The following is a 134,739-nucleotide window of genomic DNA, read 5'->3' on the forward strand; positions in this document are numbered from 1 at the left end:
AATCAAACCCGAAAGAAACCCAAACAGCAAAATCCCCAAGTTTTTCACAGTACAATACATGCACTTTAGTTCTCCTCGATCAAAGCTCAAGGTCCTCAGGGCAGCACAGTGGCACAGTGGGTTAGCCCAGTTGCCTCACGGTGCTGAGGTCCCAGGTTCCATCCCGGCTCTGGGTCACTGTCCGTGTGGAGTTTGTACATTCTCCCGGTGTTTGTGTGGGTTTCGTCCCCACAACCCAAAGATGTGCAGGGTAGGTGGATTGAACACGCTAAAATTGCCCCTTAATTGGAAAAAAATGAATTGGGTACACAAAATTTATTTTAAAAAAGCTCACGGTTTTCCTTCTCCTGCCAGTCCATTCTACTTCATGAAGTCTGCTGCCTCGTCCATGAGTCAAAATATAGCTCCCACCCTCCATAGGTCATCCATAGGCGAGCTGGGTGCAGTAGACCAAACTTTAAAAAAAAAAAAAAATTTAGTGTACCCAATTCATTTTTTTCCAATTAAGGGGCAATTTAGCGTGGCCAATCCACCTACCCTGCACATCTTTGGGTTGTGGGGACGAAACCCACGCAAACACGAGGAGAATGTGTAAACTCCACACAGACAGTGATCCAGAGCCGGGATCGAACCTGGGACCTCAGCGTCGTGAGGCAGCAGGGCTAACCCACTGCGCCACCGTGCTGCCCTTCAGTAGACCAAACCTAACACCCTTCTTGTACAGTGCTGACTTGACCTTATTAAAGCACGCCCTTCTCTTTGCAAGCTCTGCCCCCAGGTCCTGGTGCACCCGAATCTTGACGCCTTCCCAAGTGCATCGCCTCATCTGCCTGGTCCCCACCTCATGATATGTTCCTCATCCAGGAACCGGTATAATCGTCCCACCATCGCCTCGGTGGCTCGCCCCCCCGGGGCTTGCGCATCAGTGCCCTGTGGACCCGATCCACCTCCAACGGCCAATCAAACGCACCTTCCCCAAGCAGCTTCTCCAGCATCGTCCCAGCAAACACACCCACATCCATTCCTTCGATTCCCTCCGGCAAGCCCACAGTCCGGATGTTCTGCCCAAGAGAACGATTCTCCAGGCCCTCCACTTTCTCCAGCAGTCGCTTCCGCTGGTCCCGCATCAACCCAATCTCTGCCGCCATCGAGGTGGACTGTTCTTCCTGCTCTACTGCATTGCTCCTCCAACCTCTGGATCACCTGTCCCTGGGCTGCCAGTCTCGTCTCCATGTGGTCCACCACCGCCTTGATTGAGTCCACCGCCCGGGCCAGGTCCTCCAAACTTTCCTTTCGCTGTTGGGTGAACTTCTCATTTACAAAGCTCACCAACTGGTCCATCGACCACTGAGCCGGCAGGGCCGAACCCTGCCCGTCTGCCATCCCCGCGTGCATTGTCCGCTCCTCACTCGCCACAGCCACCTAGTTCATTCTTTCCCGAGTACCTCTGGACCGCAGCTCCATAAACTGGGGGTCACCCACTTCTGCTCTCACTTCTGCACATTTTCCCTCCAAAATTCCTGCTACAAACCAACATAAAGGCCACAAAAAGACCACCATGAGCGGGAGCTGCCAAATATTTTTTTAAAAAAATAAAAATTCAGAGTACCCAATTTATTTTTTCCAATTAAGGGGCAATTTAGCGTGGCCAATCCACCTACACTGCACATCTTTTGGGTTGTGGGGGCGAAACCCACACAAACACGGGGAGAACATGCAAACTCCACACGGACAGTGACCCAGAGCCGGGATCGAACCTGGGACCTCGGCGCCGTGAGGCAGCTGTGCTAACCACTGCACCACCGTGCTGCTCCGGGAGCTGTCAAATATGCGGCCACGCACTCCATGGTCGCCACCGGAAGTCGGGACTGACCTTCCTGATCATTCTCCACACGAGGCTGAACTACATCAACTTCTCTTGAATTGGGGCGGCACGTGGCGTAGTGGTTAACACTGGGACTACGGCGCTGGGGATCCGGGTTCGAATCCCGGCCCTGGGTCACTGTCCATGTGGAGTTTGCACAGTCTCCCCGTGTCTGCGTGGGTTTCACCCCCACAACCCAAAGATGTGCAGGTTAGGTGGATTGGCCATGCTAAATTGCCCCTTAATTGGAAAAAGAAATAATTAGGTACTCTAAATTTATATTTAACAAAACTTCTCTTGAATAGCAGTCTGATGTAGGAGTCCTTGTTGTTGAGATGCTCCAGGGATGTGTAGGGCCAGGGAGATGGCGTCTGCTGTGGACCGGTTGCGGCGGTATGCGAATCGCAGTGGATCAAGGCATTCTGAAAATATGGAGTTGATGTGTCTCATGACCAACCTCTCGAAGCACTTCATAATGATCGATGTTAAGGCCACTGGTTGGTAGGCATTGACGCACGTTGCCTGGTTCTTCTTTCACACCGGTATGATCGTGGTCTTCTTGATGCAGGTGGAAACCCTCGAAACGGAGTCGGGAGAGGTTGAAGATGTCTGCGTACACACCCGCCAGTTGAACCGCACAGGATCTGAGAGCATGACCAGGGACTCCTTCAGGATCTATTGCTTTTCGTTACATCACTTTCAAGAAGGCCTATTATCCTGGTAAGCAGCAAGAATGGTTGTCGTTCGGCACAGACATAAAACAAACTCTTAATTTGCCTTTTATGCAGCACTGGAAGTATCAGAGAAATGCAATTAAAATGGAGAAAGCACATTGAAGCAGCAATAAAAAGCTCCAAACCTGGAGAATGTTGCAGGAACTAATAAAACAAAATCCATTAAAGGACAAGTGAACAAACCGACCCTGCAACAGAAACCTAAAATACCGGTGAAAGATCAGAAGCAGCAATAAAAGAGCAGTCATAAATTATGTTGTCAATAATGTAGTCATAGAGCTAATTGCTTTGTTGCTACAATTCTACAAACGTTTTTGATCCCAATACCTTTAAATAACTGAATATGTTCAGAGTAGTCCAATAGTCAAAGCTGCAGGACAGGAAACAGTGGGTTTGATCTCCAGCTATTCATTTTAGGCATTATTTTGCAGTAGTGCTGGATGACTGCCAATAGGTAGATGTGGACTAAGCAACAATAGAGCTGTATTATTTTCCATCCCAGCTCTTTCTTTCTCAGCATAACAACATTTAAGTTGTGCTTACTACAGGTTTGATCCCGGGGGCTCTGGGTCACTGTCTGTGTGGAGTTTGCACAATCTCCCTGTGTGTGCGTAGGTTTCGGCCCCACAACCCAAAGATGTGCAGGGTAGGTAGATTGGTCACGCTAAATTGCCCCTCAATTGGAAAAAATGAATTGGGCACTCTAAATTTAGAAAAACAAAAGTTGTGCTTACTAGTCTTACGATGGACCTTGGGTAACTCTTTCTGTTAGAGAGAAACAAGAGATTAACTTGAGGGGCACTAGTCTGCATCAAGCATGGGACAAGGCAAAAAGGTACCCCCCCCCCCCCCCCCAACCCCTCACTGAACCCCCACAGCTGCTACAGGGATTGAACCTGCACTGTTGGTGTCATTCTGCCTTACACTCAGTAAACAGAATTTCCAGACCCCCTCCTTGAGGAATATTAAAAAGTTTTAAATGCGTAGAAAAATAATATGCATCGTCCATGCAAAATTACAGGTGGTTAAATAGTACATTGTGATTGTTAGTGATCATGGTTGCAATATATAACGCATATACAATTGAGATACTAGCAAAATGTAGAAAAAGAACTGGAATAGGGATAGGTAATTCTATTCAAATATACATTTGATACTATCACAAAAATAACAAAAACATTCAAATTGACAATAGGGACAACAGGATTGTTGGTATTACAAAATCTCATACTGTACACCAATCAGTCACCTTGGGTGCAGAGTGTATGGAACTCTGGCAAGTAACCATTAGTATTTCTATCTGAAATAGTTTGTGGTCATGGCAACTTGTAGAAATGTGACCTCTCTAGTCTTTGGACTTCCATCTTTGCTCACAGGCTAAGAGCCCGGGGGCACTGGGCTTGCTGCCCCAATGCTCGGAGGGGGATTGGGAAACCCTAGCTGGGAGTGGGGGACCCTCCGCGGGGATGGGCTGCCATGGGAGGCTGGGGAGGGACAACCACGCATGGCACTACCATGCAAACCCCCGGATTATCTGTACCCATTCCAGGGGCAACCCTTGTCCCTGCCCACCTACCACCCATATCCCCCATTGACTTCCAAGGCCTCTGGTCATGCGGCTGAAGGCTATTGCTAATAGGGAATTAGCTATTGTGGTTAAGTGAGCACTTCACAGAACCCAAGTGGATTCTTGTGGGTGGGTGGGCCACGTAGCATGTGCGAGTCATTGCCTACCATCCCAATCACACCTTGATGCATGAACACTGCGGGAGGCAACACCACACACGCAGTAGCCAATATCCGAACATCCAGGTGATGGGACACAGCTCCGGGGACATGTCCACGACCAGGCGGTGGGTAAGGGTCACAGGAAGGGGGGATCCCTGGAGAGATGGACTAGGGGTTCGGAGGTCGGCCCACATTGCGGAAGTAAGTGACGGAGGCATCAGACTGGTTGTGCACAAAGATGTTTATTGCGTTTTCAATTCGTCCAGCCTCCCGATGGTGCTGCCCCTCCCCCAGCCCCAGTCACCCCCCCTACATACTCCCCTATCCCCCTCCATCAGTGCCCTCAGTGATCCTCGATCTGCTTTGCCCTTCTAGCTCTACCACTACATCTAGGTGTGTCCCCAGGATGCACATCTGAGGTGGAAGCAGCCAACTGCTCCCCACGACCCATGGCCCTCGATGCCCCTGACAGGTCCTCTGGGGGCTCTGAGGCTGGAGGACCTCTGACTCACTTGTCAGCGGCATGTGCACAGCCGTGCCGCCCTGTCCCATGTGCTGCCTGTGAAATGCGGCCTCATCAGAGGGGTGGAACTCGGGGGAGCTGGTGGCCACCATCGGCACTTCATGGGATAGGTCTGGGTTGCCACCCAGTGCCCCCTCTGCCCGCTCAGTGCCCATAAGACCCTGGGGTTACGGTGGGATGGAGGGACAACTGGTTCAGGCCCCGGCTGCTCCTACATCATCTGGCAGTTCACCATCGTCTGCACCATCGTGTCAAAACCCTCGGCGATGCTCCTCCGTGACTGGGCCATGCTCTGCAGAGCCTCGGCAATGCCCATCTGAGAGTGGGACATGTCCCGCAGAACATCAGGTCAGTCTGGTACTGGGTGACATCCCCCAGTGAGGCGGACATTCTGTCAAGGTCCTCAGCTATGGCCATCACCGACTGCATGATGCTTTGGACACCTACACTAATGGTGACAACATCGTGCACCAGGCTCTCCACTGCGGTCGCCACCCCAGCAGTTTTGACCTCGGTGCCACGCATTGCCGGTGACAGCTCCAGCACCCGTAGCCTCTGGGACTCCTCCAAGTGGCGATGGATCTGCTGGAGTATCGTTGACATCTCCCTCTGAATGTGCTAGCTGCAGCCTAACATCTCCATTAGCTCTGGGATGACCTCTTCCACAGGCTCAGCATCAGGCTGGCACCCGGCTGGGTCCTGGGATCCAGAAAACCTCCGATTGCTGTCTCGCCTGAGGGTTCCTGCCCCCACCTGATGTACATCAGCAGCAGCGTGGTGCTCACCAGAATGTGCTCCAGAAGCCTGACCACTAACATGTCCTACCGAGGTTTGTGTATCTGTGCTGGTGGAGGGTGGGGATAACAGCTGTTATGCAACTATTACAGTTGCATCCTTGGAGCTCTCTGGATACCGGCAGCTGGAGGACCTGCAGGAGAATGGACATGTGGTCAGTGGGAGGATGGGTCAGTCAGTAAGACAATAACAACTCACGTTTGACAGTTCCCTTGGGTGGAGCCCAGTGGTTCCTCACCTCTGCAGCCTCCGCCAGCCTCCGCGTGGGTGACCGATCTGTCCTCGGGCACCTCAGTCATGTCCAGGTCACGCTCCTCGAAGGTGGTGAGGATTCATATGCCCGGTACACCATTGCAAGTCTGGACTCTCTCCCGGCAATTGTGGGAGAGGTTTTCCTGAGGAGACACAGAGAGGGCATCGTTAGCCACACGCCTGGTTCACAGTGGTGGGAGGGGGTGTGAAGGGAGGAGGGAGGGTTGGGGGTTGAAGGGGGGGGTTCGGGTGGTCACATGGAGAGTTGGGATAATGGATGCTCCCGTGGGGACGGAAACATCTTGGAGTGTGTGTGTGTGTGTTGGGGGGGGGGGGGGGGGCGTTGGTGTCCACTCACTCGTGCTGCCCAGTGTCGGTCATTGTCTCTTTTTTCCTGCATTGGAAGCCAGTCCTCCTGGTCACACTCCCCAAGCTCAAAGCTGCCGCAACCTCGTCCCAGGCAGCACAGGCTGCTCTCTGGCTGACCCACGTGGACACTCGGGGGAACAGTGCATCCCTCCTGCTGTCTCAAGCAAGATGGCACCGGAGGGTGGTGACTCTTTACGAGCTCTCTCACACAGATCCTCGTCCCGGAGCTGGAATACCTGACTGTGAAGTGCCACCCGTACTACCTTCCACGTGAGTTCACTTCAGCCATTATCACAGCGGTCTACATCCCACCCCAGACGGAAATGAAGAAGGCGCTGGACGATCTGTAGACAGTTATAAATAACAATGAAGGGCAGCACGGTGGCGCAGTGGGTTAGCCCTGCAGTCTCACGACGCCGAGGTCCCAGGTTCGATCCTGGCTCTGGGTCACTGTCCATGTGGAGCTTGCACATTCTCCCCGTGTTCGTGGGTTTCGTCCCCACAACCCAAAGATGTGCAGGGTAGGTGGATTGGCCACATTAAATTGCCCCTTAATTGGAAAAAATGAACTGGGTACTCTAAATTTATTTTTAAAATAATGAATAAATAAATAAATAACAATGAAACAATGTTCATTGTGGCCGGGGATTTCAACAAGGCCAATTGCAAGAGTGTACTGCCAAAATTCTACCAATACATCTCCTGTCCCACCAGGGGCGATAACACTCTTGACCACTGCTACACAAACATCAAGGGCACCTACCGTTCCATTTCCCGATTGCACTTCGGAAAATCGGACCAGAAGGCGGTGCTCCTTCTCCCGGCATACAAACAGAAACTTAAGCGGGAGAATCCGGCTAAGAAGGTCGTGGAGTGCTGGTCCAAGGCAACAGAAGAGCTCCTACGTGACTGCTTGGAGTCAGTGGGCTGGTCCATATTCAAGAACTCAGCTACCAACCTAAATGAGTATGCCATCACCATCACAGATTTCATCAGCAAATATGTAGATGACTGCGTGCCAAAGAAAGTAGTACGTCGGTTCTCCAGCCGGAAATCATGGCTTAATCGGGAGAGTACGACCTCCGCAAAGTCATCAGGGATGCCAAGAGATAATATCAGACCAAGCTAGAGTCACAGACTAACGTCACAGACTCTCATTGGCTGTGGCAAGGCTTAAACAACATGACGGGATACAAAGTGAAACCGAGCAGAATCTCCAGCAGCAGCGCACCCCTCCCCAATGAACTCAATGCATTCTATGCTCAGTTCGAGCAGGAAACGATTAAACTGCTGTCAACTGTCCCAGCAGCCCCAGACACATCCATACCCACTGTCCCAGCTTCCGAAGTCAGATCGGCCTTCTTGAAAGTGAACCCTTGGAAAGCAACATGTCCTGACGGGGTCCCTGGTCGTGCACTCAGAGCCTGCACGGACCAGCTGGCAGATGTGCTTGCAGACATCTTCAAACAGTCTCTACTCCGCTTCGAGGTCCCCACCTGCTTCAAGAAGATCACCATCATATTGGTGCCAAAGAAGAACCAGGCAACGCGCCTCAACGGCTATCGTCCGGAGGTCTTAGCATCGATCGTAATGAAATGTTTTGAGAAGATGGTCATGAAGTGCATCACCTCCATGCTCCCAGAACGCCTTGATCCACTGCAATTTGCACACCGCCACAACCGGTCCACAGCAGACGCCATCTCCCTGGCCCTACACTCATCCCTAGAGCATCTTGACAACAAGAAGTCCTACATCAAACTCCTATTTATTGACTACAGCTCCGCCTTCAACACCATAATCCCAGCCAAGCTCATATCAAAGCTCCAAAACCTAGGACGTGGCTCCTCACTTGCAACTGAATCCTCTACTTTCTTGCCCATAGACCACAATCAGTAAGGCTAAGCAACAACACCTCCACGCTATTCCTCAATACCCGGGCCTCGCAAGGCTGCGTACTTAGCCTCCTACTATACTCCCTATACACACACGACTGCGTGTCAAAATTTGGTTCCAACTCATCTACAAGTTTGCTGATGACATGACCGTAGTGGATCTCGAACAACAATGAGTCAGAGTACAGGAGGGAGATTGAGAACCCAGTGGAGTGGTGTAATGACAACAATCTCTCCCTCAATATTGTCGTGTTGGGTGTTCTGATGCACAAATGATCCAACACGGCTGTAGATGGTACAACTCTGTTTTATTGTCTAACCAACGGTAATAACTAACTGCTGGCTTGGGTACGTGCTTCACCAGCTAACCTGTGGACCCAGCCCTATCACTATCTTAGTGAGGACTCAGCACATGGTCTATGTCTGAGTGACGCGCTGTGAGCTCTGTGCTCTGAGCTATCTCCTGGTAGAATGAGCGGGAACTGTGGTGTTCCCTGTTTTATAGTGCGTGTGCTCTCACTGGTGATTGGCTGCGATGTTGTGTGTGTGCTGGTTGGTCCAACTGCCTGTCCATCAGTGTGTGTGTGATTGCACCATGATATGCTAATGTGGATATCATGTCAAATATCAGCAAATCTAAAGAGCTGGTCATTGACTTCATGAAACAAATTATTATACACACCCTTGTCTGCATCAACAGGGCCGAGGTGGAGATGGTTGACAGCTTCAAATTCCCTTTTCTTTTAAATTTAGAGTACCCAATTTTTTTTTCCAATTAAGGGGCAATTTAGTGTGGCCAATTTACCTACCCTACACATCTTTTGGGTTGTAGGGGTGAAACCCACGCAAACACGGGAGAATGTGCAAACTTCACACGGACAGTGACCCAGAGCCGGGATCGAACCTGGGACCTCGGCGACGTGAGGCAGCAGTGCTACCTCTGCGCTACCGTGCTGCCTTAGTTTCTAATTTCTAGGTGTGCACATCACAACAATCTGTCCTGGTCCACCCATGTTGACGCTATCGCTATGATCAAGAAAGCACAACAGCGTCGATACTTTCTCAGGAAACGAAGGAAATTCGACATGTCCACAGTGACTTTTACCAACTTTTACAGATGCACTGTAGAAAGCATCCTATCTGGCTGCATCACAGCCTGGTATAGCAACTGCTCGGCCCAAGACTGTAAGAAACTACAGAGTTGTGAACACAGCCCAGTCCATCACACGAATCTGCCTCCCATTCATTGACTCTGTCTACACCTTCTGCTGCCTTGGGAAAGCGGGCAGCATAATCAAAGACCACTCCCAACCGGCTTACTCACTCTTCCAACTTCTTCCATTGAGCAGGAGATACAAAAGTCTGAGAACACGCACGAACAGATTCAAAAACAGCTTCTTCCTGCTGTTACCAGAATCCTACACGACCCTCTTATGGACTGATCTGCTCTCTTCACACATCTTCTCTACTGAGTAGTATTACACTCCTGTATGCTTCGCCCAATGCCTGTGTCTATGTACTTACATTGTGTATTTTATATTTGCCCTATGTATTTTCTTTTCATGTACGGAATGATCTGTCTGAACTGCACGCAGAACAATACTTTTAACTGTACCTCGGTACACGTGACAATAAACAAATCCAATCCAATCCACTTATCGCGCAGTCTCCCCAGGTCAGCGTCCCCTTGGGGTCAGTCATCTCAGCGCCATTATTGTGAGCTGGCTGGGGTTGGCTGAGCAAGTGCAGCTTAAGTACTGCTCGACCTTGTTAACGGGAGCTAGTGAGCGCGGTATTGGCGAATCAGCTGGCAAGCCTTCATTTGCGGGGAGGTGCTTGTGAGGCCTCGTTAAGTGGACCAATTGATGTTGAATAGCTTTGCCGGCCTCGCTGGGCTGACCTCCGGGAAGCTCGCGGCAATTCCCTCTCACCACAACACTTAGAAATCTTTCTGGAGAATCGTGACCTATATGTATGTATACATAGCAAGAACTGAGGACAGACTCCTAACCAGACAGGCACATGGCAAACCATCAAAAATCATTTTCAGATTTGCTTTTCTTATTAAAAGCAACAAAGCCATTTAACCCTCAGTAACTGACGTTCCCCCACCCTCCCTCCCCCCCCCTCCCAAACCAAAAAATATACAGAAAGTGGAATTTAATCTTAAAAAGCCAAATTTCCCAGTCACCTTTGATGGTTTAGTGGGTAAAAGAATGGCTTTGTACAGAAGGTATATAGTCTGGCAATGTAGACTAGAAGGTTTCTAGGTTTCAATTAGCTGTGTTGAGTTAAGGGATCTTAGATGGGCCTGTAATTAGGGCACTGTAATTGGCCTTGGCCAAAATACTGGAATTAGAGAAAGAAACAATAATATTATTTAATATGTAATAGTTAATAATAAATATTAAATATGAAATAATATTATTATTCCACCAGAAATGTTAACCTCTGTTTTTCTTTCAGATGCAATGCATTTCCTGTACTCAAATCATGATCATTAGTTGACTATTATGGAGCTCCTGTCATGTCCTCCCCACTTCTTTACTCATCGTGCATGATGGTAATTCTTTCACAATTCTGTGGCCTTCACAAGTCAGCATTCGCTGTTTTTACTTTATTATCTTTGGTGGAATAATTACTGTGCTTACTATAGTAATCAATGAGGTGTCCCGAAAAGGTAAGTCCATGTTTATTTTTTACTCACACTAAGACCCCCAGAGCAGTGAAGAGCACACCTAGTTCCAGCCGGGACCATCCAAAGATGCCGGCTCCCTTCTGGGCCAGCTTTTATTTTTAGGAATTAATGAGCCTGTTGGGCTCCGTCCCTCAGTGGGGGAGCTCGTATTCCAGGAGCCCCTCGGGGAGATCGATTGGGTCATCCCTGTGGGTCTCGTGGAGGTTGCAACATTTATGCTCATTATCCTAGAAAGGATTTGTTTTTTTTACCATCTTAGGGTGTGAGTGATTTCTTATTTACTGTGGCCATGGTATCAGCATATAACCTAATTTACCACAGAATCATATGTAGCCACACAATGAAATACTCAAATATGCAGAAGACCTCCAAATGTCTTCCCTGTACTTTTGACTCTATCTAACTTTATGTATCTCAACGTGATATCTTGTTGCTCCTAGCAGTGACTTTCCTTTTGTCCTTCATTTCTCATGGGCTGCTACTACTCTAATCTTCCTGAGCTGTTGTCGCCAACCAACTGCTTCAAGGCTATAAGAACGTTCCACACTGAAAGCATGTATCTTCAGCTTCTCATCACAATGTTTTGACCTCAGCACTGTCAACAAGTTCTACAATCTGACCATGAACCTCTGCCCCCTTCATCCATTGGATTGCTTTATTAGCATTTATTAATTGAGCTCACAGGTCAGCTCATGAGTAAAATGGGGAACAATTGAATATAGGCACTCACCTATTATCCTTCACAACTTTAGTCTCAATGAAAGGTCCAGGAACCTTCCCAGCACAGCTTGATGAAAGATTTTGGTGTCAGCAGCATTTAGTAAAGGTACAATAAAAGAGACTTGATGAGAAAGGGCTTTTAGGCGAGCAGTGGCTTCATCATATTGTCAGTAAATAGAATACACCTGAGTCATTAAACTCAACATGACACAAAATGGAATAGAGGTCACAAGGGGTATAACATCTTTACAGCAATAAAACTAGCTGGCAAGAGTTGGAAAGAATTGCATTAATATGTAAAACCAGACAAGTTGGCAAGCCTAAGTCATTAGGAACTAGTAGATAAGTATGATGCTGACAATAATACATGATTCCCGGTAGACATTTCTAAATTGGGTTCAAAATTGGATGCATGTTCTGCTTATTGGTAAATGTGTGCAATAGTTGCATGTTTTGTACAGTTTAGAACTTTAAATATAAATGCATTAGAGTTATGTTGTGCATTTTAACCAAACATGACATGATTCAAGAATGCTGTGTACTCTAGGTCTCAAGTTTCTTTCTTATGCAAAGTCCACCATTTTTGGAATAATTTCATGATTTACTCTGAGAATTTGCAATATGTAGGTTGATAATGATGATGGATTTTTATAGGGACGGCACAGTGGACCAATGGTTAACATTGCTGCCTCACGCCGTCGAGGACCCGGGATCGATCCCGGCCCTGGGTCACTGTCCGTGTGAAGTTTGCAAATCTCCCCTTGTCTGTGTGGGTCGCACCCCCACAACCCAAAGGTGGCAGGGTAGGTGGATTAGCCATACTAAATTGCCCATTACTTACAAAAGAATTGGGTACCCTAAATTTTACAACAAAAAAAAAAATCATCATAGATTTTCATAAGACACTTGTTACCGTTCTATGATGTTCCATATGAGTCAAAGGTCTTCCACTGAAGCGGAGTTAGAGACTGGGGATAATTAGACCGGAATAGGCAGATATAATTCAGTTCCTGGTTTATTATACTTGATTTTGTACAATTATTTTGAATAAAATAGCAATATTGAAGACAATTTGAAAAGTAAATAAGTAGATTTCAATGGAGTGTAGAACACAGTGGTTAGCACTGTTGCTTCACAGCGCCAGGGTCCCGGATCGGATTCCCGGCTTGGGTCACTGTCTGGGCGGAGTCTGCACGTTCTCCTCGTGTCTGCATGGATTTCCTCCGGGTGCTCAGGTTTCCTCCTACAAGTCCTGAAAAACGTGCATGTTAGGTGAATTGGACATTCTGAATTCTCTCTCAGTGTACCCCAACAAGTGCCATAGTGTGGCGACTGGAGGATTTTCGCAGTAACTTCATTGCATTGTTTTTTTAAAATAAATTTAGAGTACCCAGTTATTTTTTCCAACGAAGGGACAATTTAGCGATGCCAATCCACCTAGCCTGCACATCTTTGGGTTGTTCAGGGCGAAACCCTCGCAAACACGGGGAGAATGTGCAAACTGCACATGGACAATGACCCAGAGCCGGGATCTAACCTGGGACCTCGCCGCTGTGAGGCAGCAGTGCTAACCACTGCGCCACTTCATTGCATTGTTAATGTAAGCCTACTTGTGATACTAATAAATATTATTATTATAACATGGGCTGGACGACACAGAGCTAGGGTGTTATTAAGACCACCACTGGCACAAGGATTTAATTCCACTGTGGCATATTTACACACACAGGGAGAATTAACATGGGTGAATGCATGGGAACCTAGGTACAGGTGGAACAAATTTTGAGTATGTTGGGAAGCCAGCTCCAACCTATTGTCTTCTGGGTTTTGCAGAGGTTGCACAAGGTGCGAGTAGTCAATTTATTCCCAGGAAGTGCGATGACTTTTAAAATATGTTGATAAACATAGAATCATAGAATCCCGACAGTGGAAAAGGAGGCCATTCGGCCCATCAAGTCAGCACCAACCCCTCCAAAAGAGTACCCTAACCCAGGCCCACCCCTGGCCCTCTCCCCGTAATCCGACCTAACCTTTGACATTAAGGGGCAATTTAGCATGGTTAATCCACCTAACCTGCACATCTTTGGACTGTGAGAGGAAAGGGGAGCACCCGGAGAAAACAAAAGCAGACACAGTGAAAATGTGGGTCTGCATGGGTTTCCTCCGGGGCTCCAGTTTCCCCCCACAGTCCAAAGATATGCAGGTTAGATGGATTGGCCATGATAAAATTTGCCCTTTAGTGTCCAATAGGTTAGGTGGGCTACAGGGATATGGAGAGACCATGGACCAGGGCAGGCTGCTTTTTCGGAGAATCGGTGCAGACTCAATGGGCCGAATGGCCTCCTTCTGCACTGTAGTGATTCTATGATTCTATGAACTTGCCAACTCCAGACAGACAGTGACCCAAGATTGGAATCAAACCCGGGTCCCTGGCACTGTGAGGCAGCAATACTAACCACCAGGGTGTCACCCTGCCTTGAAAAAGTGTTCATGCTGGCAGCCTCTGATTTAACCAACTTTTCAGGTTTTATGGTGGGTGCCTGGGTTTTCCTTTATGAAAGGAAGAACTTTCATTTATGTAACACCTTTCATGACCCAAAGCACCAGGAAACACATAAAGTGAAAACCCACCATTGAGATAATGTTCAGTTCAAATATTTTAGTGATTTTGGTTGTGCTAAGTATTGACCAGGACAGTAGGGACAATTCCCCAGTTCTTCGCATAGTGCTATGGGATCCTTTACATTGCACTGAGAGCCTTGGATGGAGCCTTGTTTTAATATTTAATCTAAAAGCTGGCGGGCGTGGTGCACCCCCACTGGCAGCGGGATCTCCATCCCAGCAGCCGGCCAATGGCGTTTCCCAATGTGGCCAGCCCCATGCCGTTGGGAAATCCGCGGGTGTGGGTGCGCTGCCAAGGAAGCGGAGGACCTCGCCGGCGGAGAATCCCGCCCGGCACCTCTGACAACGTAGTATTAGTTCAGTGCTGTCCTGAAGTGCCAGCCTAGATTATAGGCTGAAATCTCAGAGTGGAACTTGAACACACAACCGTCTGAGACAGAACAAAGAGTGTTACCACAGTGCCAAGACTGACACTGTGGAGGCAGCATGGTGGCGCAGTGGCTAGCACTGCTGCCTCATGGCATCGAGGACCTGGTTTGACCCAGGCGCCGGGTTACTGACCATGTGAAGTTTGCACATTCTCCCCGTGTCTGGTGGGTCTCACCTCCATAGCCCATAAAGATTGGCAGGCCAGGTTAAATTGCCCCTTAAAATTGGGTAATCTAAATGTATAAAAAATAATGACTGACACTGTGGGGGGAGAAACATCGGGGCTGCGAGACATAATGGTGCCCAGATCTACGGACAGCCTTTCTGCTCAAGCCCAGCAGCAGGAAATTACTCTGGATACAGCCACGGCGGGCAGAAACTCCTCCCCGAGGACAAAAAGTGCCGTTGGAGAGTAGAATGTTTCTGAGCGCTGCACCCGCCGAGAAACACCCCATTAAACGCGCCTTTCGGTGGACTTGAACTTAAGCCCTCTGAATCGCACCCGGAGTCTTTGGTGTCCGACAGCTCCAAGAACGAGATGTGGGTCCTGTAAACCTGAGTTCTCCTTCTCCAACATCCCTCCTTGGCCTGATGGTCAACTAGTTCTTGAGCCTGACCAGCGGCCTCCTGGTCCCCTGGCACAGGCTTCTCCTTGGGTTGGGCATCTCGGAGTCTGCATCAACTCTCTCTGCCTCCAGTGCTGCTATTAGAACCACCACCAGCTCCACTGGTTCCAATCGATAATCTGGGAGGAATGGGAGACGGGACAGTCAGTTAGATGATCCACCTTGTGACCCGCACTCTTCCCCAACATCCCTTGGCCTTTTGGTCTGTGACACTGTCTCCGGCGGTCAATGCTACCATCACACTTCATCACTTTACCAGCCACAGTCACTGCCCTTGCCCCATCAGAGCCGCCTATGGGTTCACATCTGGCTGCTCGGCTCTGTCATATCAGCAGCAATGGGGTTCATCATGGGCTGGGGCAAATGAATGCCCATGTGATCCTTCAGGCTGTTGACCCCCAGGTCATTTGGGTAATTGCAGGTGCGAGGCTCGACACTATCCCTCCCGATGCCCTTCCCAATCTTCATCCCTTGGCACTTAAAGTTTCAACCCCTCTTCTTCTTTTTAAAATTTAGAGTACCCAATTCATTTTTTTCCAATTACTGGGCAATTTAGTGTGTTCAGTTCACCTACCCTGCACATCTTTGGGTTGTGGGGGCGAAACCCACACAAACACGGGGAGAATGTGCAAACTCCACACGGACAGTGACCCAGAGCCGGGATCGAACCTGGGACCTCGGCGCCATGAGACTGCAGTGCTACCCACTGCGCCACCGTGCTGCCCTTCAACCCTCATCTTAACTGTAAGATTGTGGGCAACTGACATTGCTGAGGGCCAAATGATGTTGACCAATTGGTTGGATGAGCAAGACTCTCAGGACTGTTAGACGGCACAAGTACTATCTGGGGAAGGAAAAGGCTGCACTGAGGGCGTAGATCATACTCAGGCTTAGTCGGCCCAATTTCTAATTGCTGTCAAGCTTTAACACTCCTGGGCAGCCACTGCATTATCTCTGAGTGATTGTGCAGCAGCGACACCCACCCCCCCCCCCCCCACCCCCGCCCCACCCTCGACCCCCCCGCCCCACCCTCGCCTCCAAGGTGATATCACGCTGGTGGGCAGGAAGATTCAGTGAGGCTGGAACATTTAACTTTAAACTCGCTCATGACATTAAAATGAATTTAAATGCATTCAAATCAGATTCTTGCCGTTCCTGGACATATCCCTGATCATGTCATTGGGGAGGGCCCTGGAAGATGGCGTTCCAAAATATAACTACCGCAAATCCCGTTTTTGGCTAAGGGACCTGCAAAATTCTGCGCATAAGTTTTTTTTAACAATTATATGACATCCATCAGGGAATGATGTATTCTAGCTCAAATAATCTAGAACCACAGACACTATTTAGTTGCTTTGCAGCTGAATTTTACCAAACAAGATAGAAACAAACAAGTTACTTTTGTTACATTGTAGAAACAAATCATGATTGTTCGTGTGTATTTTGTGAACTAGATTTCAGCTGATTTCAAACCCAATCACAAACCCATAAATAGATGCTTGGCATAGTTTGAAGATATAGGACTCTGAAAGCTGCAGTACACGTCCCATAGATGCTTGTTGCTTCTAATTTACAATCCTCTATTTCTTCTCTCATTTATTTTCTGCCTTCTCCTGAAGTTGATGGCATAAAGTCTCACAAGCTCTCGCTGATATGCTACATTAATCGAGGGTGGGATTTTCCAATCCCAGGTTTGGTGGCAAGCAGGAATGGAGAATTTAGAAGGTGCCAAAAGTTCGGAAACCTGCCAGTGTAAAATCGTATAGCAATTCTTTTTTTAAAATAAATTTAGAGCACCCAATTTTCTAAACTTAGAGCTTTCAATGGTGGGTTTAATGCCAGGGTCCGTCTGCTGCTGGCTGGTGGCATTAACTCCATTTATATTCAGTCACATCTCATGAAAGCTCATTAAAACGACTGCCTGCTGTCATTGCATCAGGCCTTTCAATCTTGCGTCACCCCAGCGGGAAATAACATTGGTCTAAAACCCAGTTGATGCAAAGAATGGCATTCACAAGGTGGTCCTCAGTTCACAAGAGGCTTTGAGGTGTGTGGGACAATACCTTTCTGCCAGAGTGCTGTGCTGCTCCCGATGCGCTGTTCACCACTCTGCCAGGCAGACCGGTTCCTGCGTCCATCTCCATGTCGAGCTGGTCTTCATGAACAGCATCGTGCCGCTGAGCCCATGGGCCATCCTAAGTCACCGTCTTGGACTAGGCCTGTGCCTGGGCTAGTTAAGTGCAGGGGTCTCCTTACCTTTGGTGACACACGCCAGTGTTTATTTGGACTGGACTATGCTGCTGGACTCATGATACCACCGCTATGAAGGGGTGGAGTTTGAGCTGAGGCTGGGGAGTCGGGCGGATGGGGCGGGTGACCTAATGAAGAGAAAGGGGGCAATGTGGAAGGAGGGCTGTGCAAGGAGGTGGGAGGTAGAGTGAGGGCTCATAGATCATAGAATTTACAGTGCAGAAGGAGGCCATTCGGCCCATTGAATCTGCACTGGCCCTTGGAAAGAGCACCCTACTTAAGCCCACACCTATCCCCATAACCCAGTAACCCCATCTAACCTTTTTGGACACTAAGGGCAATTTAGCATGGCCAATCCACCTAACCGCACATCTTTGGACATCTTTTGGATATCGGAGAAGCCGGAGCTAATGGAGGGGAGGGGGACCGATGTTATGACCTTCGCCTCTCTGATCACCCAGCGAAGAATTGTGCTGGAGTGGCGGTCAGCAACGCCACCGGGGATGGCGGCTGGGCTGGGGGACTTATATGACTTCTTCGATTGGAAAAGATTAAGTACGAATTAAGGGGTTCAGCAGAGGGCTTCGAGGCGAGATGAGGGGTGTTGGGGAGTGTTGAGGAGCTGTTCATCGTGGGGGTTGTGAGGGGGGGGGGGAGAAGGTGGGTGAAGAAGGGGAAAATTTGTACAAACTGTAAAGTTGTGTGTTGGGGGTTTGTTCCCCGAATTGTGTATGTTTTGTAACCTTTTAAATACGTTTGGAATAAAATACATACTTTTGAAAAGATTGAATTTTGGATGTTTCTGCTTTGTACAGCTATTCACTGAGTGTCTGAAGAGTCCTGACAACCATTGCCATGTTCTTAGCAATTTATTATTGTGCATGCAATAAAAAAATGTTTTGAAAAGTCAATGGATGCTGATGAATACCACTAAGTTTTATAGCATCTTTAACGTAGTACATTAGCCCAAGGCGTTTCGCAGGAATTGGACAAAAATTGATGCCAAGCCAAAAGGATTTTGTGCTCACTTTGGCCGTGAGCGTAAATGGAACGTATGCCCAAAATATCGTGTGAGGCCGAAAACAAGATTCTCGCCAGCAGGGTCCTGTTTTCCGATTTTCCCCTCTCCTTACTGGCGATGTAATGAGGTTTCCAACCTTCAGGGAACCTCATTTAAATACATTTAACTAAATTTAAATGTTACAGGTTTCCTCGCCAAATGTTCCCCCCAAATAAGAGGGTCACGTCGACAAGGTTTGCAACAGATATTAAAAAATGAGAGGCAGTCCAGAGGAATTTGCCAGGGGCGCAAAGGTAAGTATAAGTTTTGTTTGCACTGAGTGCTGAATTTGGTGCATTTGAGTGTGATAGTGAGAGTTTGGTGACCAAGGGAGTATAAGGCTTCATTTTTATCTAAAGTTTAGTCTTTCTTTTATTTAGTTAATTAACTTAAAAGTTGCTGTTTGGTTTAGAAGAAGGTGAATTTTCAATAAGCTTTAAACCGGCTTCTACTTGTAGGCACTTGCAGCTGGAGCTTGTTAATTAGTTAATTGGATTAGGCCAGGTTTTCAGAGGCTAGATTCACAGTATAAAAGTGATCCCCTACAGTGCAGACTTTGTTTGCACTGAGTGCTGAATTTGGTGCATTTGAGTGTGATAGTGAGAGTTTGGTGACCAAGGGAGTTAGGTGAGGAGGGAGTAAGGCGCTCCTTTCATTTTGTTTCCGACATTTCCGCAAAGAGTGCGAAGAGAGCCAGGAGTTTACAGAAAGTGTAGCTGACTGGGAGCAGGGTCGGTGGGCGGAGATCTAGTTAGTCCACAGGGCAGCTATATTCTGTCAGGTAAGAGGGGATGGAGGCTAGGCCAGTTACATGCTCCTCCTGTAGGATGTGGGTGGTGAGGGATACCACCGGTGTCCCCGCTGACTATACCTGCGGGAAGTGCACCCAACTTCAGCTCCTCAAAGACCGTGTTAGGGAACTGGAGCTGAAGCTGGATGAACTTCGGATCCTCCGGGAGGCAGAGGGGGTGATTGAGAAGAGTTACAAGGAGGTAACCACACCCAAGGTACAGGACAAGAATAGCTGGGTTACAGTCAGGGGGAAAAAAACAAACAGGCAGAAAGTGCAGGGATCCCTCGTGGCCGTTCCCCTTCAAAACAAGTATACCGTTTTGGATGCTGTTGGGGGGGATGACCTACCGGGGGAAGGCCCTAGCGGCCAGGTCTCTGGCACTGAGTCTGGCTCTGGGGCTCAGAAGGGAAGGGGGGAGAATAGTAAAGCAATAGTTGTAGGAGATTCAATGGTTAGGGGAATAGATAGGAGATTCTGTGGTCGCGAGCGAGACTCCCGGAAGGTATGTTGCCTCCCGGGTGCCAGGGCCAGGGATGTCTCGGATCGTGTCTTCAGGATTCTTAAGGGGGAGGGTGAGCAGCCAGAAGTCGTGGTGCACATTGGTACCAACGACATAGGTAGGAAAAGGGGTGTGGAGGTAATAAACAAGTTTAGGGAGTTAGGCTGGAAGTTAAAAGCCAGGACAGACAGGGTTGTCATCTCTGGTTTGTTGCCGGTGCCACGTGATAGCGAGGCTAGGAATAGGGAGAGAGTGCAGTTGAACACGTGGCTGCAGGAATGGTGTAGGAGGGAGGGCTTCAGGTATTTGGATAACTGGAGCGCATTCTGGGGAAGGTGGGACCTGTACAAGCAGGACGGGTTGCATCTGAACCAGAGGGGCACCAATATCCTGGGAGGGAGGTTTTCTAGTAGTCTTCGGGAGGGTTTAAACTAATTTGGCAGGGGAATGGGAACCGGATTTGTAGTCCAGCAACTAAGGTAGCCGATATTCAGGACGCGAAAGCGTGTAATGAGGCAGTGGGGAAGGGAACACTGACAAAGGAGAGTACTTGCAGGCACGGAGAGGGGTTGAAGTGTGTATACTTCAACGCAAGAAGCATCAGGAATAAGGTGGGTGAACTTAAGGCATGGATCGGTACTTGGGACTACGATGTGGTGGCCATCACGGAAACTTGGATAGAAGAGGGGCAGAAATGGTTGTTGGAGGTCCCTGGTTATAGATGTTTCAATAAGATTAGGGAGGGTGGTAAAAGAGGTGGGGGGGTGGCATTATTAATTAGAGATAGTATAACAGCTGCAGAAAGGCAGTTCGAGGAGTATCAGCCTACTGAGGTAGTATGGGTTGAAGTCAGAAATAGGAAAGGAGCAGTCACCTTGTTAGGAGTTTTCTATAGGCCCCCCAATAGTAGCAGAGATGTGGAGGAACAGATTGGGAAACAGATTTTGGAAAGGTGCAGAAGTCATAGGGTAGTAGTCATGGGCGACTTTAACTTCCCAAATATTGAGTGGAAACTCTTTAGATCAAATAGTTTGGATGGGGTGGTGTTTGTGCAGTGTGTCCAGGAAGCTTTTCTAACGCAGTATGTAGACTGTCCGACCAGAGGAGGGGCAATATTGGATTTAGTACTGGGTAATGAGCCAGGGCAAGTGATAGATTTGTTAGTGGGGGAGCATTTTGGAGATAGTGACCACAATTCTGTGACTTTCACTTTAGTAATGGAGAGGGATAGGTACGTGCAACAGGGCAAGGTTTACAATTGGGGGAAGGGTAAATACGATGTTGTCAGACAAGAATTGAAGTGCATAAGTTGGGAACATAGGCTGGCAGGGAAGGACACAAATGAAATGTGGAACTTGTTCAAGGAACAGGTGCTACGTGTCCTTGATATGTATGTCCCTGTCAGGCAGGGAAGAGATGGTCGAGTGAGGGAACCATGGTTGACAAGAGAGGTTGAATGTCTTGTTAAGAGGAAAAAGGTGACTTATGTAAGGCTGAGGAAACAAGGTTCAGACAGGGCATTGGAGGGATACAAGATAGCCAGGAGGGAACTGAAGAAAGGGATTAGGAGAGCTAAGAGAGGGCATGAACAATCTTTGGCGGGTAGGATCAAGGAAAACCCCAAGGCCTTTTACACATATGTGAGAAATATGAGAATGACTAGAGCGAGGGTAGGTCCGATCAAGGACAGTAGCGGGAGATTGTGTATTGAGTCTGAAGAGATAGGAGAGGTCTTGAACGAGTACTTTTCTTCTGTATTTACAAATGAGAGGGGCGATATTGTTGGAGAGGACAGTGTGAAACAGATTGGTAAGCTCGAGGAAATACTTGTTAGGAAGGAAGATGTGTTGGGCATTTTGAAAAACTTGAGGATAGACAAGTCCCCCGGGCCTGACGGGATATATCCAAGGATTCTATGGGAAGCAAGAGATGAAATTGCAGAGCCGTTGGCAATGATCTTTTCGTCCTCACTGTCAACAGGGGTGGTACCAGGGGATTGGAGAGTGGCGAATGTCGTGCCCCTGTTCAAAAAAGGGACTAGGGATAACCCTGGGAATTACAGGCCAGTTAGTCTTACTTCGGTGGTAGGCAAAGTAATGGAAAGGGTACTGAAGGATAGGATTTCTGAGCATCTGGAAAGACACTGCTTGATTCGGGATAGTCAGCACGGATTTGTGAGGGGTAGGTCTTGCCTTACAAATCTTATTGAATTCTTTGAGGAGGTGACCAAGCATGTGGATGAAGGTAAAGCAGTGGATGTAGTGTACATGGATTTTAGTAAGGCATTTGATAAAGTTCCCCATGGTAGGCTTATGCAGAAAGTAAGGAGGCATGGGATAGTGGGAAATTTGGCCAGTTGGATAACGAACTGGCTAACCGATAGAAGTCAGAGAGTGATGGTGGATGGCAAATATTCAGCCTGGATCCCAGTTACCAGTGGCGTACCGCAGGGATCAGTGCTGGGTCCTCTGCTGTTTGTGATTTTCATTAATGACTTGGATGAGGGAGTTGAAGGGTGGGTCAGTAAATTTGCAGATGATACGAAGATTGGTGGAGTTGTGGATAGTAAGGAGGGCTGTTGTCGGCTGCAAAGAGACATAGATAGGATGCAGAGCTGGGCTGAGAAGTGGCAGATGGAGTTTAACCCTGAAAAGTGTGAGGTTGTCCATTTTGGAAGGACAAATATGAATGCGGAATATAGGGTTAACGGTAGAGTTCTTGGCAATGTGGAGGAGCAGAGAGATCTTGGGGTCTATGTTCATACATCTTTGAAAGTTGCCACTCAAGTGGATAGAGCTGTGAAGAAGGCCTATGGTGTGCTCGCGTTCATTAACAGAGGGATTGAATTTAAGAGCCGTGAGGTGATGATGCAGCTGTACAAAACTTTGGTAAGGCCACATTTGGAGTACTGTGTACAGTTCTGGTCGCCTCATTTTAGGAAGGATGTGGAAGCTTTGGAAAAGGTGCAAAGAAGATTTACCAGGATGTTGCCTGGAATGGAGAGTAGGTCTTACGAGGAAAGGTTGAGGGTGCTAGGCCTTTTCTCATTAGAACGGAGAAGGATGAGGGGCGACTTGATAGAGGTTTATAAGATGATCAGGGGAATAGATAGAGTAGACAGTCAGAGACTTTTTCCCCGGGTGGAACAAACCATTACAAGGGGACATAAATTTAAGGTGAAAGGTGGAAGATATAGGAGGGATATCAGAGGCAGGTTCTTTACCCAGAGAGTAGTGGGGGCATGGAATGCACTGCCTGTGGAAGTAGTTGAGTCGGAAACATTAGGGACCTTCAAGCAGCTATTGGATAGGTACATGGATTACGGTTAAATGATATAGTGTAGATTTATTTGTTCTCAAGGGCAGCACGGTAGCATTGTGGATAGCACAATTGCTTCACAGCTCCAGGGTCCCAGGTTCGATTCCGGCTTGGGTCACTGACTGTGCGGAGTCTGCACGTCCTCCCCGTGTCTGCGTGGGTTTCCTCCGGGTGCTCCGGTTTCCTCCCACAATCCAAAGATGTGCAGGTTAGGTGAATTGGCCAATGATAAATTGCCCTTAATGTCCAAATTGCCCTTGGTGTTGGGTGAAGGTGTTGAGTTTGGGTAGGGTGCTCTTTCCGGGAGCCGGTGCAGACTCGGGGGGCCGGGTGGCCTCCTTCTGCACTGTAAATTCAATGATAATCTATGATTAATCTAGGACAAAGGTTCGGCACAACATCGTGGGCCGAAGGGCCTGTTCTGTGCTGTATTTTCTATGTTCTATAACCCCAGGAGAGAGAGAGACATGCCCAAGAAGTACCCTGGAACTTCCCCCTGGCACCTAACAATGCCAACCCAGCAGTGCTAATCTGGCAATGCTGTGGTTCCGCCAAGGTGGCACTGCCAGGGGCTGGCCCTCTCGGGTGCCCCACTGGGAATGGGGTCCCCTTTTGTGTCGGGGGTTGTCCCGGTGCTTGTGTGTGTCGAGGGGAAACGTTTCCCCGGTGCGTGTGTGGGGGAGGGGTGAGTTTGGTTTTAATGCAGCTCGAGGGTATCCTGATCTCTTTGGAGACAACATTTCCGGCTCTATCAGGCCCCTCCCCTCCAACATGACGGCGGAAGCCATGCCCCAGATTTTCTGTGCACAGTGTCTCAGAAAATCTGGAGAGAAATCTCGACTGTGCAGCTGAAGAGCTACACGCTGGTTTTTCGCCCCAGCCAGCACTTTGTGCACAATGTGCAAAAATCGACTCAATAAGCGGGATTTTCCAGCCCTTCCCACCAGTGTGATCTTCTTGTTCCACCAGTTGACCCCCGACAAGGGTTCCCTGGCAGCAGTAGGGGCAAAACATTCAAATTGCCATTGAGTTTGACAGGATCCACAAGCGTCTTAGCCCTCCGTGCTCTGCCGCTATGTCTAGGTGTGTCCTCAAGATGCACATCAGAGGTGGAGGCAGCCTGCTGCTTCCCATGCCCTGTGGCATTTGATGGTCGAGGCAGGTGTCCTCTGAAAAGCCTGGGGCCGGAGGACTCCGGCCGATTTTCCGGTGACACATGCCTCGCCGTGCTACAGTATTCCACCCGCTGATCCTTAATCAGGAGGGGGAGGACTTGGGAGAGGTGGTGACTGCTATTGTCTCCCTGTCGGGTTGCTCCGGGTTGGCCTCCAGTGCTGCCTCCTCCCGGTCGGTGCCCATAGGGCCCTGAGGGTCACCTTGGGATGGAGGGATGGCTGGAGTGGGCTCCAGAGGCCCCTGCAGCCTCTGACTCTGCCAGGCTGGTGACTACCCATTGTCTGCTGCATGGTGTCAATGCTCTAAGCGATGCACCTCTGTGAACGGGCCACACTCTGCAGGCCTTACCAATGTCCACCTGCATCTGGGACATGATACTCAGTGACTGGGACATGCTCTGGACCGCGTCGGCAATACCCACCTGAGACTGAGAAACTGTCTTCAGCAACTGGGACATGCTCTGTCGCGCCTCAGCAATGCCCACCTGAGACTGGGGCACGCTCCGCAGCATAAAACAAAGTTCACCTACTTAAGGGACACGTCCCCCAGTGACTGGGACATGCTGTTGAGACGCTCAGCCATGGCCGTCACTGACTGAGCAATGCCTTGGAAACCTTCACTCATGGTGCTGACCTTGTATTGTAGGCTCTCCACTGCAGTCGCCACCCGAGCAGTTTTGGTCTGGTGCCATGCATTGTCGATGCAATCTCCGGTGCCCATAGCTTTTGGGGCTCCTCCAATCGGTTATGGACCCGCTGGAGTTTTGCTGACATCCTCCTTTGAATCTCACAGCCGCATCCCATTGACTGCTTTAGCTCTAGGATAACCTGGGCTAGAGGCTCAACATCTGATTGGGACCCAGCTGGGTCCTGGGGTTTAGCAGATCTCTGACGGCTGTCTCACTCAGATTTTCCTGTCTCCATCTGATGTGCATCACCAACTCTGGTGCTCACCAGATTGTGCCCAAGATGCCTGTTCACTACTTTTACCCATCGAGGTGTGTGTCTCTGCGCTGGTGAAAAGTGGGGTGAAAGCTGTGATGCCTTGACAGTAGCATCCTCGGAGATGTTCTCATAGGAGGTGGGGGGCCATTCTGAATGGGCCAGCACCATCGGATGGAGATCCTGCAGGGGAATGGACATGTGGTCAGTGGGAGGAAGGATCATTATGCCTGGCATGAACAACATGTGTGACACGTCATCTGGGTGGGGGCCGGTGCACACCCACCTCTGCGGCACAGGCCGATCTTTTAAAAAAAATAAATTTAGAATGTCCAATTAATTTTTTCCAATTAAGGGGCAATTTAGCATGGCCAATCCACCTACCCTGGACCATCTTTGGGTTGTGGGGGCGAAACCCACGCAAACACAGGGAGAATGTGCAAACTCCACACGGCCAATGACCCAGAGCCGGGAGGCGCAGGCCGATCTTGACATGGCTCTGTCCTCGGCCACCCCCGCAGCCTCCAGGGCCCATTCCTCATAAGAGGTGAGGTCTCTGAGGACCGCCACCCCGCCAACTCTGTCTGGGTCCTTTCCCATCTGTTGTGGGCCACTTGCAACGACAAAGAGAGGGCATTGGGAGCCGTACACTTCATGCATCGTGTTGGGAGGGGGGGGGGAATGCTATGGCGGAGATAAGGCGTGGGCACATCCGCTGGGCATAGGTGGAGTGCCAAGGTGTGCTGGGGGGTGGGGTGCGGTTGTAACCACAGGGCCGTCGGATGTGGGCACGCGGGCAAGGGTGGCAGGCGAAACCGGTACCGGGGGCCTGTACAAACCTCTTGCAGTACTGGGTGGCGGTCCTCTTGTGGTACTCCCCATGTTGTCGGCTGCTGCCACTGCCTCCCAGGTGACACTGGTTGCCCTGTGGCTGACCCTCCAACACCCTTGGGGAAACAGGGTAACCTGTCTGGACTCCACCGCGTCCCACAGTCGGGCCAGTTGGGCATCACGGAAATATGGGGCTGGTCTGAGCAGTGGCATGGCAGTGTGATATCTGTGGTTTGCTCTGCGGGATTGGTTTAAGTGCTGCTCTCCCTCGCCAGTGGGGAGCTGCCGAGCACAGTCCAGCGGAACAGCTAGTTCTGGTGTGAAGCCCATGGGACATCATTAAGTGCCCTAATTAACATTAGATAACAGTGACGGCCTCACCGGGTCGGCCATCGGGAAACACCCGGAAATTGCCGCTCCCCACCACACTTAGAAACCTTTCCGTTAGATTGCACCCAGGATTATCAAAGTGGTGTAGAGTTGGAGGAGGTTACAGAGATAGGGAGGGGAGAGACCGCAGAAAAATTTGAACAGATCAAGGCATTGCTGGGACCAATGTAGGTCAGCAAAAAATGTTTCTGCTTTATTGTACTATTTTATATATTATACACAGAGAATTTATTATACTTTCTCAGTGCAAATTCTCACAAAACAAATAATCTTTCTTGGAATGAACATGGCTATGAATCAACTCAATGGTAAAGTACAGAAAAAAATCCAGGTGCACAGACAGACATGTATAACTATATACAACATTTATTTGCATTTACTTTGGAATTTGGTTGCAGCTAGATTCACTCTTCAATGCGGACAGTGAAATGGTCTTTTAAAAATATAACACCGAGGAATCGAGTAAAAGTTAACAGTATAGTTCAACTTAAAGAAATTTTATCCATGAGGTAAAAATATTCTGCGTTTGTGTATATTCTGCAATTTGCTCCCATTCTTTATTCCAAGTCAAACAAAACAGAGTGTGCAACGCCCAATGAAATTATTTCTTTTTTTGAGAAGCTTTAACCTACGCTGACCTTTTTAGTCGCGCAAAATAAAAACAGAAGAAGCCTCAAATTGCCTACGGCTTTTCACAAGAACTCTGAAAGGAGGAAAGAGTGTGAAAAAGCAGAGGCACTATTATTATTTTCAATGCAGCCAGATGTCAAATATTACAAGCAGTCACACAGACTTGTTCTTTCTGAATGTCTGTGAGAGTTTTGAGTTGACACCAATGTTGGTAAATTAACAAATTGGGCCATGACATAAGCTTCCACTGAGAAGGTCCTACACAAACGAAAGTGATGTTGTCTCTGAAAACATTTCATTGTGAGTGATTCGCCACTGCAAACGGCTTCTGGCAGTTTTCAGAGTGAGAATTTAGAGAAAGGGAAAAGTATGGCCTTTTCCTGTCACAAAGCCTGATTTCCGATCATAAACTATTCACAATATAGCCCAGTATGTTTTCACCTGTAACTTGCTACAAACTGCTTTCATTTCATACATTGCTATCCCATTCGATGTTACACAGTGTAGAACTGATGGCCGAGGAGGTCAAGCATGTGTTTTACTATTTTTTAAATGTCTTTTTTTATTAACTTTTACTGCCTTTCATCTGAATGCTAGATCCTTCCTAAAACATCTGCGAAGGAATACAGTTTCTGCCAAACGATAAATAATGACAGCACAGTAAGAGAATATGCTTGTCCTTTGCACGCTCTGGTCTCATGGAAGGGATTTCTTCCCCTCCCCCAGTTGTGCTATTTGTCTGTGTATTCACATGTGTTAAATGGTCTGGGACCCCCTGGTTTTCGGCAGCACAGTGAGATTGTAAACAGCACTTGTTGGATGTATGGTCTCCTGGTCGGTGACTCAGGGAGTTTGTAGGTCAACCCACAGATGTGTACATGAACCTGCTTTTGCACACCCCAATCCTTCCGCTGTATGTCTTGTATTAATAAGTTCCAGAAGGAATGTCCATCAGAATTTCAGTCTTGTGCAACAGGAAATACAACGGAAACTGGACGCAAAGGAGAGTGATGATGTAAGGGAGAAGCAGCAAAGTTAGGCAATTAACAGTGATCAAAATGTCTTTTCAGATATGAAAATGAAAAATAAGGCAATAAAAAGAACTGAAGTGGTACAATGAAAATCATAGAATCATCATAGAATGATAGAATCCCTACAGTGCAGGAGGGGGCCATTTTGCCCATTGGGTTGGCACCGGCCCTCTGAAAGAGCACCCTACCTAGGCCCACGCCCCCACCCTATCCCGTAATCCCACATAAACTTTGGGCTAAGGGGAAATTTAGTATGGCCAATCCACTGAACCTACACACCTTTGGACAGCGGGAGGAAACCAGAGCACCCGGAGAAAACCTACGTTGACACAGGGAGAAAGTGCAAATGCCACACAGTCACCCAAGAATGGAATCAAATCCGGGTCCAAGGCGCTGAGAGGCAGCAGTGCTAACCACTGTGCCACCATGCCGTGTAATATTAAAAAGATTAAAGGACACTGCTTATACTAAAAGCTGTTTTGTAGGGACTTCCGGTTGCAGCATGTAGGTGGAGGTTGTATGTTTGGTGACATGCCAGAGCTATCTTTTAGAGCCTCTTTAGTCCAGTTTTTGGTGAAGATTTGTTAGTGAGGAGCTGCGGGAAGGTTTGGGACATTTATAGAATGTCAAAAACCAGCAAGAAGAATCCAGGGAAGAAGGCAGCGAGTGAAAGTTTGCCACCGACCGTGGTGAGGGGTGCAGCAGGAGGAAAGATGGCAGAATTGAGCCCATCGGATAGACCGCGCCCATCACGGTGGAGAAGACGACAGAGGTGATGGCTGTTCGCGAAGCAGTTCGAAAAGCATAGATGGTGATGATGGCCTCGCTTAAGACATGGGTGGGAGGGCTCCTTGCCCTGGTGAGATTGGAGTTGGTGAGAAGTTCGACGATGGTGTGGGAGCAGGGTGAGAATTTTTTTTTCAAGGGCAATTCAGCATGGCCAATTCACCTACCCTGCATATCTTTTTAGGTTGTGGAGCTGATATGGTATTTGCAATTTCCAATCAAATCCCATGGCTTCTGTTAGGGCTTTGGTCAATTTGCGAGTGAAATGTTAGTTCCCCTGTCACTGTTTATGCCCATTGGTATCCCAATCACAGGATATTCGTCCTTCAACACTTCGGTTGTCTGATTTTCCACTGGCTTATCAACCACAGTAGGCATCACTCCCACCTGCGATCCAGCTATATCATTACCCAAGATAAACTGTATTCCTGGACAAGATAGTTTCTCTATTACTCCGACTACCACTTCACCACTCTTCGCTGGATTTTCTAACCTTATCTTATATAATGGAACATCACTCCTCTCACCCTGAATTCCACACATTACCACCTTTTCTGGCAACATTCTTCCCAGACTACATAACTCCTCTTACCATCAAAGATTGACTAGCTCCCGTATCTCTTAAAATTGAGACTTCTTTACCTGCCCCTCCTGATACACATGAGTAAACTTTACCCACACAAGTAAATTCTTTAAAGACATCTGGCACCTTCTTATCAATCAACTCTTGATCAGGCTGTACAATCTTTTGCACCTCCTTCGCTTCACTTGGGCTTTCCTTTACCACTTTAACAAACCCCACTGTCTTATCCTGTTTTACCACATCAGCCTTCCCAGTGCTTTTCTTCAACCACCAACACTGTGACTTTACATGGCCTAGTTTATTACAGTGAAAACATTTGAAACTTTTCATTTCTTTTCCACCCTCCTGGATTTCTTTTTTAATCTGAGGTATACTCTCCTTATTATCTCCCATCAGATCACCTTTACCTTTACCACTTGAGTATTTTTCATGTACCCAGTTTCTATCCCTCACAGGCTGAAATTGATGTCGGAAACCAAACTTTGATTTATGAACGAATTCATAATCATCTGCCATTTCTGCTGCTAGTCTCGCAGTTTTAACCCTCTGGTCTTCCACATGAGTTCTCACTACATCGGGAATTGAACTTTTAAACTCCTCCAAAAGTATAATTTCTCTGAGAGCTTCATACGTTTGGTTTATTTTCAAAGCCCTTATCCACCTATCAAAATTGTCTTGATAACAACCTGCTTTTAGCCAAGAGTGATGCTCCTGTAGGGAGGCTTGCTCCTGTGCCTGTTTTAACTTTGGTTCTGTTATGGTGGATGGAAGTTCAACAGCAACCGCTTGCATTTGTGGCTGCTGTTTGAGAGCCACTTCCTTTGCTATTTTATCAGCGAATCTATTGTCGCATTGCTGACCGCCATTCCAATAAGATCCTTCGCCTGGCAACCAAAGAGGCGAAGACCACAACATTGGCTCTCCTCCTCTACATCAGCTCCAGCTTTTCCAATATTCCTAAAAGCGACACCAAAAGGTCTGGCTCAACCTCCTCCCGCATGATCCTCGATGGTGCCACGAACACACCCGCCCAGCATCTCTCCAACATCTCACAGCCCTAAAATATATGTATGTGGTTTGCTGGTTCCCCACCTGCACTTCTCGCACTTGTCTGTCACTCCTCGGAAGAACCCACTCATTATTCTTTTTAAAAATAAATTTAGAGTACCCAATTCATTTTCACCAATTAAGGGGCAATTTAGTGTGGCCAATCCACCTATCCTGCACATCTTGTATTGTAGGGTCGAAACCCACACAAACACGGGGAGAATGTACAAACTCCACACGGACATTAACCCTGAGCTGGGATCGAACCTGGGATCTCAGCGCCGTGAGGCAGCAGGGCTAACCCACTGTGCCACCGTGCTGCCCTGAACCCACTCATTCGTGCCCGAGTCATGTGCACCCTCTGTACCACCTTGAATTATATCAAACTCATCCTCGCATACGAGGAAGTCGCATTTACCCTGCGTAGTGCCTCGCTCCACACTCCCCAAATGTATCTCCCTTCCTAACTGCTCCTCCCACTTCTCCTCAATCTTCACCACCTGCCCACCTCCCTGCCCTCCCAGCCATCCATATACGTCTCTGATCCTGCCCTCCCCTTTCATGTGCGGAAGCAGCAGTCGCTCCTGTAGGGCATACTTCGGCACCTTGGGGAACTCTTTCCAAACCTTACGCGTGAAGTCCCTTACATGCAAGCATCTAAACTCACTTTCTCTTGGGAGCTCTACCCTCTCCTCCAGTTCCTCTATACTGGCAAATCTCTCTTCCAGTTAGTGATCCCTCACCTTAACCAGCCCAACTTCTCTCCACTTCCTATATATACCGTATGTTCCCACCCCCAGCACAAATCCATGGTTTTCGCATAGCGGGGTTAACCCTGACATTCCCTCTATCCTAAAGTGCCTCCTCAGCTGTTTCCAGTCGTTTCCTGTGGACTGCACCACTGGCTTCTCCGTGTATCTCCTTGGTGCCAGTGGCAAAGCCACCGTCACCATAGCCCTCAGGCTAGACCCCTACAGGATTTCTCCTCCATCCTAACCCATTCTGCCTCCTCTCCTTCCCACCACTGCCTCACTTTCTCCATGTTCGCCACCCAATAATAGTGCAGCAGGTTTGGCAATGCCAACCCCTCCTTCTGCCTCTGCCTCTGCCACTGTAACAGGGTCCTCTTTACCCTTGACACCTTCTCTGCTTACACAAACTCTGATTTAATCGTATCCAGCTTCTGGAAAAAGCCCTTTGGTACAAAAATCGGAAACTTCTGGAATATGAATATGAACCTTGGCAGGACATTCATCTTCACCGCGTGGACCCTCCCTGCCAGAGTCAGGTGCAGTGTGTAGCCACCTGGGTTGGCCAATTCCCAACGTAAAATGGAGAACAGCAAAGGCTGAAGGGAAATTCAGCCAACACAGGCAGAAACTAGCAGGTGCAAGTTTACTGTGTATTAGAGTCTGCAAAAGCCCAGACAGCATCGATACCAGCAACCATCTGCATAATAATGTAGCAGCCATCTACATACTAATGAGCGATCCCCAGGAACAAACAAAACATTTGAGGTAAACGAGGCCAAGCCAGACTCCTAGGCGCCAGCAGGAGCCAACACAAAAGAGGTTAACGGACGCCTAAAGACCACCCAACGATCAGGGAACCGCTCCAGCATTGGAAAAATCGAACCAAGCAATTGGAACGAAGTTCAATCACTTGAAACCAGGTACGGGGTCCGCCCCGAAGGGCGGGAAGCCCCTGGGGACTATAAAGTAAAGCCCCAAGTTCAAATCGTCCTTCTTGACAGGGTCACTCAGCAACGCGAACCAACCCTTGACAGTGACCTGTCCAGCTGCCTCCAAAGAACGTAAGTCTCAAGTCAACGCTCGCTACGAGATAGGTGCTCCTAGCACCAGTCCATACCAGCTTTTGAATCCCGCAGACTCAGAACCCGAACGAAAGGCCATTTGTTCCCCTGACCTGGTGGCCAGTCCGAAGCTAAGTATAGGCTTGTTAGTGATAGAAATAGCTTAGAAAGTAGAGTTTATGCATGAGTAGAGATTTACTGTGCATAATAAATGTGCTTTGATTTGAATCTTACTAATTGGTGTCTTAAGTTATTGATCATTACTCTGACTTGAACCTCGTGGCGGTATCATAAAGATACCTGGCGACTCTAGAGCAAAGGTTATAAAACAGAGCCAATTGAACCAACCAAAAGTTAGCAACAAGTGTGTCCCACCTCCTAAGATCCTCCCTATCCTCCTCCAGCAGCTTTGTTAAATTCCATTTTTCCAACGTCGCCCACACTCCTGTTATCTGAATCCCCAGGTATCTGAACATGTCTCTGGCTACTTTGAATGGTAGCTCCCCGAGGTTGGCTCTCTGTCCGAGCACGTTCACCCGGAACACTTCACTTTTCCCTACCTTCAACATGTATCCTGAGTCCACCCCAAACTTCCCCAACAGGACCATGGTCCTCCCCATGCTCTCCAGTGGGTCTGACATGTACATATAGCGACACCTGGTGCTCCCTACCCCCCTCGTAATTCCTTGCCACTGTGCCGATCCCCTAATGGCCATTACCAGAGGCTCTAATGCTGGCACGAACAGCAGAGGTGACAGCGGGCACCCTTGCCTTGTTCCCTTGTGTAACCCAAAGCTTTGTGAGCCCATATCATTGGTCCATACACTCGCCACCAGTGCCACATATAACAGGTGCACCCGCGCCACAAACCTCAGCCCAAACCCCAAACTTCCCAGGACCTTAAACAGGTACCACCTGTCCACCCGGTCAAATGCTTTCTCCGCACCCATGGACACCACCACCTCTGGTACCCGTCCTCTCATCGAGGTCATAATCACATTTAAAAGCCGCCTTATGTTACTGGAGAGCTAGGGCGGCACGTGGCACAGTGGTTAGCATTGCTGCCTACGGCGCTGAGGACCCAGGTTCGAATCCTGGCTCTGGGTCACAATCCGTGTGGAGTTTGCACATACTCCTCGTGCCTGCGTGGGTTTCACCCCCACAACCCAAAGATGTGCTGGTTAGGTGGGTTGGCCACGCTAAATTGCCCATTACATCTGTATTTAACAACGATATGTGCCTGTACGATCCACATTCTAACGAGTCCTTCCCTTCTTTGGTATCAATGTGATCATTGCCTGCGTCATCGTCTCTGCCAGCTCCCCCTTCTCCAACGCCTTTCCCCAACAAATGAGGGCTAATTCTGTCGCAAACTCCTTATAAAATTCCGCTGAGTAGCCATTTGGCCCTGGGGTCTTTCCCGACTTCATCCCCCTTATACTGTCCAATACCTCCCTCAGCCCCAAAGTTCCTCTAAGAACACAAGAACATAAGAACTAGGAGCAGGAGTAGGCCATCTGGCCCCTCGAGCCTGCTCCGCCATTCAATGAGATCATGGCTGATCTTTTGTGGACTCAGCTCCACTTTGCGGCCCGAACACCATAACCCTTAATCCCTTTAATCTTCAAATAACTATCTATCTTTATCTTAAAAACATTTAATGAAGTAGCCTCTACTGCTTCACTGGGCAAGGAATTCCATAGATTCACAACCCTTTGGGTGAAGAAGTTCCTCCTAAACTCAGTCCTAAAAGACTGAGTCTAGCACCTGCCTCTTCTCTTTCTCTAACTGTTGCAACTCCAGCCCAACCAAAAACCGTCACCCCCCTACTTCACCCCCCCCCCCCCCCACCCCGCCCCCACGTCCGCCCTGTACAGCTCCTTATAGTATTCTCTAAACGTCTCATTTATCCTCCCTGCCCCGTCACCACTTCCCCGTCTCTGTCTGTATTCTCAATATTTCCCTGGACACGGCCTGCCTCCATAGTTGGTGTGCTAACATTCGACTCGCCTTCTCCCCGTACTCGTACTGCACCCCCCTTGCCCTACACAGCTGCCTCACTACCCTCTCTATCGGCAACTTATCAAATTGTCCCTGCAACATTTTCCTTCTCGCCAAACCCTCCGTGGTGGGCACCTGTCTACTTCGACTGTCTTGCTCATTAAATGGTCACATTCCTCCCTCCTTTCCCTATCCTTATGTGCCTTGAATGAGATCATCTCTCCTCGGCCACCACCTTCAGTAGCTCCCAAAATGTGGTCGCTGACACCTCCCCATTCTGGATCAACTCAACACTGTCTTTAATCACCGACCGCACCTGATCGCAAAACCCTCTATCTGCCAACAACCCCGGCCTATGCTCCCATCCCGATCTAAGGCGAATCATCAGCCAGTTGGTGCATGGTCCGAAATTGTTAACCCCGGGTATTCTGCCCCCTCTACCCCTATCAACACCTCCCGGTTCATCACGGAAAAGTCGATTCTGGAGTATACCTTGTAAACATGTGAGGAAAAGTACTCCCTTCTCCCCGGGTTATTAAAACGCCACGGGTCCACCATTCCCATTTTTTTCATGAACCCTCCCAGCTCCTTTGCCATCCATATCCTTCCCATCAACCTTTGCTCATTGACCTGTCCACCCTCGGCTCTAGAACCCTCGGATCCTCCCATGATCAACTGGTGTGTGGCCAAATCCAGGATTTCTGCCAGCAACACCCTCAAAACAACCTTACATCGCCAAATTCAGTGCGTATACATTCACCAGCACCAGAGGGGCCCCCTCCAATACCTCATTCACCATCACATTTTTCCCCCCCACCTCCCCATGTCCCTCACTTTCTTCACGCTTACAAACCCCATCTTCTTGCTCATCAAGATGGACATCCCAAGGCAGCACAGTGGCGCAGTGGTTAGCATTGCTGCCTCACAGCGCCGAGGACCCGGGTTCGATCCCGGCTCTGGGTCACTGTCCATGTGGAGTTTGCACATTCTCCCCGTGTTTGCATGGGTTTCGCCCCCACAACCCAAAGATGTGCAGGGTAGGTGGATTGAACACGCTAAATTGCCCCTTAATTGGAAAAAATGAATTGGGTACACTAAATTTTTTTTAAAAGATTGACACCCCCCCTGCGACTTCAAGTCAACCCCCGAGTGAAATACCTGACCCACCCATCCCTTTCTCAACCTAACCCGGTCCTTCACACGGAGGTGCATCTCCGGCAGAAAGACCACCTCCGTCTTCAAGCTCCAGAGGGGCGCAAAAACCCGAGATCTTTTTACCAGTCCATTGAGCCCTCACACGCTCCATGTTATAAGCTTTACTGGGGGTTTACTCCTCCATTCCCCTCTACCGTCCATCATCGTCTCCTTTCAGCTCTGCCCCTTCTAATTTCGCCCTGTACTGGGCCCATCCAAGGTGATCCTCTTCTCCGCCCCTGACCACACTTCTTCTCCAACCCTGCCATGTCGCAACTCCCTCCCTTCCCCTCCCCGACTCCCCCCCACCCCCCCCACCCCCCACCCCCCCCAAGCCATGTCTCGCAGCCATCACCCCACCTCATTTCTGTTCAGCAGCATGACCTGCGAGTGTAGCAACTCCTGCCCAAAGGCACCTCCTACTGACCCCCCTACCCCTCCCCACCTCCACCTTTTTGTTCTGTGTAGAAAACTTCCCATGGACCTCCCCCTCCCAAACAGAGACACATCTCAGACCACAGGTCGCTTCCCCTAAAGACAAACAAAAAGGAAAATCGCTGCCACAGGCAGCAGGAGCGGGGGGGTCACGGGGCGGGGACGGGGAGGGGGAGGGGGGGAGGGGATGGAGGGCCGTCCCCTTACAAACTTTTCACCCCTGCTACCCGTTGTCGATCCAACAAGAAAAAAGGGAAACCCTCCACCTGGGAGGAAAAGAAAAAGCCCCCCCACCCTACAACCCCCACTCAACTATTTCTACCGTTACTCCAAAGTGCCGGCACCTCTGTCTCCCAGTAGTTTCCCCCCAGTTTGTGCTCCTTAATAAAGTCATTAGCTGCTTCTGAGGTCTCAAAATAATATTCCCAGTCCTCATGGGTCACCCATAGTTTTGCCAGATAGAGCAGTCTAAACCTTTAAAAAAAATTAATTTAGAGTACCTGATTCTTTTTTTCCCCAATTAGGGGGCAATTTAGTGTGGCCAATTCACCTGCCCTGCACATCTTTTTGGGTTGTAGGCATGGGGCCTACGTACACACAGGGAGAATGTGCAAATTCCACGGGGACAGTGACCTGGGGCCGGGACCGAATACGGGTCCTCAGCGCCGTGAGGCAGTAGTGCTAACCACTGCACCACCGTGCTTCCCAAGGAGCACCCCAAACCTGATCTGCAGTCGATACAGCACCACCTTGACCCTATTGAATCTAGCACGCTATTTTGCCAGTTCGGCTCCAATGTCCCGGTATATTTGGACCTGTCCCACTCCCATCTCAGTTCCGCTTCTCCCTGGCTCACAGCAGAATCTTCTCTTTTTCCACAAACTTGTGGAGTCTCACGATCACCGCCCACGGCGGCTCCTCAGGTCTTGGTTGCTGCCTCAGAAACCTGTGTGCTCTATTCACCTCTGAGGCCTTGTCCAGCAGCCCGTCCGCCACCAGCCCTGCCAACCCCGAGACATACCTTGTGGCACATCATGCCTTCCACTCCTTCAGGCAGGTTGATGATACGCAGGTTCCACCTTCACGACCTGTTCTCGTGCTCTTCAACCTTTGCTCTCAGTCTTGCAAAGGTCTCCTAAGAGCCCTACCTCTGGCTCCAGTGCCACCACTCGACCGCTGTGGTCCGACATCACCCTCTCCATCTCTCAGATCTGCAACTTCTGTGCCTCCAAATACTTTTCAACACTTTCCATCAAGCCCTTCAGGGGTACCGCAGCCCCTTCAATGGCCTTCGATCTGTCCTCTTGCATATCTTTCCTTTGTTGATGGAACTCTTCCCTGATGAAAACCATCAGCTGTTCCATCTTGGGCCTTCCAACCTGAAGTGACCCTTCCCCTCCGCCATTTTTTCACTAGCTGTTGCGCCACAGGTCTCTTCCAACTCTTTGGTCAGGTCTTTCACCATCTTCTGCTGGGTTTGGTAACCAGCAGACATGTCATACCTGGGGGGTCGAACTTCTCCTCTGACTTTCAGCTACATTTTTCCATCCAAGTTTCTCCCGTTTTCAGGTAAAAAGAGCTCTTTTCTATGCTTTCAAGAAGGAACTGTCCTGTGTGCGACCACTCACCATGGCCGCCACCGGACGTCCGTATAGACCAGGACTTGGTGGCGGAGCCGACAAGGAGGCGAGCGGCCTTCAGACAGGCTCAGGCAGCGTTGTATCAGCGCAACGTGTGGCTTGGTGCGGTCTACCCGGAGAAGCTGAGGGTCACATACAGCGGCAGAGACTACTATTTTAAGACAGTGGAGGAGGCAGAGGCGTTTGTGAAGGCAGAAGGGCTGGGATAGACTGAATTTGGACTTTTCTTTTTTTTAATATTCAGAGTACCCAAATCATTTTTTCCAATTAAGGGGCAATTTAGCGTGCCGCCCTGAATTCGGACTTTTTTTAAAATTTAGAGTATCCACTTCATTTTTTCCAATTAAGGGACAAATTATTGCAGCCAATCCACCTACACTGCACATCTTTGGGTTGTGGGGGCGAAACCCACGCAAACATGGGGAGAATGTGCAAACTCCACACAGTGACCCAGAGCCGGGATCGAACCTGGAACCTCAGCGCCGTGAGGCAACAGGGCTAACCCACTGCGCCACCGTGCTGCCCAGAATTTGTAGTTTTGACAGTTTTTGGCTGAGTTTATTTTGTGTTTGATTCTTTTTCTTGGTGAGGGGGGCATTGTGGTTTCATTTTGGTGTGGGGGAGTAGGCTCTGGCAGGGGCCATCACATTATCAAACGCAATGTTGGCTTGTGAATGGGAATGAGGTGGGGGGAGGGGCCCAGCTGTTGGAACCTGTATGGGCAGGTTTCAATGGCCCTGGGAGGTGTGAATGATGAGGTGTTGGGGTAGATACTGGATGAAGTGTTTTCAAGAGGAAGTGGCGGTAGGGTTGCTGGGAGGGGAGGGGCAGGGAAGAGGGGGGCAGCACTGATTAGGGCCAGGAAAGGATCCTGCTTACGAGGTGGGGCCTTAAGGATTGGCATGACGGCTATGAAGGATTGGGGTGGGGTGGGGGGGGGGGGGGGGTCAGACCCCCGGTCAGAGTGGTGACATGGACATTCTCCCCATGTTTGGCCACGCTAAATTGCCCCTTAATTGGAAAAACTTAATTGGGTACTCTAAATTTATATTTAAAAAAAGAGTGGTGGCATGGAGCATACGAGGGTTAGGGGGCCAGTGAAGGGCGCGTGTGTTTTCACGCATCTGAAGGGCTTGAAAGCAGACCTGGTGCTGTTTAGGAGACCCATCTGAGGGTAAAGGACCATATGAGGCTGAGGAAGGGCTGGGTAAGCCAGGTGTTCCATTCTGGCTTCGATAGTAGTGCGCAGGGTTTGGCTATAATGGAGAAGGTGGTGGTGGATCAAAGGGCAGGTATGCGATAGTGATGGGTGTGCTAGAGGGGAGGTTGGTGGCGTTGATCTGCGTGTATACCCTGAACTGGGACAACGCTGGGTTTGTGAGGAGGGTGTTAACAGACATACCGGACCTGGATACTCACCAGCTGATAATGGGAATATGGGGCTGGACCCGAGGATGGATAGTTCTCGGCCGCGTTCGCTGGCCCCTTCGGGGATGAGGGCAAAGGTGTTGGGGGATTTATTAAGGAAATGGGCAGTGCGGTCCGTGGAGGGTTTTGCATCCACAGGACAGGGAGTATTCGTTTTTTTCCTCGGTGCACAAGGTATATTCGAGAATTCATAAGACCATAAGACATAGGAGCTTTAGGACATAACATAGGACATAAGGACATCTTGATCAATTAGGCCAGTGGGCCGACGAATGGCAGATGGAGTTTAATTTAGATAAATGTGAGGTGATGCATTTTGGCAGATCGAATCAGGCCAGGACCTACTCAGTTAATGGTATGGCGTTGGGGAGAGTTATTGAACAAAGAGATCTAGGAGTACAGGTTCATAGCTCCTTGAAGGTGGAGTCGCAGGTGGACAGGGTGGTGAAGAAGGCATTCGGCATGCTCGGTTTCATTGGTCAGAACATTGAATATAGGAGTTGGGACGTCTTGTTGAAGTTGTACAAGACATTGGTACGGCCACACTTGGAATACTGTGTGCAGTTCTGGTCACCCTATTATAGAAAGGATATTATTAAACTAGAAAGAGTGCAGAAAAGATTTACTAGGATGTTGCCGGGACTTGATGGTTTGAGTTATAAGGAGAGGCTGGATAGACTGGGACTTTTTTCCCTGGAGCGTAGGAGGCTTAGGGGTGATCTTATAGAGGTCTATAAAATAATGAGGGGCATAGATAAGGTAGATAGTCAACATCTTTTCCCAAAGGTAGGGGAGTCTAAAACTAGAGGGCATAGGTTTAAGGTGAGAGGGGAGAGATTCAGAAGGGCCCAGAGGGGCAATTTCTTCACTCAGAGGGTAGTGAGTGTCTGGAATGGGCTGCCAGAGGTAGTAGTAGAAGCGGGTACAATTGTGTCTTTCAAAAAGCATTTAGATGGTTACATGGGTAAGATGGGTATAGAGGGTTATGGGCCAAGTGCGGGCAACTGGGACTAGCTTAATGGTAAAAAACTGGGCGGCATGGACTGGTTGGGCCGAAGGGCCTGTTTCCATGCTGTAAACTTCGATGATTCTATGATTCTATGAGGAGCAGAATTAGGTCACTCGGCCCATCGAGTCTGCTCCGCCGTTCAATCATGGCTGATATTTTCTCATCCCCATTCTCCTGCCTTCTCCCCATAACCCCTGATCCCCTTAATAATCAAGAACCTATCTGTCTCTGTCTGAAAGACACTCAGTGATTTGGCCTCCACAGCCTTCTGCGGCAAAGAATTCCACAGATTCACCACCCTCTGGCTGAAGAAATTCCTCCTCACCTCAGTTTTAAAGGAACGTCCCTTTAATCTGAGATGGTGTCCTCTGGTTCTAGTTTTCCTACAAGTGGAAACATCCTCTCCACGTCCACTCTATCCAGGCCTCGCAGTATCCTGTAAGTTTCAATAAGATCCCCCCTCATCCTTCTGAACTCCAACGAATACAGACCCAGAGTCCTCAACCGTTCCTCAACGACAAGATCTTCATTCCAATCGACTTTTTTTGTGGTAGGGAAGGTGTTGCTGGCTGATGTAAAGAAAGCGGAGTACTCAGCAATTGTAATATCGGATCATGCTCCGCACTGGGTGGATGTGATTTTGGAGAAGGGGCCAGCCCAGAGGCTGGCGTGGCTAACCTGCTGGTGTAAAAATGTTGATTAAAAACACATTTAAAAAAAAACTGTTTTGTAGAATTTTTGGGAAAAAAAACCCTATTAATACACCAGCATTTAACTGCAGATTCAAGCAGCTTACTGGGTTTAAACCAAATTAGTGTGAACTACAGTAACGGTTACGAAAATATTAAAGCATTTAAAAGTCATTAAGAACATGTTTTCAAAGAATTGCTAAAGCCCAGTGCTAATATACCTTTACAGCAAATGGCCATTTATTATCAAAACCACGCTAACAAATGTTGAAACCCTTCAATTCCACTTCCCACATAACTTTAGTGAAATTCCCATGGGAAAAAAATTATCTGGGACGTTTCGGCGAGATCTAGATTGCGGCGCCTCGCGAGATTCCATCAAATCTCTCGGGGCGTTTCGAGCATTGCGAATCTCACGAGAGGTCTCTCGCAAGATTCAACAGCCTTGTCCTGCCATCAAGTCGGGTGCTATAAGGCAGCTAAATAGCGCCCCTCATCTTTGTTTTCAAATCCCTCCGTGGCATTGCTCTCCCTATCTTTGTAATCCCTTCCAACCGCTCAAATTCCGAAGCTACCTGCTCCCCTCTAATTCTGGGCTCTTGAGCATTCCCAATTTTAATGCTCCACTACTAGTGGCCGTGCCTTCAGTTGCTTAGGCCTTAAGCTTTACAATACTTTCCCCACATCGTTCTGCCTTTGTATCTCACGATCATCCTTTAACACACTCCTTGAAACATTCCTCTTTGACCTCTTGTGGTATCACTGCTCTGGACTTCCCTTCCCCTCTTCCCTAATCACAATCCCTTCTGAACCTCTCCTGTCCTTAGTTCTGGGGACTCTACCTTCTGGATCCCTATTGCTGGACTCCAGTTGTTTTTTTTCTTTTGTTTACTCTTTCACGGGTTGTAGGCATCGCTGGCTAATCCAGCATTTATTGCCCATTCCTAATTTCCCTTGACAAGGTGGTGGTGAGCTGTCTTCCTGAACTGCAGCAGCTCATGTGGTGGAGGTACATCCACAGTGCTGTTTGGATGGGTGTTCCAGTTTCTGTCCCAGCAACAATGAGGAATGGCAATATAGTTCCAAGTCAGGAGTGTGTGTGACTTGGAGGGAAACTTGCAGGTGGTGCAGTTCAAATGCATTTGCTGCTTTTGTCCTTCTAGGTGATGGATTTGGAAAGTGTTATTGAAGAAGCTTTGGCAAGTTGCTGCAGTGCACCTTGTATGTCTGCTCCTGCAGCTGTTGTGTGTTGATGATGGAGGGAGTGAATGCTTACGGTGGTGGTTGCATTGCCAGTCAGATGGACTGCTTTGTCCTGTATGTTGTTGAACTTCTTGAATGTGTTGGAGCCACTCTCATCCAGGCAAGTGTAGAGTATTCCCTCACATTCCTGACTTTTGCCTTGTAGTTGGTGGATGGGCTTTGAGGAATCAGGATGTGAGTTACTCACCACAGAAATCTCATTTTAATTGCCCAATTTTTTGTCCAATTAAGAGGCAATTTAGCATGGCCAGTCCACCTACCCTGCACATCTTTTTTGGGTTGTGGGGGTGAGATCCACGCAGACACGGGGAGAATGTGCAAACTCCACACGGACAGTGACCTGGGGCCAGGGTCGAACACGGGTCCTCAGCGCCGTGAAGCAACAGTGCTAACCACCACCACAGAATTCTCAACCTCTGACCTGCTTTTGCAGCCACAGTATTTATACGTCTGGTCCAATTAAGATTCTGATCAATGGTAACACCCAGCATGTTGATGGTAATTGTGCCCCATTACGTCCATAAGTCATTGATCTAGTTTAAACCAGGCCTGAGCAAGGAAGCTGTGTAATACTACTGCTAGGCAGAAGCAGGTTTGTAGCTGGCCTGAAGATCAAAGGGACCCTTCCTTTGAGGGTCCACAAGGTGTAGGAGTGCTTGTTTGGGTTCCAATCAGGAAAAACATGTCCTCCTGTTTCCTAAATTTCACTTACCTGGAAATCACCACAGGACATGTACCTGACCATCAGCGTGCCTTCTTACAGAAAAATGTAGGAACATAGGAACAGGAGAAGGACATTCAGCTCCTCGAGCCTGTCCTGCCACTCAATGAGATAATGGCTGATATGTGACCTAACTCTGTAGATCTGCCTTTTGGCCCATATCCCTTAATATTTTTGCTTAACAAAAATGTATCTATCTCAAATTTTAAAATTTTAAAATATTAATTTAGAGTACCCAATTCATTTTTTCCAATTAAGGGGCAATTTAGCGTGGCCAATCCACCTATCCTGCACATCTTTGGGTTGTGGGGGCGAAACCCACGAAACACGAGGAAAATGTGCAAACTCCACACAGACAGTGACCCAGAGCAGGGATGGAACCTGGGCCCTTGGCGCCGTGAGGCTGCAGGGCTAACCCACTGCGCCACCATGCTGCCCGCAGATTTAAAATTAACCACTGATTTAACTGCTGTGTTCGTGGGAGAGAGTTCCAAACCTCTACCACCCTTTGAGTGAAGACGTTCTTGCAAACATCTCTCCTGAATGGTCCAGCCTAATTTATAGATTATGTCCCCTAGTTTTAGAATCTCCAACCATTGGAAATAGCTTATATTTATCTACCCTGTCTTTCCCTGTTAATATTCATTACCTTCCTAGACTGGAGGCCAACTCAAAGCGTTGCGGCCTCGGTGGTTAAAATTGGTATGTTTGGGCAGCACGGTGGCACAGTGGCTAGCACTGCTGCCTCACGCGCCGAGGTCCCAGGTTCGATCCCGGCCCTGGGTCACTGTCCGTGTGGGGTTTGCACATTCTCCCCGTCTTTGCGTGGGTTTTGCCCCCACAACACAAAGATGTGCAGGGTAGGTGGATTAGCCACGCTAAATTGCCTTTTAACTGAAAAAAATGAATTGGGTATATTAATTATTTTTTTAAAAATCTGTAGAGGGGAATCCCACCAGAAGCCCACACCAAGTTAATATCCACCCCAACTAGTAATTCGAGTTATAAATAAGGAAAAATGTAGATTCCTCCCACTCACATTAAAGAAATCCCATTTTATTGTTATAGTCACTGTGCTAAAGTCACTCTTCAATAAGAATCATCCACATCCATACATTTATAGAATGTAAGAAATATTTGTATTGATAGGATGTTTTTCATTTCCAGTGAACAGCTAGCATATATAGGTTGTAGTGTATAAGGGACTGTCCACTATACAACACAACGTAACTTCAATACAAATCTGTATTTATGTATTAGAAATGCGGGGATATGCTTAATGGAACTCAGTACATTTCATGAAATACTTATCCCCAAAGAAATGAAAATGCTGCCAATTTCTTTCCAAATATTTATGTTTAAAATAATACAATTCTGCAGTCTTTCACATTTCTGACACTCCTGTCTTTTCTAAGGTCTATGATTGTATAAATTTTAAAGCTTTTTCTTTGCAAGATACTGTGAGGCCTGAGGAGGTTTATGTGTGAATTTGACACTGTTCATCCACATTTGACAACACCTTAAAAGGATTTAAGGGAATAAGATCTGACAAAAGCTTTTATGAATTCATCACTGAATATTTGTTAATCCTGCACTCAGCGATAGCTCAAGGAGAAAGAACACCCTTCAACTGGAGATAAATTATGATCTTTCAAAAGATTACCACCAACTGTAAATTAGTTTGTCCTGCAGCTAAACAGCCTTTGACCAGGTTACTTATGAGTGATACTGGTTAAACTCGGGGGAAGGGAAATATGTGGGTCTTCCACAAATGTAGAATCACTCTCCGTGGACTCAAGGAGGGTTCTGTTCAACATCTGTTGCTGTTTTAACCTTAGATGAACATAACTCAAGCAACGGTTGACTGAGGCCTATCGCGTTGCAATAATTTAAAATGGCAGATATTAACTTTTGTGGAAATCCGAAGCAGGATGACAGATTGCTACTTGATGAAGCCACTGTGTTCAACAAACTGAATGCCTGCTGAGGGACATTCCTAACTCATATTTTTTAAACAGCTGATGCATTTAGGCATAGAACTGTCTGAAATGAACTTTTTCACTTGGGGTCCACACTGTACTTTGGTACACGTGACAATAAACAAATCCAATCCAATGAAGATTAAAAGCATTTATGTCTCAAGCATAATTTAATTTAAATGCATACCTCTCAGCTTGATTTTTTTTCGAATAACTTGTTTTCCTAAGTGTACTTTCCCAAACATTTTCTAACAATGCGAGGGCACATACCAGTTCGACCACAGCAAGTACTCTATACACTGTACTAATCCATTACTCATGTATGTTAAAGCTTTGTTGTTTGAATTGAAGGGAGATAATTTGGTTCATATTGCGTTAGAATGTATCATGTTACCTTTGAGCACAAGGTCACTAACTTGCTTCCGTCCCTAGTTTCTTCCAGAGATATCAGGATTCATAGGGAAAATATCATAATCTCAATTGACAACAGAAATTCCACACTGACATACTTCATAAAAGTACAAACAGTAACGCAGAATGACATGGAATTGAATAACATGGAATGTGATTACTTTGATCTGGTAGCTACAAATATATTTTTTTCTAAGTTGCAATTTAGCATGGCCAATCTACCGACCATGTACATTTTTAGGCTGTGGGAATGAGACCCACACAGACACGGGGAGAATGCGCAAACTCCACACGGACAGTGATCCGGGGCTGGGATCGAACCCGGGTTCTCGGCGCCATGAGACAGCAGTGCTAACCACTGAACCACCATGCCGCGTGGTAGCTCCAAATATTGCGAGTGCAACATCAACTAGCATTTATATAGCATCTTTAACATAGTAAAACAGAGGGCAGCATCGTGGCACAGTGGTTAGCACTGCTGCCTTATGGCGCCAAAAACCCGGGTTCGATCCCACCCCGGGTCACTGTCCATGTGGAGTTTGCACATTCTCCTCGTGTCAGCGTGGGCCTCACCCCCATAGCCCAAAGATGTGGAGGGTAAGTGGATTGGCCGCGCTAAATTGTCCCTTAAAAAAAAGAGTTGGGTACTCTAAATTAAAAGAAAAACATAGTAAAACAAGATGCTTCACATGAGCATTACAAGGGCGGCACGGTGTCACAGTGGTTAGCACTGCTGCCCGGGTTCGATCCCAGCCCTGGGTCACTGACTGTGTGGAGTTTGCAGATTCTCCCCGTCCCTGCATGGGCCTCACCCCACAACCCAAAAAGATGTGCAGGGTGGTGGATTGGCCATGCTAAATTGCCCCATAATTGGAAAAAAAATAATTGGGTACTCTAAATTTATTTTAAAAAGCATGAGCATTACAAACCAAATTTTGATAGTGTGAGTGTGGATAGTGGGCGAGATTGTTCGGCTGTTCACTCTGGCGTGATCTTCCACTCCCGCCAAAGGTGCAACCCCGGCAATGGTTTCCAGCGGCGTGGGCTGCATTCAATGGGAAAGCAAATTGACAGTGGCAGGACCTAAAGGACCCACCGCTGGTCAACAGCGGGCTGCCTCCCGCCATCATGAAACACGTCCTGAGGGCAGCACGGTGGCACAGTGGGTAGCACTGCAGCCTCACGGCGCCGAGTTCCCAGGTTCGATCCTGGCACTGGGTCACCGTCTTTGTGGAGTTTGCACATTCTCCCCGTGTTTGCGTGGGTTTCACCCCCACAACCCAAAGATGTGCAGGATAGGTAGATTGGCCACGCTAAATTGCCCCTTAATTGGAAAAAATTAATCGGACACTCTAAATTTTTTTTTTTTAAAGAAACACGTCCTGGGGAGGCCAGAGAATCTTGCCCAGTATATTTTAAGATGCAAAAGAAAGCATCCCAGTTGTGTTCTACGTTATGACCTCTGTTGTTGTCAGTTCATCACTACAATAGAAATGTCATCGTAGCCATATTCAGGTATGAAATGAAATGAAAATCGCTTATTGTCACGAGTAGGCTTCAATGAAGTTACTGTGAAAAGCCCCTAGTCGCCACAGTCCAGTGCCTGTTCGGGGAGGCTGGTACGGGAATTGAACCGTGCTGCTGGCCTGCCTTGGTCTGCTTTAAAAGCCAGCGATTTAGCCCAGTGTGCTAAACCATGTTATGTATATCAATGCCTGCTACCCACAAAGCACCCAAGATCGGTTCATTCTCAGGCCAGAAATGTATGATAGGGTGGTTGATCGGAGACCAGGGATGCAAATTCAGCTCTGGCTTAATCCAAGGATAAAGATTTAAAACATGTTCAGTGAGGCCTTCAGCACCACTAGTTTCATTGTGGACAGACCATTGGCGTTTTCAAATCCTGTTTCAGGGGAGCCCTTCAGTGCAGCATTGATTTCCAAATTTATTGGGCTTGATTTTTTTGGAGTCAGGGGGAAAATGGCACCTGGGACTTGATTCCAAGATTTTCCACCCCATTACTGAGTTTTCTGATTTACAGGAGTGCCTTTTACGGGTGTTCGCACCCTGCACTCCTGACCTGACCGGCTTCATTGCAGGGATAGGCATGTCCTATTTCTCTGCAATTTGCATGGAATCAGGGCAGCTTTTCAAAGAGTCGTGGTTTATGACACCACCTATGTCTGGGAACATAGTCTGCATGAGAGAATCTTTTGTAAGGTAATATCGAAAGGTCCTCTTCATGCCACCCAGGTCAAGGCATGCCCCTCATCCACTCCTTTGGTCCCTCATTCCCTCACACCATGGTATTCCCCTTACCCACCCTTAATCTTTGTCCCCTTATGTCCATGTGTCAAGATATCCCCCAGATATCCCTCACCCATCCCCGATGGCAGTGTTTTTCATCTTTTTTTCATGGGACCGACTTTTAGCAACTGGCCGACCTTCACGACGCACGCCAGCCGACCTTTGCGACCCACGCCGGCCAATCTTCGCGTTGCACGTCAGCCGACCTTCGTGATCCACACTGGCCGACCTTCACGACACACCATTAATTCTTACCTGTAATGTGACAGGTTAGCCTGTTTGGTCCTCACAATCTCATTTCCTTTGTCAGTCAATGTTACATTTCTGCTGAGGACTTCACCTGACGATTTAAGTTCTCGCATAATCCTTTGAAAAAAAAATCAATAGGTTTTTCCTCGAACTTGCCTTGCTTCGTCTTCAAATGCCTTTGACGTTTTGAGAGTTTTAAACTTGAATTTACCAGTACTTCCCTGCATATAACTCACATGGGCTTTTCATTCTGATTTGCTTAGCACAATTAACAAAAGTACACCTCAAGAAAACATTTTTATCCTGCTGCTTCCAATTTCAGGTTTTTCTTTGTTGGCTGTTCGCCAGAGGCCCTGGACTTCTGCATTGATTGATTGACATTTATTGTCACATGTACCACAGTACAGAGAAAAGTATTTTTCTGCGGCCAAGGGAACGTACACAGTACGTACATAACAGACAAAAGAATAATCAACAAAGTACATTGACAGTGGTGCATCAACAAATAGTGATTGGTTCCAGTGCGGAACAAGGCCAAACAGCTCACACCAGCACTGCTTTGTCCTGCCCTGGACTCTCCTCAGCAGCTCTCTCCAGCAGTTTCAGTAGTGAGATCCTGGCCTGTTTGTGTCTCTGGCCCTCTCTTCCGTAACACAAAATGACCTATCTTCAGTTCTTCACAAAGTCCTGCTTGCTTGCTGGCAGCTATAAAAGAGAGGAATCTTTCCTCCGTGATTTTGTGTCCAAAGCATGGACGTACAGGGCACGTGATGTCAGTGTACATGCCGGGTGCGTGACCTGCTCTCTGTCGGCACTTCTGGCGGGAAGGCTTCATCGTTTTTTGTTTAAAAAAAAAACATTTTTAGAGTACCCAATTATTTTTTTCCAATGAAGGGGCAATTTAGCGTGGCCAATCCACCTAACCTGCACATCTTTGGGTTGTGCGGGTGTAACCCACGCAGACACAGGGAGAATGTGAAAACTCCACATGGACAGTGACCCAGGGCCGGGATTCGAACCCGGGTTCTAAGCGCCGCAGTCCCAGTGCTAACCACTGTGCCACGTGCCGCCCTCTCCATCATTTTTAAAAAGAAATTGAGGCCTGAGACAGCGTGTTGATGTCACGAGGAGGTGTCTTCCCCACTGGGCTCTGGGCCTGTGCACTGGCGGATTCACCTTCGGGAGCACGCATGCGCAGGATGGCCGGTATACTTAAAAGCCAGTCGCGTCTGGCATTTTTAAAAACAGGTCGCGGCCGTTGGACGCTTCTCCCAAGGTTGGTAACACTGAGACCAATCGCTCCATGACCAGCCTGGCACTCACCCATGACCCTGACTTTGAAAAACTCTACCCTATGGTACCACATGATCCCCATGCCCATTCACCTGTTACACATTGTATGGAACCAAGCAACAATAGGATGTGTAAAAAGAAAACTTTTAAAGGTTATTCACTGATAACTTTCCACTTTCTTGACATTATTTTTGTTACAAGCCAATAAAAATGTCAATCATTTAGACCATGTAAAGTATCAATAGCAGAAGCTGCAAGCACGTGAAACCTCTTTACGTTGTGTAAATAAGCATTGTGCAGGCAGCAGAGTGGTGCAGTGGTTAGCACTGCTGCCTCACGGTGCCAAGGTCCCAGGTTTGATCCCGGCTCTGGGTCACTGTCCGTGTGGAGTTTGCACATTCACCCAACTTTCCATGGGTTTCGCTCCCACAACCCAAAGATGTGCAGGGTAGGTGGATTGGCCACGCTAAATTGCCCCTTAATTGGAAAAATGAATTGGGTGCTCTAAATTTACTTTAAAAAACATTATGCGTACAATGGATAGGAGCGATCAGAGAGCCAGAGTTGTCAATCAAGGAATATTGTCCTTCAGGCACTACTGTATCAGTACTCAAATGGATTTCTAGTTTCTCAACCAAGCCTCATTTTGCAATCTTGGCTGAGAACTCAGAAATTTTCCCTGAAATTCCACACCGCATATTAAAAATGAAGAGCCCCCCCTCTCAAACTCCCCCCTCCCCCTATCACGCTGCTGACTCTCAGGCAGCGGGAGGTGTGGATAGAGTCAATGGATGGGAGGTAGGCTTGTGTTATGGACTGGGCGGTGTTCACAACTCAGCAAAGATAATGCAAACAAATACTGCGGATCATATGCAGAAGTGGAAGTCCCAGTGAACATAATGCTGAAAGTGGCGCAGCACTGTAGCACATTGGTTAGTACTGTTGCTTCACAGCGGCAGGGTCCCATGTTTGATTCCCGCTTGGGTCACTGTCTGTGCGGAGTTTGCACATTCTCCCTGAATCTGCATGGGTTTCCTCCCACAAGTCCCGAAAGGACATTCTGAATTCTCCCTCAGTGTGCCCGAACAAGTGCTGGAGTGTGGCGACTAGGGGATTTTCACAGTAACATTATTGTGGTGTTAATGTAACCCTACTTGTGACAATAATAAAGATTATTATTAAGTGACAGAAGATTCCATCCTTTTTGTACTTCCTCTTCTCTGATAGAATCATGAACACTCAGTTTATATCATTGGATTGGATTGGATAGGATTTGTTTATTGTCACGTGTACCGAGGTACAGTGAAAAGTATTTTTCTGCTAGCAGCTCAAACAGATCATTTAGTACATGAAAATAAAAGAAAAGAAAAAGAAAATACATAATAGGGCAACAGAAGATGCACAATGTAATACATAGACACCGGCATCGGGTGAAGCATACAGGAGTGTAGTATTAATCAGGTCAGTCCATAAGAGGGTCGTTTAGGAGTCTGGTAACAGCGGGGAAGAAGCTGTTTTTTAATCCGTCCGTGAAGTTGGTAAGAGTCAATGTGGACATGCCGAATTTCCTTAGTTTCCTGAGGACACACAGGTGCTGTTGTGCTTTCTTGGTGGTAGCGTCGACGTGGATGGACCAGGACAGATTTTTGGTGATGTTCACCCCTATAAATTTGAAGCTGTCAACCATCTCCACCTCGGCCCCGTTGATGCTGACAGGGGTGTGTACAGTACTTTGCTTCCTGATGTCAATGACCAGCTCTTTAGTTTTGCTGGCATTGAGGGAGAGATTCTTGTTGCTGCACAACTCCACTAGGTTCTCTATCTTCCTCCTGTATTCTGACTTGTTGTTATTCAAGATCCAACCCACTATGGCCATGTCGTCCGCAAACTTGTAGATGGAGTTCTCATGGAAATCATGAGAAGTTCTCTGATGTTAGTGGAGATGGGATTCAGGAGGTGTGTCTGCAGCTTGAAAGCATAAAGCATCAAGAGAGAACTGTGAGGGTATAAAGTATCTCTGCTTATAGCCAATTACTTGATTACTGCCTTTAAAGGCATTTTATATTGACTGACATTCCTGCCCTCAATAACACATTTAGGAGAACAAACGTCCCAATTGTGTGCTCCCAACATGTAACCATGGCCGTTGGAAATGCAAATGAGGCATTAAAATTAGTTTTGTGGGTCAGGAGCAGCTATCAGAGGTCAAGCATAACATTCAGCTATTTATTATCGACACTCTATTGAGCCGTGCAATTACCAGCCGAATGCTAATAAAGTAAAACGAGAGAATGGCATTTAAGAATCAGAGATTTCTGCTTGAATGTCAGCAATACTAAAATGTCTTTTGTAGGGCAGCACGGTGGCGCAGTGGTAGCACTGTAGTCTCACGGCGCCGAGGTCCTAGGTTCGATCCTGGCTCTGGGTCACTGTCCATGTGGAGTTTGCACATTCTCCTCGTGTTTGCGTGGGTTTCGCCCCCACAACCCAAAGATGTGCAGGGTAGGTGGATTGGCCATGCTAAATTGCCCCTTAATTGGAAAAAGTGAATTTGGGTTCTCTAAATGTTTTTGTTTAAATGTCTTTTTCCCCTGGGCGAGGGAAAGCACTGTGATCTGTAGTATACAATTCTGCATGTTTGACACCTTTTAGGCTTGTTCCTACAAGTGTCAAGTCTGTCTCAGGCAGACGCTGATAGGAAAGATTTACACGGAAAAATTCAGGGCCAGTTTCGAAGGACTGCCCTTTAGGCAAATGTCTCAACAGATCTGAATTCTCTGATATACTGTGAGTGAAACTGTAGGAAAATGAGCTGCATCAAAGAATGGGGCAGACAAGGAAAAAAAAGTTTGGATGATACGTTCGAATAATATTTATTTTTTATTGATTATGCCAACGCAGCTTCACACGTTTCATGCACATCAAAGGACATGTTAAATTGTGAGAAATCCATACTGCCGACAGCTTATGCAAGAACCAATCATGTACAGACGGGAATGAAGCAAAGGGTTATGTTAATAATTAATCTACCATACGCTTACGTTTATTGTCTACTTGGCTCAATTGGCTGAGTGCTAAAACCTGGAGTGGGATAGTCATGGGTGCGGCTGGGGATGGGAGGATTTTACTAGTGGTGGGGAAGAATTCATTTAACCTTAGGTTTGAACTTCAGAAATTTATACATATGGGCAGCATGGAGGCGCAGTGGTTAGCACTGCTGCCTCACGGCACCGAGGTCCCAGGTTCAATCCTGGTCCTGGGTCACTGTCCGTGTGGAGTTTGCACATTCTCCACGTGTTTGCATGGGTTTCACCCCCACAACCCAAAGATGTGCAGTGTAGGTGAATTGGCCATGCTAAGTTGCCCGTTAATTGGAAAAAATTTAATTTATTTAAAAAAAAGAAATTTATACATACCTTTCACCTTTCACAGAATCGCTGAATTATTACAGTACAGAAGAAGTCCATTCGGCCCATTGCATCTGCACCAGCTCTCTGGAAAAGCAATTCATCCAATGCTAATCCCCAGCCTTCTCCTGTAACCCCACACATTCTTCCTTTTGAAATTACAATGTCATTCCTTTTTGAGTGCCTTGATTGAAGGTGCCTCCACCACACACTCAGATAATGCATTCCAGATGCTAACCACTTATTGTGTGATAATGCTTTTCCTCGCCAGCACGGTGGTGCAGTAGTTTGCACTGCTGCCTCGCGGCACCGAGGACCCGGGCTCAATTCCAGCCCGGGAGGCACCCATTGAAGCCTTCTGAAGTTGAAATAACAAATGGCCACATTGATCAGACTATCATTGGGGAAGGGAACTCCTCCGCAGGATTGCTTATGACCAATCCAGTTGCTCCAAGATAGAGCGAGAATGTGTCAATACACATGAGACAATACATTGGAGACTTCCAGTAACAACTAAAAGGGGTTTATGAACTGTAGGCAAAAGGCAACTATATACAGGCACAGAGAAATGCTGGATAGTCTTGACTTTCCAGCTCTGGGGTCCAAACTGCTGAGCCACGTGCTTTATCTCGATTGTTTGGGGTTCACATGCTCCCGCACGATTGGTCCCAAGTCAGTCATATGGACCGCAAAGCCTCCCCACACTGTCACATCTCCCCCCATAAGTCTCTTAGTACATTTTATAAGTAAGATACATACATGTGCTATGTACAAAGTCAAGAGACATAAGGGAAAATAGTTCATCACAGAGTCAGTCTGCTTGGGGACCTTTGAGTCCTCATGGACCGCCTTTGTCCCCCAGGGAGCCCCACCATCTCTGAGGTAGTGTTGTCAGCAGGAGGCAACTGTTCAGGCGACTCCACTCTTCGGCAGGTCTGTTTGTCTCACCAGCACCCCCGGATTGCTGGAGGGGTTGACACTGAAATTCCCGGCTCCCTCCGCTCTGGAACGGCCACAGTAGTGCTGGCAACATTAGTTGGATGCATCTGATCTGGAATAAGGGCTACTGTCCCCCGGCTCCTCACGTGGTCGACAGTCTTCCACACAAGTCTTGCCATTGACCACGTACAATACAGGGTCTGTATTGCTGGGACACAAACCGACCAATTAATCTGAGTGGGCTTGAGGTGAAATTCCAAACTAGAAGCAGGTGCCCTACCTGAAATGATCTGTCACCCTTCTGTGAAGTATGCTGATTTTTCCGGGAGGTCTGATGTGCCCCCACCCTCCCTGCCAAAATTGTAAATATTCAGCCAAACGGATTCTAAGGCAATAGCTCAAAGACAATTCAGCCGGTGTAACCCCATGGTAGGGTGGGGTAGTATTGTAGAACAACAGGAAGTTGGCCAGCCGATGGCGTAATGGCCGGTCTGATTGCTCCCTCTTAAAAGTCATTCTTAAAAGTCTGTATGGCCCATTTCATCAAACTGTGGGATGCTGGGTGATATGGGGCTACCTGGCATGGCAGATGACACTGACAAGGTGTCTAAGAAGTTCTTGTGGTGCCAACCTGTCTGTATCATCCATTTCACCTTGGACAATACCAAATCTTGTTGAGTCTAATTACGTATATGCCCGGACGACACTGGTAAGGTGTCTAAGAAGTTCAGCGCCAAGATGATCTCTTGAAAATGAAAAATGAAATGAAAATGAAATGAAAATCGCTTATTATCACAAGCAGGCTTCAAATGAAGTTACTGTGAAAAGCCCCTAGTCACCACATTCCAGCGCCTGTTCGGGGAGGCTGGTACGGGATTTTAACCGTGCTGCTGGCCTGCCTTGGTCTGCTTTCAAAGCCAGCGATTTAGCCCTGTGCGAAACAGCCCCTGCTTGGGGGATTCGCGGTGGCACCACCTGCTTTGATAAGGGGAGTCGGCTCAATGTGTTCACATTAGAAATTTGGGTGCCAGGCCTGTGTTGGAAGGTGTAGCTGTAGTCCGCTAGTAGCAAGGCGCAACACTGCACATTGGCGAAGGTAATTGGGGGGTATTGGCTTGTCCTTTCTCAAAAGAACCAACAGTGGTTTTTGATCAGTCATTATGATACGATGAATCACCGGCTGTAGACATATTGGTACAACTTTTTAACACCATAGATGAAGGCCAGTCCCTCTTTTTCAATTTGGGTGTAATTTCACTCCATTTCTGATAGGGTCCTCAAGGCAAAGGTAAATGGTCATTCCGATCTGTCCTCTATCTTATGGGATAGAATGGCTCCAATCCCATATGGCGAGGCATCGCATGTGAGTACAATTGGATTCTCCAGGTCAAAATGAATGAAGAGGTTCAAAGATTGCAGAGCTTGTTTTCCAAATGGAAAGCTTCCTTTTACCACTCCTTCATTGCCAACATCTTTGTTTCCTTAGTAACTGGTGAAGTGATGCTAATGCTGTGGCCAGGTTTGGAATGAATCTGCCATAATAGTTCACCATTTCCAGGAAAGATTTCAGCTCAGCTATATTCCTGGGTGCTGGGAGCTCTGGTTTGGCTTTGATTTTTTCTTTGAGTGGGTGGAGTCCCGTGGCATCCACTTGGAACCCCAAATCCATGACATCTGTGACCTGGAAGTATATTTATCATGTTTAAGGTGGACTCCCGCATCTCTGAACTGCTTTAATACCTCCTCCAAGCTAGACATGTGCTCTTCATGTGTGATTCTAGTAACTAAAACATCGTCCAGGTAGACCATCGCTTTTGGGATATTCTGAAGGAGGTTTTCCATGGTACGCTGGAAAATGGTGCAAACCGGGGAAATACTGAAAGGTAGCCTCGTGTACTGAAATAGGCCCTTATATGTATTGAGCGTGATCAACTTTTGGGACCCCTTATCTAGCTGCAACTGCAGATACGCATGGCTGAGATCCAGCTTAGCATAGATGAGTTCTGCCGCCAGCTTGGGGGATCGGATACCTATCCACCTGGGTGGCCTGATTGATGGTGAGTTCATAGTCCTCACAAATCTTTATTTGATCAGACTAGCTTCAGCATGGCGGTTGCCCACTCTGAAAACTGCGCTGGTTTAATGATCCCAGTTCCTCTGATCGCTTTAGCTCATTTTCGACTTTTTGATGCTGGCGCAAGTCTTCCTTAAGGGACTGGTCTGGCCCTAAAGCGCTCAGGTGTTGAGTCTGGATCGTCATAAATTTGGGAATTCACGTCCTTGATCTGACCTAACTCTCTGGGGAATACATCCTCGTATCTTCACAGGACATCTTAAAACATTCTTTGCGGCTTCGAAGATTTCCAGCCAATTTAGTTCTATTTCTTTCAACAGGCCTTTTTCATCAGGCTTGGTTTGTGCCCTTGTCCAACAATCAAAGGCAGCTGGGCTTCTTGTTCTTTGCAAGGCACTGGTGCTGCCAAGGATTTTTAGGGTTTCCCCTGTATAGATTGACAGCTTGAAGGTCGTGCTACCCAAATAATAATCTTTATTAGTGTCACAAGTAGGCTTACATTAACACTGCAATGAAGTTACTGTGAAAAGCCCCTAGTCGTCACATTCCAACACCTGTTCGGGTACACTGAGGGAGAATTCAGAATGTCCCATTCACCTAACAGCACCCCTTTCAGGACTTGTGGGGGGAAACCAGAGCACCCGGAGGAAACCCACGATTCAGTGTCTGAGCCTCATCTCGAATATAATAAAACGTCTGCTCCCCCCGCCCCCCCCCCCCCCCCCCCCCCCCCCCAACCGTAGCCAATGCATGATCTTCCTTTCACTTACAGAGTTATTTCGATTGGGGCTGTCTTATTTACCTTCCTGACATCCTGACAGTACATTTCGTGCTCCTCCTCAGAGCTCTTCTCCGCTTGATAATAATAATCTTTATTGTCACAAGTAGGCTTACATTAACACTGCAATGAAGTTACTGTGAAAAGCCCCGAGTCGTCACATTCCGGCACCTGTTTGGGTACACAGAGGGAGAATTCAGAATGTCCAAATTACCTAACAGTACGTCTTTCGGGACTTGTGGAAGGAAACCGGAGCACCCGGAAGAAACCCAGGCAGACACAGGGAGAATGTGCAAACTCCTTCAGTGGTGTCATGGATTGCTGCTGCTGCTGTTTTGTTTTGCATCGGTGTGCTTTGCCTCTGGTGGAAAAAGCCTGATATTGCCTCTTCGGTTCAAACGGAAACACGTAAACTCACGACAATGGAAAACTTCCAGGGCGTGATCTCCCCCAACACTGAAAACAATCATCTCTTGTCTTGAGCTGATGGCCCATTCTTTTCCCGGTTTTTTGACATTGATCTGGTCCCGAGGACTGTGTCAGGTTCTCTGCTGTGCCAACTGATCTCGCTGTGCACCTTGTGGCCATACCGCCCCACAACTGATTCTTTTCCCTTTTTGGCACGCTCTGAAGCTCAGGTGCGCCTTTTGCGGTGCATTCCATTGCCTGAGCCATCTCACTCGCTTTGTCAAATGTGATTTTAGTTTTAGCTATTAGCTTTTTCTGGATGCTGAGCTTGTTAATCCTGCAAACTGGGCGATCGTGCAGCACATCACTGAACACTGCACCAAACCCACAGTGCTAGCCCATTTGGCAGAATCTGGCTATGAAGGCAGAGATGGACTCCTCTGGGACCCTAACAACAGAGTGGAATTTATACCGCTGCATAATGATCGAAGGCCTGGGGTTAAAATGTGCCCACACCAATCTCGCTAACTGGTCAAAGGTTTTTGAGTCTGGAAGCTTCCAGGGACATAAGAACATAAGAACATAAGAACTAGGAGCAGGAGTAGGCCATCTGGCCCCTCGAGCCTGCTCCACCATTCAATGAGACCATGGCTGATCTTTTGTGGATTCAGCTTCACTTTCCTGTCCGAACACCATAACCCTTAATCCCTTTATTCCTCAAAAAACTATCTATCTTTATTTTAAAAACATTTAATGAAGGAGCCTCTACTGCTTCACTGGGCAAGGAATTTCATAGATTCACAACCCTTTGGGTGAAGAAGTTCCTCCTAAACTCAGTCCTAAATCTACTTCCCCTTATTTTGAGGCTATGCCCCCTAGTTCTGCTTTCACCCGCCAATGGAAACAAGCTGCCCGCATCTATCCTATCTATTCCCTTGATAATCTTATATGTTTCGATAAGATCCCCCCTCATCCTTCTAAATTCCAACGAGTACAGTCCCAGTCTACTCAGCCTCTCCTCGTAATCCAACCCCTTCAACTCTGGGATTAACCTAATGAATCTCCTCTGCACACCCTCCAGTGCCAGTACGTCCTTTCTCAAGTAAGGAGACCAAAACTGAACACAATACTCCAGGTGTGGCCTCACTAACACCTTATACAATTGCAGCAGAACCTCCCTAGTCTTAAACTCCATCCCTCTAGCAATGAAGGACAAAATTCCATTTGCCTTCTTAATCACCTGTTGCACCTGTAAACCAACTTTTTGCGACTCATGCACTAGCACATCCAGGTCTCTCTGCACAGCAGCATGTTTTAATATTTTATCATTTAAATAATAATCCCTTTTGCTGTTATTCCTACCAAAATGGATAACCTCACATTTGTCAACATTGTATTCCATCTGCCAGACCCTAGCCCATTCACTTAGCCTATCCAAATCCCTCTGCAGACTTCCAGTAGCCTCTGCACTTTTTGCTTTACCACTTATCTTAGTGTCGTCTGCAAACTTGGACACATTGCCCTTGGTCCCCAACTCCAAATCATCGATGTAAATTGTGAACAGTTGTGGGCCCAACACTGATCCCTGAGGGACACCACTAGCTACTGATTGCCAACCAGAGAAACACCCATTAATCCCCACTCTTTGCTTTCTATTAATTAACCAATCCTCTATCCATGCTACTACTTTCCCCTTAATGCCATGCATCTTTATCTTATGCAGTAACCTTTTGTGGGGCACCATGTCAAAGGCTTTATGGAAATCCAGATATACCACATCCATTGGCTCCCCGTTATCTACCGCACTGTTAATGTCCTCAAAAAATTCCACTTAATTAGTTCGGCACGATCTGCCCTTTATGAACCCATGCTGCGTCTGCCCAATGGGACAATTTCCATCCAGATGCCTCGCTATTTCTTCCTTGATGATAGATTCCAGCATCTTCCCTACTACCGAAGTTAAGCTCACTGGCCTATAATTACCCGCTTTCTGCCTACCTCCTTTTTTAAACAGTGGTGTCACGTTTGCTAATTTCCAATCCGCCGGGACCACCCCAGAGTCTCGTGAATTTTGGTAAATTATCGCTAGTGCATTTGCAATTTCCCTAGCCATCTCTTTTAGCACTCTGGGATGCATTCCATCAGGTCCAGGAGACTTGTCTACCTTTAGCCCCATTAGCTTGCCCATCACTACCTCCTTGGTGATAACAATCCTCTCAAGGTCCTCACCTGTCATAGCCTCATTTCCATCAGTCACTGGCATGTTATTTATATCTTCCACTGTGAAGACCGACCCAAAAAACCTGTTCAGTTCCTCAGCCATTTCCTCATCTCCCATTATTAAATCTCCCTTCTCATCCTCTAAAGGACCAATATTTACCTTAGCCACTCTTTTTTGTTTTATATATTTGTAGAAACTTTTACTATCTGTTTTTATATTATGAGCAAGTTTACTCTCGTAATCTATCTTACTCTTCTTTATAGCTTTTTTAGTAGCTTTCTGTTGCCCCCTAAAGATTTCCCAGTCCTCTAGTCTCCCACTGATCTTTGTTACTTTGTTTGTTTTTTCCTTCAATTTGATACTCTCCCTTATTTCCTTAGATATCCACGGTCGATTTTCCCTCTTTTTACCGTCCTTCCTTTTGGTGGTATAAACCTTTGCTGAGCACTGTGAAAAACCACTTGGAAGGTTCTCCACTGTTCCTCAACTGTTTCACCATAAAGTCTTTGCTCCCAGTCTACCTTAGCTAGTTCTTCTCTCATCCCATTGTAATCTCCTTTGTTTCAGCACAAAACACTAGTGCTTGATTTTACCTTCTCACCACCATATTGTGATCGCTCCTTCCGAGAGGATCCCTAACTATGAGATCCTGAATCAATCCTGTCTCATTACACAGGACCAGATCTAGGACCGCTTGTTCCCTCGTAGGTTCCATTACATACTGTTCTAGGAAACTATCGCGGATACATTCTATAAACTCCTCCTCAAGGCTGCCTTGACCGACCTGGTTAAACCAATCGACATGTAGATTAAAATCCCCCATGATAACTGCTGTACCATTTCTACATGCATCAGTTATTTCTTTGTTTATTGCCTGCCCCACCATAATGTTACTATTTGGTGGCCTATAGACTACTCCTATCAGTGACTTTTTCGCCTTACTCTTCCTGATTTCCACCCAAATGGATTCAGCCTTATACTCCATAGCACCGATGTCATCCCTTACTGTTGCCCGCATGTCATCCTTAAATAACAGAGCTACACCACCTCCCTGACCATCCACTCTGTCCTTCCGAATAGTTTGATACCCTCGGATATTTAACTCCCAGTCGTGACCATCCTTTAACCATGTTTCAGTAATGGCCACCAAATCATAGTCATTCACGATGATTTCTTATCAGATTATAGGTTTGAGGCCCACAAACCATCACTTTCTGCTTGACTTATAGAATTTACAGTGCAGAAGGAGGCCATTCGGCCCATCGAGTCTGCACCAGCTCTTGGAAAGAGCACTCTACCCAAGGTCAACACCTCCACCCTATCCCCATAACCCAGTAACCCCACTCAACACTAAGGGCAATTTTGAACACTAAGGGCAATTTATCATGGCCAATCCACCTAACCTGCACATCTTTGGACTGTGGGAGGAAACCGGAGCACCCGGAGGAAACCCACGCACACACGGGAGGATGTGCAGACTCCGCACAGACAGTGACCCAAGCCGGAATCGAACCTGGGACCCTGGAGCTGTGAAGCAATTGTGCTATCCACAAGGCTACCGTGCTGCCCACCACTTCCCCTGCTATTTCATTCGCTGTGAAGAAATAGCAGAGCTGTTCAATGTACTGGCTCCAGTCTTCATCCCCCTGGTCGAACAGTTCTAACTTTTCAATCATTGGCATCTTACTAACTTTTTGGATGCTCCTGTTGAAGGTTTACAATTCGCGTCTGTCTTTGGAGGTTTCTCCCTTCCCCTGCAAATCCAAAACTGCTGAAGGTGGCTCGAGACAATATACTGGAGACCTCCAGTAACAACTAAAAGGGGTTTATTTTTATTTTTTAAATTTAGTGTGCCCAATTAATTTTTTTCCAATTAAGGGGCAATTTAGTGTGTTCAATCCACCACCTTGCACATCTTTGGGTTGTGGGGGCGAAACCCACGCAAACATGGGGAGAATGTGCAAACTCCACACAGTGACCCAGAGCCGGGATTGAACCTGGGACCTCGGCGCCGTGAGGCAGCAGGGCTAAAAGGGGCTTATTAATAGTACGCAAAGGCAACTATATACAGAGAAATACTGGATAGTCTTGACTTTCCAGCTCTGGAATCTACACTGCCCAATCAGCCCATCCAATGTCATGATGATTCGAGCAGCATCAACAATCTGATCCAATTGGTCCCTTAATGAGCCTAATTGGCTATTTGCCACTGCCTGGTGGGTGGGTAGCTGCTGTTGTATAGACCTTGCCTCGAACATGATTGCTCAGAGGTAGGAACGTGACAGAGAGCCAACGTGATGCCCCAGCTTCAACGTTTGCTCTTATTCTGCCTCCAATGCTTCCTCTGCAAGGCTGGTAAGGTTCTACCAGTGCACCTCTCCATCTGGCAGTCAGTGCGTCTGGCTCTCTTACATTACTACCTGGGTGGACTATACTGCTGTGAACCCATCACCACATTGACATAGATGCAGGTTGTTAATTCCACACCATCATATGCTGAGTTTCCCAAGATGTCATTGCCCCTGTTTACATGTACACCTGATGCTCTGCAAGGGTCATTCTTTTAAAAGTAGGACAACTGAGATTGTGGATCCCAAGAGCCACCTGTCTAGGGCAAGCATCTCCTGACATTTAACATCATCTTCCACTCCCCAGTTACTCTAGCCAACTTAACCCCGTTTGCTCTTCTCTTGTTTACTGCCTAATGTGCCTCAGGTGGTTAGGCAGGTTGAGGGTGATGATAAAGCATCGTACTTGACAATAGAGACTATACTTCAATAAGTACTTAATTGGCCTTAAAGCACTTTGGGACGCCCTAAGGTCATGAAATGCACAATATGAATTCATGTGATTTTGTTCCTCCTCCACTACAATTTATTGTTATGGTGCTGAACTGGCTTCCTGGAGAAAACAATGAGGAAAAGATGGACAGCAAATTGGGCAGCACAGAGGTTAGCACTGCTGCCTCACAGCAACAGGGACCCTTGTTCGATTCCAGCCTTGGATAACTGTCTGTGTGGAGTTTGCACGTTCTCCCTGTGTCTGCGTGGGTTTCCTCTGGGTGCTCCAGTTTCCTCCCTCAGTCCAAAGATGTGCAGGTTAGGTAGATTTGAACATGCTAAATTGTCCCTTCGTGTCCAAGGATGGTTAGGTTAAAGGGTTGTGGGAATGGGGCGGGGGAGCGGACCTAGGTGGGATGCTCTTTCGGAGGGCTGGTGCAGACTTGATGGGCCAAATGGCCTCCTTCTGCACTGTAGGGATGTCTACGATTATAAGTTAGCATTCTTGAAAGATGCTAATAAATCTATGTACCTTGCCCATCCAGTAAGATCATTGATTTTTAGCAGCTATATGGGAGAACCGTGCAAGTAGGCCTTACTGTGATGACAACTGCCTTCCCCATTTCCTTGAATAGCCTTTTTAAAAAAATTCTTTCTAGGGATGTGGGTATCTCTTGAAAGGTCAGCATTTGTTGTCTATCCCTAATTATCCTCAACTGAGTGGCTTTGCTCGGCCATTTCCGAGAGCAGTTAAGTGTCAACTGCATTGCTGTGGGCCATGTAAGTCATGTCCATGTCAGGAATGGTCTCAAGGACATTAGTGAACCAGATGGGTTTTTGCAGCAATCGATCACAGCTGTCATGGTCATTATTACTGAGGCGATCTTTATAATTCCAGATTTATTAATTGAATTCAAATTCCACCAGCTGCCATGATTGGATTTGAAACCATATCCCCAGAGCATCAATCTGGCCCTCGGGATTACTAATCCAGTGACATTATCATTATGTCACTGTCTCCTTCTCTGCACTTCAAACATATCTTCCACAACTTGATTTGTGCCATTTCTATTGATACCTCAAGAAATCTGGGGACCCGATTTACATCTGTTAATCTTGCTTTCAACTACATACATGGTGGCCCATTAGGTTGCTGTAGCTGTTTAAATCCTCCAGCAGTACACCATTTCCCACAGCACCAGATGGCGACCAGGCAGAAATTCCACAAACAGCATGTCTTCATTATTCAAATTAATCTGACCCCAGAAAATTTCAGCAGGGCCATTGCTGTCCATGAGCAGTGAAGGTCCCAGCATATCTCTTATTAACTACACCATACGCGAATGTCTGGTCCGATAAAAGCGATTTTATTGCTTAAATAGTATACCTCTGATCTGATCAATGTAGAAGTAGGACAGACAACTTTAAAGATCTTGGATAAATTTAAGAAAGGTTGAGACCATTAAACTGAAAAATTAGCTACTCTGTGGTCCGGTTGGTTGAATGATCTCATTGAGCACCATAGCAAAAATGAGAACTGACATCAAACATTCCTGGCAGGAAAACTTGGATGAAAGCCAGGTGAGTTTCCGCAGAAAATAAGACAGAATGACATGAACCACAGAAATTACACATTAAAGTGTAAAATTGTGTAGTTAAATTCAAAATAGACGTTTGTAGCTCAAAATATTGGACACATGTTTCCAACTATCTGCCACTGTTCTGCCCTGTGTGTCTGGACTTGGGGGTGGAGTTGGGGGGGGGGGGGGGGTGGGGAGGAGTGGAGAGGTTGTTATTGCTTTTCACAATGTTTATTATTTGTACCAAGGATGGTTAGCTGGGGATTTCCAGCAATAGCACAGTAATGTAATTTTATTTTCTTCACTCAAGTGCTGCAAGGGCAGTAGGCCTGTAGACCCTGAAGGAAACCCCTTGTACAATAATACAAACTGAATAGCTCTCTTTCTCCAATTTCACGGCAGAAACAAAATTCAATATAATAATACTGAATGCGTGATGTTTTGATCCAATGACACTATTAACTGTATTACCTCATCACTTAAATCTCAAACCGTGTTCACTGCTTAAAATGCAGTCTGTTATATTGATGTATTAAACTCTCATTAGTGAGCTTTTAAAGAGCTTATTCTCTCATCAATTGGTATTTTGCCAAAATATGCACCTCAATAAACAACTGGATGCTGAAACAGAAAATCTCTAAGATATATTTTTTTCATAACAAATGTTTATTTCTTACTTGAAGAATTAAACAAAAAAAATTCCAATCCATTTTTTATGTTCTCATTGTTTTCCTTCCCCATGACCCCAGCAAAGTTATATTGTGAATCATTTATTTTTTAAATTTAGAGTGCCCAATTCATTTTTCCCAATTAAGGGGCAATTTAGCGTGGCTAATCCACCTACCCTGCACATCTTTGGGTTGTGGGGGTGAGAGCCACGTAGACACGGGGAGAATGTGCTAACTCCACACGGACAGTGACCTGGGGCCGGGATCGAACCCGGGTCCTCGGCATTGTGAGGCAGCAGTGCTAATCATTGCGCCATCGTGCCGCCTTATATTGTAGATCATATAGGTGGAGCTCCATGTTTCATTCCTGGTTTGGATTGTATTAATAACCACAACCGGAGCGGCACGGTTGCGCAGTGGTTAGCATTGCTGACTCACAGTGCTGAGGACCCGGGTTCGATCCCGGCCCCGGGGCACTGTCTGTGTGGCGTTTGCACATTCTCCCTGTGTCTGTGTGGGTCTCACCCCCCCCCCCCCCCCTCAACCCAAAGATGTGCAGGGTAGGTGAATTGGCCATGCTAAATTGCTCCGTAATCGGAAAAAAGAATTGGGTACCCTAAATTTTTTTTTTAAAATAATCACAAGCATTCAGCAGCAAATAGAGCACAATAATTAAATCTTCGCACCTGTGGGTTATATCAAGTTCCGGTTCTGGATAGATGTCCAGAAAAGTTATGATGTCCCTGCACTGTAATAGGCTGCCAAATTTACGGTCAAAGTTTCCATGTGAATAATGATTAATTAGGCGAGATACCAAGAGTAGGCGAGTGCCCCAGTGGAATCAGCCTTGAACCGGAATTGAGGGTCTCATAGGAGAGGAGGTATGATGAGGGAGGACAATGCACACGGGCAAGGAAAGGAAACAGCTATTTGGGTGAGAAATGAAGCTGAAGAATGACTGAGAACATTTCATAATATCACACATTAATCACGCAAACATGGGGAGAATGTGCAAACTACACACGGACGGTGGCCCAGAGCTGGGATCGAACCTGGGACCACAACGCCGTGAGGCAGCAGCACGGTGGCGCAGTGGTTAGTGCTGCTGCCTCACGGCGTTGTGGTCCCAGGTTCGATCCCAGCTCTGGGCCACCGTCCGTGTGTAGTTTGCACATTCTCCCCATGTTTGCGTGAGTTTCGCTCCCACAACCCAAAAGATGTGCAGGGTAAGTGAATTAGCCATGCTAAATTGCCCTTTAATTGGAAAAAATGAATTGGGTACTCTAAATTTAAAAAAAAAAATAATATCACACATACACGCACTTGGGCACACACACCTTTCCCAGTAAATGACACAGGATTGCAGTTAGAATTGAAAATCTGTGACACTTGCTGTGTATGTGGACATCAAATTTCCCTTCAGGGAATGTAATTAACAATCGATTACATTCCTTCTGTCTGAGAGCTACGAATATTATAACAAATCTTCAGCTGTCCTAGAAGCTGCCAGCCGCTGCTGCGGGTGCCTGGGGCCTGCATTATCAATTTCTCACCCTCAGGTTCAAGCAGAAGCCCATCAAGAGCCCGTCCAAATTACTGAAATAAAGCTGCCCCTCAGAAATCATTCAGTGCAAAATGGAACGGCAAACACAGCCAGGATTCAGGATGGCACAGTGGCGCAGCGGTCAGCACTGCTGCCTCACGGCGCTGATTACCTGGATTCGATCCCGGCCCCGGGTCACTGTCCAAGTGGAGATTCTCCCTGTGTCTGCGTGGGTCTCACCCCCACAACCCAAAGAGATGTGCAGGGTAGGTGAATTGGCCACGCTAAATTGCCCCTTAATTGTGAGGCGGGGGGGGGAGGCGGGTGGGGAGACAGGGAGGGAGGCGGGGAGAGGGAGGCTGGAGGGAGGCGAGGGCGGGGGAGATGCGGGGGAGGCGGGGGGAGGCAGGCGGGGGGGAGGCGGGGGGAGGTGGGGGAAGGCGGGGGGAGGTGGGGGAGGTGGGGGAGGCGGGGGGCGAGGTGGGGGAGGCGGGGGGGGAGGTGGGGGGGCAGGGGGTCAGGGGGGGAGGCGACAGTTGGGTCTGCGACACCCTTTGGGATAGGTCCGGACGACCGGTAGTTGTAGCGAAAATTTGGGGACAGCCCATCGAATTTCTCTGGGACACAGGAGGGTCCCGCACCACAATAAATTCCTCCACCATGTTCCAAAAAGACACATGGCCCACTACAGCCACCATCACCCTCAGCGGCTTTACAGGCCACTCACAGCAGGGACACATCACAGCCCCTGTACCCATTCAAATCGGTACCATCACCACCAAGCACCCCGTAGTTTTAGTTGACCTGCCCCACACAGCAGAACATATTCTGGGAATCGATTTCGTGAATTCCCACAATCTTTCATTTGATCCAGTCAACCAGTGCGTCTGGAAGATGGCAAAATCCGCAAGAGCCCCCGCAACGCTCAACATAGGTGAATATGCAAACAAAATTAGCGCAGTAGGCGAATTTTGGTTCAACCCGACCACACTTAGTACGGACAAGCAGGTGAGGGCAGTTCTGCAAAAGAACAGGGCAGCATTCGCGACCCACAAGCACGACTGTGGACGGATGACTGGCTCCGTGCAAATAACAGGACCTGACCCTAGACCCCAAAAACAGTATAGATTTCCCCAAGAGGCAGAGGGAGAAATCTCAAAGGTAATGGAGAGCTTATTAGAGCAGGGCGTACTTAGATCAGTAGCCTCCACTAATAATGCCCCGATTTGGCCAGTGAGAAAGCCCGATGGATCATGGCGACTGACCATCGATTACCGGGAACTCAACAAAATCACCCCCGCAGCAGCCCCCACAGTAGCCACAAGTCCTGAGACCATGCTCAAGCAGGGACTCAATTCCCGCTACTTCACGGTTTTGGACATCAGTAATGGATTCTGGTCCATTCCATTGGCAAAGGCGTGCCAGTACAAATTTGCCTTCACCTTTAAAGCACAGCAGTACACGTGGACATGCCTGCCACAAGGCTTCCACAACTCCCCCTCCATTTTCCACCGACAGCTGGCAAATGGCTAAGCCAAATTTTCTCGCCCCGAATGTCTGGTTCAGTACGTAGACGACCTACTACTGCAGCCAGACACCAAGGAAGAGCACATTGAACTTCTGTCCGAACTCCTGGAACTCTTACACTCAATCGGTTGTAAAGTCAACCCCAAAAAGGCCCAGATTTTGGAAGATAAGGTGATATATTTGGGAACAATCATCACACATGGTAAACGCGAGATCGAGCACAAAAGGATTGACTCGATTGTTAAATTGCCCCTTCCCCAGAATGTTGCAGCCCTCCGGTCATTTTTAGGACTGGTTGGCTACTGCCGAAACCACATTGACGGTTTCGCCAGCAAGGCATGACATTGCTGGTCAAAGTGATGCCCCCTTGCTTGTGACTCCTGATGCTTTGCATCTCAATCCAGCCATGTTGGATTGTGTCTGCCCTCCATCCTTCAATGGGGGCAGCTGCCCACAGCCACCCCTCCTGCTCATTCATGATGCTCCCTTCACTCAATGAACCATGTATGAGACCTCACTGATGTAAAATATCTGCGCTGATGGAGGGTGTGCTGAAATGATGTGATGGTGTTGGTAAGGTTTGAGCACCCTCCATGACTGGTACCATGGGAGACATAAAAAGAGATTGTGAAAACTTGCCTTTGAGAGCAGAAACCTCTGCAGAGCTGAAGCTGCCCAATGCAACTGGGTCTTTAGCATGCTGTCAGATTGGGGGGTGTGCATCTTGTCCTCTTTGTCTGCAGAATTTAATATTGTTTCATCCTCTCCTTCAAGTATTCCGATCTCTCAACTGTCAACTTTATCATGTAGTGCCACCCTGGCAATGTCCATTGTTACCACCTCCATTGCTGTAAGAATGGCGAGTTGGGGTAATCTTCCTCCTGATTGTGCCCATTCCCTTGCATTTTGTGCCTTCCACAGCATACGGATGCTGTGGACTTTTTGAAAAGAGCACTCATAGCAGCCCCCGCACTACAAGTTCCCCTTACCCTATAGAGGTAGCAACCACAGACCGCACCCTTTCGGCCGTGCTCCTCCAGGAACAGCACGGGCAGTTAAGGCCCGTAGCTTACGCCTCCAGACTTTTAGATGCTGAGGAGCAGGGATTTTCAGCCTGTGAGAGGCACCTGCTCGCAGTATTTTAGGCAGTCCAGTATTTTTCGTACATTACCGGACTGAACCCCATCACAATTCTCACCGAACACACCCCCACCCAACGTTTACTGGACGGACGACTCAAGGACGGTATAGTAAGCCAGATTAGAGCAGCTAGATGGACCCTTCTCTTGCAGGGACGGGACATCACTGTTAAACGGACAAAGACGCACACCTTTTTAGCCGACAACTTACAGTACCTCGGAACCCCCCATGAATGTGAAATTATCTCGCCACACCAACACAGGCCCCTTTATTGCTAAAACACCCCCCAGAAAGATAGATAATTCAACTCAGAGCCCCCCGCGCACAGACACGTGTGAGCCCATAAGGATCTATGTGGATGGATCTTCCACAGTCTTGGATGGGAAGCACATAACAGGTTGCGGGATCTATGTCGAGGATACGCAGGGACGCGCCCTCGAGGAAATATCAATAAAACTGCCAGGCCACTTAGGCGCGCAGGCAGCAGAGCTCGCGGCCATCGCGTAAATAGTGGAACACCCAGATTCCTTCCCCAGCCTAGGGACATATACTCGGACAGCCTCTATGTCTGCAACAGCCTCACGGAATTCCTGCCCCTGTGGAAAGCAAGAGGATTTGTTTCTGCAGACGGAAAACCCCTCCCCTCAGCCCCATTGCTCCGTCAAATTTTAGAGAGAGCACAGAACAGGACTTTTGGGATAATCATGGATCGTAGTCACCATCGTTCCTCCCCCCCCTGGAAATGTGAAAGCCGACGCACTGGCTAAGGCAGGTTCCAGGCATGGATATTTTTGGACACCCCCGAAAGCGCACCAGTGAGTGCAGTTCAGGTCTCACAGACAAAGATCGAGGATCTAGTGGAGGTCCAGAAGCAGGACAGCAATCTCAGGGAGATTGTAAAAGGAAACTATCCAGCCCCCTATGAGAGGTTTAAAAATGCTCTGACCACACATGACAGTGTGGTGTTAAAAGACACCCTTTATGTGGTTCCTGAACAGGACAGGAATTAACTGATTTGTTTGTTCCATGACGTTCATGGACATCAGGGAATCGATCCCACTGCAGCCCATCTCAAGCAGCTTTGTTGGTGGCCGAATTTAAAGGATGATATAAATCACTACATCAAGAATTGTCTTATCTGTGCCCAGAATAATCCGGACAGATACGCCAAAAAGGCTCAACTCACCCACACCCGACCCGTTAATGGCCCCTTGACTAACCTCCAGATCGATTTTATAGGCCCATTTCCCCCTTGCAGGAATGGCTATAAATATGTACTCGTGGTGATTGACACATTTACGAAATGGGTGGAAGCATTCCCAGCCCGCACAAACACTGCAAAAACCACAGCCAAGATTTTTACCCACCACATCTTGACAAGATGGGGACTCCCCCGCAGCATTGAATCCCATTTTACGGGACGTGTCATGCAGAACGTCCTCACGATATTTGGCATCACCCAAAAATTCCACATAGCAGACCACCCACAGTCAAGTGGTATCGTGGAGCGCATGAATCGGACCCTAAAATCCACCCTCAGAAAAATGGTCCAGCAGAACAACACCACTTGGGACTCAGTCCTCCCTTTTGCGCTGATGTTTTTGCGTCATACTATTTCAATTTCCACAGGTTACACCCCACACACTCTCATGACCGGACGCCCCATGAAAGGCACAGAATTTTTGTTAGGTTTAGACTTGACCAGCCCCGAAGTGATGGCCCTCACACACGAGAAAGCAGCAGAGCAATTAGTTGAAAATGTTAAAACGGCTCAGCTAGCAGCCACAGTAAAATTGGGCACAAGGAAGAAACAGAGCAAGGCTTGTTTCGACAAAACAGTGCATGCGACTGAGTACAGTATAGGACAGCAAGTCCTGCTCTCCGGATATAACCCCAGCACATTCCTGTCACCAAAATACTCGGGTCCGTACTCCATTGCGGACAAAGTAAGCCCTTCCGTATATAAAATAAAGTATCCCAACGGTAAGACTGCGTGGTTCCATATCAACCAGCTGAAGGCATATGGAACACAGTCTAACCACTCACACCATGTCATGCTCGACGCAGCACATCATGCCCCGCCCACAGCCAACGTAACCCTACCATCCCCCAACACGCCCAGCCCAGCCACGGACTCAACCTCGACTCCACCCCCTAAATATACACTCCGCCCCAGAACGGCCACAGACTGCAGCAGCAGAGACAGCGACTGTGACTCGGATGATAGCCACAGCACGCCTCCCTACTATCCCCATGCAACAGGACCCACACCCAGCGAATCCGACTACGATCCGAGTGATCCCTTCATGATCACTTTCCTAAACAAACCCCACCACCGACCACCGGACTACAATGACGACCCCGATTCTGTCCCCAGACAACTAGACACCAACTATTGGCACCGAGATAACTCGTTCCAACTCGTCCGCAACGACGAGAGCGACCCCACCTCACACCACGCAGCCCTTTCAGCCCTGATACATTCAAGAGTTTGGCACCCGGGAGAAGACGACGACCTTGAGTCTGACACCCAAACCAAGAACCCCTTTGCGACCCTGTTCGCAACCGAGAACTGAGGTGTCCAGGTGATGTTTTAAAAGGAACCGCTTGGGAGAAACGGTGTCCTTTCTGATGGAACTTGCAGCATGTTTTGTAAGTTTGTTAATGTTGTTTGTCAGATCGGGAAAAAAAATTTCCTCGGCCTCACGCCCTTTCAGCAGAAACCTCTGAGGACTTGCCCACAGAGACTTACTATTGGCCAGACGCTAGTTCAGAGGAACTAGTTTGTCTGCAGGCACTTGTTAAGGTCCCAGACGCCAGTTCAGCGGAACTCGTCTGTCGACAATACCACACGCCCGTTCGTAACTGCCCTTCTGGTTCGAGGGAAGAACCACTACGACAGCCCCACCACGATGACTAGATTTCTTGCCCGTTCTTGTCGGTTGCTCAGGCAGTGGAGAAACGGCTTGGGACCCGCCCTGCCTGGGAACCCCCCCTCTGGTCAACTACGCTCGGGTAGGAGAGACACGGCATTGGTAGCCGTCCTACCTGGGGACTCCATCCAACTCTTACCCGTCGCGGCCCATACATTTGGAAATCTTAGTTCAAAACGTTTTGTTTTGTTTCAGGTAACCCTTAGGTTGCCAACCACATGCTATTTACATCCTGAAACATTTGGATGGTAAATTGCACAGTCTGCGAGACGGCTCGCACTGGTTCATTATTTGGAAGTGTGTCTTGTCCTAAAATTCGGTTTTGAAAAAAAAAATGAGGGAGTCACACATAGTGACCAATTATAAAGGGAGTAATTGGCACTAAGGGACAGACAAACTATCATACGAGATGTTAAACCAAGATAGTTACAGACACTATGCTTGTTTCCACAGAACTCCAGAAGCTCCAGGACCGGAGAAGAGAAGAAAAGAAAAGAGAAGAGCCATGAGGACTTCCTTCACATGGGTCATCATCATGATAATGGACATTTGGTTGCGAGTGAACGCGAACTACGTGACCTTAAGCCCCCCAGTCGTTAATGTTTCACTTCCCCACAGTACCCAGAGCCCAGTCACCAGCAACACCGCACCATCTTGGTGTGACAGGTTTATAACCTGGTACTCCCTGTCCTATGTAATAGAATCCTTGTTGGTATTGGCTCTGCTGCATCGTGCAGACTATGCGTCTAACAAAATGGAGAAGGAGAGCCTAACGCGCTCGCACCCCGGTATATAGGATCAGATCCCCTATCTTCGGATACGACCAGAACCCTGACCCCCATGATCTATAATAAAGAGCATTCATTTGCGGTTTTATTGTAAATAAAGAAATGTAAAAAAATGTTCATGAGCAATTGTACGATCCTGAGCTTGACTGCCAAGCCAGGAAAAATGTGTGTAAACTGCTATGATTTTGTTGGATGGTTGAGGAGGTTAGAGTGATTAAATGTTTAAGTGAGTGTAGTGTAATAAGAATAGTTAGAGGTTCCCATTTTTTTTTGTTTTGTAATGCACGTCCCTGTTTGACATAGCGCCCCTTAGAATTGTCAGTCAAAAATTTTTTGCATAGCTATGGTCAGTATAGAGGCCATGAAAGAAGTGCCCCCCAGGTCAGGGAATGGAAAGCAACATAGTTATATGATCCTTCACGCTTCGCGTTAGGATCACAAGGAGGGTATGTAGCCACCTAAATTGGCCAACTCCCGATTTAAAATGGCGAATGGCAAAGGCTGATGGGAAAGTCAGCCAACAAGGCAGAAACCAGCAGCTGCAGGTTTGCTGTGCATTTACCTCAGCAAAGACCAGACAACATCGATACCAGCGGCCATCAGCGTAACAAAGTAGCAGCCATCTGCATACTGATGAGCAATCCCTGGGAACAATAAGTAACATTTTGGACACACAACGGAAAGCCAGACTCCTCGGCGCCAGCAGGAGCCAACACAAAGAGGTGAACGAGCACCTCAAGACCGCCCATCGATCAGGGAACCGCTCCAGTATTGGAGAAAATCGAACCAAGCGATTGGGACAAAGTCCAATCACTTGGGACCAGGTACAGGGTCCGTCCCGAAAGGCGAGAAGCCCCTGGGGAATATAAGAGTTGAGCCCCAAGTTCAAATCGCTCTCTCTTCACCGCTCTTCAGCTCTTCTTCACCTCTGCGTCCTGCCCGGGTCACCCAGCAACACGGACCAACATTGACCGTGACCGGTGCAGTGACGACCGACAGAAGTAAGTCTTAATTCAACGCTCGCTACGAGATAGGTGCTCCTAGCTACCAATCCGTACCAACTTCGAATCCCGCAGACTCACAACCCGAACGAAAGGCCATTTGTTCCCCTGACCTGGTGGGCCAGTCCGAAGTTAAGTATAGGCCTGTTAGTTGTAGAAGTAGCTTAGACGTAGAATTTGTGCATGAGTAGCGATTACTGTGTATAATAAATGTGCTTTGATTTAAATCTTACTAATCAGTGTATTGGGTTATTGATTATTACTTGGACTTGAACCCCGTGGCGGTATCATAAAGATACCTGGCGACTCGAGAGCAAAGGTAATAAAACAGAGCAATTGAACCAAGGAGAAAATCAGCAACACTATCTCATGCTGGAAAATGGAGGAATCTCTCTTCTGTGATTTAGCGCCAAAAGCACTGATGTATAGGGTGCATGACATCAGTGTATGTGCTGGGTACATGGCCTGCTCTCTATCGCCGCTTCTGGCTGGAAGACTGCATCATTCCATTTAAAAGCAGGTTGTGGCCATCATTCTCAATTTAAGAGCAGTCGCGGCCATTGGGCACTTCTCCTGCGATCGGGAACACTGCGGAAACACCGCAACTGATCGCTCTGTGACCCTCCCGACACCGGCCCACGACCCACGATTTGCACTTTGAAAAACGTTGCTCCATTGCTAATAAGGAATTGGCATGAGGAATAAGGAATTGGCCTTGTTAGTTGTGAGAGCACTTCACAAGCTGCAGGTTGTGTTTGCTGCTTGCTCCTGTAGGTGGTTGCGGATGTCTGGAGGCTGCTGTTGCTGTTTGCTTCCTTTTCGGTAGCCGGGAAGAAGGACAATTTTTTCTAAGATACCTGGGTCCTGGAACACTGGGCTCAAGCGGAGGTATGGGGCCAGAAGGCAATCAGGTTTGAAGCAAGAAGACGCTGCAGGACCTGGTGCACGACATTGTTCCAAATGGGCCACCTGTCGAAGAAATATTTTTGCTGATTGCTGATGTTTTTGTTGCTGGTGTGGTGAGTGCTTCATGTAACTGGCATGTCATCGCAGGTTAAATACACTGGAAGTCAAGGATGTTCAACTGCACCTTGAGCGCCGGTGAAATATGTGGATGCCAGGATTTGACTCCAGTGAGATTGGGCTGTGAGGGAGGCCTGCACAGCTGTGGCTCCTGGACAGACAATGGCACTGATACGTGGAACGAGTCACACACTGATGGACAGATCTTTCCACAACAGAGTTCTGGACACAATCGCACAGCCTCAGGCTTATCTTCCATTTCTGTTGAGGAACCTGCGAGGGTACCGTGTGATTGTTTTTTTGTGAAAATGAGCTGATGTATTGGTACCAATATGGTGGCATTTTCTAGTTGTTGGTGGTTCGTGTGGTATGTGAAATGTTACGTACTTGATTTTCAAATCTTTGTTACTGTTAACCGTTTAATAAACAAAATATTCTCAAGTGGCTGCAGATTGTGTTTGCTGATTGCTCCTGCTTCTGGCTGCAATGCCTGCAGGCCTAGTGCTTGCTGCTGCCTCTCCTGCTTCTGTGGCCTGGAATAAGGCAAAGGGAGGATGTAAGCTGGCCCACTACCAATGCTGGAATGGAGGATGGGGTCCTCTTCCACTCTTGTATTGTGCTCTGTGTCAGTGTGACTTTCTGATATGATTATTCCTGCCTTTCAGTGTCTGCTGCTGGGAGCTGCAGGAGAGGAGAGAGAGGTGGAGTGACCCGAATGCTGATGCGGTTGCCTGGAAGCTCTGTGTCTGTTTGCTGCAGCCTCCTTTGCTTCTGTGGCTTGGAGTAGGGAAGCGGAGGGAGTGAGATGAACTACTGCCAGAGCTGGTGGAGGAGAAGGGTGGCGGCCCAATTCAACTGAGCAATTGCTGCAGGTATGGAAGAAATGCTTTCACAGCTTGCTGGTGACTTTATTGACCTGATTATTTTGACTTATTGCCTTTATTTACTCTTTAATGTCTGCAAATCGTGCAGATTGTTGATGACTTTGTTGTATTGTTGACTGTTCAATGTTTAATTTCTGGAAGCTTTACTTCTGTGGCCTGGAGCAAGGAAAGGCAGGAAGTCAGATGACCTGCTGCCAGTGCTGGAGGAGGGGAAGCGTGGCGGCCCAATTCAACTGAGCAACTTGCTGAAGGTTTTGAAGAAGCTTTTGCAGATTGTTGGTGACTTTATTGGACTGTTGACTGTTCAATTTTTAATGTCCGGAAGCCGTGTGTGGGTATTGTACTGTTGATGGTTTAATGTTTAATGCCTGAAGGCCATGTGCTTGTCTGCTGCCGCTTCGCTTGCTTCTGTGGCTTGGTGCAAGGAAATGGTGGCATTAAGGTGACCTACAACCAGTGTTAGCAATTGGGAAGGGATGCTCTTTCACTCTTCTGCCGAGCACTGTGTCGGTGTAACTTTCCGGTGTTTGTTATGCTACTCAAGAGTGACTTTCGACTGATGTGAGTCTATCTCTGGAGCTGCAGGAGGGAGAGAGAGTTATTGTATTGTTGACTGTGTAATGTTTCGTGCTTGGAGCCCGTGTGTTTGTCTGCTGCAGCCCCTTTTGCTTCTGTAGCCTGGAGTACGGAGCCTACTGCTAGTGCTGGGGAGGGGGAAGGGGTGCTCTCTCGCTCTTCTGCTGTGCTCTGTATCAGTGTGACTTTCTGGTGCTACCCTCGAGCGACTCTCCACTGATGCAAGTCTACTGCTGGGAGCTGCAGGAGGGGGAGAGAGCGGCGGGTTGATTCAGATGCTGGTGACTTCATTGTACTGTTGACTGCTTAATGTTTAACATATATTTGGTTTTCAATGTATAAATGCACTGTTGTAGCTTTGTGTTTGTATCGATATTCTGTAGCAAAAGAGTCCCTGTGTATGTATGGTACGGTGACTTTTCCTTGTTGGTTAATCGCTATTGTGTTTCATGAATAATTTTTTTTTGATAAATACTTTTTTAAGGCATTTATAAATAAACATCAAACACAAGCACAATCAAGACCAAAAAGAACAAACAGGAAATCACATCATAACTAATTAAGTAACCAACAACCACAACCCACCCTCCCTACCATGTCCCCCCACCCTCTTTGCCTCCAACTTTTCTTGTTAACCCCAGAAACCCCTCCTCCCCCACCCGCGCTCCCTGCTGACTTAGCTGTCCTGGAAGAAGTCAATAAACGGTTTCCATCTCCGGGCAAACCCCCTCAAGGCAAACTTAATTTTCTCCAGCCGAAGGAAATCCGCGAGGTCGCTCACCCAAACCCCCAGTTTTGGCGGCTCTGAGTCCCTCTACCCCAAAAGGATCCGTCTCCGGGCTACCAGAGAGGCAAAGGCCAGGACATTGTCCTCTCTCGCCCCCTGGACTCCTGGGTCTTCCAACACTCCAAACACTGCCAATTCTGGACTCAAGAATACCTTCACCCTCAGAACCTCCGGCATCCCGTCAGTGAATCTGTGCCAATATCCCTCCAGCTTTAAACAGGCCCAAAACATGTAGACATGGTTTGGGGACTGCACACCGCCCACACCTATCCTCCACCCCCTCAAAGAACCTACTCATTCTAGCCACCATCATATGTGCCCTGTGGACTACTTTAAATTTTATGAGACTCAGCCTGACGCATGAAGATGACACATTCACCCTCCTCAGAGCCTCCTCCCATAACCCAACCTCCAGTTCTCACCCCAGCTCCTCCTCCCACTTCCGCTTACCTACTCCTATCGGGGCGCCCTCACAATCCATTAATTCTTTATAAATCTCTGACACCCTGTCCTCTCCAACCCGTCTCAACAGCACCTTATCCTGCAACACCGGGGTCGGCAGGTCAGGAAAGGATGGCACCTGTAAGTATCGGAACCCATTTCCGCTGGGCAGCTCATACTCCTCCACCAGTCCTTCCAAGTTTGTGAAGCTATTCCCCACAAATAAATCCCCAAATCGCTCGATCGCCGTCCACTGCCAACCCTGGAAACCTGCGTCAAGCCCCCCGGAGCAAACCTGTGATTCCCGCACATCGGAACCCAAACCAAGGCCCCGTAAAGCCTCAGGTGCTGCAGCCACTGTCCCCACACCATCAGGCCGGTACTACTACTGGACCTGTGGAGTACTTGGCCGGCAGAGGTGCCGTCAACAGTGCCCCCAAGGTAACCCTTACACAAGACTTTATCCATCCATTCCCTTTACTACCCCACTACCTTCTTCCTTACCATGGCTATATTTGCCACCCAGTAGTAATTCATTAAATTTGGCCCCCTCTCCCATCAGCTTTTCCAGCATTCCTGCCACATACGTGGCAGCGTCGGCTCCCTCGATGCCTTCAGACATCCCTACAATTCTCAAGTTCTGCCTCCGGGAGCGGTTCTCGAGGTCCTCTGCCTTCTCCCACTGCCGCTTCTGGGTCTCCCGCATTATTCCATCTTGGCTGCCAGCGAAGCCCATTGCTCATCATATAGGGGCAGCACAGTAGCATTGTGGATAGCACAATTGCTTCACAGCTCCAGGGTCCCAGGTTCGATTCCGGCTTGGGTCACTGTCTGTGCGGAGTCTGCACATCCTCCCCATGTGTGCGTGGGTTTCTTCCGGGTGCTCCGGTTTCCTCCCACAGACCAAAGATGTGCAGGTTAGGTGGATTGGCCATGATAAATTGCCCTTAGTGTCAAAAATTTCCCCTAGTGTTGGGTGGGGTTACTGGGTTATGGGGATAGGGTGGAGGTGTTGACCTTGGGTAGGGTGCTCTTTCCAAGGGCCGGTGCAGACTCGATGGGCCGAATGGCGGCCTCTTTCTACACTGTAAATTCTATGATGATAATCTATGATTAAAATATTCTGAAATGGCTTCTCGTGGGTACACAGGCTATGTCTCAGACAATGATTACTGCATAGCATTTCAATCAAACCTTGAAGCCTGAACTGTTTGCCTGAACTTTAGAATCACCAGCACCATTGAGTAGCAGCCAACAATCAAACACTCAAGGGCTGGGCTTCAGCACGGTGGATGTCTGAGCGACCAAAGGATGAGTGTGTGGATCAGGGCAGGGCACCTGAGCACCTGTCACCTTATAGTTCCTGGCAGGGGTCTCGGTTCGATGGGCTTCTGATGTGGCCGGGGGTGAGTGGGCAGAGTGAGGATCTCCAGCACAACTGGCTCATTGGATAGCACTCTGGGAGAAGGTGGGACACGTAAGGGTGGAGGAGGCTTGGGGGATTTGAGGGTCCCAGACGAAGAGCCTGAACAAATTATCGGCTTCTCTCCTCCAATTCCTCACAGAGATAACAATATGGCTGGTTATGTTGGTCCTGCAGAGGCTGCCCTCGTGGTGCTGGTGGCTTCCCAGGCGGCCAGATGCCGGAGAAAGCAGCAGCCGCTTCGATGCAGGCTGGAGGCAGCACCCAGACTCCCATCAGGCCGAGGAGGAACCCAGAGGGGGACACCAGCAACGACCCACGGTGTACAGGCGTCGTTGGTCTTTCGAGGAGATGACGGACAGCAAGTGCCACAGGAGACTTTGTCTCAACAAAGAGATGGTGCGGCCCATGTGCCACATCCTCGTGGACGAGGTACACTTTGGAGGGGGAGTTCACCCACTCCCGCTGGCCAGAACCTATTTTTTTATTTTTCCAATTAAGGGGCAATTTAGCGTGGCCAATCCACCAACCCTGCACATCGTTGGGGGGTCAAACCGAAGCCCTCAACCTTTATGCAACCGATTCATTCCAGGGTTCGAGCGGGAGCTTGTGCGGCATTTCGCAAGCTACAGTCCACAAGTGCATCCATGAGGTCACAGGTGCCCTGTGTGCCCAGGCAGCTGATGATATCAACTTTGAGCTGGACCAAGCCCACCAAGATGCCTGGGCTGCAGAACTCTCCGCCATCGCGGGGTGCCCCAGGTCCAGGGACTAACGTTCATTAACAGGAAGGGGTGGGCAGCACAGTGGCGCAGTGGGTTAGCCCTGTTGCCTCATGGCGCCGAGGTCCCAGGTTCAATCCCCGCTCTGGGTCACTGTCCGTGTGGAGTTTGCACATTCTCTCTGTGTTTACGTGGGTTTCACCCCCACAACCCAAAGATGTCCAGGGTATGTGGATTGGCCACATTAAATTGCCTCTTAATTGGAAAAAATGAATTGGGTACTCTAAATGTATTTATTTTTAAACAGGAAGGGGTTCCACTCTCTAAATGTTCAACTCACATGCAACCACCACATCCGAATCATGCATATGTGTGCACACTTCCCAGGGATCCTGCATGACAGCTACATCACAGAAACACAGAATCTACAGTGCAGAAGGAGGCCATTCAGACCATCGAGTCTGCACCAGCTCTTGGAAAGAGCACCCTACTTAAGCCCTACGCTTTATCCCCATAACCCAGTAACACCACCTAGCCTTTTTGGACACTAAGGGCAATTTAGCATTGCTGATCCACCAAACCTGCACATCTTTGGACTGTGGGAGGAAACCGGAGCACCCGGAGGAAACTCACGCACACACGGGGAGAACGTGCAGACTCCACACAGACAGTGACCCAAGCCAGGAATCTAACCTGGGACCCTGGACCTGTGAAGCAACTGTGCTAACCACTGTGTTTCACGCTGCCCGATTAGGGGTGCCCTACCAAGCTTCCTCTCTTCCCCCCATTCTCTCCCTCCCTCCTTCCCCGCACTCTCCGATTACCCTGTTCAACCCTCCCAGGGTCTGTCTGAAAGCACCCCAGGGTGATGGGCCTGTGTCGGCAATGTGTGGGTCAATGTACACGGCAGAAGGTTAAGGTCTGGTGCTCCTTAGTTTATGCCAAAATCTGACTCTGTCTTTCTGTTGACAGCGCGCCCAGACCCATCCTCTGAACTGGATCTGTATTGCGAGCATTTGATCTTGGACTATTGTGCCTTGGGGGCGGGAGTTGGGGGAGCAGCGGACAACAGTGGGTGGGGGTGCAAGCAGGCCCACTGTGAAGATTCACCTGACAGAGGCTTCACATGTATCAGGAGTAACATGATTTCATAGTGTAGTGAACACTGGACATTTCCATTTCCCGTAGCTACACATAGTGGAACCGCCCCCCTTCACTGACATGCCCACTCAATGCTCCTCAATCTTCTTGATCTGACATGTCTAGTGCTATGTCTAGGTGTGTACCCAGGATGGAGGTGGAGGCATCCTGCTGCTTTCCACACCCTGTGCCCTTTGATGTCCTTGGTGGACGTCCTCTGGGGGGCCTGGAGCTGGGGGGTCACAGCTGACTTACTGGTGTCACTGGCTTCGCCGTGCCACCCTGTTTTGCCCGTTACCCTTGAGATGCACCAGTGTCAGTTAGGGAGCGGGAATTCAGAAGAACTGGAGGTTGCCATCGTCTCCTTGGTAGCAGGCTCCGGGTTGGCCTCCAATGCTTCCTCCTCCAAGACGGTGCCCGGAGGGCCCTGGAGGTCTCCCAGGATGGAGGGGCAGCTGGAGTGAGCTCCAGATGCCTCTGCATCATCTGGTTCTGCCAGTCCTGGGGCCTCCCTGTTGGCTGCACCATGGTGTCGACACCCTCAACGATGCTCTTCAGTGACTGGGTCATGCTCTGCAGTGCCCTTGGCAATGTCTACCTGCCTATGGGACATGATCCTGAGTGACTGGGACATGATGTCAAGGCCCTCAGCCATGGTCATCACAGACTGAGCCATGCCATGGGCACCACCACTCAAGATGCGGATGTTGTGTTGCAGGCTTTCCACTGCAGCCGCCACCTCAGAGTGTTGGCCTCAGTACCAACCACTCATTGCAGCCATCATCTCCTGCACCTGTAGTATTTGGGACCTCTCCAACTGGCTATGCACTCGCTGGAATGTTGCTGACATCCCCTCCTGAATCTCACGCACATGTCCTAACATCCGCACCAGCTCTGGGAGAACCTGGTCCAGAGGCTCGGCATCTGATTGGGATTCAGCAGAGTCCTGGGATCCAGCAGATCTCCAACTACTAACTTCCTTGGATGTTCCTGTCTCCACCTGATGTGCATCAGCAACTGGGCGGTACTCACCAGATTGTACCCCAGAAGCCTGTCCACTAAAGTTGCCCACCAAGGTGTGTGTCTTTGCAATGGTGGAAGGTGGGAGTAATAGCTGTGACTCCTCGATGGTGGTCTCCTTGGATCTCGTCCGAGGTGGTGTCTTGGATAATGGGTGGGGGGGAGGGCGACTCTGAGTGGCCCGGCCCCATCAGGTGGGGATCCTGCAAGAGAATGGACATGTGGTCAGTGAGAAGGAAGGATCATTTTGTCTGACATGAACAACTCACTTGAGACATGTCATCTGGGTGAGGGGGCAATGGATCCTCACCTCTGCGGCACAGGACATCCCTCACTGTTGGTGACTGCACTCTCCTGGGTGAACTCTGCAATCTCCAGGGCCTGTTCTTCATAGGGGAGAGGACTCGGATCTCTGGTACTCCACCCCCTGTCTTGGCCCTTTCCCGCTTAATATGAACTATCTTCTCCTGCGGAGACAAAGTGAGAGTTTAGTGAGCCACACGCTTAAAGGATCAAGGGAGTCTAGAGCAGGTGGCATGTGTGGGCACCACACCTAGACATGAAGGGATTGTGCTGGTGGGTGCCGGGGATGCTGAGGAAGAAGCATGAAGATCAGATGTGGGGAGGGTGTTGGGAATTTGTCAGCCAGTAATTTGTGGGGGGCTGTTGGGAATTTCATTGGTGGCAGGGCGGAACTGGTGTTAGGAGGGAGGTAGTAAATTCCCCTTGCAGCTCGCTGGAGACTTGCTGGTCCTCCTGGTCATGCTGCCCGCACTGACGGCCGCTGCCACTGCCTCCCAAGCGATATTGCTGGCCCTGTTGCTGGTCCTCCAGTCCCCTCAGGGGAGGAGGATGTCCCCTCTCTAATTCACAGCATTGAGAAACCTGTCCAGGTCGGCATCCCCAAATGGAGGAGCAGGTCTGCATGCTCCTACTCTTGTTTGTTGACTGGGAGTGAGCGGAGAGGGAGCTTTTTAAAAGCAGCTCCTCATTGTGAGCAGCGAGACGCTGAAGCCGAGTCCGGCAAATCAGACAGCGAGACCACCAGTAATGTTGAGAAGTTTGTGGGGGCCCGTCACTAAGTGCCGCTGAATACAGACCGCGATCACACCAACATGGCGTTCGTGGAACACATAGAAATGTTTCCGGGCAGCACGGTGGCACAGTGGTTAGCATTGCTGTCTGGGCGCTGAGGACCCGGGTTCGAATCCCGGCCCTGGGTCACTGTCCGTATGGAGTTTACACGTTCTCCCTGTGTTTGTGTGGGTTTCACCACCAAAACCCAAAGATGTGCAGCATAGGTGAATTGGCAAGACTAAAATTGCCCATTAATCGGAAAAAATAATTGGGTACTCTAAATTTATTAAAATAAAGAAATGAAAGAAATGTTTCCATGAACTCGCACCCACTGTCTGTAACTAACTGCCAGGTATCTACGATCCTCTCTGGATTGCATTATTATTTTATGGACTGTGCGGAAAAAAAATGATATGTTACAGCGAAACAGTAGTAAATCTAACTTTACCCACTGGCATACAGCCAATGCACATATTTATAATCCTTTGAGAACTGACAAAGTAACTTTCCTCATCAGCGATTGATCTTATAAAGTTTAAAATTACTATCCAGCGCTAATACCTTTGGGTGTGGAGGAGTTCATTTCAAATATTTTTATAACAGGAGTCCAGGAGGTTATTTTCTTCCAGGAGTGAAAATACACCTGCAGGATATTGTCATCAGTGTCTTTTATTGTCATCTCCCAATTCTCCAGATACAGAATGGACAATGCCACATAATAAGCGCAATCCTCAATTCATTACATACAAAAAATATGTAAGATTTATTCTAGAGTACCACATTGCTGCTTTCATCCTCTGTTTTATCTTCCTTCATTTTAAAAAAAAAATTTAGATTACCCAATTCATTTTTTCCCAATTAAGGGTTAATTTAGCGTGGCCAATCCACCTGCCCTACACATCTTTGGGTTGTGGGGGCGAAACCCACGCAAACACGGGGAGAATGTGCCTGCTTTCATTTTTTGAGAGAAAATGTAAAATATAATTTTTCTTTCTGCATCAACTTCACCCCTCTCCCTCCCAACTGCAACCCCCCAACCCCACCACAGTCTTCTCCTTCACTGGATCTGAGTAAGAGCTACACTGGTTTATTATTGCAGGAATGAAAGGTACTCTGACCTTGTCTACCATATGTGTTGGTGATTTCAATGTTGCCCATTATGCTGAAGTCATAGAGACAAGAATCTACACGATCTGCTCTCCGGGCATACTGCCAGCTCAGGGTAAAGCATGCTAGAACTTCATCCTCATCAATCTAGCCATGGCCAAAGCTGCCTCGCTGTCTAGTCAGCTAATAGGAGGTGGAGGTAGGGGGGGACTGCAGTTATGTAAATATGTTATGAACGAGAACACTGTCAGAATGAGCATGCACCAGCTAAAATGGTTGAACACATTTCCAAGAGTCATATTGCTGCATTGTGGAAATTTGCCAAATATAAAACTTTTGCAAAGATATCATCAGCAACGTGTGGATAGTTCAGCCCTTACACACTGAGCTGATGACCCATCTATAACTTGCTGAAGAGTATTGAGATAGTTTTACATCCTGGCTTGCTAATAAGGTTTCAAGCAAAGATTCCATTCCCCCCACCATCGGCCATGCCTGGAGGGCAAGGAGGCAGGTCCTGCATGGCTGGAACCGGCATCAAACCTCGAGCTGTTGGCACCAATTCTGATCCACAATCACCATCCAGGCAACTGAGACACCCCCAAGGAGTCCGGTTTGCTGTGGCAACATACACTTTTACATGCATGTTATAGCCTGGAGCTATAGATAGTGATGGTAAAGGCTCCAATTTCTTTCCATGACATCGTTGACTAGGACATTCTCCCACTCTTACCACCTGCCATTGGTACATGATGGAGGGATTAACAAATCAAACTTCGACTTGTTTGGCTGCATTTTGAATGCACCTTCCTTGGCTATCTAACCCGGGGCAGGGATGCTACTCACTACACCACAAGACCTCCACTCACCCCTTCCAGGGGTAACTAAAATGTATGTGCTTATTCAGTACTTACACCATAATCATAAACCTAGCAATTAACTACTGTTAGCTCAAGCCATTTGATTCATGATAAAAAAGGCTTTCTCTTGCTTTATTGCAATATGAATTGGATACAAGTGTTACTGATTAATTAGAATTTTGGTTGCTTTTCATAACCACCAATCAAAATGACAGTTACTCCTGATTTTAATCTTGCCAGTTTAATGCAACCAAAATTTGATAATAGGAGCAACAGAAAATCTGATGCACCCAGAATAATGTCCATTTCACATTTCATAAAAAGCGAAATGGCATGTAACGGGCAGCATGGTGGTGCAGTGGTTAGCACTGCTGTCTCACGGAGCCGAGGTACACTAAATTTTTAAAATAAAAATGGACATGTACATGGTATCCATCTGTAAATTGCACAAAGCTGAGGTAAAATGGCCTAACCGAAGATTCTAAGAGCTTTTTTTTGTAGATCAGGATATAATTTCTAGGGCGGCATGGTAGCGGAGTGGTTAGCACTGCTGCCTAACGGCGCCGAGGACCCGGGTTAAATCCCAGCCCCAGGTCACTGTCTGTGTGGGGTTTGCACATTCTCCCTGTGTCTGCATGGGTCTCACCCCAAAGATGTGCAGGTTAGGTGGATTGGCCACGCTAAATTGTCCCTTAATTGGAAAACATTATTGGGTACTCTAAATTTATTTTTAAGAAGGATATAATTTCTTGTGGACTATTTTACCAGCATTTTTCCAATTTCCTGCCTGCCTGCCTGCTCTGTACTGACCCAAACCAACTTGTACAGACAGCTTTGATCCAATCTAATTTGCATTGCTATCCCTTTACCCAACCTGACTAGCACTGCTAATCTCAAAATAATCTGCCTGGAAACCACAGGTACTTTTCACCCAATTGGATTTGTGTTATCTGCCAGAACACTAACTTCCTTCTACAGGTTTCTCAGTTGAGCTCCATTGGACACACTTGTAACTTTGAGTGAGGTTGTAAGTGCAAAATATGAGCATCTAATCGAGGCAGAGGTGAGTGAACAGTGCAGAATTGTCCTTCACCATGCCTGATGTTTTAATTCTCTGTTCTGATTTTACACGTCAATTGACCTGAACTGAAAAAGAGCAGGGAATCCCCTTGATATAGAATTTACAGTGCAGAAGGAGAACATTTGGCCCATCGAGTCTGCACCGACCCTTGGAAAGAGCACCCCATTTAAACCCACACCTCCACCCTCTTCCCGTAACCCTACCTTACGTTTTTGGACACTAAGTGCATTTAGCATGGTCAATCCACCTAACCTGCACATCTTTGGACTGTGAGAGGAAACCGGAGCACCCGAAGGAAACCCACGCACACACGGGGAGAACATGCAGACTCCACACAGACAGTGACCCAAGCCGGGAATCGAACTTGGGACCCTGGAGCTGTGAAGCAACTGTGCTAACCACTGTGCTACCGTACTGCCTCTACTGGGCACTGTTGTTCATTCAATCTAAGAAAGAAAATTGCATTTATATAGCAACTTTCATAACCCAGAACATCTCAAGTGCCTTCAGCCGATCAAGCACCTTTTTTGAAGTGCAATTGCTGTTGTAATGTGGGAAAGACATGGCATGAAGTTTCTATGAGAAAAAGAAGATAATCTGTTTTGGTGTTGTTAATTGAGGGATAAAAAGTAGCAGCAGACCAGGGAGAACTCCCCTGCTCATCATCAAAGTAGTGTCATGGAATCTTCCTTAAATCTGAAAGAGCTGACAGTCTTGAACCCGCAAAAAACAAATTCACAGGGCGGCACGTGTGCAGTGGTTAGCACTGCTGCCTACAGTGCTGAGGACCTGGGTTCGAATCCCGGCCCTGGGTCACTGTCCATGTGGAGTTTACAATTCTCCCGTGTTTTCGTGGGTTTCACCCCCACAACCCAAAGATGCGCAGGTTAGGTGGATTTGCCATGCTAAATTGCCCCTTAATTGGGAAAAATAAATTGTGTACTCTTAATTAAAAAAAAAAACAAATTTACTGGCCATTGCTTTTTTTTTTAGGACATTGCTGTGAACAAAATGGTTGCTACTTCCATCGACATAATCACAGCCACTGCATCACAAAAAAAAATCAATGTGCAAAGCACTTTGAAACATTTTTGATACTGGAGAGGGTAATACTTTTTATCAATACAAATTATTATTATATGACGATGGAATTTTGGGCAAAACCGTCTACTCCGACAGGTTGTAAAATAAGGGGCTGGTTTAGCACCGTGGGCTAAACAGCTGTCTTGTAATGCAGAACAAGACCAGCAGCGCAGGTTCAATTCCCGTACCGGCCTCCCCGAACAGGCACTGGAATGTGGCGACTAGGGGCCATAAGACAATAAGACATAGGAGTGGAAGTAAGGCCATTCAGCCCATCGAGTCCACTCCACCATTCAATCATGGCTGATTTCAACTCCATTTACCCGCTCTCTCTCCATAGCCCTTAATTCCTCGAGAAATCAAGAATTTATCAACTTCTGTCTTAAAGACACTCAACGTCCCGGTCTCCACCGCCCTCTGTGGCAATGAATTCCACAGACCCACCACTCTCTGGCTGAAGAAATTTCTCCTCATCTCTGTTCTAAAGTGACTCCCTTTTATTCTAAGGCTGTGCCCCCGGGTCCTAGTCTCCCCTATTAATGGAAACAACTTCCCTACATCCACCCTATCTAAGCCATTCATTATCTTGTAAGTTTCTATTAGATCTCCCCTCAACCTCCTAAACTCCAATGAATATAATCCCAGGATCCTCAGACGTTCATCGTATGTTAGGCCTACCATTCCTGGGATCATCCGTGTGAATCTCCGCTGGACCCGCTCCAGTGCCAGTATGTCCTTCCTGAGGTGTGGGGCCCAAAATTGCTCACAGTCTTCTCAATGGGGCCTAACTAATGCTTTATAAAGCTTCAGAAGTACATCCCTGCTTTTATATTCCAAGCCTCTTGAGATGAATGACAACATTGCATTTGCTTTCTTAATTACGGACTCAACCTGCAAGTTTACCTTTAGAGAATCCTGGACTAGGACTCCCAAGTCCCTTTGTACTTCAGCATTATGAACTTTGTCACTGTTTAGAAAATAGTCCACGCCTCTATTCTTTTTTCCAAAGTGCAAGACCTCGCACTTGCCCACGTTGAATTTCATCAGCCATTTCTTGGACCACTCTCCTAAACTGTCTAAATCTTTCTGCAGCCTCCCCACCTCCTCCATACTACCTGCCCCTCCACCTATCTTTGTATCATCGGCAAACTTAGCCAGAATGCCCTCAGTCCCGTCATCTAGATCATTAATATATAACGAGAACAGCTGTGGCCCCAACACTGAACCCTGCGGGACACCACTCGTCACTGGTTGCCATTCCGAAAAAGAACCTTTTATCCCAACTCTCTGCCTTCTGCCTGACAGCCAGTCGTCAATCCATGTTAGTACCTTGCCTCGAATACCATGGGCCCTTATTTTACTCCGCAGTCTCCTGTGAGGCACCTTATCAAAGGCCTTTTGGAAGTCAAGATAGATAACATCCATTGGCTCTCCTTGGTCTAACCTATTTGTTATCTCTTCAAAGAACTCTAACAGGTTTGTCAGGCACGACCTCCCCTTACTAAATCCATGTTGACTTGTTCTAATCCGACCCTGCACTTCCAAGAATTTAGAAATCTCATCTTTAACAATGGATTCTAGAATCTTGCCAACAACCGAGGTTAGGCTAATTGGCCGATAATTTTCCATCTTTTTCCTTCTTCCCTTCTTGAACAGGGGGGTTACAACAGCGATTTTCCAATCCTCTGGTACTTTCCCTGACTCCAGTGACTTTTGAAACATCATCACCAACGCCTCCACTATTTCTTCAGCTATCTCCTTTAGAACTCTAGGATGTAGCCCATCTGGGCCCGGAGATTAATCAATTTTTAGACCTCTTAGTTTCTCTAGCACTTTCTCCTTTGTGATGGCTACCATATTCAACTCTGTCCCCTGACTCTCCGGAATTGTTGGGATATTACTCATGTCTTCTACTGTGAAGACTGAGGCAAAGTACTTATTCAGTTCCTCGGCTATTTCCTTGTCTCCCATCACAAAATTACCAGCGTCATTTTGGCGCGGCCCAATGTCACCTTTTGCCTCCCGTTTGTTTTTAATGTATTTAAAGAAACTTTTACTATCATTCCTAATGTTACTGGCTAGCCTCCCTTCAAATTTGATCCTCTCTTTCCTTATCTCTCTCTTTGTTATCCTCTGTTTGTTTTTGTAGCCTTCCCAATCTTCTGACTTCCCACTACTCTTTGCCACATTATAGGCTTTCTCTTTTGCTTTGATGCATTCCCTAACTTCCTTTGTCAACCATGGCTGCCTAATCCCCCCTCTGATAACCTATCTTTTCTTTGGGATGAACCTCTGTACTGTGTCCTCAATTACTCCCAGAAACTCCTGCCATTGCTGTTCCACTGTCTTTCCCACTAGGCTTTGCTCCCAGTCGATTTTCGTCAGTTCCTCCCTCATGCCCCTGTAGTTACCTTTATTTAACTGTAACACCTTTACATCTGATTCTACCTTCTTTCTTTCAAATTGGAGATTGAATTCGACCATATTATGATCACTGCCTCCTAAGTGCTCCCTTACTTTAAGATCTTTAATCAAGTCTGGCTCATTACATAACACTAAGTCCAGAATGGCCTGTCCCCTCGTGGGCTCCATCACAAGCTGTTCCAAAAAGCCCTCCTGTAAACATTCAATGAATTCCCTTTCCTTGGGTCCACTGGCAGTATTATTTACCCAGTCCACCTGCATATTAAAGTCCCCCATGATCACTGTGACCTTGCCTTTCTGACATGCACTTTCTATTTCGTGGTGCATCTTGTGCCCCTGGTCCTGACCACTGTTAGGAGGCCTGTACATAACTCCCATTATTTTTTTTTGCCTTTGTGGTTCCTCAACTCTACCCACACAGACTCCACATCATCCGACCCCATGTTGTTTCGTGCTATTGATTTAATTTCATTCCTAATTAACAAGGCAACCCCGCCCCCTCTGCCCACCTCTCTGTCTTTTCGATAGGTTGTGAATCCCTGGATGTTTAAATGCCAGTCATGAACCCCCTGCAACCATGTCTCTGTGATGCCTACCACATCATACCTGCCAGTCACAATCTGGGCCACAAGCTCATCTACCTTGTTCCGTACACTGCGCGCATTTCAATATAGCACCTTTAATTCTCTATTGACCGTCCTTTTTTGTTTTCTTAGTGTGGTGGACCTTGGTTTACTGAGCCTTTCCATACACTGTGTCATATTTTGTGGGATGGGGACTATTGTAACCTCTCCTGAGTTCTGTCTTTTCGTGCTTTTTTGTATTCCTAAGCAGCTACGCTTCCCACTGATTACTTCACCTCTTGGGTCCCTGACTTCCCCCCCCCCCCCCCCCCCCCCCCAATCTCTAGTTTAAAGTCCTATTGACCACCCTATTTACTCTTTTCGCCAGAACACTGGTCCCAGCTCGGTTCAGGTGGAGACCATCTCAACGGTATAGGTCCCCCCTGTCCCAAAACTGATGCCAGGGGCTTTTCACAGTAACTTCATTGAAGCCTACTTTTGACAATGTGATTATTATTATTGTAAGTGGTCAAGGCCCACTCTTTACATACCACATTGGACTTTCCTTTCCATTGCCTTCAATGTTGCTGTGTAACATCAACAATTTGCATTTAGGTAGCACTTTTAGTGTAGCAAAGTGTTTCAAGTCTATTCACAAGGGCTTAATCAATAAAATATATTTTTCGATATCCAGCCACGTTAGGGGATAATGGGATGAATGGCCAAAAGCTTAGACAAAGAGATAGGTTTTAAGTAGCACCTTATGTCAGGAAAGAAAGTTAAGAAGTAGAAAGGTTTAGGGACAGAATTCCAAAGCTTCAGGTCTTGGCAGCTAAATGCACAGCCACCGATGGCGGAGAGGTAACAATTGGGATGCACAAGAGAGAGCGGCTGGGCCAAATCATGTCTGGTCAGGTGGTGACCACCCATTTTATCACCTGGAGGCCCTTGTATGCGCATTTCCTTCCCCCCCCCCCCCCCCCCCCGCCCAAAGATATATTAAATGAATAAAAATATATATTTGTTATAAACTTAGAGTACCAATTATTTTTTTTCCAATTAAGGGGCAATTTAGCGTGGTCAATCCACCTAACCTGCACATCTTTGGCTTGTGTTAGTGAATCTCACGCAGACACGGGGAGAATGTGCAAACTCCACACGGACAGTGACCCCGGGCCGGGATCGAACCCGGGACCTTGGCGCCATGAGGCAGCAGTGCGAACCACTGCGCCACCGTGCGCCTAAATGCATAAAAATATAATAAATATTCAAATAAATCTATTACACAACTCTGAGTTTTAATTGTATTTTTCCCCCAAGAAGGAATCTTTTTTTTACCTTTCAAGATCAAAGAAACACATGATGGAGGATGTGTACACCATAGACCTGTTAGCATCTGAAAAGGGAGAATGAATGCTAACTGTTCAGGCGTAGACGCTTGTCCAAACTGTGTAAAATATTTCATGACCTGAATACATTCTCTCGCTGGAGAAAAAAAGACAAGTTGTTCAATACTATTTGCTTTTATAGGTCTCAGCGACATTAGCTGCGGGCCATTTGTCATTAGATTTTTTTCCTCCCCTCGACCTTTTATTCATTTGCAGGCAAGTTAATTTGTCGCTGCATAATCAGTTAGGAGTGGAAAGGAATTGCTGTGGGGGGATGGGACTTGCTGCAGATTTCTGTTTCCCAGATCTACAGAACAGCACTCAATTAAAGGATCCTCAGGAGCCGCCAGTTCAAAAATAAGCCTCATTCTCCTGGAATGCAAAAGACCAAGTGGAATTAGTATAAAAATATACATAATGCTACAGGAAATAAATATCCAAGTTTGTAAAAGATTAATTTTAAAAATATACCGCATCAGTTAACATGTTGCTGCCAGAATGTTTGAAAGTGGGGATTTAAATCTGAGGATCAATAACTATCACTTTTATAAGCAACAGAAATGCTGGAAGACTCTTTTCTGAATTATCTCCAGCCTAGTTGCCCGCTAACGGTTTTTTATTGCACAATTGTTTTATGATGTGCCATGTGCCCTGGAATATTTTGGCATTTGTATGTGTATGGGGGAGGGTTGGCGGCACGCAGCATGTGCTGCTTGTAACCTTCTGGGAAAGTAGTAAGATTTCTGATTGAACTTTAAGATAAGCGTAAAATGATTTGAGCACGACCAATGTCAGGCATTGCGTTTCTCAGTTTCCCCAGGATAATAAGGTTCATTCTTATGCAGTTACGTTCAGTCAGAATTAATTAATACACCCAGGCTGGCTAAATGAGTAGATGGCCCTTGTGAACATTTGATTTGTTTAAAGGAATTATTGAAAGAGGGAAATTTTACAGGTTTGTGAGGAATAGCTTATTTTCAAGAACAGTAATGCATTTAGATAGCAATTTTAACTTAACAATGCACCCCAGGTGGGTAAATAAAAGCTTGGTCAAAGGCATGGGGATGTGGGGTGGGGTGGTAAGGGCAGTCTTACAGGAGCAAGGCAGAAAGATGTAGGAAGAGATTTCTAGAGTTTGATGCCGAGAGGCCTAAAGGAAAAGCCCTAACAGTAGTGCAAGAGGATTTTGGGATGCATTAAGCGCCAGAGCTGAAAGAACACAGTTCTGAAGGGTTTGAGTAGATTACAGAAACAGGGAACATCAAAACAATAAAGGGATTTGCATTTGAGGATCACTTTCAAGATTTGTGATAATGGGGGCCAGGTCACTGAACAAAAGGATGATAGGCGTGTGGGATTTGGTGGGATATGGACACCTGAATTTTGGGTGAGCTTAAGTTTTTAAAAATAAGGGCAGCATAGTGGCGCAGTGGGTTAGCCCTGCTGCCTCACGGCGCTGAGGACCCAGGTTTGATCCCGGCTCTGGGTCACTGTCCGTGTGGAGTTTGCACATTCTCCCCGTGTTTGCGTGGGTTTCGCCCCCACAACCCAAAGATGTGCAGGGAATGTGGATTGGTCATGCTAAATTGCCACTTAATTGGAAAAAATGAATTGGGTACTCTAAATTAAAAAAAAAAAAATTTTAACAAGTTAATTAAATTTGGAGGATGGGAACTCAGCCAGCGAACCATTGGAATAGTCGAACCATAGAACCATAGAAAGGTTCAGCACAGAACGAGGCCATTCAGCCCATTTCTGTCCGTGCCAGCAAAAAAAGGGAAAGAAACTAGCCACCCATTTTTAATCCCACTTTTCCCATTTTCCAGCACCCGGTCCAGAGTCTTGTGGGTTACATCACTTTAGAGGCTGATCCAGAGCTCTTTTGCATGAGTTGAGCGTTTCTGCCTCAACCAACTTTTTAAAAAAAATTTCGAGTACCGATTAATGTTTTCCAATTAAGGGACAATTTAGTGTGGCCAATTTAGCGTGCACGTCTTTGGGTTGTGGGGGCGAAACCCACGCAAACACGGGGAGAATGTGCAAACTCCACATGGACAGTGACCAAACCTGGGATCGAACCTGAGACCTTGTGCTAACCACTGCGCCACCGTGCTGCCCCAGCCTCAACCAACGTAATCAGTGAATTCCAGATGCCCACAACCCTCTGGGTGAAAAGCTTTCCTCATGTTCCCGCTAGTCCTTTTACTAATTACCTTAAAATCTATGCGCCCTGGTAAATGACCCCTCCGCCAGGAAAACAATTCTTTCCATATCTACCCTGTCGAGGCCCCTCAAAATGTTGTGCACCTCAGTTAGGTCACCCGATAGTGTCCTCTGTTCTAAGGAAATCAATTTGTGGGGAAGTGGTGACATAGTGGTATTGTCACTGGACTAGAAAATCAGAGATCCAGAGCGATGCTCTGGGGACCGAGGTTCAAATAATAATCTTTATTAGTGTCACAAGTAGCCTTACATTAACACTGCAAGGAAGTTACTGTGAAAATCCTCCACTGCAGGTGGTAAAATTTGATTTCAATAAATATCTGGAATTAAAAGTCTAATGGTGAACATGAAACCATTGTTGCTTGTCATAAAAACCCATCTGATTCACTAATGTTCTGTGGGGAAGGAAATCTGCCATCCTTACCTGGTCTGGCCTACATGTGACTTCAGATCCACAGCAATGTGATTGGCTCTTAACTGCCCCCTCAAGGGCAATTAGGAATGGGCAATAATTGCTGGCCCATGAATGAATAAAAAAATGTTTTCCTGATAGCTGCAATTTTCAAGCCCTGGCAACATTCTTGTACATCCCCTCTGCAATCTGTCCAGAAAAATTATATCCTTCCTGTAATGTGGTGACAAGAATGTCTGGAAGTAACAAAGACACAGCTGTGAGTTTTAGCAGAAGATAGGCTGAGACAGGCAATATAATGAAAGTCAAAATAGGCATTTTTTTAATGGAAAGGCTATGAGGTTTGGAAGCTCAGCTCATGGTTAAATTGTTTTGCTTGACCTGAGACAGCGGCCTGTTCAGAATATAGAACTCGTAATACTGGCTGATGTTCAACTAGAGGAAGTTGGGGCTCATTTAGGACTGAATATCAGACGAGCGGCATCGCAATGGATGGTCAAGAAGGGAGGCATAGAGCTGAATATCATTTGCGCACTTGTGAGCTCTGCACCATGTCGCTGGATGATGTTATCAAGAGCAGCAATGTAGATGAAAAACCAATGGCGGGGCGGCACGTGGCACAGTGATTAGCACTGGGACTACGGCACTGAGGACCCGGGTTTGAATCCCGGCCGTGTCACTGTCTGTGTGGAGTTTGCACATGCTCCCCGTGTCTGCATGGGTTTCACCCCCACAGCCCAAAGATGTGCAGGCTAGGTGGATTGACCACGCTAAATTGCCCCTTAATTGGAAAAAATTAATTGGGCACTCTAAATTTTTAAAAAAACAATTGCGAGAGATGCCGTGGCTATGGTTCAATAAATAAACCATATGAGAGAAGCTAGAATGCGGATGGTTTGTCTGTAGTGTATTAATTTTCATTTGAGATTAATTTGCTTAAAATAAATTGAATTAATCCTAAAACATGAAGTTTAATTTTAAGTTAATTCTCTGTCCGAACGGGATCTACTAAAAGTGAACTAGCACAGTGGTGATGGGTGAATTGGAATTGGTGTGATTAAGAGGACAGGCAACAGAGTCTTGGATCAGCTGATATTTATGGAGGGTGAAAGGTGGGAGGCCAGGCAGAAGAGCACTGGAATAGTTGTGCCTGGTGAAGCCCTGATAAATGTCGATGCATATTTTCCATGGAGAAATATCCTTTGATACACATCATGGCAAGATTACATTGGCTTGAAATTTCTTGGAAATACAAATGCATCAATTATGCATGACAGAGACTGACTGAATGTGGATTTTATTACTATATCATTAACATATTAACAGTTTTCTTATATAGGTAGAAAGTGTTTCAAATTACAATTGTCTTTTTTGTATGCCCAGAATGATCTAAACTACTGCCATTATAGAAATTATAAAGAAAGAAGGAAGAAAGTATGTGTGTTTGTAGCTATTTTCATGGCCTCAGGATGCCTCAATGCGCATTATAATCAATTAAATACTTTGTAATATAGTCACTGTTATAATGGTCAGAATTATCATATTTTGTGTTGATTATATTGATGAACTGACAGCTGGCTCAATTGTTCTTAGAAAAGATTTCCTGATATCCATCAATTTATCTCTATATCGTGCCAACAAGATTAACAAATGCTTTGCATACTTTACCAGGGGTTGACGACCGAAGTGGAGGTTGAAGGGATGTGGCGAAAAGAACAGGAAGCCACAGTTAAACAGATATATGTTGAGGAAGTTAAAAATTTTTTTTTACAGAAGCCAATTCATTTTTTCCAATTAAGGGGCAATTTAGCGTGGTCAATCCACCTAGCCTGCACATCTTTTGGGTTGTGGAGGCGAAACCCACACAAACAGTTGAGGAAGTTTTTAAAGGAGTTGTGAATGGTCACAAAGCAAAGTGGTTGGAGAAAAAATTTCAGAGCACGTATATCGTGATTGAAAGATCAGCCTCTGAGGGTAGAGGGAGGGAAGTACAAGCAGTCGCCCAGTTTCTGAGGAGCAGAGGGTGCAGGCTGGAACATTTCGGCAGATATATCAGTCAATGGAGCTTATTGAGACATGCAAGATGGGAAGGCGGACATTTATGTGAAAGGTAAAATAGACGACAGACTTGTGTATTAAATCTGAATTATTTGGGAGGTGTAGGACGGGAGGCAAGAGTAAGAGATTTTGAGAAATCAATCTTTTAGACTGTGAATGCACTAGTGGAGGAAGAGAGACAGGGGTGCAAGAAGGCAACATTGCAGGAGTTGAATAATATGCACTTAGTACTTAACCAGATGTGGGGAAGGAGTAGAATGCTGCGGTTGCGCAGCATATGGTTTGAAGGGAATGGCTAGCCAGAAGAGTTAATGAAACCAAGCTGGAGATACACAGGTGGTTGTATGAAGCAAAGCACGCATATGATGAAACAGGATTTTCCAACGGTTTTTTTTTGAGATGCCCATAAATAATCTGAGCAGTAGAACAGGAAGGTCTGTGGTTCCATCCCTGATCTGTGGTTGAGTTAGCACCTGTCAGATGAACAGTGGTGCAGACACTAAATCGACTTGAGCAGTCCTGGACTAGGGAGTGGAAAAGTTACGTCAGAGTTTCAGCCCTTGATCAATGTCCAATGACCCCTGCTGGAAAATTACGCATGTACAGAAATCGGGCTCAGCTGTGACCTTCTCTAGGGTCAAGAAGCCTTCTGACACTCACTGTTTTGGCACATGAAGAATGACCAGTTGAAAGAGGTATCAATGGATGCCCTGTGATCATCGAATAATACTCTAACAGTCAGTGCTTTAGAAAAGAGGGTAAAATTAAGAGAAAATTAAAATAATTCTGAGCTATTTTGTGTAGAAATAATATTAAGAGTACACAATACGGTTGGTAGATATAAACGCAGAGGCCAGTGTATAGTTGAATTTCTGAAGTGTCCTGCCAGCAGGTGAGGTTGTGCACATAATACTGACGTGTCAAAGGGATAAAAATCCACTGAAACCTAATGATCCCTGCCTCAGGCTTCATTATCATTAAACCTAGGCCATGAAATTTGGCTCTATAGCACCAGAGGCCTTAACTCAAAGAATGTCAGCCATAACAGTCCAGCCACTTCAAGCACAGCTCGCTTGGAGTGCCTTGATTGACAGTGTCATCCATGTGCCAGAAGCATGCAGAGTGAGTGGATTGTTTTGTCAATCAGTCTCTAACATTGACTTGGCAGACAACCTGCCATTTTACACTGTGTAGATCCTGTTATTATACTTTTGTAAGGGCCCCGAAGAATCCAGCACGAGTTTTAAGGATACAAAATAATAACGTTTATTTACTATAACAATATATACATAACAGTAGCAGTAACTTCCCTTGCTACCTTCTCCTTCCTCCTGGTTCCTGGACTGGCCAGCTTATTTATAGCAGGAGTTTCTCCGCCCCCCTCATTGGGGAAGTTCATACTCCCATAGGATTGTGGGATAGTCATTAGGCCCCAGCCAATCGTCAGTAGGCAGGTTATAACATCCCTCCCCCCAAAGTCCAAGGAATCCACCGTAGGCCCTGGCAAAGGAAAGCGTCGAACTCGTTTGGCCGCAGGCCGGACGCCATTTTAACGCGGCGCTGGATCTGGCGGCGTATAACGAGACGGAGACCGGCACTTCCGTGATGAACGGCGCGGTTGTACATCCACGGCCTGTGGACCCGAGGATTCCCCCTCTGATTCATCCTGTGTCTCCATCTCGGAGTCAGAGTCTGCTGCCTCCGTCATGTCAGCGTCCCTATCCCCATTCGGTCCCGTCACGACCTGCGCAGGCTTCGAGTGAGGCACCAGTGGAAGATTTGGAGGACTACCTTCCCTTGTTTCTGGTCTTTGCCGCTGTTGAACTGAGCTCCGGGGGCGGGGAATCTTTTGTGGGGATGATCTTCTGGACCGGACGTGGTCTACATGTTTTCGCTGGAGACGACCCTGGGCTTGCACTTGGTACGATATAGGGCCCGTTTGGAGAAAGATTACACCAGGAACCCATTGGGCACCACCAGCAAAATTCCGTACGAATACTGGGTCACCGGGCGCAAACTGCCGAATCGGACAATGCGGAGACAATCCCGGTCCCTGCCGTTCTTGTGTGCGGCGTACTTTTGCGCCAATGTCCGGGAAGACCATACTAAGGCGGGTGCGAAGTCTCCGGCCCATTAGGAGTTCTGTGGGAGGTACCCCAAGTCACTTTATTGGGGGTGGTCCTGTACATAAACAAAAACCGAGCCAGTCTCGTGTCCATTGATCCGGAAGACTGCTTCTTTAGGCCTCTTTTGAATGTTTGCACTGCACGCTCTGCCAACCCATTTGAAGCCGGGTGGTAAGGGGCAGTGCGGATATGGCGGATGCCGTTCATCTTTGTAAACCTAGCAAACTCCTCACTCGTGAATGGAGTGCCATTATCCGTGACCAGCACCTCGGGGAGGCCATGCGTACTAAATGATAAACGCATTTTTTCAATTGTTGCGCAGGACGTTGTCCCCTGCATCTTATGCACCTCCAGCCATTTGGACTGGGCGTCAATTAGCAGAAGGAACATGGATCCCTGGAAAGGGCCTGCGAAATCTGCATGTAAGCGTGCCCAAGGCCGCCCTGGCCATTCCCAGTGATGTAGGGGCGCGGCCGGCGGAAGCTTCTGATGCTCCTGGCAAATGGAGCAGTTTTGGGCCACCTTCTCAATGTCGGTGTCGAGGCCTGGCCACCAGACATAACTCCGGGCCAACATTTTCATCTTGGACACGCCCGGATGCCCATTGTGCAAGTCTGATAATATCAGCTCCTGGCCTTTTTCCGGGACAATCACACGCGTCCCCCACAAGAGGATGCCGTCTTCCACGCTGAACTCTGACAGCTTGGAGGAAAATGCCCGCAACTTGCCTGGGAGCTGTCTATGCTGCCCACCATACAGGACTATGTGCCGAACCTTTGACAGGACTGGCTCCGTCTGGGTCCACTCACGGATCTGTGATGCCGTGACAGGCAAGGTGTCCATAAAATTTAGGGTTGCGACCACCTCACCGGTCGTGGGGGTCGACATGGGGCCGGTCGATAAAGGCAATCGGCTCAGTGCGCCGGCGTTTGCTATCTGCGTACCTGGTTTGTGCTCCAGAGAATACTTATATGCCGCAAGCAACAAAGCCCAGCGCTGGATCCGTGCAGAAGCAATGGGCGGTATCGGCTTATCCTCTCTGAAGAGTCCCAGCAGGGGCTTATGATCAGTCACGATCGTGAAATGGCGGCCGTACACATACTGGTGGAAGCGTTTCACCGCGAAAACCACTGCCAGGCCCTCCTTTGCGATCTGCGCGTACTTTTTCTCCGCTGCAGTCAATGTGCGGGAGGCGAAAGCTATCGGTCGCTCGGCCCCGTTCTCCATCTTGTGGGACAGGACAGCCCCAATACCATACGGGGATGCATCACATGTGACGAGCAAAGGCTTTCCCGGATCATAGTGGGTTAGTAACCCAGACGACGACAATTGTTGCTTTACCCGCCGGAAAGCGGTTTCTTGCGGCTGACCCCAAACCCAGGTGTGATTTTTCTTTAGCAGCAGGTGCAAGGGGGCCAGCGTAGTTGCCAGATTGGGGAGGAACTTCCCGTAATAGTTTACGAGACCGAGAAAAGAACGAAGATGCGAAGTGTCAGTCGGGGTGGGGGCATGTTGAATTGCACGCACCTTCTCTGCGACGGGGTGCAGACCCTCGCGGTCCACCCGATAACCTAGGTAGACTACTTCTTTTGCCTGAAATACGCACTTTGTGTGACGTAAACGGACTCCAGCCTCCGAAAGGCGTCTAAGGACAGCCTCCAGATTTTCCAAATGCTCTTGCTCCGACGTCCCTGTAATCAACACGTCATCTAGGTAGACAGCCACACGTGGTAAACCTCTCAAAATGCCCTTCATAACACGTTGAAAAATTGCGCAGGCAGAGGATACTCCAAAGGGCAACCATGTATATTTGTACAGGCCCCGGTGTGTGTTAATTGTTACATATGGTCGGGAGGCAGGGTCCAGCTCCAACTGCAGGTAGGCGTGACTCATATCTAATTTTGTGAATGAGAGTCCGCCTGCAAGTTTCGCGTAGAGATCCTCTATGCGAGGCATTGGGTATCGGTCGAGTCGGGAAACTGTATTCACTTTTACCTTCGTCGCCAGTTTTGTAAGGGCCCCGAAGAATCCAGCACGAGTTTGAAGGATACAAAATAATAACGTTTATTTACTATAACAATATATACATAACAGTAACTTCCCTTGCTACCTTCTCCTTCCTCCTGGTTCCTGGACTGGCCAGCTTATTTATAGCAGGAGTTTCTCCGCCCCCCTCATTGGGGAAGTTCATACTCCCATAGGATTGTGGGATAGTCATTAGTCCCCAGCCAATCGTCAGTAGGCAGGTTATAACATGTACATAGTCTCATAGTCACTCTGAGCTGGTCATGACTTCAGCTGCATTTGTGTTATTTAAAGAGCTAATCAGTCAACTTGTGAGATGCTTTTGACTTAGAAAACCAAGAAGATGATAGATAACTGGACTGTGCCACATTCTACAACCTGAATTGCTTTGTCACAATAGCATGATGAAGGCACTGCCAATGGCTGTTAAGGTCACCATCACCCTTAATGTCAATGCCAGTTGATCTTCCCAAGTGAAAGCAGACGGGATTAGCAACTTCTCAGTTTGCTGCTCATTGATATATCAAGGAGGTGACAGAGGCCCTGTGTAGAAGGACAGAGGACGTCATTGTCTTCTCACTGACTAGCGAGAAGCAGGCAGAGAGAGCTTGTGGATTTGCCAGGCTGGTGGGAGTCCCAGTGGCATGGAATGCAATCAATTGTACGTACGTGGCTCTGAAACATTGTAACAGGGAGATATACTGTAATCACAAGGACTACAACTCTAGAAATATGGGTTGGTGTGTGACTGTGCCTGGAGATCATCTTGGTGAATGCTTGGCAACAATCACAGCAACTTCATTCTGTTGCAGTCAGCAATACCCATCATCTTTGACGCACCATGAAGAACCAGTGAGTGGTTGCTGGGTAACAAAAGGTACTCACTCTATACCTGACCACCAACAAACCACACCTCAAATATCGTGAACAGTTTGGTCCTCTTATCTAAGGAAAGATATACAGGCATTGGGGGCAATCCAGAGAAGGTTCACTAGGTTGATCCTGGGTATTGAGGGATTTTCTTATGAGGAGAGGTTGAACATGTCGGGCCTATACTCATTGGAGTTTAGAAGAATGGGAGGCCACCTAATTCAGACAGAAAGTGTTCTCAGGGGACTTGACAGGGTAGATGCTGAGAGGTTGTTTGCCCTTGTGGGAGAGTCAAGGGCCAGAGGGAATAATCTCAGAGTAAGGGGTTATCCATTTAGGACAGAGATGAGGAGGAATTTCTTCTCTCAGAGGGTAATGAATCTGTGGAATACTTTACCGCAGAGACCTGTAAAGGCTGAGTCGTTAATTATGTTCAAAGATAAAATAGACAGATTTTTAATCAGTGAGGAAATCAAGGATTATGGGGATAAGGCGGGAAAGAGAAGTTGAGGATTATCACATCAAATCAGTCATGATCTCATTGAACGGCAGAGCAGCCTTAATGGGCTGAATGGCATAATTCTGCTCCGACGTCTTATTGTCTTATTTGAGGAGAATGTGAAGCAATTAGGACTATCGAGGAGGAAGCCATCAGCATTGGATTGGATTTGTTTATTGTCACGTGTAGTAAGGTACAGTGAAAAGTGTTGTTCTGTGAGCAGCTCAAACAGATCATTTAGTACATTTGGTAGAACCCTCAAGAGTATTGAAAGTCAGAGAGATCTAGGTGTACAGGTCCACAGGTCACTGAAAGGGGCAACACAGGTGGAGAAGGTAGTCAAGAAGGCATACGGCATGCTTGCCTTCATTGGCCGGGGCATTGAGTATAAGAATTGGCAAGTCATGTTGCAGCTGTATAGAACCTTAGTTAGGCCACACTTGGAGTATAGTGTTCAATTCTGGTCGCCACACTACCAGAAGGATGTGGAGGCTTTAGAGAGGGTGCAGAAGAGATTTACCAGAATGTTGCCTGGTATGGAGGGCATTAGCTATGAGGAGCGGTTGAATAAACTCGGTTTGTTCTCACTGGAACGAAGGAGGTTGAGGGGAGATCTGATAGAGGTCTACAAAATTATGAGGGGCATAGACAGAGTGGATAGTCAGAGGCTTTTCCCCAGGGTAGAGGGGTCAATTACTAGGGGGCATAGGTTTAAGGTGAGAGGGGCAAGGTTTAGAGTAGATGTACGAGGCAAGTTTTTTACGCAGAGGGTAGTGGGTGCCTGGAACTCGCTGCCGGAGGAGATGCTGGAAGCAGGGACGATAGTGACATTTAAGGGGCATCTTGACAAATACATGAATAGGATGGGAATAGAGGGATACGGACCCAGGAAGTGTAGAAGATTGTAGTTTAGTCGGGCAGCATGGTCGGCACGGGCTTGGAGGGCCGAAGGGCCTGTTCCTGTGCTGTACATTTCTTTGTTCTTTGTACATGAAAAGAAAATACATAATAGGGCAACACAAGGTACACAATGTAAATATATAGACGCTGGCATCGGGTGAAGCGCACAGGAGTGTAATATTAATGAGGTCAGTCCATAAGAGGGTCATTTAGGAGTCTGGTAACAGCGGGGAAGAATTTGTTTTCATATTTTTATTGAGTTTTTGGTATACAAAATAAATATAAATATGAACAAACTGTGGGAGTTGGAAGTATCAGTTTTGCTGCGTGCACCACTCTGGAGGAATGTGCTTCCAAGTTCATAGCAGTCTCCTGTATCATCCATAATATTGATATCATGAGAGCATAGCCCTTGCCATCAGGTCTTTGGAGGCCAGCTGGGGAGTTGGAAGAGGAGGATCCTCCGTGATCAGTGGCTTTGAACACTTCAAGAATCACTGGGGCTTTCAAGGCTGCAATAGCCCATCTTCCTGCAGCTCACTGTCAATGCCTAATTGTGCATAGCACTCTGCCCTCCTTTTCCAGGCCTGCCTTTGCACTAATGCTCACATCTAGTGTCCCTATAACTCACCTGCTGACAGCAGCTTCCAAATATGTGCCTGCCCCTTTTTCCACCTTCCAGTACACTCGGCTGTTGAACACGTGTCTGAGCAGGAGGAGGCAAACCACCCGCTTCCGCTGGGTCAGCATCACCCAGTCACGCAATGGAAAATTCTGTCCCATGTCTCTTACCCTTTCCATTTCCATCATTAAGGCCTCCAACGCCATATCTGAAAATCAGGGGTCGCAGTCTCTGGCCTGTTGCTCCATTTTATGTCCTCGTCATTTCAGAAAAGCCTTCAACCACTACGACTACAGCATTTCCTGCAGCATGAGTGCAGCTGTCTTTCAGATGGGCAGGCTGCCTTTAAGAAGTGGAGGATTGCTATTTTTTGTGCTCGCTACCCACAGACGTGAGTTTCTTGCTGAGCATACAACCATGCTTTGCATGCACCCCAGTGCACCATGTGTTGTGCTGGGGTGCATGCTACAGTCACGTTGATCAAATAGGCTGCCTACTTCAAAGTACCCAGGGTAATTGTGTGCGTGATCTCATGCCCAATATCTGGCCTAATTCAATTTTTACCTGATTGGATTGGATTGGATTTGTTTATTGTCACGTGTACCAAGATACAGTGAAAAGTATTTTTCTGCGAGCAGCTCAACAGATCATTAAGTACATGAAAAGAAAGGGGAATAAAAGAAAATACATAATAGTGACGAAATCATAGAAATCATTGAATTTACAGTGCAGAAGGAGGCCATTCGGCCCATCGAGCCTGCACCGGCTCTTGGAAAGAGCACCCTACCCAAGGTCAACACCTACACCCCATCCCCATAAACCAGTAACCCCACCCAACACTGAGGGCAATTTTGGACACTAAGGGCAATTTTATCATGGCCAATCCACCTAACCTGCACATCTTTGGACTGTGGGAGGAAACCGGAGCACCCGGAGGAAACCCACGGACACACGGGGAGGATGTGCAGACTCCGCACAGACAGTGACCCAAGCCGGAATCGAACCTGGGACCCTGGAGCTGTGAAGAAATTGTGCTATCCACAATGCTACCGTGCTGCCCTGAAATGAAATTTGCTTATTGTCCCAAGTAGGCTTCAAATGAAGTTACTGGGCAACACACATAATAGGGCAACACAACATATACAATGTAACTACATAAGCACAGGCATCGGATGAAGCATACAGGGTGTAGTGTTAATGAAGTCAGTCCATAAGAGGGTTATTTAGGAGTCTGGTGACAGTGGGGAAGAAGCTGTTTTTGAGTCTGTTCGTGCGTGTTCTCAGACTTCTGTATCTCCTGCCCGATGGAAGAAGTTGGAAGAGTGAGTAAGCCGGGTGGGAGGGGTCTTTGATTATGCTGCCCGCTTTCCCAGGCAGCGGGAGGTGTAGATGGAGTCAATGGATGGGAGGCAGGTTCGTGTGATGGACTGGGCGGTGTTCACGACTCTCTGAAGTTTCTTGCGGTCCTGGGCCGAGCAGTTGCCATACCAGGCTGTGATGCAGCCCGATAGGATGCTTTCTATGGTGCATCTGTAAAAGTTGGTAAGAGTCAATGTGGACATGCCGAATTTCCTTCGTTTCCCGAGGAAGTATAGGCGCTGTTGTGCTTTCTTGGTGGTAGCGTCGACGTGGGTGGACCAGGACAGATTTTTGGAGATGTGCACCCCGAGGAATTTGAAACTGCTAACCATCTCCACCTCGGCCCCGTTGATGCTGACAGGGGTGTGTACAGTACTTTGCTTCCTGAAGTCAATTACCAGCTCTTTAGTTTTGCTGGCATTGAGGGAGAGATTGTTGTCGCTACACCACTCCACTAGGTTCTCTATCTCCCTCCTGTATTCGAACTCATCGTTATTCGAGATCCAGCCCATTATGGTCGTATTGTCAGCAAACTTGTAGATGGAGTTGGAACCAAATTTTGCCACGCAGTCGTGTGTGTACAGGGAGTAGAGTAGGGGGCTAAGTACGCAGCCTTGCGGGGCGCCGGTGTTGAGGACTATTGTGGAGGAGGTATTGTTGTTCATTCTTACTGATTGTGGTCTGTTGGTCAGAAAATCGAGGATCCAGTTGCAGAGTGGGGAGCCAAGTCCTAGGTTTTGGAGTTTTGATATGAGCTTGGCTGGGATTATGGTGTTGAAGGCGGAGCTGTAGTCAATAAATAGGAGTCTAATGTAGGAGTCCTTGTTTTCGAGATGCTCTAGGGATGAGTGTAGGGCCAGGGAAATGGTGTCTGATGGAGACCGGTTGCAGCGGTCTGCGAATTGCAGTGGATCAAGGCGTTCTGGGAGTATGGAGGTGATGCGCTTCATGATCAACCTCTCGAAGCATTTCATTCTGACTGAAGTCAGGGCCACTGGTCGGTAGTCATTGAGGTACATTGCCTGGTTCTTCTTTGGTACCGGTATGATGGTGGTCTTCTTGAAGCAGGTGGGGACCTCGGAGTGGAGTAGGGACAGGTTAAAGATGTCCGTGAATACCTCTATCAGCTGGTCCGCACAGGCTCTGAGTGCACAACCAGGTATCCCGTCTGGGCCCGTCGCCTTCCGAGTGTTCACTTTCAGGAAGGCCAATCTGACTTCGGAAGCTGTGATGGTGGGTATGGGTGAATTATGGGCTGCTGGGGCACTCGCCAGCGGATTGTTGGTTACCTGTTCAAACCGAGCATAGAATGCGTTGAATTCATCGGGGAGGGGTGCGCTGCTGCCAGAGATACTGTTCAGCTTCGCTTTGTCGACCGTTATGTTGTTTGGTCCTTGCCACAACCGCCGAGAGTCTGTCTGTGACTCTAGCTTGGTTTGATATTCTCTCTTGGCATTCCGGATGGCTTTGTGGAGGTCGTACCTGGATTTCTTGTATAGGTCAGGGTCGTCTGCCTTGAACGCCTCAGATCTGCCCTTCAGTAGGGAGTCAATCTCGCGATTGAGCCATGGTTTCCGGTTGGGGAACGGCACGTACTGCTTTCTTTGGCACGCAGTCGTCCACACATTTGCTGATGAAGTCTGTGACGGTGGTGGCATACTCATTTAAGTTGGTCGCTGAGTTCTTAAATATGGACCAGTCCACTGTCTCTAAGCAGTCACGTAAGAGCTCTTCTGTTTCCTCGGACCAGCACTGCACAACCTTCTTAGCTGGATTCTCCCGCTGGAGTTTCTGCTTGTATGCCGGGAGAAGGAGCACCGTCTTATGGTCTGATTTCCCAAAGTGCGGTCGGGGGATGGAACGGTAGGCGCCCTTGATTTTTGAGTAGCAGTGGTCAAGAGTGTTGTCGCCCCTGGTGGGACAGGAGATGTGCTGGTGGAATTTTGGCAGTACACTCTTGAGGTTGGCCTTGTTGAGGTCTCTGGCCATGATGAACAAGGCCTCCGGGTGTTCTGTTTCGTAGTTGTTTATTACTGTGTATCGTTCGTCCAGCGCCTTCCTCACTACTGCCTGGGATGTAGACCGCTGTGATAATGGCTGAAGTGAACTCACGTGGAAGATAATATGGGCGGCACTTCACGGTCAGGTATTCCAGGTCTGGGGAGCAGTAGGTCACCAGAGTCGCCAGATCCAAGCACCAGGAGGAGCTGATGAGAAGGCAAACCCCTCCACCCTTCGCTTTGCCTGATGATGCCGTGCGGTCCGCCCGGTGAATTGAGAAGCCTTCAGGTTGTATGGCACAGTCCAGTGAGGCAGAGGTGAGCCATGTCTCTGTGAAACAGAGCACACAGCAGTCTCTTACTTCCCTCTGAGAGGTAAGTCTGGCGTTAAGTTCCTCCAGCTTGTTTTCGATTGCCTTGGACGTTTGCCAGGAATATGCTGGGGAGAGTGGTCTTGAAACCGCGTTGCTTCAGTCTAACCTGCAGACCGCCGCGTTTCCCTCGCTTCCTCGGTCGGCGGCTGCTGCTGGGTGATCCTGGGATCCGATGGCAGATGTCAGCTCTTGTGGAAGGTAGATGGTCGTGCCTGGCGGGGTCCAGGGCGCTGACGGGGAACATGGCGCTGTTTACGTATCTGGGGTCGTGTCTGGCGGGTTCCGGGTAGCTGGCGGGATCCAGGGCGCTGGCGGGGACCAGGGCGCTGGTTACGTATCTAGGGTCGCGTCTGGCAGGGTCCCGGGCACTGGTTGAGGTAGAGGGATTGCTAGGCGGGCATGTTTGCGATCCGGATGGGTCCCGGCGTTCTGCGGGCGCGGGAAAACCTTGCAGCGCGTTCGGGTCATCGTGCGCGGTCTCCGCCGTTTTGGGGGTCCTGGGTCGTGGGCAGGGGCTTCCTCAGGCAAGTTGGGCTGGGTCCTGTGGTCTGTTCCTTCCCTGGCCGCTCCTGGGGTCGGATCTTGAAGTAGGCCCGGTCGACCCTCCACGTGGATTTTTCTTTCTTCCATCACCAGGTAGGTTGGGTTGTTGGGCGGGCCTCTCTGGGTCGGGTCACTGGGCGGGTCTCTGGGGATCGCGTTGGGCCGGGTCTTGCCGTCGGGGTTGAGTCGGGAGCTCCAGGGACTGGACTCATGGACTCAGTCTTCATGATGAGAAATTCCATCAACTTCTCAGATACATAGAGGTGAGGAAAGAGGAGCAACGTTGAAGGATGTAGGGAAGTAGTCAAGAAAACAGAAGAGGAAGAGTGCCTGGGGTTAATTTAGCCCTCCATAGTTTGGTAAAGAAGCATATGGCACAGTGAAACTTAGTAGTCCAAACAGATGCGGTGATTAAGTTAAGCATGTTACGTCCCTGGTACACTGAATCTTGAGGGAACAGAAATTGGTACCAAGCATAGGGTAATGACAGGATAGGGCAGTGACAGCATTGTTGGGGACAAGGTCTTTGAAAGTAGAGATGAGCGAGTGGCTGGACAAATTGTAGCTGCGGAGTTATCGTAACAAAGGAGGATTAATGGTTTGTCACTTGAAAGTTTGAAAGTGGAGTTGGAAGTAACTGAAGATGAGTTGTTTGCATGGGGAGGTTCTGAAAGAAGTGGGATTGAAGTCAGAGGTTACCAGGGGATGGGGTGCCCTGCATGCTGAGATATATGAGAATGGTCCGTGATAGTCTTCATGGAATTGAGCGACCACAGGAGACAATAATGTCCCAGGTGGCTGTGAATATGGGTAGGAGATTTTGTACGGAGGGAGAAGTTCCTTTGATATTTTCTATATAATTTACAAAATTGTATCAAGTTTAGAAACAAACAATGACAATTTTTTCTCTTGAATATTATCCACTTTTGAAGTTTATTAGGTCCTTTAAATTCAATGTTTATCAAAAATTCATAAATTGCTGATTGCGATTTTTAAAATCACAGTTCTCCCCCCCCCCCCCATGAACTATAACTACTGCATCTGCATCAAATCAGTCTTTTCCAGTTTATTGGAAGAGGATGAAACAAAATTATTAACATTTTAATCTAACAAGCATATGGAGTGGGATAAAATCATACTTCAATGAAGCATGAAATGCCATTGCACTGGAGAGAATCTCAGATTTAAGTGAAAAGCTACTTATACTTTATAAGGATTCACATATATAATAGTTTAACTATATTCTGCTGTTCCACCCGCAAAATCGGGAGTAACTTGCAGATGTCTTCTATTAAGCATGTATTAAAGAATAATTCTGAACCAGAAAAATAATCAGGGGATTCAAGAAGAGTTTTGTAAAACTACTGACATATAAAGAGTTGTTAAAGCTGTTTTTTCTGTACCATTTATCTCAATTTTAAAAATGAGCAATTAATAAAACTTGAGTCAGGACAAACAAGCATTAACCACAGTCTGGTGAGCAAAAACAGAACGCTTTGGGTGAGATTCTTACTACAATCCGACAAGTCTTGACAGGCTTTATGTGCATTCTGTTTTTGGACAAGATTGTACCTATTACCAAATTCTCTTCAGGTTAAAGTGTTGAATAATTATGACTATCTTTGATATTACAAAGGCGTGCATCACATTCTGAAATTGTTTTTATTCAAAGCAAAACAACCAAACAGAATTAAATGGTTTCAGTATTTTTCTCTCTGTTATTAAGTGAAGAACTGACAGCTGCATTATTGTATTTGAGGCACTTTATGAATGCAAAGTGCCTCTGCATCAAAGCTGCAACTGGATTTGTGTTAAAGGCATGACCAATTCTCCAAGAGAGCCAGAATCCTCAGATTGACCCAGGCAACCAATCATAATGTACAAGATTTTATTCCACAACAGTGATTGGCCCAAAATCGTGGAACATTTGATCAACTGGCAGCAGTGGCTATGATTGGGATTAACTACGAGAGTCATGTAGCACCATCAGCGAGAGAGGCAGAGGTAGGTTTGCTAACACTTCCCAGAATTGTCCTGGGCACTTCACAAGTTAAAGATTAAGCTACTGGACACTGTTGTGGAAGAAAACCCAGAGGGATGAATTCAAACATTCTGTTCATTATTTTCTTTGAATATTTTTTGTTTATTGCAAAAAAACGTTGTGATGGCTGAGATGGTTTAATTGGATGGGGTGCTGGAGGAATGTGCCCACTGGAGTTGACAAAAAAATTGACTAATAAGATCCAAACCGAAGATTTGCATAGGTTTCCTGGAAGGCAAAAGAATGGGCAACTTTCTACGAGAACAGTGCTTCCCCAAGCTATATTCAACAACACCCCATTTTAACACTTGAAACTTAATGTGAGGTCAAATGCCAACAGAAACAATCCGGCAATCAAGCAGCAGTTACATTCAGTGTACAATTATTAGAGTTCTTACATGTAGTCATAGAGGTTTCTGTCTGCTTGTCATATTTTTATATGACAAAATATGCCGTGAAGTCTGTCTTCTCCACTCCCTGCCCTGTAAATAGCCCTTGTCCCTCACAAACATTAATCAGACCCTCTCAATACACACACTGTTAACCAGCCCCTCCCCAACACAGATTGTAACCAGCCCCTCCCCAAACACGCACTGTAACCAGCCCCTCCCCCACACAAATTGTAACCAGCCCCTCCCCAAACACGCATTGTAACCAGCCCCTCCCCAAACAAGCATTGTAACCAGCCCCTCCCCAAACACACAGTAACCAACCCCTCCCCAAACACACACTGTAATCAGCCCCTCCCCCAACACAAATTGTAACCAGTCACTCCCCCACACAAATTGTAACCAGCCCCTCCCCAAACACACACTGTAACCAGCCCCTCCCCAAACACACACTGTAACCAGCCCCTCCCCAAACACACACTGTAATAAGCCCCTCCCCCAACACAAATTGTAACCAGTCCCTCCCCAACACACTGTAATCAGCCCCTCCCCAACACACACTGTAATTAGCGCCTCCCCAACACACACTACAATCAGCCCCTCCCCAACACACACTACAATCAGCCCCTCCCCAACACAACAATCAGCCCCTCCCCCACACACACTGTAATCAGCCCCTCCCCAACACACTCTACAATCAGCCCCTCCCCCACACATACACACTGTAATCAGCCCCTCCCCAACACACACTACAATCAGCCCCTCCTCCACACACAATGTAATCAGCCCCTCCCCAACACACACTACAATCAGCCCCTCCCCAACAGACTGTAATCAGCCCCTCCCCAACACACTGCAATCAGCCCCTCCCCCACACATTCTGTAACCAGCCCTTCCCCAACACACACTTCAATCAGCCCCTCCCCCACACGTAGGAATCAGCCATTCCCCCCACACACTGTAACCAGCCCCTCCCCACACATTGTAATCAGCCCCTCACCCACACATTGTAATCAGCCCCTCACCCACACATACAGAAATCAGCCCCTCCCCCCACAATATTCAGCCCTCAACCACACTCACATTAATCAGCCCCTCCCCCCACACTATAACCAGCCCCTCCCCCACATTATAATCAGCCTCTCTGCCACACAGTAATCAGTCCCTCTCCTCCCACACTCAGGAATCACCCCTCCCCCAACACAGCAATCAGCCTCTCCCCCTCACACACAGTATTCAGCCCCCCCCTCCCCCACCCCGGCATAGTAATCAGTCCCACCCCCACACACAGAAATTAGCCCTTCCCCCCACACACTATAACCAGCCCCTCCCCACATACTGTAATCAGCGCCCCCTCCCCCCACAAACGCAGTATTCAGACCTCCCACATATAGTATCCAGCCACTCCCCCAGTGTACTCAGCCCCTGCCCTGCACAAAGTAATCAGCCCTGCTCACAAAATATTCAGCGCCTCCCACACACCGTAATTAGGCCCTCCCCATAGACAAACACATTAATCAGCCCCTGCCCTACGCAATAGTAATCTGTACCTTGCCCCACAAACAGTAATCATCCCGTCTCCCCACACAATAATCAGCCCCTCCCACACACATAATAATCTGCCTCTCCCAAACACATTGTGACCAGGCCCTCCCCACACTCACATTAATAAGCCCCTCCCCCAAACACTGTAACCAGCCCCTCCCCCAAATTGTAAACAGCCCCTCCCCCACACAGAATAATCAGCCCTACCCTCACACACAGTAAGCAGCCCCTCCCCCACACAGTAAGCATATCCTCCCCCACAGTAATCATCCCCTCCCCCACACAGTAATCAGCCCCTCCCCAACACACAGTAATCAGCCCCATACCCAGACACACAGTTATCATCCCCTCCCCCACACAGTAATCAGCCCCTCCACCACACAGTAATCAGCCCTTCCCCCACACAGTAATCAGCCCCTACCCCACACTCTATAATCAGCCCCTCCCCCACGCTCTGTAATCAGCCCCTACCCCACACTCTATAATCAGCCCCTCCCTCACACAGTAATCAGCCCTCCCCACACTCTATAATCAGCCCCTCCCCCACACTCTGTAATCAGCCCCTACCCCACACTCTATAATCAGCCCCTCCCCCACACAGTAATCAGCCCCTACCCCACACTCTATAATCAGCCCCTCACCCACACAGTAATCAGCCCCTCCCCACACTCTATAATCAGCCCCTCCACCACACAGTCATCAGTCCCTCCCCCACAGTAATCAGCCGCTCCCCCACACTTTGTAATCAGCCCCTCCCCCACACAGTAATCATCCCCTCCCCCACACAGTAATCAGCCCCTCCCCCAAAGTAATCAGCCCCTCCCCCACACTCTGTAATCAGCCCCTCCCCCACTCTGTAATCAGCCCCTCCCCCACACTCTGTAATCAGCCCCTCCCCCGCACAGTAATCAGCCCCTCCCCACACACTCTGTAATCAGCCCATCCCCCACAGACAGTAATCAGCCTCTCCCACACTGTAATCAGCCCCACCTCCTCACAGTAATCAGCCCATTCCCCTCACAGTAATCAGCCCCTTCCCCACACAGTAATCAGCCCCTCCCCCACTCAATCATCCCCTCCTCCACACAGTAATCAGCCACTCCCCACACACAGAAATCAGCCCCTCACCCTCACACAGGAATCAGCCTCTCTCCCCACCCAGTAATCAGCCCCTCCTCCACAGGCATTCACATAAATCAACCCCTATCCCACACACATAGTAATCCGACTCTTCCGCCACACACACCGTAATCAGCCCCTCTCCTCCACACACGGTCATTAGCCCACTACCCTCCCACACACAGTAATCAGCCCCGCCCCGCACACACACTGTCATTAGCCTATCCCCCCCACACACAGTAATCAGCCCCGCTCCTCCACACACACGGACATTAGCCCCCCCCCCCCCCCCCACACACACAGTCACAAGCCCCTCCCCGCACACACATTAATTAGCCTCTCCCCCACACATTGTAATCAGTCCCTCTCCCCACACTGTAATCAGCCACCCCCACACACAGTTATCAGCCACCCCCAGAGTAATCAGCTCCTCCTCCAACACACATTAATCAGACCCTCCCCAAGAGCGCGCCCCCCCCCCCCACACACAGTAATCTGCCCTCCCCCTCACACAGTAATGAGCCACTCCACAATGCAGAGTAAACTGCCCCTCACCCCACAGGCAGTTATCAGCACCCCCCCATATAGTAATCAGCCCAACCTCCACACAGTAATCAGCCTTTCTCCCCCACACAAATCAGCCCCTACCCACCACATACACTCTGTAATCAGCCCCTCCCCTCCCCTCCCCCACACACAGTAATCATCCCCTCCCCCACAGTAATCATCCCCTCCCCCACACAGTAATCAGCCCCTCCCCCACAGTAATCAGCCTCAGCCCCACACTCTGTAATCAGCCCCTCCCACACACTCTGTAATCAGCCCCTCCCCCACACTGTAATCAGTGGGGGAGGGCAGCACGGTAGCATTGTGGACAGCACAATTGCGTCACAGCTCCAAGGTCCCAGGTTCGATTCTGACTTGGGTCACTGTCTGTGCGGAGTCTACACATCCTCCCTGTGTGTGCGTGGGTTTCCTCCGGGTGCTCCGGTTTCCTCCCACAGTCCAAAGATGTGCAGGTTAGGTGGATTGGCCATGATAAATTGCCCTTAGTGTTGGGTGGGGTTACTGGGTTATGGGAATAGGGTGGAGGTGTTGATCTTGGGTAGGATGCTCTTTCCAAGAGCTGGTGCAGACTCGATGGGCCGAATGGCCTCCTTCTGCACTGTAAATTCTATGAAAAATACACAGTAATCAGCCCCTCCCCCACACAGTAATAAGACCCTCCCCCACACACACATTACTTTGGTCCTGTACCACAACAGTGCCCTTGTGAATGCACTGCATCGCTATAATTTCGGACTGTATACAAGTGGCTGATTAAAGTACGACCAGGGCTGCAAAGCAGGCCGAGCCAAAGTTATGGAGAGCTAATCTGAACATGTCATTTGTGCAGATCCACTTGTCACTATCATGTTTCAGAAGGAATAACTGATGAAATCCCATCACAAGGTCATCATCCTCCCCCCACACTGTAACCAGTCCCTCCCCCACACACTTAAAAAAATCCCTGCCCCACATTGTAATCTGCCCTTCCCCCAATACAGTAATCAGCCCATCACCCACACACAAAAATATCTCCTCCCACACATATAGTCATCACTCCCTCCACCCCAGACAGAATATTCTGCCCCTCTCCCCACAGTTATCAGCTCCTCCCCCACACACACAGTAATCAGCCCCTCCCCACACACAAACTCAGCAAACAGCCCCTACCCCCAAGATAGAGAGTACTCAGCCTTATCCCACACAGTACTCAGTCTCTCCACCACACGCCAATCTGCCCTATACCCCACACACAGTAATCAGCCCCACCCCCACACAGTAACCAGCCCCTCCCCCACACAGTAATCAGCCCCTCATCCACACAGTAATCAGCCCCTCCCCCCAACACAGTAATCATCCCCTCCCCCACACAGTAATCAGCCCCTCCCCCAACACAGTAATCAGCCCCTCACCCACACAGTAATCAGCCCCTCCACCCAACACAGTAATCACCCCCTCCCCCACACAGTAATCAGCCCCTCCCCCCCACACACAGTAAGCAAACCCTCCCCCACACAGTAATCAGCCCCTCCCCCACACAGTAATCAGCCCCTCCCCCACACACAGTAATCAGCCCCTCCCCCACACAGTAAGCAGCCCCTCCCCCACACAGTAATCAGCCCCTCCCCCACACACAGTAATCAGCCCCTCCCCCACACAGTAATCAGCCCCTCCCAAACACAGTAATCAGCCCCTCCCCCACACAGTAATCAGCCCCCCCACACACAGTAATCAGCCCCTCCCCCACACAGTAAGCAGCCCCTCCCCCACACAGTAATCAGCCCCTCCCCCACACACAGTAATCAGCCCCTCCCCCACACAGTAAGCAGCCCCTCCCCCAAACAGTAATCAGCCCCTCCCCCACACACAGTAAGCAGCCCCTCCCCCACACAGTAATCAGCCCCTCCCCCACACACAGTAAGCAGACCCTCCCCCACACAGTAATCAGCCCCTCCCCCACAAAGTAATCAGCGCCTCACCCACACAGTAAGCAGACCCTCCCCCACACACAGTAATCAGCCCCTCACCCACACAGTAATCAACCCCCCCACACAGTAATCAGCCCCTCCCACACACACAAACTCAGCAAACAGCCCCTCCCCAAGATACAGAGTACTCAGCCTTATCCCACACAGTACTCAGTCTCTCCACCACACGCCAATCTGCCCTATCCTACACACAGTAATCAGCCCCACCCCCACACAGTAATCAGCCCCTCCCCCCCACAGTAATCAGCCCCTCCCCCATACACAGTAATCAGACCTTCTCCGCTCACAGTAATCAGCCCCTCCCCCCACACAGTAATCAGACCTTCTCCGCTCACATTAATCAGCCCCTCCCCTGCACACAGTAATCAGCTCCTCCCCCCCACACAGTAATCAGCTCCTCCCCCCCACACAGTAATCAGCCCCTCTCCCACACACAGTAATCAGCCCCTCTCCCACATACAGTGAACAGCCCCTCTCCCACACACAGTAATCAGCCCCTCCCCCACACACAGCCTTAATCAGCCCCTCCCTGTGGTAAACCACTGTATTATCTTGTACTTACTGTTCTTACTTATTGTACGTACTGTTCTTAATTTTTGTTACATGTCTGGGTTTGTCCCTGCTGGCTCCGCCTGTGGCTCCGCCCCTCAGGCTCAAGTATAAACATAAGAACATAAGAATTAGGAGCATGAGTAGGCCATCTGGCCCCTCGACCCTGCTCAGCCATTCAATGAGATCATGGCTGATCTTTGTGGACTCAGCTCCACTCTCCGGCCCGTACACCATATCCCCGAATCCCTTTATTCTTTGGAAAGGTATCTATCTTTTTCTTAAAAACGTTTAAAGAAGGAGCCTCAACTGCTTCACTGGGCAAGGAATTCCAGAGATTCACAACCCTTTGGGTGAAGAAGTTCCTCCTAAACTCGGTCCTAAATCTACTTCCCCTTATTTTGAGGCTATGCCCCCTAGTTCTGCTTTCCCCGACCAGTGGAAACAACCTGCCCGCATCTATCCTATCTATTCCCTTCATAATTTTTATGTTTCAATAAGATCCCCCCCGCATCCTTCTAAACTCCAATGAGTACAGTCCAAATCTATTCAACCTCTCATCATAATCTAATCCCCTCAACTCTGGGATCAACCTAGTGAATCTCCTCTGTACTCCCTCCAGTGCCAATATGTCCTTTCTCAGGTAAGGAGACCAAAACTGAACACAATACTCCATATGTGGCCTCACCAACACCTTTCCAATTGCAGCATAACCTCCCTAGTCTTGAACTCCATCCCTCTAGCAATGAAAGACAAAACTCGATTAGTCTTCTTAATCACCTGTTGCACCTGCACACCAACTTTTTGCGACTCATGCACCAGCACACCCAGGTCCCTCTGCACAGCAGCATGTTTTAACATCTTACCATTTAAATAATAATCCATTCTGCTGTTATTCCTCCCAAAATGGATAGCCTCACACTTGGCAACATTGAATTCCATCTGCCAGACCCTAGCCCATTCACCTAACCTGTCCAAATCCTTCTGCAGAGTTCCGGTATCCTCTGCACTTTTTGCTTTACCACTCATCTTAGTGTCGTCTGCAAACTTTGCCACATTGCACTTGGTCCCCAACTCCAAATCATCTATGTAAATTGTGAACAACTGCGGGCCCAACACTGATCCTTGAGGGACCCCACTAGTTACAGGTTGCCAACCAGAGAAACACCCATTTATCCCCACTCTCTGCATTCTGTTAGTTAACCAATCCTCTACCCATGCTACCACTTTACCCTCAATGCCATGCATCTTTAGTTTATGCAGCAACCTTTTGTGTGGCACCTTGTCAAAAGCTTTCTGGAAATCCAGATATACCACATCCATTGGCTCCCCGTTATCTACTGCACTGGTAATGTCCTCAAAAAATTCTACCAAATTAGTCAGACACGACCTACCCTTTATGAACCCATGCTGCGTCTGCCCAATGGGACAATTTCCCTCCAGGTGCCCCGCTATTTCCTCCTTAATGATAGATTCCAGCATTTTCCCTCCAACCGAAGTTAAGCTTACCCGCCTATAATTACCCGCTTTCTGCCGACCTCCTTTTTTAAACATTGGTGTCACGTTTGCTACTTTCCAATCCTCTGGGACCACCCCAGAGTCTAGTGAATTTTGATAAATTATCACTAGTGCGTTTACAATTTCCCTAGCCATCTCTTTTAACACTCTGGGATGCATCCCATCAGGGCCAGGAGACTTGTCTACCTTTAGCCCCATTAGCTTGCCCAATACTGCCTCCTTAGTGATTACAATTATCTCAAGGTCCTCACCTATCATATCTTTATTTCCATCAGTCACTGGCATGTTATTTGTGTCTTCCACTGTGAAGACTGACCCAAAAAACCTGTTCAGCTCCTCAGCCATTTCCCCGTCTCCTATTATTAAATCTCCCTTCTCATCTTCCAAAGGACCAATATTTACCTTAGCCACTCTTTTTTGTCTTATATATTTGTAGAAGCTTTTACTATCTGCTTTTATGTTCTGAGCAAGTTTACTTTCATAGTCTACCTTACTCTTCTTTATAGCTTTTTTAGTAGCTTTCTGTTGTCCCCTAAAGACTTCCCAGTCCTCTAGTCTCCCACTAATTTTTGCCACTGTATATTTTTTCCTTCAATTTGATACTCTCCCTCACCTCCTGAGATATCCACGGTCGATTTTTCCCCTTTCTATCGTCTTTCTTTTTTGTCGGTATGAACCTTTTCTGAACACTGTGAAAGATCGCTCGGAAGGTTCTCCACTGTTCCTCAACTGCTTCATCATGAAGTCTTTGCTCCCAGTCTACCTTAGCTAGTTCTTCTCTCATCCCATTGTAATCGCCTTTGTTTAAGCACAAAACACTAGTGTTTGATTTTACCTTGTCATCCTCCAACTGTATTTTAAATTCCACCATATTGTGGTCGCTCCTTCCAAGAGGATCCCTAACTATGAGATCATTAATCAATCAAAGGTGGCTAACCTCCAGCCCTGTCCTCAATCTGGGACCGGCTGCCAGCAGGTATCTTTTAGCTGATTAAAGCCACAGTTTACTCTTCCGACTCTCATCTGTCGTCATTGATGGTACATCACTCCCCCACACTCATTAATCAGCCCCTCCCCCACACTCAGTAATCAGCCTCTCCCCCACACTCAGTAATCATCCTCTCCCCCACACTCAGTAATCAGCCACTCCCCCGCACAGAGTAATCAGCCCCTCCTTCCAACACACCCACAGTAATGAGCCCCTCTCCCCACAGAGTAATGGGCCCCTTACCCACACACAAGAATCAGCCCCTTTCCGTCCACAAACCATCAAACTGCTGTTGACTACCTCAGTAGCCCAGGACACACCCATACCCACCGTCCCAACTTTCAAAATCAGATCGGCCTTCTTGAAATCTTTTTTTTAAATTGTGACTACCCAATTATTTCTTTTTCCAATTAAGGGGCAATTTAGCGTGGCTAATCCACCTAACCTGCATGTCTTTAGGTTGTGGGGGTGAAACCCACGCTGACACGGGGAGAATGTGCTAACTCCACATGGACAGTTGCCCAGGGCTGGGATTCGAACCCGGGTCCTCAGCACCATAGTCCCAATGCTAACCACTGTGCTACGTGCCGCCCTCAGATCAGCCTTTTTGAAAGTGAACCTTCAGAAGGCGATGGGTCCGGACGGGGTCCCTGGTCATGGACTCTATCCTGAGTGGACCTGCTGGCAGACATGTTCACGGACATCTTTTTGTTAAATTTAGAGTACCCAATACATTCTTTCCAATTAAGGGGCAATTTAGCATGGCCAATCCGCCTACCCTGCACATCTTTGGGTTGTGAGGGCGAAACCTACACAAACACAGGGAGAACATGCAAACTCCACACGGACAGTGACCCAGAGCCGGGATCGAACCTGGGACCTCGGCGCCGTGAGCCAGCAATACTAACCACTGTGCCACCGTGCTGCCCCCAGGGACATCTTTAACCTCTCCCTACCTCATTCCGAGGCCCCCACCTGCTTCAAGAAGACCAGCATCATGCTGGTGCCAAAGAAAAACCAGGCAACGTGCCTCAATGACTACTGTCCAGTGGCCGTGACATCAATCGTAATGAAGTGCTTCGAGAGGTTGGTAATGAGGCACGTCAACTCCATTCTCCCAGAATGCCTAGATCCACTGCATTTCGCATACTGCCGTAATCGGTCCACAGCAGACGTTATCTCCCTGGCCCTACACTCATCCCTGGAGCATCTCGACAACAAGGACTCCGACATCAGACTCCTATTTATTAACTACAGTTCCGCCTTCAACACCATAATCCCAGCCAAGTTCATATCAAAGCTCCAAAACCTAGGACGTGGCTCCTCACTCTGCAACTGGATCCAAGACTTTCTGACCACAATCAGTAAAAATAAACAACAGCACGTCCTCCACAATTGTCCTCAATAAAGCGGCCCGGCAAGGCTGCGTACGTAGCCTCGTACTATACTCCCTATACATAAATGAGCATGTGGCAAAATTTGGCTTCAACTCCATCTATCCGTTTGCTGATAACACAACCATAGTGGATCAGATCGGAACAACGATAAGTCAGAGTACAGAAGAGAGATAGAGAACCTAATGGGAGTGGCGCAATGACAACAATCTCTCCCAAAATGCCAGCAAATCTAAAGAGCTGGTCATTGACTTCAGGATGCAAAGTATTGTACATACCCTTGTCTGCATCAACAGGACCGAGGTGGAGATGGTCGACAGCTTCAAATTCCTTTTTTTTTAAATTTAGAGTACCCAATTATTTTTTTTCCAATTAAGGGGCAATTTAGTGTGGCCAATTCACCTACCCTACACATCTTTGGGTTGTGGTGGCAAAACCCACGCAAACACGGGGAGAATGTGCAAACTCCACACGGACAGTGACCCAGAGCCGAGATCAAACCTGGGACCTCAGCGCCGCAGTCCCAGTGCTTACCACTGTTCCACCATGCTGCCCTAGCTTCAAATTCCTAGGTGTGCACATCATCAATAATCTGTCCAGGTCCACCCACGTCAATGCTACGACCAAGAAAGCACAACAGCGCCTCTACTTCCTTAGGAAACTAAGGAGATTCGGCATGTCCACATTGACTCTGACTAATTTTTACAGATGTACCAGAGAAAGCATCCTATCTGGCTGCATCACAGCCTGGTATGGCAACTGCTCGGCCCAAGACCGCAAGAAACTTCAGAGAGTCGTGAACACCGCCCAGTCCATCACACAAACCTGCCTCCCTTTCATTGACTCCATCTACACCCCCCGCTGCCTGGGGAAAGCGGGCAGCATAATCCAAGACCCCTCCCACCCGGCTTACTCACTCTTCCAACTTTGTCCATCAGGCAGGAGATACAAAAGTCTGAGAACACGGACAAACAGATTCAAAAATAGCTTCTTCTCTGCAGTTACCAGACTCCTAAATGACCCTCCTATGGACTGATCTGATTAATACTACAGTCCTGTATGCTTCACCAGATGTCAGTGTGTATGTATTTACATTGTGTCCCTGGTGTTGCCCTATTACGTATTTTCCTTTCATGTACTAAAGGATCTGTTTGAGCTGCATGCAGAAAAATACTTTTCACTGTACCTCAGCACACGTGACGATGAACAAATCCAACCCAAATCCAATCCAATCCACAGAGTAATCAGCCCCTCTCCCCACACACAGTGTTCAGCCTCTACCCTCACAGGCAGGAATCAGCTCCTCTCCCAACAGTGTAATCAGCTATGCCTCCCACACACTGCAACCAGTCACTTCCCCGTACTGTAAACAAACCATCCCCACACTGTAACCAGCCCTTCCCCCACCACACAGTAATCCACCGCTGTCCCACACATTGTAATTCACACAGTAAGCAGCCTCTCCGCTCACACAGTAATCAACCCCTCCCCAACATGTAGTAACCAGCCCCTCCCCCAAACACAGTAATCAGCCCCTCCCACAAACACAGTAATCAGCCCCTACCCCATACACAGTAATCAACCCCTCCCCACACAGTAATCAGCCCCTCCCCCACACACAGTAATCAGCCCCTCTCCCCACACAGTAATCTGCCCCTCCCCCACAAACAGTAATCAGCCCCTCCCCCCACACAGTAATCCGCCCCTCCCCCAAACACAGTAATCAGCCCTTCTCCCCAAACAGTAATCAGCCCCTCCCCATACACAGTAATCAGCCCCTCCCCCACACACAGTAATCAGCCCCTCCCCCACACACAGTAATCAGCCCCTCTGCCCACACAGTAATCAGCCCCTCCCCCACACACAGTAATCTGCTCCTCTCCCCACACAGTAATCAGCCCCTCTCCCCACACAGTAATCTGCCTCTCCCCCACACACAGTAATCAGCCCCTCTCCCCACACAGTAATCAGACCCTCCCCCACACACGGTAATCAGCCCCTCCCCACACAATAATCAGCCCCTCCCCCACACACAGTAACCAGCCCCTCCCCCACACACAGTAATCAGCCCCTCCCCACACACAGTAATCAGCCCCTCTCCCCACACAGTAATCTGCCCCTCCCCCACACACAGTAATCAGCCCCTCTCCCCACACAGTAATCAACCCCTCCCCACACGCAGTAATCAGCCCATGCCCCACACAGTAATCTGCCCCTCCCCCCACACAGTAATCAGCCCCTCTCCCCACACAGTAATCAGCCCCTCCCCCACACACAGTATTCAACCCCTCTCCGCACACAGTAATCAGCCCCTCTCTCCCCCACACAGTAATCAGCCCCATCGACACGCACAGTAATCAGCCCCATCCATCCATACACACAGTAATCATCCCCTCCCCCACACATGCAGTAATCAGCCCATCTCACACACAGTAATCAGCCCCATCCAAACACACAGTAATCAGCCCCTCCCCCACACACAGTAATCTGCCCCTCCCCCACACACAGTAATCAGCCTCTCACCCCACACAGTAATCAACCCCTCTCCGCACACAGTAATCAGCCCCTCTCTCCCCCACACAGTAATCAGCCCCATGGACACGCACAGTAATCAGCCCCATCCATCCATACACACAGTAATCATCCCCTCCCCCACACATGCAGTAATCAGCCCATCTCACACACAGTAATCAGCCCCATCCAAACACACAGTAATCAGCCCCTCCCCCACATGCAGTTATCTGCCCCTCCCCCACACACAGTAATCAGCCTCTCACCCCACACAGTAATCAGCCCCTCACCCCACACAATAATCAGCCTCTCCCCCACACACAGTAATCAGCCCCTCCCCCACACACAGTCATCAGCCCCTCCCCCACACACAGTAATCAGCCCCTCCCACACACAGTAATCAGCCCCTCACCCCACACAGTAATCAGCCCCTCCCCCACACACAGTCATCAGCCCCTCCCAACACACAGTAATCAGCCTCTCCCCCACACAGTAATCAGCCCCTCCTCCCCACACAGTAATCAGCCCCTCCTCCCCACACAGTAATCAGCCCCTCCCCCACACACCGTAATCAGCCACTCCCCACACACAGTAATCAGCTCCTCACCCACACACAGTAATCAGCCCCTCCCCCACACACAGTAATCAGCCACTCCCCCACACACAGTAATCAGCCCCTCCTCCCCACACAGTAATCAGCCCCTCCCCCACACACAGTAATCAGCCCCTCCCCCACACACAGTAATCAGCCCCTCCTCCCCACACACAGTAATCCGCCCCACCCATACACACAGTAATCAGCCCCTCACCCTCACACACAGTAATCAGCCCCTCTCCCCCACACACAAACACAGTAATCAGCCCCATCCCCACACTATAATCAGTCCCTCCCCCACACACAGTAATCAGCCCCTCCCACACACAGTAATCAGCTCCTCCCCCACACACAGTAATCACCGCTCCCCCACACAGTAATCAGTCCCTCCCCGACACAGTAATCAGCCCCTCTCCCCCACACACAAACACAGTAATCAGCCCCTCCCCCACACAATAATCAGCCCCTCCTCCACACACAGTAATCAGCTCCTTGCCCACACAACAGTAATCACCGCTCCCCCCACACAGTAATCAGTCCCTCCCCCACACACAGTAATCAGCCCCTCCCCCACACACAGAGTAATCAGCCCCTGCCCACACACAGTAATCAGCTCCTCGCCCACACAACAGTAATCACCGCTCCCCCCACACAGTAATCAGTCCCTCCCCCACACACAGCAATCAGCCCATCTCACACACAGTAATCAGCCCCTCTCCCCACACACAGTAATCAGCCCCTCCCCACACACACAGTAATCAGCCCAATCCATACACACAGTAATCAGCCCCTCTCCCCACACAAACAGTAATCTGCCCCTCTCCCCCACACACGCAGTAATCAGCCCCATCGCCACACACAATAATTAGGCCCACCCCCACACAGAAATACAGTGATCAGCCCCTCCACACAGTGATCAGCCCCCACACACAGCAGTCAGCCCCTCCACACACAGTGATTAGCCCCTGCCTGACACACAGTAATCAGCTCCACACACAGCAAGCAGCTCCACCTCCCACACACTATAATGACACCCTGAGTGTTGGGTGGGGTTACTGGGTTATGGGGATAGGGTGGCGGTGTTGACCTTGGGTAGGGTGCTCTTTCCAAGAGCCGGTGCAGACTCGATGGGGCGAATGGCCTCCTTCTGCACTGTAAATTCTATGATTCTATGATAATCAGCCCAACCCCGACACAGGTATTATCCCTTCCCTGAAACAGAAATCAGCCAATCTCCAGGTCTTGGCAGATAAGTGGCAAGTTATGCACAAGTGCCAAGCAGTGACCATCTCCGATAGGAGAGGATCTAACCATCGCCCCTTGACATTGAATGGAATTATCATTGCTGAATCCCCCATAGGCTACATCCTGGGGGTTGTCATCGATTAGAAATTGAACTGTGTGTATGGATGGGCAGCACGGTCGCATTGTGGATTGCACAATTGCTTCACAGCTCCAGGGTCCCAGGTTCGATTCCGGCTCAGTCCCTCTCCGTGCACACACTGTAATCAGTCTTTCTCTGCTCACACTGTCATCAGCCCCTCCCCCATACACTGTAATTAGCTCCCCTCCCAACACACTGTAATCAGCCCCTCCCCCACACATAGTTATCAGCCCCACACCCACAGTAATCAACCACTCTCCCCACAGTAACCAGCCTCCCCTCCTCACACACAGTAATCAGCTCCTCACACACGCACAGTAATCAGCCCCTCCCCCACAGACAGTTATCAGCCCCTCCCCCACACACAGTAATCAGCTCCTCCCCCCCACACAGTAATCCTCCCCTCTCTCCAGGCACTGGAATCAGCCCCTCCCCCACACTGTAATGCACCCCTCACCCTCACACAGTAATCCCCCAGACACAGAAATTCGACCCTCCCCCACACACAGTAATCCACCCCTGCCACACACACAGTAATCTGCCCCTCCCCCACCTGCAATAACCCACCCCTCCCCACACACAGTAATCATCAGTACCACCCAAAACGGTGATCAGCCCCAGAGTAATCAGCCTCTCCCCCTCACACAGTTATCAGCCCCTCTCCCCACACACTGTAATCCTTCCCTCTCCCCACACAGTAATCAGCCCATCCCCCACGCACAGTAATCAGCCCCTTTCCGCACACAGTAATCTGACCAACCCCCACACACAGCAATCAGCCCCTCCCCCACACAAAGTAATCAACTCCTCCCCCACACACAGCAATTGCCCCTCCCCCACACACAGTAACCAACTCCTCCCCCAAACACAGTAAAAAGCCCCTCCCACACACAGTAATCAGCCCCTTCCCCACACACAGTAATCAACTCCTCCCCCACACACAGCAATCAGCCCCTCCCCCACACACAGCAATCAGCCCCTCCCCCAAACACAGTAAAAAGCCCCTCCTCTACACACAGTAATCAGCCCCTTCCCCAAACACAGTAATCAGCCCCTCCCCCAAACACAGTAATCTGCCTCTACCCCACACACAGGAATCAGCCCCTCCCCCACACACAGTAATCTGCCTCTACCCCACACACAGTAATCAGCCCCTCCCCCAAACACAGTAATCAGCCCCTCCCCCAAACACAGTAATCTGCCTCTACCCCACACACAGGAATCAGCCCCTCCCCCACACACAGTAATCAGACCCCCCCACACACACAGTAATCAGCCCCTCCTCCACAAAAAGTAATCAGCAGCACCCCCAAAATGGTGATCAGCCCCACTCCCCACACACTGTAGTCAGCCTCTCCCCCATACACTATTAACAGCCTCCCCCACATACTGTAATCTGACCCCTGCCAACACACTATAGTCAGTCCCTCTCCCCAGGCACTGTTCTCAGTCCCTCTCCACCCACACACTGTAATCCGCCCCTCCCACCCACATAGTTATCAGCCTCTCCCCCACACACAGCAATCAGCCCCTCTCCCCCCACACACTGTAATCTTCCCCTCGTCCCCACCTAGTTATCAGCCCCTCGCCCCACATACAGTAAGTAGCCACTACTCCCAGAACACCTTGATCCACTACAATTCGCATACCGCCGCAAACGGTCCACAGCAGACGCCATTTCTCCGGCCCTCCACTCATCCCTAGATCATCTCGACAACAAGGACTCCTACATCAGACTCCTATTTATTGACTACAGCTCTGCCTTCAACACCATAATCCCAGTCAAAGCTCCAAAACCTAGGACTTGGCTCTCCACACTGCAACTGGATCCTCGACTTTCTGACCCACAGGCCCCAATCAGTAAAAATGAACAACAACACCTCCTCCACAATAGTCCTCAATATCGGGGCCCCGCAAGGCTGTGTACTTAGCCCCCTACTATACTCCCTGAACACACACGACTACTTGGCAAAATTTGGTTCCAACTCCATCTACAAGTTTGCTGACGATACGACCATAGTGGGTCAGATCTCGAATAACGACGAGTCAGAATGCAGGAGGGAGATAGAGAACCTAGTGGAGTGGTGCAGCGACAACAATCTCTCCCTCAATGCCAGCAAAACTAAAGAGCTGGTCATTGACTTCAGGAAGCAAAGTACCAGACACACCCCTGTCAGCATCAACAGGGCCAAGGTGGAGACGGTTAGCAGTTTCAAATTCCTCGGGGTGCACATCTCCAAAAATCTGTCCTGGTCCTGGTCCACCCACGTCGACGTTACCACCAAGAAAGCACAACAGCGCCTATACTTCCTCAGGAAACGAAGGAAATTCGGCATGTCCACATTGACTCTTACCAACTTTTACAGATGCACCATAGAAAGCATCCTATCGGGCTGCATCACAGCCTGGTATGGCTGGCAGCACGGTAGCATTGTGGATAGCACAATTGCTTCACAGCTCCAGGGTCCCAGGTTCGATTCCGGCTTGGGTCACTGTCTGTGCGGAGTCTGCACATCCTCCCCATGTGTGCGTGGGTTTCCTCCGGGTGCTCCGGTTTCCTCCCAGTCCAAAAGATGTGCAGGTTAGGTGGATTGGCCATGATAAATTGCCCTTCGTGTCCAAAATTGCCCTTAGTGTTGGGTGGGGTTACTGGGTTATGGGGTTAGGGTGGAGGTGTTGACCTTGGGTTGGGTGCTCTTTCCAAGAGCAGGTGCTGACTCGATGGGCCGAATGGCCTTCTTCAGTGCTGTAAATTCTATAATAATCTATGAACTGCTCGGCTCAGGACCACAAAAAACTTCAGAGAGTCGTGAACACAGCCCAGTCCATCACACGGACCAGCCTCCCATCCATTAATTCCATCTACACCTCCCGCTGTCTGGGGAAAGCGGGCGGCATAATCAAACACTCCTCCCACCCGGCTTACTCACTCTTCCAACTTCTTCCATCGGGCAGGATATATAAAAGTCTGAGAACACACACAAACAGACTCAAAAATAGCTTCTCCCCGCTGTCACCAGACTCCTAAATGACCCTCTTATGGACTAACCTCATTAACACTATGTGATGAACGGTTACTGCCTTATCATCATGTAAGGTGATGTCCCCTTTAAGACCAGGCTTGGAACCCTGGGGACTCCGCCTCTGGCTCCGCCCATCTGGGAGCCATACATAAAGGCCTGCCTCATGGTCTGTATAGCAGTCAGCTCTCGTCCATATCTGTAGCACAGTTATTAGCCTAATAAAGCCTTCTTTACAGTTTAATCTCTCAGCATCATTATTGAGGGTACCTCACACTACACCCCTGTAAGCTTCACCCGATGCCGGTGTTACGTTGTCACATTGTGTACCTTGTGTTGCCCTATTATGTATTTTCTTTTTATTTCCTTTTCTTTTCATGTACTTAATGATCTGTTGAGCTGCTCGCAGAAAAATACTTTACACTGCACCTTGGTACACGTGACAATAAACAAATCCCATCCCTTAGCCACACACAGTAATCAACTTCTCCCCACACAGAGTAATCCCCCACACAGTAATCAGCCCCACTCCCCCCTGCAGTAACCCACCCCTCCCCACACTGCAATCAGCCTTTCCCCCCACACACTGTAAACGGCCCCTCCCCCACACACAGTAATTAGCCCCTATCTGCAGTCAGTCTCTCCTCCCACACACAGTAATTAGCCCCTCTCCCAACACATTGTAATCAACCCCTCTCCCCACACACTATTTTCAGTCCCTCCCCACACACAACTGTCATCAGTCCCTCTCTGCCCACACAGTAATCAGCCCCACACCCACACACGGTAATCAGCCCCACACCCACACACGGTAATCAGCCCCACACCCACACACGGTAATCAGCCCCACACCCACACACGGTAATCAGCCCCACACCCACACACAGTAATCTGCCCCACACCCACACACGGTAATCAGCCCCACACCCACACACAGTAATCTGCCCCACACCCACACACAGTAATCAGCCCCACACCCACACACAGTAATCAGCCCCACACCCACACACAGTAATCAGCCCCACACCCACACACAGTAATCAGCCCCACACCCACACACGGTAATCAGCCCCACACCCACACACGGTAATCAGCCCCACACCCACACACGGTAATCTGCCCCACACCCACACACAGTAATCAGCCCCACACCCACACACAGTAATCAGCCCCACACCCACACACGGTAATCAGCCCCACACCCACACACAGTAATCAGCCCCACACCCACACACGGTAATCAGCCCCACACCCACACACGGTAATCAGCCCCACACCCACACACAGTAATCAGCCCCACACCCACACACGGTAATCAGCCCCACACCCACACACGGTAATCAGCCCCACACCCACACACAGTAATCTGCCCCACACCCACACACAGTAATCAGCCCCACGCCCACACACGGTAATCAGCCCCACACCCACACAGAGTAATCTGCCCCACACCCACACACAGTAATCAGCCCCACACCCACACAGAGTAATCTGCCCCTCCCCCACACACAGTAATCAGCCCCTCCCCCACACACTGTAATCAGCTCCTCCCCCACACACTGAAATCTGCTCCTCCCCCACACACAGTAATCTGCCCATCCCACACACACAGTAATCTGCTCCTCCCCCCACACAGTAATCTGCCCCTCCCCCACACACAGTAATCTGCCCCTCCCCCACACACAGTAATCCGCCCCATCGACAACTCCATCTACAAGTTTGCTGACGATACAATTGTGGGCTGGATCTCGAATAACGACGAGTCAGAATACAGGAGGGAGATTGAGAACCGAGTGCAGAGGTGCAGTGACAACAATCTATCTCTCAATGCCAGCAAAACTAAAGAGCTGGTCATTGACTTCAGAAAACAAAGTACTGTACACATCCCTGTCAGCATCAACGAGGCCGAAGTGGAGATGGTTAGCAGTTTCAAATTCCTAGGGGTCCACATCTCCAAAAAGCTGTCCTGGTCCACCCACGTCGACGCTACCACCAAGAAAGCACAACAGCGCCTATACTTCCTCAGGAAACTAAAGAAATTCAGCCTGTCCACACTGACTCTTACCAACGTTTACAGATGCACCACAGAAAGCATCCTATCGGGCTGCATCACAGCCTGGTGTGGCAATTGCTTGGCCCAAGACCACAGGAAACTTGACTTGAGAGTCGTGAACATAGCCCAGTCCATCACACGAACCTGCCTCTCATCCATTGACTCCATCTAGAGCTCCCGCTGCCTGGGGAAAGCAGGCAGTATAATCAAAGACCCCTCCCACCCAGCTTACTCACTCTTCCAACTTCTTCCATCGGGCAGGAGATACAGAAGTCTGAGAACACACACGAACAGACTCAAAAATAGCTTCTCCCCGCTGTTACCAGACTCCTAAATGACCCTCTTATGGACTGACCTCATTAACACTACACCCCTGTATGCTTCACCCGATGCCGGTGTTATGTTTACATTGTGTACCTTGTGTTGCGCTATTATGTATATTCTTTATATTTCCTTTTCTTTTCATGTACTTAATGATCTGTTGAACTGCTCGCAGAAAAATACATTTCACTGTATCTTGGTACACGTGACAATAAACAAATCCAATCCCTTAGCCACACACAGTAATCAGCCCCTCTCCCCACTGTTGCTAACTTTTGGTTGGTTCAATTGGCTCTGTTTTATAACCTTTGCTCTCGAGTCGCCAGGTATCTTTATGATACCGCCACAAGGTTCAAGTTCAAGTAATGATCAATAGCTCAATACACCAATTAGTAAGATTCAAATCAAAGCACATTTATTACACACAGTAATTGCTACTCATGCATAAATTCTACTTCTAAGCTACTTCTACAACTAACAGGCCTATACTTAGCTTCGAACTGGCCCACCAGGTCATGGGAACAAATGGCCTTTCGTTCGGGTTCTGAGTCTGCGGGATTCCAAGTTGGTACGGACTGGTAGTGAGGAGCGCCTATCTCGTAGCGAGCGTTGACTTAAGACTTACTGGCTCTTGGTGGCAGCTGAACCGGTCACTGTCAAGGGTTGGTTCGTGTTGCTGAGTGACCCGGTCAAGAAGAACGATTTGAACTTGGGGGCTTTACTTTATAGTCCCCAGGGGCTTCCCGCCTTTTGGGGCGGACTCTGTACCTGGTTCCAAGTGATTGGACTTCGTTCCAATCGCTTGGTTCGATTTCTCCAATACTGGAGCGGTTCCCTGATCGATGGGCGGTCTTGAGGTGTCCGTTAATCTCTTTTGTGTTGGCTCCTGCTGGCGCCGAGGAGTCTGGCTTGGCTTTGTTTATCCCAAATGTCTCGATTGTACCTGGGGATCGCTCATTAGTATGTAGATGGCTGCAACATTATTATGCAGATGGCTGCTTGTATCGATGCTGTCTGGGCTTTTGCAGAGTTTAATACACAGTAAACTTGCACCTGCTAGTTTCTGCCTGTGTTGGCTGAATTTCCCTGCAGCCTTTGCTGTTCTCCATTTTACGTCGGGTGTTGGCCAACCCAGGTGGCCACAACCTCCTTGTGATCCTAACACGAAGCGTGAAGGATCTCATAACTGCGTTATTTTTCATTCCCTGACCCGGCGAGCACTCTTCTATGGCCTTTACACTGACCATAACTATGCAAAAATCTTTTAACTTACGATTCTGAGGGGCGCTATATGAAACAGGGACATGCATTGCAAAACAAGAAAATCGGAACCTCTAACTATCCTTAATGAACTACACTCACTCAAACATTTCATCACACTAACTTCCTCAACCATACAAACAAAATCATAGCAGTTTTATACACATTTTTCTGGCTTGGCAGTCAAGCTCAGGATCGTACAATTGCTCATGAACATTTATTTACAACAAATCGCAAACGAATGCTCTTTATTATGGATCGCGGGGGTCGGGGGTCTGGTCATATCCGAAAATAGGGGATCTTATCCTATATACCGGGGTGCGAGCGCAGTAGGCTCTCCTTCTCCATTTTCTCAGACGAATAGTCTGCATGATGCAGCAGAGTATCGCCAATACTAATAGGGATTCTATCAAGTAGGACAGGGAGTACCAGGTTATAAACCTGTCACACCAAGATGGTGCGGTGTCGCTTGTGACTGGGCTCTGGGTACTGTGGGGAAGTGAATCATTAACGGCTGGGGGGATTTGAGGTCAGGGGGTTCGCGTTCGCGCGCAACCAAATGTCCATTAGGGTTATGAGCCACGTGGAGGATGTCCTCATGGTTCTTCTTCCTTCTCTTCTCTTCTGTTCCTGGAGCTTCTGGAGTTCTGTGGGATCAAGCATAGTGTCTGTTACTACCTTGGTTTAATATCTCGTATGATAGCCTGTCTGTCCTTTAGTGCCAATTACTCCCTTTATAATTGGTCACAATGTGTGACTCCCTCATTTTTTTTTCAAAAACCGAATTTCAGGACAAGACACACTTACAAATACTGAACCAGTGCGAGCCGTCTCGCAGACTGTGCGGTTTACCATCCAAATGTTTGAGGATGTAAATAGCAGAGGTTGGCAACCTAAGGGTCATCGGGCACAAACAAAACCTTTTTCTTTTTTTTTTAACAAAACTTGCTGAAATGAGGTGCGTATGATCCGCGACGGGTAAGAGTTGGATGGAGTCCCCGGGTAGGACGGCGACCAATGCCGTGTGTGCCCTACATAAGCGTAGCTGACCAGAGGGGGGTTCCCAGGCAGGGCAGGTTCCAATGCCGTTTCTCCACTGCCTGAGCAACCGACAAGAACAGGCAAGAAATGTGGTCATCGTGGGGGGTTGCCATATTGGTTCTTCCTTCAAACCAGAAGGGCAGTCACGAAGGGGGTTCTGTGTATCTGTCGACAGACGAGTTCCGCTGAACTGGCGTCAGGGCATTAACAAGTCTCTGCGGACAAGTTCTCAGAGGTTTCGGCTGAAAAGGCGTGGGGCTGTGGGGAAAAAATTTCCGGTCTAACTTACAACATTTAACAGTACAAGTACAAACAATATCAAACATGCTGCAGGTTCCATCAGAAAGGACACCGTTTTCTCCCAAGCGGTTCCTTTTAAACATCATCTGGACACCTCAGTTATAGATTGCGAACAGGGTCGCAAAGGGGTTCTCGTTTTGGGAGTCAGACTCCAAGTCGTCATCTTCTCCCAGATGCCAAACTCTCGAGTGTATCAGGGCTGATAGGCTGCATGATGTGATTTTGGATCGCTCTCGTCGTTCCGGACGAGTCTGTACGAATTATCTCGGTGCCAAAAGGTGGAGTCTAGTTCTGTGGGGACGGAATCGGGGTCGTCATTGTAGGTCGGTGGTGGGGTTTGTTTAGGAAAGTGATCATGAAGGGATCACTCGAATCGTGCTCAGATTCGCTGGGTGTCGGTCCTGTTGCATGGGGATAGTAGGGGGACGTGCTGTGGCTATTGTCCGAGTCACAGTCGCTGTCGTTGCTGCTGCAGTCTGTGGGCGTTCTGGGGCGGAGTGTATATTTCGGGGGTAGAGTCGAGGTTGAGTCCATGGCTGGGCTGGACGTGTTGGGGGAGGGTAGGGTTACGTTGGCTGTGGGTGGGGCGTGGTCTGCTGCGTCGAGCATGACGTGGTATGTGTGGTTAGACTGTGTTCCATATGCCTTCAGCTGGTTGATATGGAACCACGCAGTCTTTCCATTGGGGTACTTTATTTTGTAGACGGATGGGCTTACTTTGTCCGCAATGGAGTACGGGCCCGAGTACTTTGGTGACAGGAATGTGCTGGGGTTGTATACGGAGAGCATGACTTGCTGTCCTACACTGAACTCAGTCGCATGCACTGTCTTATGCACTGCGTTCTCCCAGTGAGCCAGAGAGAAGACAGCCAGAGTGAGACAGCAAAGAGTGAGTTTGGGAATTTGAATCTAGGTGGGAATTGAATTGAATTGAATTAAATCAGTAAGGCAGCTCCTTTTAAATTTCAGGAGTTTAAATTAATTTAAATTAAGCTAGTATTGTGCAGTGTAGGTGAACAAGGGCTGCCCCGCCCACTCACATAACTGGTTGGCAGTTAAGTGTCAGTCACTTAAATCTACCTTGATCTAAAAGCAGGTGGGGGAGGGGAGTCAATTCAGGACAGTTTAAAAAGAGCAGCTTGTAAACTCACTCCCAGTGAGTTCTCCCAGTGAGCCAGAGAAGACACAGCCTTCTAGAAGTGCTTTTTATCCCTGGTAAGTGACTGGTAAGTAGTGTTTCTGTTTTTCTGTTTATTTTCATTGGTATATTTACTTATTTTTTCTTTTTTTTTTGTTGAAATTGTAGTTGTAGAAGTTAACCGAAGGTTTAAGACATGGCAGGAGATCTCAGACCCGTGTCATGCTCCTCGTGTGCGATGTGGGAGCTCAGGAACACGTCCACTGTCCTGGCTCCTTCACGTGCAAGAGGTGTGTCCAGGTACAGCTCCTGTTAGACCGCTTTACGGCTCTGGAGCTGCGGATGGACTCACTTTGTAGCATCCGCGATGCTGAGAACGTCGTGGATAGCACATTTAGCGAGTTGGTCACACCGCAGGTGAAAGGTACTGAGGGAGATAGTAAATGGGTGACCAAAAGACAGAGCAAGAGTAGGAAGGCAGTGCAGGTGTCCTCTGCAGTCATCTCCCTGCAAAACAGATATACCGCTTTGGATACTGTTGAGGGAGATGGCTCACCAGGGGAAGGCAGCAGCAGCCAGGTTTATGGCACCATGGCTGGCTCTGCTGTGCAGCTGGGCAGGAAGAAGAATGGCAGGGCTATAGTGATAGGGGACTCAATTGTAAGGGGAATAGACAGGCAGTTCTGCGGACGCAATCAAGACTCCAGGATGGTATGTTGCAAGGGTCAAGGATGTCTCGGAGCGGCTGCAGGACATTCTGGGGGGGGGGGGGGGAGGGTGAACAGCCAGCTGTTGTGGTGCACATAGGCACCAACGATATAGGTAAAAAATGGGACGAGGTACTACAAGCTGAATTTAGGGAGCTAGGAGTTAAACTAAAAAGTAGGACCTCAAAGGTAGTAATCTCAGGATTGCTACCAGTGCCACGAGCTAGTCAGAGTAGGAATGTCAGGATAGAGAGGATGAATACGTGGCTTGAGAGATGGTGCAAGAGGGAGGGATTCAAATTCCTGGGACATTGGAACCGGTTCTGGGGGAGGTGGGACCAGTACAAACCGGACGGTCTGCACCTGGGCAGGACTGGAACCGATGTCCTAGAGCTGTTGGGGAGAGTTTAAACTAATGTGGCAGGGGGATGGGAACCGATGCAGGAAGTTGGAAGGTAGTAAAACAGAGACAGAAATAAAAGGCAGTAAGGGGAAAAGTGTAAGGCAGAGAAGCCATAGTCAAAAATCAAAAATGGCGACAGTACAAGGTACAGTGACTGAGAGGAGCTCAGTGAATAGGACCAGGAATACTAAAAGAAATAAAACGGGAAGTGAAAACATTAATGGTAAGCGACGCGGCAGGTTGTTACATGAAGATATGGGTTCGACGACAAGGAAAATTAGGAGAAAGGTTAAGAGGAAATATAACTTAGGAGAGGTTACTGATCGAGGTGTTAAGATTCAGAACAGAGGTAAAAAAGCCAACATAAGTGGACTTTACCTGAATGCTCGTAGTATTCGGAATAAGGTAAATGAGTTGATGGCGCAAATCATCGTGAATGACTATGATTTAGTGGCCATTACTGAAACATGGTTAAAGGATGGTCATGACTGGGAGTTAAATATCCGAGGGTATCAAACTTTTCGGAAGGACAGAGTGGATGGTAAGGGAGGTGGTGTAGCTCTGTTATTTAAGGATGACATCCGGGCAACAGTAAGGAATGACATCGGTGCTATGGAGGATAAGGTTGAATCCATTTGGGTGGAAATCAGGAATAGTAAGGTGAAAAAGTCACTGATAGGAGTAATCTATAGGCCACCAAACAGTAAGATTATGGTGGGGCAGGCAACAAACAAAGAAATAACAGATGCATGTAGAAATGGTACAGCAGTTATCATGGGGGATTTTAATCTACATGTTGATTGGTTTAACCAGGTCGGTCAAGGCAGCCTTGAGGAGGAGTTTATAGAATGTATCCGCGATAGTTTCCTAGAACAGTATGTAATGGAACCTACGAGGGAACAAGCGGTCCTAGATTTGGTCCTGTGTAATGAGACAGGATTGATTCAGGATCTTATAGTTAGGGATCCTCTCGGAAGGAGCGATCACAATATGGTGGAATTTAAAATACAGATGGAGGGTGAGAAGGTAAAATCAAACACTAGTGTTTTGTGCTGAAACAAAGGAGATTACAATGGGATGAGAGAAGAACTAGCTAAGGTAGACTGGGAGCAAAGACTTTATGGTGAAACAGTTGAGGAACAGTGGAGAACCTTCCAAGTGATTTTTCACAGTGCTCAGCAAAGGTTTATACCAACAAAAAGGAAGGACGGTAAAAAGAGGGAAAATCGACCGTGGATATCTAAGGAAATAAGGGAGAGTATCAAATTGAAGGAAAAAACATACAAAGTAGCAAAGATCAGTGGGAGACTAGAGGACTGGGAAATCTTTAGGGGGCAACAGAAAGCTACTAAAAAAGCTATAAAGAAGAGTAACATAGATTATGAGAGTAAACTTGCTCGGAATATAAAAACAGATAGTAAAAGTTTCTACAAATACATGAAACAAAAAAGAGTGGCTAAGGTAAATATTGGTCCTTTAGAGGATGAGAAGGGAGATTTAAATAATGGGAGAT

General features: G+C 48.2%; 1 long non-coding RNA gene across 1 annotated transcript; it reads right to left on the reverse strand.

Annotated features, from left to right (window-relative positions):
• Positions 1-50,289: 50,289 nt before the first annotated feature.
• LOC140430025 (uncharacterized) lies at positions 50,290-119,763 on the reverse strand. Its single transcript, XR_011949283.1, has 4 exons — positions 119,680-119,763; positions 81,133-81,289; positions 80,835-81,025; positions 50,290-50,987 (listed from the first exon to the last, which is right to left on the reverse strand). It is a non-coding gene; the product is annotated as an uncharacterized lncRNA (long non-coding RNA).
• Between the last annotated feature and the right edge of the window lie 14,976 nt (positions 119,764-134,739).

This window comes from Scyliorhinus torazame, chromosome 9 (assembly GCF_047496885.1).
Source record: "Scyliorhinus torazame isolate Kashiwa2021f chromosome 9, sScyTor2.1, whole genome shotgun sequence".
NCBI lineage: Eukaryota > Metazoa > Chordata > Chondrichthyes > Carcharhiniformes > Scyliorhinidae > Scyliorhinus > Scyliorhinus torazame.